The 144,179-nt window shown below is 42.3% G+C and overlaps 3 protein-coding genes across 3 annotated transcripts in view; 2 read left to right on the forward strand and 1 right to left on the reverse strand.

Annotated features, from left to right (window-relative positions):
- Nucleotides 1-5,862: 5,862 nt before the first annotated feature.
- LOC144301481 (thymosin beta-4-like) lies at nt 5,863-11,375 on the reverse strand. The gene is made up of 2 exons (XM_077878601.1): nt 11,231-11,375; nt 5,863-6,453 (listed from the first exon to the last, which is right to left on the reverse strand). The coding sequence occupies exon 2, from the start codon at nt 6,415-6,417 to the stop codon at nt 6,283-6,285; it is 135 nt and encodes a 44-aa protein (XP_077734727.1). The 5' UTR covers nt 6,418-6,453; nt 11,231-11,375; the 3' UTR covers nt 5,863-6,282.
- Nucleotides 11,376-11,383: 8 nt separating this feature from the next.
- ERCC6 (ERCC excision repair 6, chromatin remodeling factor) lies at nt 11,384-85,243 on the forward strand. The gene is made up of 21 exons (XM_077878600.1): nt 11,384-11,517; nt 16,494-16,944; nt 18,760-18,880; nt 21,201-21,312; nt 25,061-25,778; nt 40,975-41,100; nt 46,035-46,193; nt 53,475-53,610; nt 63,522-63,692; nt 64,140-64,316; nt 68,465-68,581; nt 72,326-72,421; nt 74,237-74,449; nt 74,888-74,998; nt 75,408-75,527; nt 76,036-76,130; nt 77,664-77,809; nt 77,895-78,596; nt 80,106-80,310; nt 80,893-80,971; nt 82,100-85,243. The coding sequence occupies exons 2-21, from the start codon at nt 16,508-16,510 to the stop codon at nt 82,517-82,519; spliced, it is 4,461 nt and encodes a 1,486-aa protein (XP_077734726.1). The 5' UTR covers nt 11,384-11,517; nt 16,494-16,507; the 3' UTR covers nt 82,520-85,243.
- Nucleotides 85,244-129,305: 44,062 nt separating this feature from the next.
- Nucleotides 129,306-144,179, forward strand: part of DRGX (dorsal root ganglia homeobox) — a 32,326-nt gene continuing 17,452 nt past the window's right edge. The window contains exons 1-5 of the mRNA XM_077877053.1: nt 129,306-129,339; nt 133,659-133,756; nt 134,634-134,735; nt 137,630-137,808; nt 137,891-138,003. Coding sequence (XP_077733179.1) covers nt 129,306-129,339; nt 133,659-133,756; nt 134,634-134,735; nt 137,630-137,808; nt 137,891-138,003 — 526 coding nt within the window. The remainder of the gene's footprint in view (nt 129,340-133,658; nt 133,757-134,633; nt 134,736-137,629; nt 137,809-137,890; nt 138,004-144,179) is intronic.

A 144,179-nucleotide genomic window follows, 5' to 3' on the forward strand; every position in this document is an offset into this window, starting at 1 on the left:
CACAAACTGATTAACAATTTGCTAGCAAAAAGCAGGAAGTCTTAAAAAGCATCTTGAGGAATCTGTGGGTCTCTAAACACAGACCTCACAGAAATGAGGTGGGTGGTGGGTAGGGGCGCTGTCAGACTGGAGGAGGCACGTTTTTGAAGCTTCCCCACTTGGTTTGACCTGAGAACAGCTACGGGCTCTGAGATCTGAGGTCCCTAAGGGGCTGATGCTTTGTGAGGGAGTGGTGGTCATGTCTCTTTATCTGTAGCACCTGACGGTTCTTGTGGCTCTGGGACAGAGGACAAGCCTGGGAGTGGCATCCCGTGTCCCTGGAAGGAAAAGTTCAAGGTTGTAGGAGCAGCTGAGATCTGGGGAAATGGACATTGACCCAGCCAATTACAAAGCTGTCTGGGGAGTTCTGTGCTGGAATTGAGGACAAAGAACAAGAATTTCCTGCAGCCTGAAGTCAGGTTTCAGGAAAGCTTTATGAAAGGGCTGAATTGAGCTAAATCATGGAGGATTGTAGAATATCCATCACCACAAAGGAGAAGGACATGAGCAAACACTCAGATGTTTATTCCTCTGCTTTCTGAGAGCTAGGCACATGGCTAGCACCAAATATTAGGGAGAGAAAAAGGAAAGACGGTAACAGTCTGAATTGTGCAGTTTTAACCTAGCAATGTACAAATGTGATTTTTCCCCCCTCTGGTAACCATTACTATCGAGTTTGCTTTTTTGGGTTCTTTTTCCCATTCCTGAAAGTGGGGAGAAAGAAAAGTTGGTCTCTTGCCAGACAATATTACCTAGGTCACATCTGCCAGTATTCTAATGTGGGGTTAAAACCTTTGCATCCTTTCAGGTAAATATTCATGTTATTTGAGTGTTATGATTCTCTTCCCAGGTCTTTAGAAGCAGTGGGCTACTAGCAGAGGAAAGCATGTGACCTCCCTCTCTCCCAACCTCCCCTCTGTGCCCCAGGTGTCTGTGCTCATAGGGTAGTACACAGAAGGGTCTCACTTAAGGACCACCTGCTCTCTTTTTGCTTGCTCATTCCTGCATCTCCTTTGAATGTCAGCCATCTGGGCAGTCTTTGGAGTCCTTATGGATGTGTTTGCTCTCTAGGAGACAATGCAATGACCTGTGAGCTGCCTGTGCCTTTGTGTAAATGGCACGTCCCCTCTGGTGTGATGGCTCCTAAGAAAGGAAGAGCATTTGTCTCATTGTCTTCCACATTTCTGGCACTGAGCATTTTGACAGTCTTCTGGGTCACCTTCCGTCTCAGTTAACTTTTGCTACATAACAAACTATTTCCAAACACAGAGCTTAACATAGTCAATATATATTTTTAAAGATTTTATTTATTTATTTATTCATGAGAGACACAGAGAGAGTCAGAGACACAGGCAGAGGGAGAAGCAGGCTCCTTGCCTGATATGGGACTTGATCCCAGGACCCCAGGATCATGACCTGAGACAAAAGCAGACACTCAACCTCTGATCCACCGAGGCGCCCCAACACAGTCAATATTTATTGGTTCTCAAATTCTATGGATCAGTGAGGAATTTCTCTAGTCAGGGTCAGCTCTGCTGATCCCGGAGGTCAGTTAAAAGTCAAGGTCTCACTTGGGACTGAATGGCCTAGGATGACCTCACTCACGTGTCTTGAGTTAATCTAATGTTCGTTTGACTTTTTTTAATGGCAGCTGTTACAAGATTTCCAAAACAAGAATTCAAGCCCTAATGTACTAGAGCTTATTTAAAAAAATTTTTTTTAAGATTTTATTTATTCATAAGAGACACAGAGAGAGGCAGAGACACAGGCAGAGGGAGAAGCTGGATTCCTGTAAGGAATCTAATGCAGGACTCGATCCCAGGACCCCAGGATCACGCCCTGAGTTGAAGGCAGACACTCAACGGCTGAGCAACCCAGGTGCCCCTAAAAATTGTTTTATTATCATTCACATACCATAAAAATCACTTTTGAAGTGTAAAAGTCAGTGTTTTTTAGGCCATTCACAAAATTGTGCAACCATTACCACTAATTCCAGAACACTGTCATCACTCCAAAAAGAAAAAGAAAATCTGTACTCTAGCAATTACTGTCCAACTCTCCATTCCCACAGGCCTTGGCAACTACTAATTAATATGATTATTTGCATTTCTGAAAGGACTAATGATGTTGAACATCTTTTCATGTGCTTGTTGGCCATTTATATATAAATTTTTGAGAAATGTTTATTCAGATGGCTTTCCCATTTTTAATTGATTGTTCTTCATGTTGTTGAGTTGGAAGAGTTGTTTGTATACTCTGGATTCTAGTCCTTCATCAGAAATGATTTGCAGGGATCCCTGGGTGGCGCAGCAGTTTGGCGCCTGCCTTTGGCCCAGGGCGCGATCCTGGAGACCCGGGATCGAATCCCACATCAGGCTCCCGGTGCATGGAGCCTGCTTCTCCCTCTGCCTATGTCTCTGCCTCTCTCTCTCTCTCTCTCTCTCTCTGTGACTATCATAAAAAAAAAAAGAAATGATTTGCAGGGATCCCTGGGTGGCGCAGCAGTTTAGCGCCTGCCTTTGGCCCAGGGTGCGATCCTGGAGACCAGGGATCGAATCCCACGTCGGGCCCCGGTGCATGGAGCCTGCTTCTCCCTCTGCCTGTGTCTCTGCCCCCCCCCCCCCATCATAAATAAATAAAAAGAAATGATTTGCAAATACTTTCTCCCATTCTGTGGGTTGCCTTTTCACTTTCTAGATGGTGTCCTTTGATGCACAAAAGTTTTAAATTTTGATGAAGAGCAATTGATCTATTTTTTCCATTGTTGCCATGTTTTGGCTGTCATATGTAAGAATCCATTGCCAAATCCAAGGTCATGAAGATTTACTCCTTAGTTTTCTTCTGAGAGTTTTATAGTTTTAGCTCTTTAGGTCTTTGCTCCACTTAAGTCAATTTTTGCATATGGTGTGAGGTTGATTCCAATGTCATTCTTTTGCTTGTGAATATCTAGTTTCCCATCACCATTGGTTGAAGAGTCTATTCTTTCCCTATTAAATGGTCTTGGCACATGTGTTGAAAATCAACTGGGGGGTCCCTGGGTGGCTCAGTGGTTGACCGTCTGCCTTCGGTCCAGGGTGTGATTCTGGAGACCCGTGATCGAGTCCCACGTCGGGCTCCCTGCATGGGGCCTGCTTCTCCCTCTGCCTGTGTCTCTGCCTCTCTCTCTCTGTCTCTCATGAATAAATAAATAAATAAAATAAAATAAAAAAAAGAAAATCAATTGACTATAGATATATGAGTTTATTTTTGGACTCTCGATTCTGTTCCATCGATCTAAATGATGGTCATTAGGCCAACAAATATTTTTAAATGCAAATTTACAATGTCACTTTCCTACTTAAAATCCTACAACAGATTTGATTTGCACTTGGAATAAAATCTAAATTGAATGCCTAGCTTACAGAACTCTAGATATCTAGCCCCTAACTGCCTTGGCTTCAGTCACAGTGGCCAAATTTCTAGTCTTTAATTTGCCAAGTTTGTGCCTACATTACCCTCTTTGCACTACTGCTTTCTGCCAAGAATCCTCTTCTACTTGATACTCAGATAGTAACCTTTTGTCATTCAGATTGCAGTCAAAATGTCCCCTATTCAGACGCTACTTTTTTAATTACTTCATCTTTTTTTTTTTGCTTAATAAATTTATTTATTTTTCCTCTGCAAGAATGTAAGTCTTATGAGTGCATGGACCTTGTCTGCCTTGTTTACCTCTGTGTCCTCCATATCCAACAGAACACCTGGCTCATAGTAGCCACTGGACAAAATGCATCTGCTAAAATGAAATTACCCAAACCGATTTGTGGGTGCTCTGCTTTCTCTAGTGGCCATTTGTTGAATAGCCTTCTCCGTGAGGTGACTGCTCAAAGGGAGCTGCACGGATAATGAATGAAGAGGTGGAACTGTCACATAGTGTACAGGATACTAAGATCACATAATTCCACTTTCTTTGTACAAATTTTATTTGGAAGTAGATATCCTGTAAACATGTCCACATCCTCAGGTTATTCTTACTATTGCTAAATTCTTCTTTATGTTCATACTCTCAGTACGTTTCCACTCATGAAGACTAGGTCTGCAATAATTTTCCTTCTCATGTGTTCAGAATCATCATAGTTCCCTTCAAAATCTCCTTAAGGTACAACTGCAAATGTCAGTTACCATGCTGGTTACTACTAATAAAATTAGATTGAAATAGTGGAGCCTTACTAAGATTCACCTGTACCTTTTTCTGAAGTTTGAGCAGACCTTTGCTCGTACATATCTATTTTTAATTCTTTCCTATTTATTTTGTTTTAAATTTTTAATTGAAGTATTGTTGACATATAATATTAGTTTCAGCTGTGCCGCATAGTGATTCGACAATTCTGTACCTTATGAAATGCTCTCCACTTTAAGTGAAGTTCCTGATGTGGGAACCAAAGGCAGAAGAGAAATTAAATTTCCTTGCTACCCACAGCCCATTCACAAATCCTTGAAACAGGCAGAGTGACATTCCTTTAGGGACTGTCTCCATCTTAATACTTTGCTCTGAGCAAAAGCCAATCTTAGCCTGACCCCCAGGATGTTGCACATCTACTTTAACATATAAAAATTCCTGTAGAAATCTTTATTTTTAAACCCTCCAAGATATGTGTTGGCAATCATCCCCCAAGCATATGGCCCACCAATATAAATGGGAGGGTCTCATGACTAACGTTTTATTAGACGGTAATAAATGACCTTTTCCCAACAATAGCTAGTCCCTTGAAGGTCCTGGAGACATTGCTTCCAAAATTCCTTAGAGACTTACACTACCCCTCCCAACTTGGGAGTATATAATGGGCCACTCCTCATGACCCCAGGGCAGCTCTTTCTGCTCACAAGTCCTGTCCCTGTGCTTTAATAAAATCACCTTTTTGCAGCAAAGACATCTCAAGAATTCTTTCTTGGCCATGGCTTCAAACCCCAATGTTCTTTCTTACATCATTTACCATCTGTCTGTCACTATACAAAGTTATTACAATATTGTTGACTGTATTCTGTGTTGTACTTTGTATCCTCATGACTTCTTTTATTACTGGAAGTTACTGGAAGTAGTACTTCTTAATTCCTTCACGTATTTGATCCACCCCTTTCTTCTAGCAATCACTAGTTTGTTCTCTGTCTTTATCAATCTGTTTTTGTTTTGCTTTCTCATTGTTTTTTAAGTGTTCACATATAAGTGAAATCATATGGTATCTATCTTTTTTTGTCTGATTTATTTCACTTAGCAAAATACCCTCTAGGTCCACCCATGTTGTTGCAAATGACAGGATTTCTTGTTCTTTACTTTTATATATCAGCTTTGGAGAGTAAGGTGTTTGTTGATTCTGTAATCACCCATGTAATGACCCTAAAATTAATGTAATGATTACCCATGTAATGATTCTGTAATGACCCTAAAAGATTATAGAAAAAAGCAGTGCCCAAAATTAATCTGGGAGGGATTTGAGAAAAAGTCAGGGTAAAGAGAAAGTTGGACAGAATATATGAAACAGTGAGACTAAGAGAGGCAAAGGCACAGAATGTCATGGTGTCCAAAGTAGGGACACTATTCCTCATCTCCACACCACACTTCCCCCTGTATACACACATGCACACAAACACACACATATACATATATATTTCAATGGAATCATATAACCATTGTTATATATTCATTGCTTTAAAAATTATTTGTTCACTTATTCAACCTATATTTAACATTACTTTTTGTAGTGGTGGCTAACATAATTCTAAATAATATGCTTTTACCTCTATTTTTAGATTTATCAGTTTCTCACAGTGTTCAATGCACTTCAAAAATATTTTTTTCACGTTTTAAAACTTTATTTGCATATTAAAAATTGCATTCCAATAATTAAAATCATTTGAACAAAAAAATGGCACTCTGATTAAACTGCATTTTGACAGCCTGCAAGATACCTTGGGCCAGCTTGGTTTTTTACTCTAGATCTCACTGTCCTCCCACCCAGCTTCTTCCTTCACCAACATGCAAGTTCTTTTCCTTCCCTGCCAGCCAGCCAGCCAGCCAGCCAGGCAGATGGGAAAGGCAGGTGCCTTCGTTGTCAGTAGTTCTCCATTCTTTGATGTGGAAAGGGGCAGCGCAGTCATTTAAACTTGATCCAACCGCTTTGCATCTTACAAAGTTAAACAGCTAAAAGAAGTAAAATAAGAAGGCAATGCTTGTGGAATGTACAGTGCATATTAGTGGCGCATGCCTCATTACGATTCGCCTGCTTGCTTCTCCTGTTCAATCGTTTCTTTCGAAGGCAGTGGATTTTTCTCTTGCGTTTCTGTCTTCTTCAATTTCGACTTCTTGAATTTCTCAATCTCAGCCATATCGGGTTTGTCAGACATGGTTACAGAGGAAGCGGAGCGAGGCGAACGAGTGAGCTGGAGAGAGGAGAGGGATCCGGTCTGTGCTGTGGTCGCTGCCGAATCCCAACATATTTTTTTTTAAAAGATTTTATTTATTTATTCACGAGAGATACAGAGAGAGGCAGAGACAAAGGCAGAGGGAGAAGCAGGCTCCCTGCGGGGAACCTGATGTGGGACTCGATCCCAGGACCCTGGGATCATGACCTGAGCTGAAGGCAGATGCTCAACCATTGAGCAACCCAGACGCCCCTATTTCTGTTTTTTTTTTTTTTTAGTTTTTCCATGTTTCTGAGGAAGGGGAATCAAATTGGGGCATTGCCACTACCCTGAAGTTTTGAAAAATGAGAGTCAACTTAGTCCTTCTGTTTTGTAGAGGTAGGGAGAGAGTTTCTTACACTGAACACTAAATAGAAAGGAAAAGCACAGTGATAATTATGGTCATATTTAAGAGAGTTAATATTTTTAAAGCTCTCAGGACAAAACCTGGTCCACAGTTAGGACTTTAAAAGTCCTTGTTATGTAAAATGTATTAAAATCCAAAGTAATAAGTACCATAGTAGAGATGCGGTTTGGGGTGCAGAAGGAGCTGAGAAGGCCTAATTCTATTTAGAGGATCAGAGAAAGCTTCAGAAAATAGAAACTTTGGAATGGGTGAGAGAAATCCAAGCAGAGAGACCCATATACAAAGTCATATAGGCCTGAGAAGAACAAGTAGCAATATGCTGGGAAAAAATAAACTGTCCCCCTCCTATCAAAAACTCTGGTTCATAGAATTTGTCTGTTTCTGTAGTATATACTCCCACGTGGTCAATTTCAAGTTACCAATGTGAGGCCACTGATTCTATGTTGGAGACCTAATGTGACTGTACTTAGAGATAGAGCCTTTAGGAAGTACCTAAGGTAAATAAGATCTTAAGGGTGGCATGGGTCCTAATCTGTTAGAGTTGGTGCCCTTATGTGATTAGGAAGAGACAGGAGCACCTGTGTGGCTCAATGATTAATCATCTGCCTCTGGCTAAGGTCATGATCTTGGGGGTCCTAAGATAGAGCCCCGAGTCAGGATCTCTGCTCAGTGGGGAGTCTGCTTTCTCCTCTTCCTCTGCCCCACCCTCACTCTTTTTCTCTCTCAAGTCAATCAAGCTTTTAAAAAAGGAAACACCAGAACTCTCTCTACCATATGAGGACAGTGAGAAGATAACTATCTGTGAACCCAGAAAAGAATCCTCACCAGGATTAATTAGACTTTTCAGCCTCTAGAACAGTGAGAAAATAAATGTCTGTTGTTTAAGCCACCCAGTGCATGGTATTCTGTTATGGCAGCCTGAGCAAACTAAGGCAGTTGGAAAGAGGTGCACACAATGGTGCTAGCCAGTTCAAGATGACTGCAGCACATTACAAATAGAATAGTAAATAGTTCCTTAAATCTTGAGAGGACAAAAAATGATATAGAAAAAATCAGACTGGGCAGGATAATAAAATGGCTTGGATAATATGTTAAATAGTTTGGATTTTTTCCTGCATTGGTCGGTCTGAGGCAGAGGAGAGACATGATCCAAAGGGTCTGAAATCCTCACCCAAGTGCATGGGTAGGGAAAAAGACTGGGCTAGGAGACTGATTGCAACAGTCAAGAAAACTGAACATAGGGAATGGAGAAGATGGGATAGATGTGTAATCTATGGGGGAGGTGGAACTGATGGAACTTGGGGACTGAAAGGATGTCGGGGGGAAAGGAGAGGTTTTGGTTGACATTCAGACACTGAAGTTCATAAATGAATATTATAAGTAATTGCTTATAATTTATCTTAACCCATTCAGGCTGCTGACAAACTACTACAGACCTGGTAGCTTAGAAACAACAGAAATTTATTTCTCCTAATTCTGGAGGCTGGGAAATCTGAGATCAAGATGTTGATGGATTTGGTGTCTGGTGAGAGCTGACTTCCTGGTTCACGGACAGTCATCTTTTTGCTGTGTCTTCACATGGCAGAAGGGGTGAAGGATCTCTCCAGGACCTCTTTTTGTAAGGGCACTATATTCCATTCATAAGGGCATGAGTGAAAAGAGGGATTTTGGGGTATTCAGGTAGGCACAGAAATCATCAAAATCTAAGTTGTTGCTGCTAATGTGACATTACTACTTTCAGGCCACAGAGGTCAGAGGAAACTTGGCTTAGAGAAAGTACATAGATACTTCAATTAACTAAATACAAATTCATCTAAAAAGCTTTACTGAATTAATGGTGACTGTTTCATTACGCATTTTCTACACTAAAGGGATACTAAAAGGATGAATACAATTGTGTAGGGTATAATGCATCTTTTCAGTTTGATGCTCCAAACCTACTCTCCATCTCTCTCAAACCTAACCTAGGCCTGAAGAGGCTGATCTATACAGAATGGCATCAACAGGCTTCATTGCCCTCTGGCTGTCAGTAAGTTTGGCTGGTGGGAGGCAACAACAGATGAAATAATAGAAGGGTAGTGAGTTCGGGGTGTTTATTTCCCCAGTTCCCTCTCACTGAGTGATCATGGGTTGATACATTTCAATTGGTCTTTTCCATTCAACTATTCTCTTCTGAACCAATGTCTTACCATTACCCTTTCATGCCCAGGGATGGTGTATTCATGTTAGTGCTGCCATAATATAGTACTACAAATTGGGTGGCTTAAAAAAGAGAAATTTATTTTCTCACAGTCTGGAGGCTATAAGTCTGAGATCAAGGGTTGGCAGGGCTGGTCTTTTCTGAGGCCTTTCTTCTTGAATTGTAGATCGTTGCTGTTTCCCAGGGTCTTCACATGGTCTTTCCTCTGTGCATGTCCAATGCCCCAATCTCCTCTTTTCATAAGGACACCAATTATATTGGATTGGAGTCTACCCTAATTACCTCATTTTAACTTAATAAAAAGGTTTTTGGGGTCTTTAGAGATCCTATCTCAAAATATAGTCACTTTTGAGGTATTGGGGGTTAGGATTTCAGTTGAATTTGGAGGGATGCAATCTAGCCCATAATGTAAGGGAAAAGGTCCTGAAGTCTTGCTAGCCTCAGGGGTACTGTGCCATCCTGAGTTGTTTTCTTAATCCTGTCCACATCTTTGTAGAAGTTATTGATTCTCCTCTAGTTTGAGTGTAGCATCTACTTCTTGTCCAAATTCTGATTGATACATGGGGGCTCAGCAAGATAGTGCATATTTAAAAGGGAACCTCATTCTCAAAACGGTTGGGAGCCACTGTATATCTGGGAGAAACAGCTTTCAAATTCAAGCATTAAAAGTAGTATCTTACCAATGCCTTTCTATTCTCAATAATTGTATCCAGGAGATCACTAGAATTCTTTATTCCTTTTTAAAAAACAAAGTTAGGAGGCGGGGCAAGATGGCAGAAGAGTAGGGTCCCCAAGTCACCTGTCCCCACCAACTTATCTAGATAACTTTCAAATCATCCTGAAAACCTACGAATTCAGTCTGAGATTTAAAGAGAGAACAGCTGTAGTGCTACAGTGAGAAGAGTTTGCGCTTCTATCAAGTACAACTTGTTTTTGGCCACTCTGCACTGAGCAAAATGACTAGAAGGAAAAACTCACCAGCCTCGGTGTCCATCGAAAGATGAATGGATAAAGAAGATGTGGTCTATGTATACAATGGGATATTACTCAGCCATTAGAAACGACAAATACCCACCATTTGCTTCGACGTGGAGGGACTTGGAGGGTATTATGCTGAGTGAAGTAAGTCAATCGGAGAAGGACAAACATTATATGGTCTCATTCATTTGGGGAATATAAAATTTAGTGAAAGGGGATAAAGGGAAAGGAGAGAAAATGAGTGAAAATATCAGTGAGGGTGACAGAACATGGGAGACTCCTAACCCTGGGAAATGAACAAGGGGTGGTGGAAGGGGAGGTGGGTGGGGGGTCGGGGTGACTGGGTGACGGGCACTGAGGGGGCACTTGGCGGGATGAGCACTGGGTGTTATGCTAGATGTTGGCAAATTGAAGTCCAATAAAAAATAATTAAAAAAAAAAGACAAAGTTACATTTTTTTGTGTGTGTAGGATGACTTTGTGTGTGTGTGTGTGTGTGTAGGATGACTTGAGGCAAATGTAGACTGTGCTGCTAACAGGAGAGATATTGTGGTATTACTATTACCCAGTAGTTTCCTAGCCCCCTTTTCCTGTTATCCCACTTCAGGCTTTAAGATGAGGAAGGCACTTCCCTACCCAGGCCCAAAGATGTTTTCCTAAAAAACCAAACCAGACCAAGCCACCCCCCAGAACACAGAGACCTTGTCTGAGTTCCTACGACTCCCAGAGGACTTTCCGGCGCTGGCGCTGGCCAATCCGCCGTGTTGCAGCGCCGGAATCCCCGGGTTGAGAAGCTGCCTCTTTTGGTAAGCCTGGCACCCATCACAGGCTACTCCTTCCTCACGTAAGGCTTGGTTTCCTCCCTCTGTGGTCAACATAGGTGTGGGTATTTTGTTTCTTCAAAAGCTCCAAGCAAACATTCTCATTTGGCTCAAAATCTCTGTTACCTCTTTGGTAGGAGGCCAGATGGGAGGGATTGCTTCAGTCACGCAATCCAGACCGTCGCGTAGGCCCGCTGCGCACCCGCACCCGCACCCGCACCCGCACCCGCACCCAGACCTGCGCGGGGGCGGGGGGGCATCAGCCCCGCCTCCGCTCGTCGCGCGCCAACAGCCGCGCCAGGTGACCGCATCCACCGTGCGTGCGTCCTCAGGTGTGCCGTTCGGGCCCCTCCCTTCTGCAGCCTTACTTTCTCGGGGGTTCACAGCGTACCTCTCCCTCTCTCTTCCTGGAGACACAGCTTCTACTCTACACCAGGCGACACACAGAGCGCGCAGGCGGAAAGGCGGGGCCACGCGCCTCCTTAAAAGTCACGTGCTCGGCCACGCTCGTCCTCGTCGGCCTGGCGCATGCGCCTTGGGGCCTACCGCGCAAGCCCGTCGGGTCACGCTGGGGGCGGGGCTGACGGGGGGCCGAGGACGCATGCGCCGGGCCGCCCGGGCTGGCTTCTCGGCTGCTGGCGGCCGCGGTGTCTGCGTTTCCGCTCGGGTGGCCGCGGGGTGAGTGAGCGTCGGTGAGGGTCGGGGCGGCCTGGTGGAAGGTCGGGCGGGGGATGTCTGGGCCCCGCTGGGGCTTTCAGGCGCCGGTGGCTTTGCCTCGGGTGTCCGGCCGCCTGGAGGGAGCCCCTCCGCGGCCGCCCGGGAGCTGGCCCTCGCGCTGGGCGCGCGCCCGCAGACCTGGCGCACCTGCGGCCGGAAGTGACGAGCCAGCGCTCACCTGGGACTGCGGCGCCCCAGCTTCAGGCCGGCAGCAGGCTGGCGCGCGGGCCCGCCGCGAAACCTCAACTTTGGGCCCGTGTCGGCGCCGGCGCGCGGGGCCAGGACCCGGATCGGCGCGGCCCTGTTTGGTTTAGGCTAGAATAGTGGAGTTACTTGAAAGAGAGGATCGGGGCAAATACAAGTCGGGCACTTCGGGCGTTGATATTGTCGGATGGGAGCGTGTGAAGGAAGGTCGAGCAGCCTGTATACGAACGCTGTGACATTGGTTTCCCACGAGCATCCGTCTTCACTGCTGTCACCCTGTTCCAAGTGGCCATCACTCCTCACCCATAGGTCTCCCATCATCTCCTTGTGCTGCTTCCTCGGATCTGTTATCCATACAGAGGCCAGGTGGTCTCTTCTGAACATGAGATGGGTCATGCCATCATCACCCCGCTTAAAACTCTTAAAAATAAAAAAAATTAAAAAAAAAAAACTCTTAAAAATCATTCCATTGCAATTGGAATGAAATCCAAGTTCCCGTTCTCCCAGGTCCTTTGTGATCTTACCTACCCCTCCATCCTCACTTATGCCCCACTCCCTCCTCAGCTAGGCATGTGTACAACCAAATCTGCAAACTAGAATCCAGCTCGTCTAGGAGAAGCCCCAGTGCTCAAAGGAGAGGACAGTGAAGATACTGTTTTCCCAGAGGACTGCACCTTACAGAGTGTTAGAAGATATTCTGCAATATTTACACGATGAAAGGAGTCCTTATCAGCAGCTTTAACTCAGTTATTCATGGAGGATAAAGTAAAAAATTCCCAGTGTTCCACCCTTTCATTTTTCCAAGTGTACCATCTTTTACTAGCCTTAGACATTACACGTTTCTTTCCAGAATATTCATTCCACTTTTGACCTTATTCATCCTTCAGATACTGGCTCAGGTATTACTTTATCATAGAAACCTCCTTTCTCATACCTACTTCTGCACTGTCAATTAGGTTCCTCTGTTATTTTGGCCTTAAGAATCCTGTATTTTTATAGCAGTTACCATACCTACATTTCTGTGTATAATTTATATATGAATATACATATTTAAAATTGTAAATACGTATAAATGTATATAGTTCTTAAAGTGTGTGTCTCCCCAGGGGACTCTAAGCTCTATGGCGACAAAAACTAGTTAACCTAGTACACTGCTTAGTATAATCAACTCTCAAATATTTGTTGAATGGATGATTTATTTCACTTCTGAAACTGTTTATCTTCTGATAAGAACCTCCTGGTTTTCAGCTCTCATTCCCAGGAGACTTGCCTTTTGGTCCATAGTCACACCAGGTGGCTTCTTGGTCTTCCTCTCTCCTTCCCTCCCTTCCTATCCCAGTCTGTTCTGGATTGTTTTTTTTTTTTTTTTTTTTAAATCTGTCCAGCTTGGACCCAGAGTTCAGTTACTTAAACTACTCTCTTCCTCAGCATGGCATCCATGTATCCATGCCCTTTTGTCCTGCTACTTCTGCTCCAAAAAACCGCAACAATGACATTTCCCCTGGGACTGGTAATTACGGAAGGAGGAAATTGTATAGCCTTGGGGATTGTTGGCAGTTTGTGGTTTTGGGGGGCTCCACACTTATGTCACCAGTGTTTGTTCCCCATTGGCTTTTCCCTTCTATAGGACATTTATTCCAGATTCTTACTCTTCTCCAGCCTCCATCCCAACTTCATCCCTTGACTCAGGAGATGCCAAAGATCCCAGACTTGGGATATTTTCTCTTTGGTCCACTTTAGCTTCTCTCCTCCTTAAAGATTTAGATTCATGAAGATCATCCTTCTGCCAGGGTCAGAGAAAGATGTGTCTTCTGTTTCCATCTGCATTTGGTCCCTGCTGTCTTGTACAACCTATTTTCCTCCTCAGCATCTGTATCCTTGTCTCTGTAGGTTACCTCCATATACATCTTCTTGCCCCTGTTGCTTCCGTAGTTTTTCTTGACCTAATTTTCCAACCCCAACCCCGTTCATTGTTACATTGATCATTCCACATGTCTCCCTTCCAGCCAGGATCCTTAGAGGGTAGGCTACCCACCTGTGGCCTCCATTTCCTGATCAAATCACTTAACTCCTCACTGTCTGATTTTGGCCCCCATGGCTCCACTGAAACCTCTTTTACTAAGGTAATTAGTGACCTGCTAATTTCCAAATTCACTGCTCTCCTTCTGGTTTCCTTACATGAATTTGCCGTATCATTTCCCATTTTTAACCATTCCTTCTTCCTTCTTTTGTATTAGAAGTTTTCACCAAACATTATTTTAGTCTTGTCTTTGTACTGCAATATTAAGATTTTTGATTGAATTGATGTTTTTTTTTTTTTTTTTAACTAAGAGAGGAATCTTTGTATACATACAAATAAGAACAATGAAATCAGAGTTGTTAAATTCCAGCTATCATGAAGGCTCTGAGCCAGAATCCTGCCCACTGTGTTGAAAATGCCAGCTAGCTAGGGATGCCTGGGTGGCTCAGCGGTTGAGTGTCTGCCTTTGGCTCAGGGCGTGATCCCAGGGTCCTGGGATCAAGTCCCACATAGGGGCTCCCTGCGTGGAGCCTGCTTCTCCCTCTGCCTATGTCTCTGCCTCTCTCTCTCTGTGTCTCTCATGAATAAATAAAATCTTAAAAAAAGAAAGAAAGAAAATGCCGACTACCTAATGATAGAGCACCAAGCTGATCCTTTCTTCTGAAAATGATCAGAAGGCCCATAGAAAGGAGGAACTTTTTACTCTGCGGTTAACTTTTAACCTTTGCAGTGTTAGCCTCTTCTTACCCTCTGAAAGGATCTCTGGTACTTGTTATAGCCTTGGGATTCCTTGGGCTGCATCCACATCTCATCCAGACTTTTTTCTTGAGCCCAGATTTGCATTTCTGACTGCATGCTGGACAGGTTACCTGTGGCTAATAAGCTCTCTACCAGCCCCTCCTTCTGCTTCCCATCTGCTTCCTTTCTGAGATTTTCATTTTTTATCACTGAATTCACGAGTGACTCAGTTGTCCACATCAGACTTGTTATTTTAAACTCTTTTCTAAACTTACTTCTGTTCAACATATGTGAAGCATCTTTTGTATATCAGACTCTGGGCCGGGGATTCAGATCTTAGCTTGTATATGTTTCTTTAGCACCAGACTCAATGCATTGTTCCTTCCTCTGTTTCCAGGTGGCTTCTTGTGCGTGCCTCTTCTACAGACCTGCCCTGCTCTTGTTATTGACATGTTTCTCCTCTAGAGAGTCAGCTTCTCTGGAAGGGATGGTGCTAAGTTCTTGGCATCTTTGTATCCTAGTGCTTGGCTGCCAAGATGGTTTTATTTAATGAGAAATCAGTGGGGCTGGTATTTTTATATAAATAAAGTTTTGGTGGTGAAAGAAATCTTAGTTTATTGACTTAAAAAGCAAGGCTGTCTCTTGGTTATTGCATTGCTTTTTGATGTATTTATTAGATAGAGTTATACAGGCAACACAGCGAGTACATTTTCATTCAAGGAGCTTCTAAGGGTATGTGGAGTGAAATGTGAAAGCTTCCTTTATTCGTCCCTGTTTCTTCTTGTTCCTCCTCCCCACGGGTTGCAGATTTAGTGTATATCTCCAGATCACTTTGAATGCATTCCATACATACAGATGCAGAATACATTTTTAAATCCAACATAAATGTGTTCATATTATGTGATTTTTTTTTCAGTTTACAAGATTTTCATATCACTGTTACTAGAAATACTTAGTGCCTTAATTAAACTGTTGACTTGCTACAGTGAACATGCTTATATATATATGTGAATATTTGGTATAGATACCTGGTCATGTGCATTTAAAGTCTTGGTAGATACTGTTAAATTGCCTTCCAAAGAGTTTTAGTAGTTTATATTGCCACTGGTGTTGTGTGAGGGGGGATCTTCCATGTCTTTAGTGGATATTATCAGGCCCAGCCTGTTTTCGCCAACCTGATTGGCAGGAAATTGTACTGTACGTTGAAATGTTTTTTTTTTTTTTTTTAAGATTTTATTTATTTATTCATGAGAGATAGAGAGGCAGAGACATAGGCAAAGGGAGAAGCAGGGTCCCTGCAGGGAGCCTTATGTGGGACTTGATCCTGGACCCTGGGATCACATCCTGAGCCAAAGGCAGAAGCTCAACCACTGAGCCACCCATGGGTCCTGAAATGGGGTTATTTTTGAGAGTGTTTAATCTTTCTCAGATTCAGATTTTAGTGGTGATACTATGTCTCATTCAGAGTTTTTGTAAATGTTCAACCTAAAAGTTTCTAGGGTCAGATTCATAGAGAAATTTGTTCCTTACTTCACTAAATTCACATATCACAGTTGATCATGCTGCTGTATTGTGAATCGTTGGTGCCATAGTGCAGTGAAGATGTTAACTTGGAAAGTAGAGCAAATGACTTCAGTTGATTTGGAGGAGACTCTTAGGGTGTCAGTCAAGATTTTGGTTGCCACTTTTCTTAGCTGACTCTCCAAATGTCCTTTGTTGTTGATATGTGTTTTTTCTTCTTGTTTGTCTTCTTTTTCCTTTGGTTCATTTTTCTTATTTACTATCAGAACTCAGGAAGATGTGTAGTTTATGCCATTTTAAGAAAAGTAATACTTGGAGACTTGAATTTCTCATTGGAGGATTATTACTTGATCTTTTAAAAAATCATTCTTTAATTATAAAAGTTTTAAGAAACTATATAAATATCAATTCTTTATAACCAAAATTTGACTTCTTACTTTTTTTTTCTTTTTAGATCATCTGTAGAGGATGCAAAATGCGAGAATCTCCCACTCAAGTCAAACTCAGGAGCAAGACTGTTTGCTCAGCAAGACTGAGCAAAGTCAGTGTGTCAGTGATAAACAAGAAATGACAATCAAGCAAGAAGATGATGGCAATATGGAGGTGGAGGAGAGCCTCCCCTCTTGTTCTTCTGCTAATGGACCATCCGCTTCTGCCGAGGGGCGTTCATCGGAAGTTCCGAAGAGAGGGCCAGCCCTGCTGCATATCGACAGACATCAGATACAGACGGTGGAGCCAAGTGCACAGGCCCTTGAACTGCAGGGGTTAGGTGTGGATGTGTATGACCAGGACGTGCTGGAACAGGGTGTGCTTCGGCAGGTGGACAGCGCCATTCATGAGGCCAGCCGTGCAGCCCAACTTGCTGATGTGGAGAAGGAGTATCGATCAGTCCTGGATGATCTCACGTGAGTGTGGACCATATTCTCTGGTTGCAGAATTTTTGTCTACATGTGATGGAGAAATTCAGATGGTAGTTGTAGTATTCCAGAAATTTAGGAGATTTATAGAACCTCTTATTTGGAAGATGGAGGCAATTAGGGTAGTTCTCACCCTTGTGTGTGAACCCTAGCCCTTTCCTTCAGGAGCAAAATTGAACATTGTAGTCAGGCTTTCATGCCAGCTCATAGCAACCTGTTTATGCATAATGTCCTAGAGAGAAGTACTGTTGTGAGTACCCTGGAATTCATAAGCATGTGCACAAAATGGTTTTCAGAGTGTACCCAAAGGTGTGATGTGTCCTACTTGAGATACCAGGAACACATTGCCATATCGCCCCTCCTCCCATTTTTCTCTTGTTCTGTAGTTTCTTTCCAGTTTCCTGTGTCTAAACCAAGTCTCAGTCTTTTGGTAATTTTTCAGATTTGCATTTCTAGAAATAATGAGAAACAACTCATTGCTTTTCCTTTCTTCTGTCCTACTTGTGACTATAGAAAGATGAAGTCCCATGGAAATGTCATTTGTGTGTTAGAGAAGTAGGCTCTGGACGTGGGCTAGAAGGGCAGGACAGGTGAAGATTCAGCTCATTCCCTATTGCCGGTCTGCCCTGTCTTAGCCATTGTTCTAGGCTGTGTCAGGACAAGCAGGAAAGAGGAAAGGGATGGATGGAAGGATGGTGCAGTCTCAGATGGGAATGGCTGGAGGAGGGGAAAGGAAGGAAGAATGAGCTGTTGGCTACCCTTGGCTGGGGAGACTGTGGTACAAATGGCTGTTGGACCTTAAAGGACATGTTTTCTGCCAGCAGCTTCCTGGTGTGTCCTCTTGGCCTCTTAAGTAGCAGGTATTCTGGAATACTTATAGTCTGATCTTCAGGTGTGAGGAACTTGACCCTTCATAAGGAACACACCTTTACATTTGACTGTGGAAATGTGCCTACTGCTTACATAGGTGACACCAGAGTGCTGCAGAATTACCACACAGATTAACACTAGCTCCATGGTGACACGTGGTTAGAATGCATTGATAACATCTTTTATCCTGAAGTCCACAAAGGGTACAAACAGCAAATTATACAAGTGTCAAGACTGAATTTGTGTTTTGAAAATTGAGAGTTATGGTATCTGTTTTAGGAGCATTGTATTAGAGTTTTTTTTTTCTTTTACAGTATAAAATATTATGCTACAGCAAACCTTCCAGTTGTCACAGATACTTGACATATAAAAAAAAAGTCAGCATTTTTAGTACTTTTCCAAACTTCAGATAACTTCCAGAATGGGCTTTAAAAAACCATCTGTGGGTTGTTGATAATGGGGGATGGTGTTTGTGTTTGGGGAAGCAATATATGGGTGTCTCTGTACCTTCCTCTCAATTTTGCTGTGAACCTAAAACTGCTCTAAAAAATAAAATCTTAAAAAATAAAGCTCAAACCACCTATGTACATTGTTTTTCATCTAAGAGGACAACTTATTGCACATTATTTTAGTACAATCTCTTGAATCAGGCAGACACTTAAAATGCTTGTAGAATGAATGAAACAGCTTACAAATGAGATTGTGCTGATTTCAATCAGCCAGATCAAAGAAAACACTAGCAGTTATCTTAAACTTCTAATAACCCTTCCAGTTGTATATGTGGCCAACAAGGATTTGCATTCTGGTTTAGTTTCTTTTATCTTTTAGTTAATAATAAGTAAAAGGACATCTTTGTAGCATTTCTGTCTTCATGTTACACTATAACAAAATGTTACCAGAGTAGAAAATAGACATTTTATTTTTATTTTTCAGGTCATGTACGACATCCCTAAGGCAAATCAATAAAATTATTGAACAACTTAGTCCTCAAGCTGCCACCAACAGAAATGTCAACAGGAAACTAGATTCTGTAAAACGACAGAAGTATAATAAGGTGATTCCAAATATATTAAGTATTGCATTTTTGAAAAAAGTCATTATTTCTGTACATGTAATATTGGGGAAATATTCTGAAGAACAGTTAAGACAGGAAGGAAAAATCTATAATAGAAAACTTTGAGTTCCTTTTTTATGTTTAATATTTCAGTTGCTTCCCTTTAATATCTTCTGTTAAAGAATATCTTTTAAAATACACATATGCATACACACACATTTGAGATAAGGTTCCCTTTTTGGCTTTGCTTGCCACCTTTTTGATGTTTATAATTACAGTCTTCCTTGTTGTGCTTTTTTTTTTTTTTTTTCTCAGCTTAGTTTCCTGTTTGGCATACTAGCCTTTCATCAGTCTCTTGTGTTGTGTGAACTTTCTTTTTTTTGCTTAGCTCCTGCTTGTCCTGATTATGTACACAATGTTTCCTGTTGCTACAGCCATCACACACTCACGCTCACTCTTCTTAGGTATGGTTATCACCTGGCCACATTGATGGGTCTGCACTTAGGGTTGTGCAATTTCAGGGTAGGGAATATCTGTTACTTATGACACTGTTTTTATGAGGTTTGAAACATTTTTTAGAATTTATGTATGCTTTATTGAAAACATAGCAAAGTAGGTAGGAATGACTAGTTTTGATCATTTGATTTCTGCTATCTGAAATTACTAGCAAATATCCTTGTGCTGACAGTTGACGCACTACAGTGAGTAGAGTCCTTGCATCTCTTATTTAACTTCCACTACTGATGTCTATAGACTCAATGCCTCCTTTTGCTTTCCACTCACCAGTCCATTATCTTTGCCATCCCATCTTCTATCACCCACCTCCAGAATAACAGCCCAAAGGTCAGAGCTTGCAGTGGTTTCAGGCCACTGGGGTTTCCCCAGAGCAAAGAGAGGACATCTGGCCTCTTGTGGGAGCGTGTGAATGAACATGCAGAGACCTCTGACCTCGGGCTTCTGGTGGGCTGAGAGGTTTCAAGGAGCAGCAAGGACCAGACTTTGGGCCATTTTAGGTACTAGTCTAAGTCAATTCTATATTCCTGTCTTTCTAAAATAGCCCTTTGATGGTTAGAGATAGACTATTCAGAGAGAAAGGCTGTTTTTTGTTGTTTGTTTTTTAGAAAGGCTGTTTAAATGAGATTATGAGGGAAAGACTGAAAGAAAAGGAATTGCAGTTTAGTATAACATGGCATTTATATTTAGCATTTCTCCTTATCTCACTCTCATATTTGGTGTTTAAACATTCTTGACCTTGGGAAGAAGAACCAGGTACCATAAGCCTAGTTAATTGGAGAGGCCCTAGGAATGTTGTTTTTTTTTTTTTTTACCTTTTTTTTTTTTTAAAGATTTTATTTATTTATTCATGATAGTCAGAGAGAGACAGAGAGGCAGAGACACAGGCAGAGGGAGAAGCAGGCTCCACGCAGGGAGCTCGACGTGGGATTCGATCCCGGGTCTCCAGGATCGTGCCCTGGGCCAAAGGCAGGCGCCAAACCGCTGCGCCACCCAGGGATCCCGGCCCTAGGAATGTTTGCATAGCTGAACTCTGGTGATGTGGAGGGAGACGAGTTAAAGAGGGGTCTGAGCTGGGTAGTATATCCATGTGTATATTCCTTTTAAAGCCTAGCGATTGGGGATACTACTATAAAGGACTATAAAGGATAATCATAAATATGGTAGATTATCAAAGGAGGATGACGTTTTCAAGTTTTTAACATTTGTGTTTGTTTGTTATCCCCATAGCCTGTTGACCTCATAGCCCATCAGTTGATAAGGTCAGAAACAAAAGTTTAATATTTGACCCAATGCGTAATGGAGAAAAGCAAGGAGAACAGTTCCACCTCCGTTAGTGGAGAGTCCGTACATGAGAACTTAAGTGCTCAGGCACATAGAAGACAATGCCTCTAGCCAGGAGAGTGGTTGGGGACAGGGATTCCTGCCTGATGAAAATGCTTTTGGGCCTACATCCTGTTAGAAAAGTGGCAGTTGCTCAAATAAGTTTCTCTATAGTAATAGTAACGTAGAATTTGTTTTATTTTGCTCTTTTTTTTTTTTAAAGATTTTATTTATTCATGAGAAACACCGAGAGAGAGAGAGAGAGAGAGAGGCAGAGGGAGAAGCAGGCTCCATGCAGGGAGCCCGATGTGGGACTCCATCCTGGGACCCAAGGATTACGCCCTGAGCTGAAGGCAGGCGCTCAACCGCTGAGCCACCCAGGCGTCCCTATTTTGCTCTTGATTAAAGTTTTTAAATTTATCTTTTGTATTTAAAAAGAAATCACTTCATTGCTGTTTTCTGTGTTCAATATTTATCATTCAAGGAACAACAGCTAAAGAAGATCACAGCAAAACAAAAACGTCTCCAGGCCATCCTCGGAGGAGTGGAGGTACAAGTTGAGCTAGATCATGCCAGTCTGGAGGAGGAGGATATAGGTGAGGATACTTGGGAATAGTGTCTCTTTGTTCTTGAACTGGTGCCTGATGCCTTTAGCTCCTTAGTTCTGGCCTGGGTTTTAAGAAAAATCTGTTTCTTTGCCTTAGTTTTAAAACAGACTTAGGAAAATTTTATTCTCTACACCTGCAGAACCAAATATCTTTTAAGTTATAAGGGGGTTTTGGAGAATGAAAGTAAATGTTTAACTCCATCTACTAGAGGCTACTGGTGCACATTTGGTATTATACTCAATAAATTAGGGAGCTTAGCATTCTTGCATAGTTAATTCTGCAGAGACAACATCTTAATCAAATTACATTTTTATGCCCAGCATCATCAGTCACCATTCATAGAATTGCTTTTACATACATTTTTTGGATGTATTTGGCAGGCTTTCCAAGCATCACTTCTGTTATTTAAGAAAAGGTATCTTCATTCAGGTTATAGTATGACTCTGATTTTGTTTTTATTACTGCTTAGGATGGATGTCTTTTGGAAAACCTTTTGAGAAAATGCATAAGTTCTGAAATGAAATATCTTTGTAGTCTTTGTGTATGTGCGGATGTGTATTTGGAAATTGTTGGTAGCTGCTCATCATTTAATACTTGAAATGTAGATTAAGGCTTCTTAGCATTTAAGCTTTCCAAGCAGATATTTTCTGCTAGCTCCAGAAGTTTATTTAGTAACATAGGAGAATTATTATGAAGAATTGAGGTAACAGAAAAAAATACTAGAGAGAAGGATTTATAAAGTTCAGTCTCAAAATTTGTTGGGCCTGTGAGTGAGGCTTTCTGCTGGTGAAGTGCCATGTTTCTCATTCCTGTCTGGCTGCCTAAAACCTGCTGCTGCATTTTACCTTCTCTTGCTTCCTTAGTAAAACTTTGCCCAGGATTAATAGTTACTTCCCCAGTTCCAAAAGCCCCTTTTCATTTTTGTTCCACTTGGCCTGTCTGAAGCAGCAGATACTTCTGTGCCTTCCAGGATTCCAGTTGCTCCTGGTTTTCCTTTTGGCCCTCTGACCACTTCAGTGGGTTTTTGTTTTTTTCTTTTTTGAAGGAGAAATTTTGGGGTGGGAAGGATAGGGTGAGGGTAGGGGCATTAACAAGCTGATTCTAAAATTGATGTAGAAATGTATTGGGCCAAGAAAAGTTACTTTTGAAGAATAAAATATCAAGACCTGTTATCAAGCTATAGTAATTAAGACAGTGAGGTATTGGCATAAGGAAAGACAAATAGACCAATGGGACAGAATATAGGATCCAGCAAACAGATCCACCCAGTATGTGGTCATTTGGCTTATGACAGGTATAGCAATACAGTGCTGTGAAGAAGTATCTTTTCAGTAAGTGGTGCTGGGCTAACTCACTTGAAGGTAAAATGAATCTCAGCCTATTATACCATGTACAAAAATACATTCCAAATAGATTTGAAATATGAATGTGAGTGATAAAACAAAGCTTTTAGAATATAGCTTAGGAAAGTATTTTCATGATCTTGGGACAAAGACTTAATGAGGCACAAAAGATGCTCATTGTAAAGGAAAAGATTTGGTAAGTGAGCTATATCACAACTAAACTTCTGTTCAAAAGATAGCATTAAGAGAGTGAAAAAGCAGGCTGCAGGGTGGGAGAAGATACTTGCAATACATACATTAATTGAAGGACATGAATCCAGAGTGTATTAAAGAACTCTTGGGAAAGGGCTAAAGACTTGAACATTTTCTTCAAAAGAGACAATTCAGAAAGTCAATAAATCAATGAAGAGTTGCCCTAGTACATTAGTTAGTAAGGAAATGCAAATTACAACCACAAAGTGGTACCATTACACATGTACCAGAATAGCTAGAATGGCAAGAATGTAGACCAGTTGAAACTCTCAAACATATAAACTTAAAATTAATAGGACCATTTTGAAAAACTGTTTGGCAGTGCCTGCTAAAGCTTAACATACCCAAAGAATTATGTATAAATGTAATACTGAAGAATATGTACTGGGATATTCATAGCAATGTAATTCATAGTAGCTAAAACCTGGAAACTACCCTAATGTCCATTAATAGTGGGATGGAAAAATTATAGTGTAGTTAGATGATAGAATACTAACAGCAATGAAGATTCACAAACTGCCACTATCTTCAACAATAAGGATTGATCTCAAGCATGATGTTGAGCAAAATAAACTGACACAAGTATACAAACATTTCCATGTTACTTAAGGTTCAAGGCCAGGTACAGCTTGTTTGTAGTGTTAATAGTCAGCCATTCTTTTGGATGGGGTGTGAGACTGGAGAGTACCATGAAGGATGCATCTGGTGGTGCTAGCAATTTCTGATTCTCGATCTGGATCATGGTGTATGAGTATGTTTTTTCCTGAAAATTCACTGTGCTGTACACTTAATATTTGTGTAATTTCTGATGTGTATTTTTCTTCACTGCAAATTTAGTGAAAAACTGACTGTGATATTACTGTACTAAAAGAAATGTAGATTTTAGAATATGGATTCCTCCTCTTTGGCCTTACTTACATTGGTATTTTGGCTGTGGGTAAAGTAATGTTGCTGAAGGTTAAGTTCACCTAATGAAAGAGGGATGACTTCTGGGTGACTTTATATTATCATGACCTAACTTCCAGTTTATGTCCCCTGTTCTGTCAGTTTGCACATCTAACACAGTGCTGTCCAGAAGACTTGATTGCAGTGATGAAAATGCTGTCTGTGTTGTCCGTTGTGGTAGCCGTTAGTCACATACAGCTCACTGAGCACTTGAAATATGGCAAGTGCATCTGAGGAATTGAATTTTCAACTTAAATAGCCACAAGGTGACTATTATATTGGGCAGGCAGAGCAAACATTTATGTTTTACCTATTTAGGAATGTGTTGACTCTATGTTTGCAGTTTTACTGTTCTCTTGAATTTAAGTTCCGTGTGGATGCTGGTATTTGAAGTGATATGGAAACTTGGGAGATTGTTTCTTCTGGGGCTAAGCTTTGATAAGGAAACAGACACATTTATCTGTCTTTGGATGCAGAGAGTATATTTATAATGTATTATTTTAGGAAAAGTTATTGAGAATTTACCTTTTTGAATAGGAGTATATTGAATTTGGCACAATGAATGCTATAATAAATTTTATTCTGTTCTTTATATATGGTATACTTTAGTACATCCATGGTATGTTTTTATTTTTTTGATTTTATAAAATGTTTATTATTTATTTTTTAGAGAGCACGTGTGAGCAGGAGGAGGAGTAGAGGGGGAAGGAGAGGGGAGGGGAGGGGAGGGGAAAGAATCTCAGGCAGGCTCTGCACTGATTGTGGAGCCCACTGCGGGGCTTGATCTCATAACCCTGAGATCATGACATGAGCCAAAACCAACAGCTTGAGCCACCCAGGCACCCCCATCCATGGTATATTTTTAAAATGTGAGTTAGGGATGCCTTGATGGCTCAGCAGTTAAGCTCTGCTTTCAGCTCAGGGCCTGATCCTGGAGTTCAGGGATTGAGTCCTACATTGGGCTCCCTGAGGGGAGCCCGCTTCTCCCTCTACCCTGTGTCTCTGTGCGCGTTCTCTCTCTCTCTCTCTCTCTCCCCCCCCCTTTCCCTCTCCCCCCACCTCGTGTGTCTCATGAATAAAATCTTAAAAAAAAAATGTGAGAATTGTAGGTGCTGTTTATTGAAGAAGTGACTATTTCTGTCGTACTCTCTGAAAGGTTTATTCTTGTGCCCAATGCATTGTCATCTCTCTTTCAGAACCGGGGCCATCCTGTCTTGGCAGCATGCTCATGCCTATTCAGGAGACTGCGTGGGAAGAGCTCATCCGCACTGGCCAGATGACACCTTTTGGAACCCAGATTCCTCAGAAATCGGAGAAAAAGCCTAGAAAACTAATGCTCAATGAAGCATCAGGCTTTGAAAAGTATTTGGCAGATCAAGCAAAATTGTCTTTTGAGAGGAAGAAGCAAGCTTGTAATAAAAGAGCAGCTAGAAAAGCCATAGCCTCGGTCGCTTCTGAGCTGAGTTCAACAGTCGATGAAAACAAAACAAATGAGCGAAGCAAAGTTCTCTCAAAAACAGATAAGCGCTTGAAAAAGCACATCAAGAAGCTCCAGAAAAGAGCTCTTCATTTCCAGGGGAGAGTGGGGTTGCCCAAAGGAAAGAAAACTTTGGAGTCTGACATGAGACTGAAGGTGGAGGGCAATTCTGAGGGTGAAGAGTCTGAGTACTTACCCACAGAGGAGGAGCTGGAGGAGGCAGAGGGGGTCAAGCTGACTGGGGAGGACAAAGACTATGAACTGAATCCCATGCTCAAGCGCTGGAAACGGCAGAAAAAAGTAATGGTGCAGGAGAACGAGGATGACTTTTCCCCAAGTTCTGGGGAAGAAGCAGAAGCTGCCTGTGGAGGAAGAGGTCGGAAGGTAGTGAGATGCCGAGATGATGGAGACGAAGATTATTATAAGCAGCGGTTAAGGTCAGTCTGCAGAGTTTGTAAACAGATTGTGCTACTTGCTTGATCTCAGGCAGCAGGTTTATTACATGAGAACTCTAGATTCAGCTTAATGTGTTAGACCCGTTTATCCAAAGGTTGGACTTCCTGCAGCCTTAGCCTCCTAGAACCAGCAGAGTGCCTGAGTCTTTAGGGGAACTAATTCCAAATGCTTCTAACTTTTCTTTATCTCATTCAGATTTTGGGCAAGTCTCATTAGAAACGTTTAGGGGAAGGGCCAGGGCAAGAGGCATGCAGAAGACCGAGGTGTGAACCCCTATGCCTTTACACTCAGAGGTCAGCTATAGCCAGGGTCAGGAAAACGAAAAGGCTGGCCTGTGTGATATATGCTGGATGGTTGTTGTTTTTCTTTTGAAGCAGGAAAGTAATTATACAAGACTTTCCTCCATAAAGTAGTAAGATTAAAGCTTTAGTGTATGAAAGAATAAGCTTGTTTTCTTAAATCCCTCCTTCCTTGTCTTGAGAAAATAGTCACCTGCAGAATTACAAACTCCTGTCATGCTGCCAGAGAGGCTTTTCATGTGCATAGTGTACCCCTCCTTTTCATTCTCATTTTTGTTGCTGGACACTGACTTTGGGTTTTCTTTCCATGACTCTCTCAGTGGATGATGCAAATAAAATGAAAGGGGAAGTGATTGTGTCTCTTCAGGAAGTCCATTGCCACCTATTTTTGTGAGCCCTGAAAAACGGTCTATACACTGAAGCTACCTGGTGTGCCCACTGAGCAAGACCCTGCTGCATCTCTGATCTCTCACATGAGCTTACCAAGCACTAAGAATGTCCAAGGGAAAGGGAATCTGTTTATCAGATTACTTTTTAAGTATTTGCTCCTAGGATGGCTTTTTCCCAATCCTCAATAGTTTTTTGTTTTCATTGTAGGGAGACCTCATTTATTGTTTGTTGTAGCTTTCCACTGACCTTCGTGAATACACACTGTCCTAATATCTTTTCCTTCTGTTATTTACTCATTCATTCATTCATTCTAGACGGGGAAGAGGGGGCAGAGACACAGGCAGAGGGAGAAGCAGGCTCTATGCAGGGAGCCCGACATGGGACTCGATTCCGGGTCTCCAGCATCAGGCCCTGGGCTAAAGGCGGCACTAAACCGCTGAGCCACCGGGGCTGCCCTTCCTTCTGTTATTTAGAACTGATGACCCACTTCCAGCTGTCGCATACATTCCCTAACCTTTAAAAGCAGATGTGGCATAATTCTTTTCACACAGAGCTTGAGGACCTGTGACCTAAATCAGTTCTTAAAAGCTGTTACACTCACACAGTGGTAGTCATGTAGCATAGTTAAGGAGTGGCTTAACATTTGTTACTTCTCATTGCAACTTTAAGTTTATTTGGCACATCTAATATGTGCAGAGCCATTTGAGGAATATTCCTGGATGCTCTTGAACCCTGAGCAGTGTAAGTCTCCTGTTTTTTTTTTTTTTTTTCTTTCTTAAAGATTTTATTTATTTATTTATGAGAGAGAGAGGCAGAGACGTAGGCAGAGGGAGAAGCAGGCACCTTTCAGGGAGCCCAATCAGGACTCGGGATCATGCCCTGAGCCGAAGGCAGACGCTCCTCCACTGAGCCACCCAGGTGTCCATCCTTAACTAACTGTAGAGAATTAATAAATTGTTAATCTCAACATACTGATTGTAAATGGAAAAATATTTTCTTCCCATTCAATATTACATTTATTTTAAGTATATTAGTGTGTTGATCAGAAGCAGTTTATTTTGATTGTATTTTAAATATCAGTTTAAATTCATGGGAACACATTTTTCTTAATAATGTCAAGATTGTAGACCAGTTATCTCCAAAGCCATATCAAAGCCAGTTTTTTGCTGAAGTTACAGTAAAATCTCAAATGAATTTCAGAAATATCAATAACTCTAATTGCCACCAAAATACTGTAGCTCTTAAAATTTTATAGCCATAGTTATTAAGGCTGTTAAACTGCAGATAGCACATTGAAATGTTTGTATTACATCTCCTTTGGTACTCTTTGGATTGAGGGATGGTAAAAGAAAATGCTTGAGATTGAGAAGCATTATTACCAACAACTGGCAGTTACTTTTTTTATTTTGTTACTTCTTGTTGCTGATCTTTGTATACAGATTGAAATTGTAATGGTATTCCCTTGAGTGAGGAAAAAGAAGACTTCAGGCTTCCTTATCTTAACAGTGATTTGATGACAGATGATCAGAATAAAACCCCATAGAGTTTGCAACATAGAAAAGGAGTTTTTCTTTATGGTTAGAGCTTAGGAATATTTACTGAGGCCAGGCACCTTTTACTGAACTTGTATTGGTTATAGCCCTATTAACTATAATGCTCATTTAAACTCAGAGGTGAAAGTGGGTCATTCCTAGATGTCTCATCCCCTTTATTCTCTTAGCTGGAGCGTCACAGATCTTTCTTTAGTTCTCTAGGTATCTTTCTTTTTAACTGTTTTCAAGTTGGAATTTCCTCACAAGCCTTTTCTACAGCTTAACCTTTTCTGGAACAGAATAATGGCACTTAGGATCCTACTTTCTCTGACTTCGCCCAAGACCTCAGATCAGTCTTGGAAGTGTTACCCATTTTTTAAACTGCCCCGGTATTTTCTGCCTTTCCCACATTTGTATCTTGCTTCTGTCTCTGTACTAAGTTGCATTTGGAGGCTGTCTCCTTAGTGGTGTACCCTGATTTTTATACCTCTGATAATGTACCAGGGTGGATGAACCAGTTCTTAGAAGTACATATTCTGTCCGTTCTTACTCATTCCTTGGTATGCAGATCCTAGAAAGCAACCATTATTTTTTAGTTTTCATTTTATAGCAGCAGAGTTTCTATCAGTGTATTGCTCTTAGTGGTGAGATTTAGGTTTTCTTAAAATACATTGTTGCTCTAGAAAGCTAAGGCCTAGAAGCTCCAGGAGCCAAAGAAAGACTTAATAGGAGTGACACTTGTTCAGCGTTTGAGTGGTAGGCGTCCCTGGTGAACGCTTATGTGTCACTTATCCAGTCTGTACAGCCGGAACAGATCAGGGTGGCCTAGAAGACCAGACATCTCATATGTGCACCTTTCCCCTCCAGGTAACCAAAGATCAGCAGTCCTCAGTGTTTCGGATTCATTTCCAGATGAGATATGAGGCACCTCCCATTGCTTTGTCTTTGTTCTCACTGCTTGAATACATTTGTGTACTCTAGGACTGATACTAGGGTTTTTGGCAAGGAATTTGCAGTCTTCCAGGAGATGTGGGCACAAATAGGCCCTAAGCAGAGTGAGGGAATAATGAATTCTGACAGATATTTGGGGAAGACTTCATGGAGGAGATTCATCTCAGCACAGGGCCTTGTCTGTTGGGTAGTTTAGATATGTTGAAATAGACCTTAGGGTGCAGGCTATTGAAAAGGAAAATACTTGCTTTGCTTTGGAGGCACCTCATTTCTCATTTAGATTTCCTTGTATAGTGGTGTGTGGTGTGGTAGCTGTGGTCTGCAGAGATGCCTGGTTTCTAGGTCGTCCATTATAGGACAGGCAGGTTGCAAGCCCTTGTATTGCCAGACAGCTCCCATCTTGGGCAGTGGTAGTCTGTTCTGGGGGAGACTGAGGCCCTGTTTGGACTCTCCGGGAAAGGGTGCTGCAGTCTGTTAGCGATGTCTACCATGAGCACAGGGGCCTCAGGGGATAGCAGCAGCATTCATGACAGCTGTTTGACAACCTTCAGATAGAGCAGAAACAAACTGTCGCCAACTCTGGCCTCCTTCTTCAGCAGCAGTCAGACTGCTTGGGTCAGACTTGGGCTGTAGAGGTCAGATTGCACCCTGAGTGAGAGGATACACTTCGAAACAAGTGTTGTCTCCTGCTGGCACAGCTAGGGTTGATGTTTATCATTTGACTTAAACCCATGTCCTAAATCTTTTCGGTTTCTATTTGCCAGGCATTATTGTTTAAGTTGCTACACAATGGGCTGTATTTCCATGGCAGTGAGCAGAGACTAAAGCAGAGGTTCCCAGCCTATAGGAGAACCACTTGGGAGCCCTGCCATTGGAAGTCCTGATTTGGGAGGTCTAGCATGAGGTTACCAGGCAGTAGTTTTTAAAAAGCTTTTCTAGGTATTCTGATGCACTGTCAAGTTTGGGAACTATTTGATGTGTATAAATAGATTTTATATATTCTTTTCCTTTTTGAGGTTGTGGCTTTTGGCAGACTCAGTTTGTGTATGTTTCTCTAAAATCCTCTGTACATTCCCTGCACAGGTGTGTTTATGTAGGGGAGGGCTTGAAGAGGAACTTTGAGGTTAGTTCATTCAGCTATATGCTGTACATAATAGACCATTTGCTTCTCATCAGAGCAGCATATGCTTCAGAAGTACCTGGAAAGCATCTTTAGGACTCAGCCTAGAGTGTCTGAGGCAGCAAGTCAGGAGTGGGAGGAGCTGGTTACTGCCTGTGTGCTGTGACTGAGCTCCCGCTGATTCTGAGGCAAGTTTGGTGGCATTTTTCATTGTTATAGGCCCTTACTGTGTTTCCGTTTAGGAAGCCCTTGAGGTGGTTGGAAAAAACTGTGGGTAAGGATGCTGGGATTTGAAAATGTAATGCTTTTTCCCTCTGCTCTAGTCCAGAGTCGGCTTGGCATTGCTACTGCAATAAATCTACCCACCCCCTCCAAATCCACTCCCACAGCAGTGAGTGAAACACAGTAGAGTTCAGAAACAGACTCTTGAGTAGGTGGTACTGAGTTTTCTCAGATTATCAGGTACTCGGGGCCAGGTTGCTGAGATCACAGCCTGAAACCGACTTGAGTTGCTGCCTGGGAATGGTTTGAAGGCTTTCCACACTCCCCACTTTGCACTTTTGGTGATTCTTTGTGGTTTCTTTTAGTGAAATTAGAATAACATTAAGATAAAAAAAAAACTACCTACACCTTTATTTTTCATATTATTTGTTATTCCAGGTTTTGATCCTTACATATCTTTCATTTATTACAACTATAATAAGCTGTTGAGACACTTAATCATATCTTGTTCAAGTTGATCAACTTGCCTATGATTTCACTGTTAAGAGGTAGAGCTGGGATTTGAAGCCGGGACAGGGTTGTTGTGTAAATGTCATTTTCCTTCCGTTTGTGGAATGTGCAATATCTAGATGTGACCACAAGGTGGTGCCAAGAATCAGCACATAAGCTGCTTCCACCTCACTGTGATGGGAACCAAACCCTAAACCTAAGCCAACTGAATGGGGACTTGGAGAGATTGTAGGGAGTCTAGAAGACTTGACAGGTATGGTATGGATGGGGATAGAATTTGCCTCATGTCTTGTATAACCTGCATCTATAGTCATGATGTCTGTTGCTGTAATTGGTTTCTAATCCATTTAATAAAATACCTTTAAACCTTAAACATTTTTCATCTCTGTCCTTTTTTTTCTTTATTTTATATGACTAATTTTGAGTTTAAAAAGGCTCTCATGACTCCACTCATTATGTAAATCTTACACAGTGTCTTCACACTGCAAGGCTTAATCATTTGGTAAATGGTATCTCTCTTGTCCTTCCCCTTGAGCACTGGGGCTGCTGTGGCTAGGGGTGAGTTGGATCCTGGTTTGGAGGATTTGGCTGTATACATGAAGAGAAAAAAAGAAAGAGACTGAAAAGAGAAAGGCTGTCAGCATTTTCAGATGCTTAGAGGGGTCAAGCCAAGTAGGATAAATGATGAAAAAAGTCTCTTGGACTTGGAAATTTGGAGGCTTTAATGGCCTGAGCGAGATTGGCATGTGGGGGGTGGAGGGAGGTGCTATGAGAACAGCTGTAACTGGTGTCACTGAATGCATACTACTTGGCAGTGCTTCATGTAAGATGGGCTCGTTGGTTTAATCTTCACAACCCCTGAGGAGACAGGAACCTGAGCCTAGAAAGCTGACATAATGTGCCCAAGATAGCATAAATGGAAGAGGCTGGAAGGGGAAGGGGTCTGAAGGTGGATTGGGCTCGCAGAAGTGATCTGTCAGCTTGGTCAGTGGGATAGACTAAGAAGGCTGTTGCCTCAGCAGCACATTTCTGCCACCACTTGATAGGGACCACCTCCACACTTTTTGTGGGTCTCATTCCTTGCCTGAAATGCTGCTGAAGGCGTTGCCTCCTAGAATTACTCCTCGTTTTTCTACCTCCCTTTTATTGTGCTCACAGAGCCTCTTTCTCTTGCCGAGAGCCGGCTCCCTTTGTATTGGGGTTGTCTCATTTATTCTGCATTTGGATTTTGTTTGCACTGGATGACGATTTAGCACATCTGGGAAGGTTGCACATAGGAAAGGCCAAGTTACGTTGTAGAGCTTGTCACTTTATTTTTTTTTTAAAGATTTTATTTATTTATTAATGAGAGACACAGAGAGAGAGAGAGAGGCAGAGACACATGCAGAGGAAGAAGCAGGCTCCATGCATGGAACCTGATGTGGGACTCAATCCTGGGACTCCAGGATCACTCCCTGAGCCGAAGGCAGATGCTTAACTGCTGAGCCACCCAGGCGTCCCAAGCTTGTCACTTAAAAAAAAATAATTTGCTCCCCCAAATCTGATTTATTAGAAATTTAATCTAGATTTGATCAAGAAACCTAATGATTTGAAGATTGTTCTTACCATCAGTTTCTGGGAGTTAATTTCTCAGGAAATAAACATATATTCTTATCTGCCCCCCCTCCCTGCCCCCCGCCGCCCTAGGAGTCTATATTTTTAAGAGAGAAGAAAAAGTTGCTCCCTTAAAGAGTTTTCTTAGAATCTTGGCTTCTTTTAAATGACGAAGCTAAGACACAAATGAAGACTAATTCTGCTTCGTGCTCTGCACGCACCTCTTATTCCAGCTCCAGTGCATAATTGTCTGCATCAGTCTTCATTTACTCTGTGAGATCTGGACTGCTAACTGAGGGTATTTCATCTGCTAAGATGTGCCAATTAAGTCCACCCAGATAGACCATAAAAAGGCAGATAAGAAAAGTAAAACACTGAGTATCTCAATTTAGCAAATTAGACTAATCTGTAAGGGATTCTTAGCTGTCTGAAATAGAAAACCTATCACACTACAGAAATGCAAACTATATTAAATACCCAGCTTGGTGCCTTGAATATATTTTTAAAAATCAAATTGTACTCATTGTGCTTCTGTTGTAGAATTTCTTTCATGGATATTGCAATAAATGGAGAATGATCCTGAGATTGAATTTTCACACCGTATGAGAATGATTTAACTGTATGGTGTGTGACTTTTTCCTCACAGTGCAGATCTGAACTCCGGACTTGGTGGCCCTTGCAGTGTAAAAATGAAAGCAGGGCAGTTTGGTCACTTTTGAATTCCAGGCAGTTTTAGAGTGTATGTGTTCATTTTATTACTATATGATCTGAAGCTACTCGTATTTGACAATTCCTATTGATTAGGTAGATTTTGCCATATTTGTGGGTTGGTATAGGCAGTTGAGTACATTGGTTTGTCTGTTTATAAAATGTATCTAATGTGTTAGTTCAGCCCTATTTGTAGTAAAAAGAATTGCTTAGCTGATTTTACTGTTACTTGAAAAAGTTTGCAGGTGTACAGTGAAGAAGTAGTTTTGACTCTGCAGAGTTGAGATAGGGACATTTTTTGAGACAAATTTAGAATTTGGTTTGCTCTTGTACAATTGTTTTCATTGTACAGTGATTAAAGAGGTGATTACTTACTCTTTGGCTTGCACTATAAGAAAAGGGGTGGCTTTAGGGAGTTTTAAAAATATTTTTGAGAGGCAAGATTATGTAACAGGAATACAGATTCTGGGGGCTGATTATCTGGGTTTGAATTTTCATGTTGGTGATCTTGGCCAGGCTACTTCACCTCTCCCTGCCTACTTCTAACTGAAAAATAGATTAAAAATAGTATATGCCTCATAGGGTCTGTAAGGATTGAATTAATGAATTAATGAATGAATCAATACAGGTAAATTGCTTAAAACAGTGTCCAGCACACAGTGAACATCAGTACCTATTCTTATTGTTATTATTTGTTTTCTGACTCTAAATCTAAAAAAACATATACATGGTATGGATGTTTGTATGTTCAATTTCAAAACACAGCTAGTCCAGAGCTAGCAAATGTTACTCAGGAGGTGATATGTGACATATGGGTTAGAAATCACAGCCATGGAATTGAACGTCAAAGTCTCATCTAGTAGCTATGAGATTTTTCTACATTTCTTCATCTGTAAAATAGGGATTATAGCAGTACTTTTTTCAGGGGTGGCATGAAGATTACAAAAGATAATATCCCTAAGCTATTAGGCATATGTCAGGCAGTCAATAAATATTACTTATTCTTATTTGCATGCCCACTACCTAGTGGCATTACTGAAAACATTTACTGAAAGATTTCATTGAGCTGGTAGGAGGGTCTGTGAGAATCATGAATAAGAGCCTATGAATATTGATATATATGAAAAGATGTCCTCTTTCCAAAGTAAAAGGCAGTTTAACAATTGTTATGATAGCCAAATAAATATTAGCTATTATATACTTAGTTTTGTTGGTGTCAGGTTTTCTTACCTATTATACTTTTTTTTTTCATACGATAAGATCCACTTAGTGATAAAATATCCTTACAAATATGAGCACATTATCAGTAGTTGTTTGGGGAGAAATAAAAATTTCTCCTTTACACTAGGGGGCACTAGACTTCTACCCAGGGGGCAGTCTTCAAACTTCACAGCATGGTCATCAGTTCTAAGTGTGGGTAGGTCAGGATTACACTTTGGTTCCTCATGGTTTTCTCTGTTCTAAGGTCAGTGTTCAGATCATTCTGTTGTGTCTTGTAAGGCTTGATTTCCACACACCTTGCTGACCTAGATGTGTAGAACGTTATCCCCAAGTGGACTGTGATAATCTTGGCTGATGGCATGGGTAGACTAGCACAATGGCCTTCTAGACTTGGGGGGTATGTCTAACTCCTACCTGCCCAAGATTGCAGTAGATGTTTTCACGGTTGTTATTTTTTTATTTGTATTTAACCTACAATTAACTAAAATGTCCAATTTTACTTTTTTATATAATCTCCAGCCAATAATTAATTGTGAGATAGTGTCTGACATGTATGCAGTGTAAACAAAAAATAGTTTCCAAAGAGTGTAGTACCTATATTGTCATGTAGTGCTGTGAGAACCTCTTACTTGGTTCCTTTTGTGGCCGGGGAGACAAATACAGTGATGTTGAATGATGTTTCTAAAGTTCAGATCTCCCCTTGCTAGTTATAGACCTGAAATGTAGCTCTCTGCCCACATCTGGTTTTCACTTCTCAGTGTTATCTGAAATCAGTGTCTTTTACCGGGTTCTCCTCTAGTGGCTGCCACCAAAGTCTGAGGAACTGTAGGAGTTAGAAACTCTTTCCAGTGAATAATGTGCTTCATTTTATTTGGTTGCAGCTGTGACTATTGCATGTGTGGATTAAAGAAAAAGATGAAGGTGGGACCATCAAAAGCTTTATTTCCTTTCTAGTAATGTGAGTGTTGTTTAGGGCTAGTTTAAGCTTTTTACCCCCCTCCCCTGTCAGAAGATGAATTCTTTCATTAAAAAAAGTTGAATTTTTTGCCCACCCTTTCCACGTGGATCCAAACTCAGGGCTCCCGATTCTTCCCAAAGGCTGGTGGGCAGAAACCCAGTTTTGTTGCAAAGTGAATCCACTGGAAAACCCGAAAAACAGAACTCAAGACTTGAAAATAACTTATAAAATTTTTACTGGTCGATTTAAAGAATTTCTCTGATTCCGTCCTTGCCATGCCTCATTTCTTTGTGGATCTTAACTATGTTTATCCAGTGGATGCATCTGGGGGTAGTACCTTAACATCATACATTAGAGAGAGGAGGAATGCAGCAGGAGGTAGGCTGTAAATGAGATAAACGGGACAATTCTTGAACCCATTTTTGAATGACCCACTTTGACCATTCCCATGCCACGCATCTGTCCCTGATGTCTTCCTTATCCCTAGCCTGATTCTGAACCGCATTCATTGATTCATTCACTCATGCAGCATGTACTGAGTATCTATATTAAGGTAGGCCATTGTACTGGTCTCTAGGGATGTGAAAATGACTATAAAAACAGTCTCTTGCCTCAGGTGGCTCCCAGTCTAATGGGGGAGATAGTGTTTTCAAATGGTACTGACACTTGGTGAGCGCTCTAGTAGAAACACCAGCCGTGGATTGGGAAGGTACCAGGGGGGTAGGACACCTAACTCTGGCTGATCAGAGGAGGCTTCCTCCTTTGGAGGCACTGCTTGAGCAGAGCTCTGAAGGGTCCATGGGGGATGTAGATGTTTGTGTTTGTGGGAGGGAAGTTGGGGACAGTATAAGAATGCAGATGGCACAGGAAGGATGGCACCACAAGGTAGTGGCATAATGACAGCTAGCTATGTTTTCCCACTTACATATTTTGAACATCTTTGGCGTTCTGGAAATTCTTCTTTGAAAATAAGTTAACTTTAAATTGGCTGCAGCTAGCTCTCAGGTGTATTCTTAGGGTTCGATTGATGAGGTGCCCTGGCAACTGGAGGAAGTGTTGTTCCTGGTATAGTTGAACTGATTATGCTGTGCATTGTTGCCAGCAGCCTGGCCCTGGGTCCCCGTTGCTTCTGACAGATCGTTGCTGTGGTCTCAGCCCCAGGCCAGGTTCTTGTTCTTGCATGAATGTAGCAAAGCCAGGGAGCATTTTCTCTGCCTGCATCTGATTGGAATTTAACTTTATGTTTATTGCTGGGTTTTTCTCTTAAGTGGCTGCCAGTGAAGCTGCTAGCAGGCTGACGATGGCAGTCTTGTGAAGAGTTAGAAAAACTGCCAGGGAACACCAGGCCCACTTACTTTTATGTGGCTGCAGCTGTGACTATGATATGTGCAGAGGTTTTTAAATGAGAGTGTAGAAAACATGAAAAAGTTATTTCTTTTCCAAAAATGGACTGTTTCCTGCCCCCTTCCACTTTTAAAATCCATTCTCTATGTTATTTATTGAAATAACAGATTTGAGATACTTTGGGTCCATATCTGATTTTTAAGATTTTAAATCATTGGGGCCAAGATCTTAATCTTGACCCACCCCCAACCAATTTTAAGTCATTCTGTATCTATTTTCTTGTTATTCTTATACAGAAAGCGGCCATATTTTATGACAGCTCCCTGCATACACATCTATCACAGAATTTTAAAATCGAGGTATTCCAGTAAATACCTTCTGATGGGTAGTTGTGTTTACTCATGGTGATCATGTTAGTCATCATAATTTTCTGAGCATCTGTTTGATTCACAAACATGGTTTTTGTTCAAATGTACATATTCAGGTAGTTCTGTTAAACCCTTGCAAGCGTGTTGCATTATCACAAGCGGATTGTATTGTACTATATATTGCCTCCACCACTTCTCTGTACACGAATGTAGTAATATACTGGTCTCTGGGGATTGCATGCAAGTTTGTGTGAGGATTTCAGTAAGCAGACATGATTACGTATAACAGTGTATTTATTTGTTAAGTACTTATATTCTAGGCTTATGCTAAGTGCTTTACATGTGGCACCTTATTTAATCTTCCCTAAATCTAGGGAAGTGGGTAGACACCATTGTTCTCCTCACCTCACACTTGAGGAAAGGTAGGTGCTGCAGAGGTTAAGTGACTTGCTGAGGGTTAAAGAACTGATAACTTGCAGTCAGGATTTGATTCTAGACCATCTGGGTGCACTTTTGTATTTTGGTTTGTGCTTATTCTATGCGTCAAACCCAGTTTATTCATAGCACGGAGATCCCTTTACACCTGCTGGCCAGACAGATTGCTCAGCCTGCCAGGCTGCAGGACAAGCAGGTTAAGCACACAAAAGAGAGCAACTTTAAGACCCTTGATGGCATCTAGGATGGGAAAGGCATCTGTTTCTCTCAATTCAGGTGAATCTGGCACTCCTCTGCCTCCCTAGTCTGCTTCTTGTCCATTGGCACTTGGTCCTGCACTGCTTCATTGGGCATTGGTTAGATGGTCCGAGGTCTATTTTGGCTACAGGCCACATGAGGAATTACTGCTTTATATAACAGAAGGATCTTTTAGCCTGAGCCACATACGCATGTGGTTTTATAACCTTGGTATTTACTGTCTTTAATATGTGTATATGATTCTACTGGGGCAATTTGTCTTAACAATGGTACAAATGTTTGTAGGCAATAATGATTTTTCCCTACCACCTTTAGTCATCCTTTAGCCAAACTGAATAAATATTCAGCTCTGTTCATCTTTATGAAGCGGAAGTCCCTGGAATGCAATCATTTCTGTAGTGGCTTTTGTGGTTTCCTAGGTGCTGTGTTCTGTGGTGACATAACGCCTATACATTTTAGGAGGGAGGAGAAAGAGGAGGATGAAACCCTGTTGACGCAGAGTGATGCAGTGGGAAATTGAAGAGCCACAAAGACTTACTGGCTGAGTCTGAGGAAATAGCTATCATCTGTCAATGGAGTTTAATATGTGATACTCTTTATGTAAAATATTTAGTGACCTTATGCCAAACTTTTAAAACCAGTATCTTGTGGTGTTTTCCTTTTTCTTCCTGTAAAATTATCTTTGTATAATTGCAGAATGGAGTATTTTTAAGGGGATATGGTAGTTTTTGTGATTCTTCTGAGTTTTGTATTATTCATAAATTTACTAAATACAGGTATGTTTTGTAGCTCTGGTTTTGGTTTTGAGTTCTGATTGTAAGGAATTTGGATACTGAGGAATATCTCATTATGTGAAATTGCTTGCTTACTAAATTTCAGATAGTAGGTAACAAGAATCCAGATATATACACCAGGAAAATATATGTTCATCATTTTGGTTTCTAAGTTCTAGTAGTGGATATACTTATATACCATGGTTTTTTTTCAGCCTTGGCACTATTGACATTTGAGACTGGGTAACGTTTTGTTGTGGAGGACTGGCTTGTACGTTGTCAGATGTTTAGTAGCATACCTGGTCTCCACCTGCTAGATACTAGTAGTAGTATATCTCCCTCCCCACAGCAGTTGTAATGACCAAATATGTCTCTAGACATTGTCAAATTACTCTGGAGGGGCAGGGAGGATGGCCAGATTGCTCTTGGTTGAGAACCACTGCTGTATACCATTGCACTTAACTAAATTTGTAGATAATATGAAACTCAAAAGAATAGCAGACGGAGCCACTGAGAGGTACTTCATTTCATCAATTGCATGAAGATAATTTTTAAGAAAGAAAAATAAGAGAGGAAGAGATGCCTTTAGAAGTTAAGCACAAAAATGTCATCAAATATTTTATATAAAAAGACTATCTCATGGTTATATGACAGCTATTTTCTTAGGCTTGGCTATATACTGCCTCTTATATTTGCTATTTGGAAATTACCAATAGGGCTTATTTATAGGCATTCTTAGTACCCTAAGAAGCCGCTTCAGATCACCAGCTACTGCTTCCTTACTGATCACAGTTAAATTTCAGATAGCCCTTCCTTTTGTTTCTTGAAGAGTTGACATATTCAACAAAGGCAAGACTTTATCAGAGAATGTGCTTTAAGGGCCTCCAGCAGATACCTGGTCCCTTTTGGTCTTAATATTTGGCGGTGGTTGATACTGGAAAATACCATTGGTCTAACTGGGCAGTGTGTGATATTATCCTTCCATGTGCTCATTCACCTTCCCCCATACATTCTCTTTGTATTCTTACATAATCGATGATTGATAAATGTCTTCTTATACAAGCTGCTGTTCTCATTCCCTTCCTGGGAGCTTTTTACTTTGAAGGTGTTTATCTGTATTGCTTTATTCCATTCCCAGCATTTTGTGAAATTCCCATTGTGAGCTGTGTGCATACTGAGAAAGATCATCCTTTTATTTTGGAACTGAATAGAATGTGAGACTGTTGAGTTTTGTGTGTGTGTGTGTGTGTGTGTGTATACATACACACAAACTCATGACACCAGTGTCCATTATAGTTATTTAAATACAGAATTAGTCTGGTTAAATGACTGCACCTTCCCAACAACCTTAGTTTGTTGTTAAAACTTTCAGATCTTCAGACATTTCTTGTGGTATACATACATGGCATCATCCCTCTGAGATATAAACACTGATTTTATACTTGAAAAGCATCATATTACTAAGTTTATAGTTTAGGTTTTATTTAGTGAACACAGTTTTTCCTAAGTTGTTTACTTTAGCAGTCTTTTGGTATTATTGATGCCCCCCGCTTAAGTAAACAATATGTTAATCTGATACATAGGAATTTTGACCCCAAATTGGCTTTGTGTTCAGGATACTATGCTCACTTATGCTATGACCATCATATCTTTTGCATAGAAATAATAATTATAAATCTGTTTTTGTTATACTACCATTTTGGAGATACTTATATTGAAGTTTTCACTGAGTCTTTTCTAGAATTAAGTTCATATATCTTAGGAAGTAGCAGAGAAATTTCCCCACAGGATATGCCAGAAGAGGCACAAGTAGTTTTGGTAATGAAATGAGACCTTACAGAAATATTTCTAAAGCAGCTGTAATAATTCAAATAAGAATTGAATTGAGAGAAACGACAAATACCCACCATTTGCTTCGACGTGGATGGAACTGGAGGGTATTATGCTGAGTGAAGTAAGTCGATCGGAGAAGGACAAACATTATATGGTCTCATTCATTTGGGGAATATAAAAAATAGTGAAAGGGAATAAAGGGGAAAGGAGAAAAAATGAGTGGAAAATATCAGAAAGGGAGACAGAAAATGAGAGATTCCTAACTCTGGGAAACGAACTAGGGGTAGTAGAAAGGGAGGTGGGTGGGGGGTGGGGGTGACTGGGTGACGGGCACTGAGGGGGACACTTGATGGGATGAGCACTGGGTGTTATTCTATATGTTGGCAAATTGAACACCAATAAAAAGTAAATTTATAAATAAATAAATAAATAAATAAATAAATAAATAAATAAATAAATAAATAAATAAATAAAAAAAATTGAATTGAGAAGGAAGGAAAAGAGAATTATTTTTCTTTGAATATCAATGTTTTGGGTAATGATGGTAGCAGAAAGCTAAAAGACCATTCTGATTTCCCTCTTTTTCGTACATTATTTAGAAATATATTTTAACCTGTCTTTTAACCAAAATAATGGAAACATGATTTTTGTTTTCGTGGTAGGAAATGGAATAAGCTGAGGCTGCAGGACAAAGAGAAGTGTCTGAAGCTCGAAGATGATTCTGAGGAGAGCGATGCTGAGTTTGACGATTTTAAAATGCCGGGTTTTCTGTTCAGAAAGCTTTTTAAGTATGTGCCATGTGTTCTTTCCTTTATATCTATCATCAAGCCATTGTGTACAAATTAATATTTTAGATATGACACAGTAGTAACCTGCGGTCCCTTAAGGTACTTGCAGCAATTTATTTCAAATACAGATACCATCAAATATAATTTTAGCCACGTGCTGCTCATTAGAAGTAGATGATAATAAATTGACTGAAGTGCGCATGGGGCATGTTTGTAAGCTGGTGGATCTGTGTGGACCTGTCTCAGCAGGCAAAAAGCAACACATTTAAAAGCCATCTACACTGAATTAATTTTTTTGTTCTTAGTAATTTTAAGGGACCAAACCTCTAATTTCTTAAGTCAGATGAAGTAAGAAGAGTTGTATATTAAAATCAATATTGGGGTTTTTTTGTTTGTTTGTTTTTGTTTTTTTACTTCTGTGTAGAAATAAAAACTATTGAGAACAGTTTGAGTTTTTTATATTGTACCTAAGGGTATAATACTTTTGAGCTGACTAAATGTGCATCTAAATATTTTATGTAGATGTTGTTCTAATGTCAAAAGAGAAGATCTAGGCAAACACCTTCAGCATTAAGTTGCTACTTGGAACTGTGTTTCTTATATGGAGTAGCCTAGTGTTCCAGATAACCAGAAGCTGTGTATTAGATGCCTGTAGGCTCCATGGCCCAGGCCAGTCTCCCATGGTGAACATACATGCTGAGCCACATTTGGGATTTACTTAACAAGATACTTTAGGAAGGCTTCTTGATATGTATAGGAAGTTAAACCATTCAGTAGCTATTTTCTGTTTAGTAGCATCACTTGGTAGTTGGTGCAGGATGTGAACTTTCTTTGAGACAGTTATGTTTAATCTCCTTCATAGAGTTGGGTGTCTGCCATGCCTTAAACTCGTGCAAGATGTCTATTTTAAAATAACATGCTTTGGGCAGCCCTGGTGGCGCAGCGGTTTAGCGCTGCCTGCAGCCTGGGGTGTGATTCTGGAGACCCAGGATCAAGTCCCACGTCGGGCTCCCTGCATGGAGCCTGCTTCTCCCTCTGCCTGTGTCTCTGCCCCTTCCCACCTCTCTGAATAAAAACAAAACAAACAAACAAAAAAACCATGCTTTTTGTATTTCCTTTCAAAGGGCATATATTCTAGTTCTAATTTTTATCTCAGTGAGGGGAGGGTGAGCAAAAGGAGTTGGGAGTAGTTATTTTATCCCACTGAATATATAGGAAAGCTGAAATCCTAAAGATGTGAAGTGTCTTGGTTGGATTGCCATAACTGGACAGAGCAGACCTATGTAGAAATTCAAATCTGAGTCACTAGTAATTTTTGCAGACAAATCATTTTGTAGTCCAGAGGGGTGGCTACTTTGTTTATTGCCTCTCCCAGATGAGAATTAACTATGGAAGGGTATGCAAACAACATTTATTGACAACTCTTTTTATCTTCTTTAAAGTGATTTCTTATTAAGGAGCAGGCCAAATGGTATCAGTGTTGTACTAGCAAAAGAAATACCCAAATTATAAATTAAATCGACTTAACAAAGAAGAATACTTCTGCATATATAATGAGTTGGCAATTATCCTCAAGAGTTAAGTTGAATGTGCATTGTTGTGTGTGAGATTTTTGCTTAAAAAATTTCACGGTCACTAGAACCAAACTTTGCTTACTAGGAGTATATAGTATTCGGTGTATTGACTATTAACCTTATAGTAGTTAATGTAAATACATGTTTATTTATTTTAATGAGTCTTAATTGCACATTTTTGGAAAGTATTTTGTTTTCATTTCTCAAAACCAGGTTTTTTAATATTTCCTAAGTGTTACTAACTTCTGTTCCTTTTCTGTATGAAAAAATTAATAGGGTGATAAGTCTCCATTTTTCTTTTATGATTAAGTTTTAGCCAGGCCAGTTTAATTTTAAGCCATAGATATATTTTTGCTCTATTTACTGCACTCTGTGGAATTAAATTAACAGGGTTGTACACAAGGGACTCAGAAGGTACAATTATCCATTTAAGTGCTATTTTCTGCAAGATGATGTTTAACTTTAAAAATTCTATTTTGAAAGTTTGCCCAGCAAATGCATTTGTCTGGATCATTTAGCAATCAAATGACAAACTTCAATCTTTTGACCTTACTTTTAGCCACACTAACAAGTGTAATTTCTTGGGTTAGTGTGACAATGCCAAGATACACCAATTATTTGTGGTTACTTTGTGATACTTCAGTCTCATGGGGGAAGCAGTGTATAATCAGTTTTTACTATTGTACAATAGTTTGTAAAAAAAAAAAAAGTTCTGGAAACAATTCTGTAACCTTTAAAGTATGTAATTATTTACAGCATTTATTAGGAAATTAAAGCAACAAAACCTAAGTCAGTTAGTGGTACTGCTGAAACCAGAACCCAGACCCCCTAACTCCTCCTCATCCAGTGATACATGCCTACCAGCCAGTATGCTAGTGCAGTCTGAGGGCCTTTGTAGAAAGAGCCACTCTTTGCCATCTTTGCACAGTGTCCCAGTTGTTGGGGATTTCCATGTAGTAATGTGACTTACAGGGCCACCTAGTAGATATTTTTCTCTTAAAACATTTCTTTAGTGTTAATCATTTTATAAACATGTTATGTTTATGCCCTTGGAGATTACATCTGTAGATGAGAAAACACCCATCATGCTATTACTGCCTCTTCTGGATGACATAGGATGCAGCTGTCTTAATGCTCTCCTAAACTCCCTTTGGGATACTGTGCAGGTTGCCACTTTTTATTCCTTTGATGACTTCTCAAGTGCTGCTCTAGATTTTCCCCACCTTGAGTTGATTAGCTCCAGACAGAGAGCTGTTGGACCCATGTTGGGAGGAGGTGTTGTGGTATAGTGGGTGAAACACTGGAATGGTCACTGGGAAATTTTGGTCCCTACTCTGCCTGGAGGAGCTGGTCCTGTAGTTGTTCTCCACCTTGGTAAAAGGAGGTTGATTAAGTAGTATCTAAGTGCTTCTGATCATTTAACAGTTTTTTGAACTACATTTTTATTCACAGCTGAGCTTGGTCCAGTGTAGTGGTTCACAACCAGCTTTTATTCTACATCAAGGCTTCTCCTGCTCAGCACAACTGACAATTTGGACAGAATGGTTCTTTTGTTGTAAGGATTATTCATTCTGTGCATTGTAGGATGTTGAACAGCAGCTCTGGACTCTGCCTACTAGATTATAATTGTACTTTGCCAGTTGTAACAACCGAAAATGACTCTAGGGATTGCCAACGGTCCCCTGGGGAGCAAAATAACTCCCCATGGAGAACTGCTGGTCAAGATTATCTCCAAAGTGGAGTCATTTTAGAAGAAGAGGTTCTGGATTTCAGTTCTGGCTTGCTCATTTTTTTCCTAGCAGTGTGACCTTTGGCAAGTTACTTAACCTCTTTGTGCTTTCATATCCTTACTATATAATGGGTTGATTATGCAGGGTGGTTGTGAGGCTATGTCCAAACCACCTGGCCAGCTGTCTCCACAGTAGTTGGCTTCTTAAGGAGTTGGTAGCCATTATTCTTTGATTACATACCATGTTAATAGAGCTTGTCCTTCCTAAATTTAATGATCTTTTATCGATACTAGACTTTACTGTGTTTTGATTTTTAATCCTCTTCTTCAGGGTGCATATTCAGTGTGTATATTAGCAATCTTAATAAGCAGCAACATTCTCAAAGTTTCCCTTATATGATAGTAACAGCAACATCTAGAGGTAAGCTTTTGGAATCGATTTGCAAACTACTGGGGGAAAAGTTAATTATAATACATAATTAAGTTATTAAATAAAACTAGCTCAACAAAGACTAGAATCCACAATGAGACTTTAGGTATATACACCACACATACTGAAGTAAATATTGGGCTAGTAAACCAACAACAAAACTACCTGTTGTAAGGTGGGAAGCTCATCAGCCTTGGTATTTTCTTTGGAAAAAACAAAACAAAACTTTAGACTTCATTGTCTTTTAAATAGTTTTTGCCTTGGATTTGTTTTTAAACTTGGCATATAATTTTCATACCATTCTATCATGTTGCCCTTCCTTTACTCTCAGAAATGTTTCTTGCATTGTTCCTTTTTTTAAGCTTCATTTTTAGATTATAGATTAAATATACCATTGATGGAGAAAGGAAAATACCGTTTTTTGAGAACATATTTTTTTTCTTTGTCTTGTACTCCTTATTTAAAATTGTAATAGCTCTGATTTTTTCATATTTATGGTAATGATAATTTGTATTTATGAGTCAAATTCTGCTTTAAAATGTTAAGACTTTTTGTATTGTTGATTCTTTAAACTATTCTTTTTTGCATCTGCTAATAATATGAGAGAATCATCCATCATGTACTAATTTTGTGAGCAGTCCTTTTATTCAGACTTATTTATGGCCTTAAAATTCAATTAAATATTTCCTATGAAAAGATAATGTAATTATCAAGTGACTTTTCAACAGTATATGCTATGAATTGTGCTGTTCTCGGTCTTGCTTTTTGATGCTGTTCAGATAGAAAAAGTAAATGTTAATGCCTCTTTTTTATAGAAAAATTATTGGAACTTTATGTAACTAAAAATATTTGAGATTTTTTTCTGGAAAGATACTGAATAAAAGATAATTAATTTATGCTTGTTTACTAAGCTATTTCTAATGTTGAAAAAGAAATGAAATAGTCCCTAATTACTTCATCTATCAGTTTAATTAGAAATGTGTTAACGTGTTCTATAAAGAAAAATTTGTGATTTTATGCCTAGATAATAAAAAATGTATGACCTTATAAATATAATACTCATGTAAAACACACATCCGGCGTGTTTCTCTGACTGGTACTAGAACCTAGCCAAATGATTAATTCATGAGTACTTTCTGTTATGGTCTGTATTATCCACCATTTGCCATTTTCTCTTTCTTGTTGGTGTTTGTTGTTGTAGGTACCAGCAGACAGGTGTTAGGTGGCTGTGGGAATTGCACTGCCAGCAGGCAGGAGGAATTCTGGGAGACGAAATGGGATTGGGCAAGACCATCCAGATAATTGCCTTCTTGGCAGGTCTGAGCTACAGCAAGATCAGGACTCGTGGTTCAAATTACAGGCAAGTGCTCCTCTGCAGACTGTCAGTCTGTGGAGCTCAATTAATATTTCATCAGATGTATTGCTGTGGAGGAGGGTCTTGTGAATTATTGATGACATTTCAATTACAATATTCCTTTAATTCTTTTAGTGGGGGACATCAAAGGAAAATTTTTACGAGACAATGGAGCTGTAGGGCAGGAGAAATTAAACATGTAACACTTTTAATGAATTCCAGGCATTGATGCTTCATTTTGCAGATGAGCCCCACTAGATATTTTGGGTCAATACAGTGTCTAAGGTTAGCTTCTACAAATGGATTGTTTACAAACTCAATTATGTTAATATCAATAGTTTACACAATATGGAATTTTAAATTGGGCATAATACCTTTAGTTCCATTTATTAAATTTTACATTAAAATATTTGTTCTGGCAGGAGACCAGGTGAGCATTACAGTAAGTACATCTATTCATGGGGAAAGTTGGAGCTTTGGAAAAGCCATTCTCCCGAATTTCTTTTATAATCAGTACGTGCTATTGCATTTATAGATAGTGGTAGTGGTTTGTTTGTTGGTTTTTTTTTTACATGAAATTGTCTGTTCACTATGCTTTCTTCTCCCTCTCCCAATCTTCAAGAATTTTATATCAACTCTAAAGCCAAAGCATAAATGACTGCCTAAAATGACAGAAAATTATGCTTAGATTGTGATCTTTATTCTCCTTAGGAATGTAAATGAACTATTAAAGCTGTGGTATTCAGAAAGAATCAACATTTAAACTGTGTTAATGCAGTATGTTGGGATTGAAATAATTTTATCTTGAAATACAGTGAGCATTTATTTCAATACTGAAGCTGTAAATTGGCTTTATGTAAATCAGTATTGGTAAAAATAATACCAGGCAAATTATGTAGCGTATTTAATCTTGAGCCCAGATAATCTGAGAGCTCTTTGGATTCCAGTAGGTTTATCTAATGAATAACAGCAGGAAATTTTCCAGATGGTTTTGTTGTAGCAACCTCAGATACTCACTAAATAGGGTTTCGAGACACCTTAACATGGTGTCAATGTGCCTTATGTCAGCAACTGTAGAAAGTGACTGTCCTGCACTCTGGTTTATCCCCAGAGAAACGTTTAGTATGGAGCCAAATGCAGACCATAAACTATTGAGTAAAGAACTTTATTTTTTGATCTTCCAATAGTGCTTTGTTTTTATCCTTCCATTAATTTAACAGATCACACTTCTCATGAGGAGCATATGAAGTTTTAAAATATTGTAGGAATATTTTATATGATGTAGGAAAGGGAAAAAACATATGGAGATTTTAAAATACTAAATATTTTTTTATTACACAGATGTTTTTGAAGCTGAAGTTTTCCTTCATATATTAGAATTCTATTACATGTTTTGCTTGGGAACATGAAAACATCCCAGCCCAAGGGAAAAGTCAGAGCTGAAAATGAGCATTTAGTGTTTTCATATCTACTAGTGTCATTAGTTTAATATTTTGAAAAGTGCTCTCTCTGTTCTAAATAAGCTCTTTGATTGGCTTGGCTTTGTATCTCTATATGGCTGTTTTTTGTTTGTTTCTTTTTGGTTAACTGGAATGCCCCTGGCTGCTCCAGATGGTTTCTAGGACTGTCCTTCTTTTCTTAAATGATTTCTCAGATTTTCTTATTTCCTGTCTCTTATCTTTCCTTCCCTACCTATTATCATGAGACTTGTATGGAGTCTTAATACTCTGGGTCTACGAAACTCAAGTCATCCCTGCAGTGTAGTTTTGATCTAAAAATTAAAACATGCTCTCCAGAGTGGTAGCAATCCTACTAGGAGTGAAGGCAGGGCTAATAATGAGCAGCAGCTGTAATCAATTAACTATCAAAGCTCATATCCTCTTTTCCATAATGAAATAGTGTGGCATGTTGGACTATAGCCCAGATTGTTTTTATTAAAATAGTATTGGTAGAAATATGGCATCCCAGAATGCATTTCTGTGTCAGCCAAACAGCCGGGCTCTTTATGAACAAAGGTGTGCTGGGGAGCTTGGTCCCCTCCACTTCCACGTGCCAGAGCAAATTGTGTCATGTTTTTCTCACATTTTTATAACATGTCCACCTCTGCAACTAGATGAGCTTGGAGTTCTTCTCTGTGTTTATATTCTAAAGAAAAATAGATGGTCAAATGAAGTTCTCTAGGAGTCGCTCATTTTGGCTATTTACATTTTCTCTGAACCTCTTCAAGCTGTAGATTGGGGGGCCCTAACTTGAGATGGTCTTTGGGATGCAATTTTATGGTCCATGATGACTGAAACAGTGTAAGTCTCTGGGATACCAAGAAGAAATTTCATGGTACAGAGGTTTTTTCAGTTTTGCTTTTTCATGTTTTCACATGTGTGTTTGTTTTTAAAAGAGGGAGAAGCTTATTACATGCAACTGTAAAAATTTACACTGGTCGTTGTGCTCCTAGTTCATTCTGTGTGTACTATCCTCCCTTCCCCTGGCCATTCATATTATATTGATAGGTCCTCTGAATTTAATGACGACGAAATAAATTATTGACCTTTCAGACTGCAGTTAATACTTTAAAGTCTTGGATATCATTTGGTAAATTCCTGGTTACAAATAAATGGCTTGCAAAAGTTAATGAACTTTTAAAGGTAAATATTTTCCTTTTAAATCCTGCTAACTTCTAGCCTGTGGATAGCAGATTTCCATCCTGTAAATTGAAGTATTTGACCATTAGAACTATGGGCTTGTCCTGAACTTGTTAGATAATCAATGATAATCAAAGATGAAAGGAATTTTAGCCAGTTTGGTAATTGATGCTAATCACTCTAGTACATTTAGCCATTTCTTATGCTCATCTCACTGGTTTTGAGGGTTAGAAAAGGGTGGTTCAGTTGATGTGACTGTTAATGGATTTGATTGCCCTTCCTGTGGTTCAGGAGCAATCTAGGTCTGCTCCTGGATTTCTATTCAGTGTGAAAACCTCCATAGTCTTCTAATAGAGGGAGAATGGCAGAAACGAAAGGCCATCATAATGCCAGATAGATGTTCAGTTAGAATAAAATATTGGCCCTAAATGACAAAACGTGAGTCATCCGTATAGCCGTTTGCAGAAAGCATGTGATAAAAAGGAAAAAAAATGCTATATAACTGAGTAAAGCGTGTGTATATATTTATGCTTACTTGAAAGTGACTTTGTAAATATTTTAAACAGGTTTTGATTGGTTGTTTCCTAATCCCTGCTAAGTGCATATTGATAGTAACTCTTGGGGACGTGGAGGATATAAAGAAGCTGGTACATTTAATCCTTTTAGAAATGAATATTGTTATGGAAGGGGCCAGAACAGAGTCATGCTCTCCCCAGGGAGCTTGAGGGGATGCCTGCATGGGACCTGCCCTTAGTGAGGAACAGAGCCTGGCTTGGGAATTCTTTGGGAAGTGTCAAAGTCTGTTGCAGCCTCTACTTCTTGAACCCTTAGTGTGGACGCAAAGGGGCAGGGGCAGTAGCTGTAGCTGAAGAGTAAGAGGATTTAGAAGTGGGTGGAGGCATTTTCTCACTTTGGAATATAAGGGTGAGCCTTTCAGTTATGGCTTGTTTCTATATTAGAACTACAGATAGTTTTGAGTTGTGCAGCAGATTATTTTTAATATTTCAAGCACTGTGATTTACTCTAACTTACAAAATTTTTTTTTCAAGCTCAGAAATTATTTACTGAGCTATATCAAGAAGAGAAATTTACCCATATTCCCTAACTTGGAAATAATCTCTTTTAACATTTCAGTATATTTTCTAACCTTTAAGAAAATGTTTTCATTTAATGAAGCCAATATTCATTAATTACATCCTGTGCTAGGCGTTTGAAGAAGAGGCCTATCTTCAAGGAGCTTAGGAGGGATCTATTACAATATAAATAATAACATGTTATGGTAGGGTTAGTATGGGGTCCTAACTAGGATTGCTATACCAAGGAAGGATCATTACCCATCTGGGGAGATAAAGGAAGACTGTAAAAGAAGTCCAGAGCTAAAGCACAGGTAGATGGCAGCTAGGATAAGAGGGTAAGAAGGGGAATGCCTGGGTGGTTCGGCAGTGTAGTGCCTGCCTTTGGCCCAAGGCGTGATCCTGGAGTCCCAGGATCGAGTCCCACATCAGGCTCCCTGCATGGAGCCTGCTTCTCCCTCTGCCTGTGTCTCTGCCTCTCTCTCTTTCTGTGTCTCTCATGAATAAATAAATAAAATCTTAAAAAAAAAAAAAAGAGGGTAAGAAGGGACAAGGGGGATATGGAGAGATCAGAGGAACGTGCACTTTGTAGGAACTGAAGATAGTGCTGGCAGGTGGAGTGCCGAACCACAAAGGCTGATGCTGGAGTGGGGGCAGTGAAAGAGATGAGGCTGAGGAGGTGAGCAGAGGGCAGTCCTTATGGTCTTCTAGGCCAGCTTAAGGTGTGTAGATTATTCAAGAGCAGTGGGCAAATGTTAAAGTCTTTCAAGCAAAGGGATGAGATATTCAGATTTTGCTTTTTTGAAATGTCTCTGCTAAAAAGTGCAGCAACTTTGGTGAGGTGATAGTGGCCAAAACTGGAGTATCAACAGTGTAGATGGAGAGCCAGGGTGCCTTTCAGAGGAGGTAGACATGACATGAACTCACTGTAGGTTGGGTATGGTAGAGAACAAGAGGGACAGATCAGTGATGAAGCATGGATTTCTAATTTGGGCACCTGGATAGTGGGTGACAGTTCTTTCCATTGGATTTGTAAACATGGGAGGAGGACAAGGTGGGGGAGGATGATGTGTGGTGCTGTGGGAGCATTTAAGTGGAGAGACCAGCCAGCAATTAGATATCCATGCATGTGATACTTTGGAGTTCAGGAAAGAAATATGGACTGAAGACCTAGATTTGGTGTCATCAGTGTAGAGGGAGTAATTACAACTATGGGAATTAATGAGATAGCATAAGGGAAGTATGTGCAGTGTACATCTAGCTTCAGATATTCAGCATTGTTGTTGGGCAGAAAAACGTGAGGGAGGGAGGAAGAGTGGCTGTGATTCTGCCTCAGAATGAGTGACAGGTAAGCTATGTGGCCTCAACATCCTTAGTCAGCCTTGGCTCCAAGCTGCCTCCTGGAGCGCGAGCTGAGTGTGAGTCTAGTGCTGAAGAGATTCCCATAGTTTGACTTTGGCTTGATTTTCATTTTGTGCACCAACTGGCACCCGATTCCCAGCAGGACGGAGGAGGAAGTAGACACGGTAGTGAGAGCCTTGATGTCGTAGGGTGTGGACTCCTAGGCATAGGCAAAAGTTAGACGAGAAAAGGGATACTTGTTCCACTGTAATGGGGGGAAGGAGGGCAGGGTGGTACACATTCAGTCAGTACCCTGGTGTGCAATGTATCAAGATATTTGGGCTGCAAGTAGGCAAAACTTACTTTGAGTCATGTTCACAATATACGTGATACACCTAGGAATACAGAGGAGGTGGGCAGTAGACACAGTGTGATCCGCAGCTCAGTGATGTCGTCAGGGACCCAGCGACTTCAGTTTTCTCCTAAGGTCAGTGTTCCTTGTAGTCATAAGATCTCCTTGCCCTGTAGCCCATCTGCCCAGCAGGTGCTGGGCTATATTTCCTTGTTCATATGTGGTAGGAGAGACTGAAAGAGAAAACCCGCCCCCAGCCTAGAATGGAAATCCTTCCTTACACTGAGCATACCAGTCTTACCAGGCCCTGAGTGGAAGTGTAAGCAACGCTGAGCGGTACTGTGTGCTGACAGCTGTGCATGAACCTGGGTTCCTGCTTCTCCTGTCTTGCCACAGCCACACAATGGTCAGAGTCCCATCAAGTATATGTATGGGAAGCAAGAGGGGACACCCGCACAAAATCATGGTTCTGTTAGGAAGGAGAGAGGGAGAGATGAATGTTGATGAAGTGGCCACCACAACCAATCTACTGGCTCTCTATGTGAAAGTGAGTTGGAGTGAATGCATAAGTCATTTTGTTTTTTAAAAGACTTCTTATGAGCATTTTTCAAGGTTTTTAAATATTCTTCATGTGACTTTAATGGTTCTGTGTTATTCTATCTTACTTAACAAGCCCTTGTAATATTTGTTGGTATGGCACTCTTCTGAGCACTTTACAGGTATTAACTGAATAAATCTTCATTTAACCCTATGTGATCAGTACTATTATTACTCCTCTTTCAAAATTAAGAAACTGAGGTTCAGAAAGGTTTTACTTAACCTGTGCCCAAGATCATGCAGTTAATGTGTGCAGAGCTGGAGTTCAGACCCAGGCAGTGCTCCTAATGACTAGCTTGTGCCGAATTAAAGAAATGGAATGGTTTGTTCATCCCTTGTCTTGATGGATGTTTAGGTAGCGCCCATGTTTTCCACAGTGCAGATGATGCTCCAGTGGGTATCCCGGTATATAAATGTGTCTTTGGGAGTGCTGTTAAGGTTCTCGCTGGGTAGTGCTTTGTGCTCCTGTCGTGCTCTGCTGCTTTCCCCAAGAACAGTGCAGCTGCACTCTTGGCATGGGCTTTCTAGGGGAAGTGGTCCCTGTCATGGCCCTCCATTTGAGTGTTTATCACATGGAGAAGTGAGCAGCACAGTATTATGAAAGCAGACCGCAATGGTCAGGAGACGGATTGTAGGTGTTGTTGGCATCTACTGGTATCCATGTTGCCATGGGCATGCCAACCCTTCAACCCCTGACCACTGCAGCATTTCTTCCCAGGGCTGGGAGTTTGACTGAAATCTTGTGGGCAAAAACTTGTAAGATTCTCTTGTGTTTGAAGAGATACATAACATCTCCTCTCACCTGAAATAGAAGAGGAAAGGAAAGTATTTTTGTTACGTAATTTTTGTTTTACTTATTTATTTTTTTACTTAATTCTAGATTTCACTTACTAGGTGTTAATCTCACTAGCTTTTTCTTTATTTTTTTTTATTTTTTTTTTATTTTTAAATTTTTTTTTTAATTTATTTATGATAGTCACACAGAGAGAGCGAGAGAGGCAGAGACACAGGCAGAGGGAGAAACAGGCTCCATGCACCGGGAGCCCGATGTGGGATTCGATCCCGGGTCTCCAGGATCGCGCCCTGGGCCAAAGGCAGGCGCTAAACCGCTGCGCCACCCAGGGATCCCTAGCTTTTTCTTTAAAGAAAATATCAATGAATTTCTATAGCTCAGCTCTTCTTTTTAAAACTGTTACCTATTTGTTTCCTTTTTTGTCTTTGGTGGTTAATCATCCATACGCTGTCATTCATGGTTGTGTTTTCTTCTTGGATGTTTTGGGTGCAGGTTCAAGGGATTGGGTCCGACTATAATTGTCTGTCCAACGACAGTGATGCATCAGTGGGTGAAGGAATTTCACACCTGGTGGCCTCCGTTCAGAGTGGCAATTCTACATGAAACTGGCTCCTATACACAGAAAAAGGTGACACTACAATACTTCAGTACCAGTTAGTTTGCTTGGTTTTAAACTTCTTTTACATATTTGTTTTTCCTTTGATCCATATATTTCTCAAATGTATGTTCCTGTATTTCTTTTGTGCATTTACTTACTGTTACTGGTTTAATTTAGAGCTCTGTATTTTCAAAACAATTATGAATATAGGCTTTATCATTCTAATTGTTCATAGTGTTGTTAAGACATGTTTGTTGTCCAGCAAAACACAACTGGGCACTGACAGGTCACCACAAGCCTGATAGCATGATTGGGACCATACACGGGAGGCTTATTTAACAGTTAGCTAGTGGGATTCGGGCTTTTAGTGGCTTTCCAGTTTTAAGAAAGTGTAATGTAATAACTCCTCATTGGCAAATGCATTTGTTAACATGCTTTTCAGCATATTTTTAATGAACAAAGAATAACCGGCCCTTTTGAGAATTTCCTAATTTGTGTTGTTGCTTTTTAGTTAAATTGTTTTGTGTTCTCTGAATCCTTAGCTAACATGTAAGCATAATCACTGTATTTTGAGAGTTGAGTTTCTTCACTCATTTGTAGTTTTAGTCCCATTATTAAAGTTTATTTGTGCTCAAATGGGTAGCATAGAGAGCTTGTATTATGCTTTTTTAGTTCTCAGCTCTGACCATCTAGACTGTAAGTAGTGTAAAGTGCTCCATAAGCATTTGCTGAGTAGCAACTAATTACACATCTTCACCTTGGGTTTGCAGGTTACTTTATTGACACGAAGTGGCAGTTTGTTATGAGTTCTTTCTTTCTCAAGTCTTTGTAGCTTTTGAGTGAACTCTTCTGTACCCCCAGGAGAGCAGTGCACCCAAAAGAGCAGCTGAGTATTTGCCTCACAGAGTTAGACACATGTGAGCCCCTAAAATCCATTGTCTCTTCAGTTTTGCCCAGTACCCCTTTCCTCCAAACTCCTATTTTGTTCAGGATCATGAGTAAGTGGAGCTTTTGACAGAAGTGAATCAGGAGTATATACAATTTGGTAGCTCAGTTTTGGTGAGATGGAATCTTGCTATACTAGCTGCTGTTAAAACCAACTGACTTTGCCCTAATTTTAAATGATAAATGGAAAACTGAGTTAAAATAATTAATGAAGGAGGGTTAATGCCATGATCAAAACAAAACAGTGATCTTTAACAGCATGAAGATAACCATTTAGATTGTTATTCTAGTCAAACTAAGTTGTCATAACTATCTTTTTGTCACCCGTATAAAACGTAGTTGTTGCCTTCATTCACTTCCATCTCTCTTGACATTTCTTGGTGTTTTGTATTACAAAATCCTGCAGGATTCATTAGTGGATGTTTCTCTTTAAAAGGCATATTTTCAAAAAATAAAAAAGAAAAAAGAAAAAAGAAAAGGCATATTTTCCGTATGTTCCTCTTTATCCTTTTATTTTCTTTGGGGTTACTGAAGGGTGTATACTCACTTGCACCTTTATCATAGCTTATCTGCATTTCCTCTTTCATTATAACCTGAGAACTATCTTCATGTAAATGAAATATCTCTGTTGGTGAGACTTGCTTCCTTGTTTGGAGGGCAGAACTTTAGAGAATAGATACTTTACTTTTGTTTGCAGTGATTCCATCTTCTGAGGTGGTTTTGCACATGCAAACACATGCATACATGTGATTGTTCATAATTTTTCTGGTGCTTTACCATTTACCAAGGGCCTTAACTTGTTTCTTATTTAACTTTTGAGGAAAAAGCAGTAGACTTGTGTTCTTCCTTTGACCCTTAACTCTACCATTTCTTTTCCATTATAAAGTATCCCAGATCTCTAAAGTTGTAAGTTGTTATGCAAACAACCAAAAAGATATTTGTTTGCATCTTACAAACCATACTCTTGACTTAGAAACATAGTTTATTATTTATTATTGTTAGTATCTGTTTATTATTTGTATTGAGGACACATTGAAAATACATTAAACCCTTTGCACAGACCTTGTTAGTAACACTTCCAAGATCAGAACTCTAGCTGCTGGATTCAAATACCTTTGCTCCTTTCTTTTAATATTTATTCGTGAAGATCTTCTTCACCACCCCATGCGTACCTGTTGATTTGCAGATAATGTGTTAGATTGCAGTAGAGTTTGTTTTTTAATCGTAGTTCAAACATTCTGTCAGTGCTGGTCCCTAAGCCAGCATCTAATTTCTGACTTCCTTTTTTTTCTTATCAGCTAAGATTCTTTTTCTTCATGGGGGAGCTTTCTGTGTCCACTAGCCTGTCCAGATAATGGTGCTCTGGCATAGGGGACATTCAGTGCTAGGGCAAATATGGAAGCGAATTTCTCTTTAGAAAACTGAAAAGTACAGTGCTTGGCTGGCTTAGTTGATTGAGCATTTGCCTTCAGCTTGGTCACAATCTCGGGGTCCTGGGATCAAGCCCCATCCCATGTCTGGCTTCCAGCTCATTGGGGAGGAGTCTACGTCTCCCTCTGCCCCTCCTTCCTGCTTGTGCGTGCATGCTCTCTCTCTCTCTCAATAAATAAATAAACAAACAAAATCTTAAAGAAAACTTGAAAGTAATTCAAGAGTTGTTCTGCTTATTCAAATAGATTGTCTTTGTCATAGCTGATATGACATATAATTTTGAAAATTAAAAAAATCTTCACTTAGAGCACAGACATCAGATGATCAATTTCTTAATGGAACACATCTGTCATTCTTCTTCCTTGTGTTGCCTTTTAGCTTCCCACCTCTCTCGCATGTGACCCTGTATTATCTTTGTTAATACTCTTTGATTGACAGCATAATTTAGAATTACCAAATGCAAACCCAGTGACCATGCAGAAATATATGTGGCTAGTTTTTTCAACCCAAACAATCAAGTCAGATAAAGACATTTTCAGTCTTCTGGATCTCCTCTTAATGGTCAATTGAAATCTCATTTCATGGGAATCTAAGATTTTCCTTTTCTCATTATGTTTTGTGATCCCTTTTTTATAACATAGAGAAATTTGCTACATGAATTGATTAACACACATTTGTTGAGTAACCATAAACATGACATTGCATTTGAGGCTGTTAAGTCTCCGAAAAAATGGATGTGATGTTTTTAACTGACCTTGAAAAGCTAACCATTTTCTTGGGGAGAGAAAATATTTGTAAAGATAATAAAAGGCAGTTTTGTGATACTTATCCCATAACTCACAGTGGATGGTGGCATCTTTAGCACTGTTACGAAGTTTATTTAATTATTAAGGACACTTTGTTAGAAGTTTTAATGAGAAATTTCTTGCTTATATTCTGAAACAGTTTTCACTTTGTCTCTCCCACCTTTTCTTGCTGTATCGTACAGATACAGTAATTCTGTGGAATATTTTTGGTAATTCAAAGAGTTTTATCTCATTTTGACAAACTTGGGGCATTTAGAGGCATGAGTGGAAATACAACAATAGCTTAAAGGTTCCAAAGCATAGGTTTTGTCATTACCAGACCAGGGTTTGAATCTTGGATTTGCCATTTTACAGCTTTGTGACCTTGGGCAAGTCACTTAGCTTCTGTGAATCTAGTTTGATCTCCTAAAAAATGAGTATTTTTTGGTAGTTTTGTTAATTGTTGGGGTAATAGGTATACATGAGAAGTGTATTGTCGTCCTTGGCATGTAACATTTACTCAGGTAGTTCCTACTGTTAGCAACAAAGAATGCTGTAGACCTATTCTCAGTAGGCAAAAGAAAGGATGCTCTGGTATTTCTGACTCATTCAATATAAATACTTTCTAGGTCAAAGGTTCACACTTGCTTTATCAAATATGTTCGTTGGCATTTACGTCTAGACCTTTTTTCTCACAGTCAGATGCATTTGGCCCCAGGTGGAAACAATGAAATAGCGTGTTAAAATTCTTTTTGTGAAACACAAGGTGTGATTAAAGAAAAAAAACACAGGAAAACATGGCTGCTTGATGAAACTGCCATTATGAGTTCTTTAAAAAGACCTGTTTTCTAGAACACTAGAGTCAAAGGACTTGGCTTTTTAAAGAGCTGGAAGGGAGTCAGGTAAAAACATAACAAATAAAAGTAGAAAAGGGCCACATGGTCCCTCAAGCATCCTAAATATTTCAGACCCGTTCCAAGTACACAAATTATAACACAAAGTGATATAATTCCTATTAACTTCAGAGACGGTGTATACACCTGATACAAGAAATGATAGATGTTATGTTTGTTCTGTGAGGTATATTGTAAAATTATGTTGCTGGAGCCCTTTTTTTCTTCATTGTCAGCACAAATCCTTGTTTATTAAAGATTTAGCTTGAAGGAAATTTTAATTAATTACAGGTGCAGTAAATCCTGCCTGGGAAGCTGCCGTGCTGTGTTTACCGTGAATGGCCTTCATGTGCCTGTGCTCCTCTCCACTCTCCCTGCTGCCTGACAGTGTGATTTATGGCTGTTGTTTTCTACCAGTCCACTGTTTGCCCTCTAGGAGGGATTGGTCTCCTGAGCCCCCATAATAACAGCAGCACTTTCACAGACATCTTTTAATGACAACAGCACTGCATTCAGTAAGTCAGGCTAATTGCAGATGTACCCTATTAATTGCAAAAACTAGGAGAGGTTACATATTTTACAAGCTTTTAATTTGAAACCGCCCGAGATGATTTGTCTTAAGTATTTGGATAGAGATGTCCATAATCAACAATTCACCATTATTGAAACTAGTCTAGGCAGTTACAGAATTCTGAGATTGAATCAGGTGAAAACAAAGTCTTAGACGGTGTTTTTGCCCAGTGGCTGTTAAGTGGAAGTTAATTTTCAATAGAGATGCTTGAAAAAAAATTCTTAGTCTTATAAAAGTATCTTTTTGATTCTTATTCATCATCTTCCATCTGTCTGAATATGGTAGAAATGGTTCAACATTACAGAATTTTCCAAGTAAACTTCAGTCCTTAAACATGGAAAAGAAGTTGAATTTGGCGCCAGTGGTGTGTATTTGTGAGGTTTGGCATCTCGTTTGTTCAGCTGTGGTGAAGTGACATCCAGAATCCAGGTCAGGATGGCATTCTTTGGGGGGTTTCAGGGAATGGCCAATGGCGAGTCTGTACATCCAGCAGTTACAGGAGTTCCAGGGTCCTGAGCAGGTGGACCTACATTTGCAGGGCTTGGCTATCACCCCGTAGACATTTTATACATGTGGATGGTAATTTGACCTCTGCTGGTTTTGAAGCCCCAAGCATTTGTAGTTGTTTTCATCCCCCTCTTCTCTCTGTGCATGCATAGAGCTCCAGGCCTAGAGGACAGTTCGGCTCGGACATTCTTGGTTTTGGTCTGCTGCCCTCTCGGGTCTTCTAATAACCACTGTGTTCCTGGAGGAGAAAATAAGGTAGAGTTGTGGTGGCTGCCTGTCCACGGGCTCCATGGAAAACTTAGATGCAGAGGAGCTATTAGCATCAGCTCTGGCTTCTGAAAGTCACGGGACCTGCAGGATGAGGCGTTCAAGGTGGAGCAGTGCATCTTGAGACAACTTGCTTTTCTTCTTGGGCACTAGTAGCTGTGGCAGGGCTGGTGGTGGTAGAGTAACAGTGTAGTCAGGGTGAAGCAGAGGGAAGGGAGTCCCAGGAGAAACCTACATATGTTTGTAAAGCTGGGAGCCCTGAGGTTTTTACTCTGCATTCACCATAAAGTACAGAGTTGGGAAATGGTTAATCAGGTATGCTCCTCAGTGTAGTACAGTGCAGATATTAAAAACTGACTAGGAGGATGGCGAAGTAGTAGTCATAATAATAATAATACAGCTCTTCCATTGAACCTTTAATACCTGCCAGGTACTATAGTTGTTCTCTAAAGCAGTTTTATGAACTTGGAAGTTTTGAGTGTAGTATGACATGAGAAAGTCTTTTTTCTCTCTTCGTTCTTCTCTTTCAAAATTTTTTTGGCTCTTGTCATACCCTTTTATACTCTGTTGAATTAAATATTCCAATCCTAGTTTATTAACATATTAAAATCACTTTTGAAGATGTTGAATTTTATAAAATTTGTATAATTATGATTATATGAATTATTGCATTAGGTTTCCTGATATTTTGCTATTCTTATATTCCTGTGATGAGCCTTATTAGGTTGATATAATATATGGCTAGGTTTTATTAGTAATGGGTCTCTAGTAGGGAGTACATGTGTAAGTGTGTTGCGTCTGTTACTTTGGAAAACAGGGTTTTGCTAGCCTTATAGTCATGAAGTGAAATACATCCTGTCTTTTCCTGCATTTTCGAATAGTTTAAACAATAGAATGGATTCCTATATTGCTCAGGAAACCCTTTGGGTCTGGTTGGCTTTTGGTGAGAAGAGCATACCATCTTCTTTAGTAATTGGTCTGATTCTTTAGTAATTGGTCTGATAAGTTTGTCTCATTTTTCTTGGGTTCATTTTGGTGCTTTATTTTTTTAACAGTTGTCCTCTGTCCAAATGTTCAGGCTTTTGGCTCACTGGTGGTAGTTGTGAGAATATACATTTGTGTATTGTCTACATCTGGGTTGTGCTCTTTTTGACATTCTCATGCTGTATGTCTGATTCTGTGCTTACAGAGGTTTGTGTGTTTGGTTTGGTTTTTGCAGTGAGGTGGTTTGTTTTTTGCTTTTTCAGTTCTACCAGCTTTGTGGTTTTTTTTTTTTTTATGGTCCACTAAATTTTGTTTTTATCTTATTCTCTCATTTTCCTTTTTTAGCAGTTTGCATTTACTGATCACTCAGTTTGATTTTAGCCTCAGTGGTGTGTAAAGAATGAGTATTCTCTGTGAAACTTTGCTGATAGCTATTAAAAAAGGAGCTCATGGATGGTGGTGCTCACATCCATTTGTATCTTAATTTTTGACCTTTTGTTTTCCTTAATCTTATTTTCTCTGTACTGGTTTGTCACACTCTGGCAGGCGGTAGATGTCTTGCTTCTTAGCACAGCTCTGAGGGCTCTGCGCCCCTGGTTTGTTGCAGGGCTTGTTGGTAGGTAAAGGTGCATGGCTTCTCCTCCTGTGTCTGTTATCTCATTTAATATATAAAATATTCCTCTTTTCTTCTCTTCAGTTCCTCTTGTCTGATATTTGTATTTCTAGTCCTGCCCTGTTTCTGTTCGCATTTCTTGGGTTAATTCCCATATTTACACCTTTCAGTGCCAGTCTTGTTTGGATCCAAGAGTCTGGCCATGTGTACCCACTGGAAAGTTACGCTGCTAATAACCCACTATCATTGTGGAGACTCTTGGTACATTTAGTCTGAAACCAGCTCTCATATTTTCTGTTTATTGTATTTTCTCTTTTCTTGATTTTTTTTGTATTTTTCTATTACTTTTTTCCCCTAGAGTGGTTTTGATAATACTACAGTCTCTCTTTTTTTTTTTTTTTTTTTTTTTTTACAGTCTATTTCTTGTCTCGTATTTACGTTGAAGTAGCAGCTATGGATCAGTAGACAGGCTTGTCTTTCACAAATGTCATCCATCCTGTTTCTCTTTCACAGGGTTGTTCACATTTTCTTTTTCTGGTTTTTAAAAAAGCGAACATGGACAGCCTCAGTGGCTCAGCAGTTTAGCGCCGCCTTTGGCCCAGGGTGTGATCCGGAGACCCAGGATCAAGTCCCACATCAGGCTCTCTGCATGGAACCTGCTTGTCCCTCTGCCTGTGTCTCTGCCTCTCTTTCTCTGTGACTCTCGTGAATGAATGAATGAATGAATGAATGAATGAATGAATAAATAAATAAATAAATAAATAAAGCAAGTGGACAGTATCTGTCACCTGTGCTCTTTTCTACCCTTGGACAGGGCGGGATTTAATAAAAGTACACTTTTATTTTCTCCTGTTCTTGCTCTAGGTTTTGTTAAACTAAACAGGAATTATAGTGACACTTAAAAAGTATATCTGTTTTTATATTTTAGATTTATTCTTAATGGTTTAATTAATATTTAAAACAATGTTTTAATATTTGCTTGCTGTTTTAATACAGGTTTCCCTGCTATCCAAAAGTAGAGCATTCCTATAAAACCTTTCATACACTGAAATGGCTTCAAGTAAAGAAGTACTTACTGTTAATTTATATGGAAAAGTTTTTTAGCATTCCTAGACCCAAATAATAATCTCTCTTAGGCTTTTCTGATACCTTAGGGCACATCTTGTTAACATGCACAAAATAAATCAGGATAATGCGCAGATGCTTCACAGACCCAGTTCAAAGCTGCAGTGCTTGCTGCCCAGATGCCAAGTGTAGTTCCTGGGGAAGAAGCTTGGTGGCACCACTCTCATGCTGGGGGGGTGCTGCCTCTGTAATGGCTCTCTTCGAAACAAAGACTGAACGCTATTTTTGCTTTTACCTTCATAAAAAAGTAAATCTTCTTTGGCTTTCTTTTGATTGGCAAAAAAAAATACTAATGTGGGTCTTCCCGTAAAAGTGAAGTGGCCTAACTGAACTTTGGAAAAGCAGAGGATACCTATAATTTATTTTAAGAACTTATGTACATATTACATGTAATTTTCCCTTAATTTCTTTTTTCTTTCACTGTTAAGTATGAGGCAGTGATGCCTAATATTTAGTTAAGACTAGCTTTGGAGTTGGCTACCTGTCTACATTCAGATCATGACTCCATCCCTTACCAGCTCTGTGACCTGGTATATTATTACAGTTTCCTCCTCAGTGAGAAGGACCTCTGTCCTTTTTCAGGGAGCTACTGGGAGTGCTCTGTGATGAGCATTCTGAGTCAGGGAGCTCTGCTGTCTACTGTTCTGCAGCATGCTTTGTGTTCCAGACACACTTTCTTCTGCCCTTGGAAAAGGATGGTGTTCTTTAAGTGACCACACCCCTGTACTGTACCTAGCCTATCTCTTGCTGGTTTATTTTCTGTTTTTTGCCTGTCTGGAGGTGGAATTTATTTTTTCTCTCAAGCATGATTGCTGGTTTGGATCAGTGTAGAACTCCAGGGTCAAAGCTTTTTCCCTAGAATTATGGAAAGATTCTCTCTTTGCTTTCTGACAATTTTAGTGTAATAGAAGAGATGTCCAACTCGTCTAGAGTCTTTTTCCTCGGAAGGGAATCTTTTCTTCTTCTGTTTTGTTCTGACTAGAAGCTGCAGCATTTTCTTTACTTTGGGAATTCTAGTAGGTATATGCCTAGGGCTTGGTGTCTTTTCAGTGTTTCTGCCTGACACTCCATTACATTTTGCTCTATACACTCTTGTTTCTCCTCAGAACTTTTTTCTGTCTTTAAAAAAAAAAAATTGCTTTTATATCTTTTTCTATTCTCTCCTCTTGGAATTAGGAGAGTGCCTAATAGATAGAGTGCCACATCGATAGAGTGCCCAGATTTGTCTTTCTTGTCTCCCTGGCTTTTCTCTCATTTCTTTTCTGGTTTAAAAATAATCACTTCCCAGGCAGCCCCCGTGGCTCAGTGGTTTAGTGCCGCCTTCAGCCCAGGGCGTGGTCCTGGAGACCCAGGCTCGAGTTCCAAACAGGGAGCCTGCTTCTCCCTCTATGTCTCTGACTCTGTGTGTGATTCATGAATAAATAAATAAAAATCTAAAAAAAAAAAAAAAAAAAAATCACTTCCCATATATCTTGTTATTTTAAGTTTAACAAGAATTGACACAGAGGTTATTTTAGAAAGATAAATATTGGATAAGTGTTTACATATTATAACTTTTTCTGGTTTTCTTTTGAGGTTCCCCCTGCCTTTAATAGTAGATACTGTAGTCCGTGTTTACCAGTTACAGATTAATGAAACATAAAGTGAGCTTCCAGTGCTGATAGTGTAGAATTGTAATTTTATGTATTATGTTTGTATACGTATCTTAAAAATGCATTAGATTACATCATTGAAAGATTGCCGTTTAAAGAATTCTGCTCATTTAGTTCATTTAAATGAACTTCTTTAAAACTGGCTTTACTATTTTATCATGATTTTAGGAGAAACTAATTCGAGATATTGCTCATTGTCATGGCATTTTGATCACTTCTTACTCTTACATTCGGCTGATGCAAGATGACATTAGCAGGCATGACTGGCACTATGTGATCTTGGACGAGGGACACAAAATTCGAAATCCAAATGCTGCTGTCACCCTTGCTTGCAAACAGGTATGGCCTTTTATAACAAGGGAGATTTCCACGTGGAAAATGATACTTGAGAATAAACTCTGCTTTTAGTAACACATTTACTGATTCTTGTGCCTTTGCATAAGGAATTTGAAATGCAGGTTTTGCCTTAATGCAGAAAGTTCTTTACTCTTGTACATAATCATGGTTTTACAAATTCTGATTGTTCACATTACTGACTGTCTCTCTAGAGATCAATTGTTAGAATGTAACCAAATCCAACTCTGAATCCTAGTATTCAGTTTGAACAAGAAAAATCCTTCCCTATTTGTCTTTTCTATGTAAAATGTCTACATTTTGGAGATGACTAAAACAACATGTAAAAGTGTTAAATAACAAGATTGCATGGGAATATTTTGGGTTAAGGATGGCGATCATCTCTTGAAAAGTGAATTTAATAAAAAAAAGTGTTTTCTTTCCTCCAAATAGTTCCGTACCCCTCATCGCATCATCTTGTCTGGCTCACCAATGCAAAATAACCTCCGGGAGCTGTGGTCGCTCTTTGACTTCATCTTCCCAGGAAAATTAGGCACATTGCCCGTGTTCATGGAGCAGTTCTCGGTCCCCATCACCATGGGGGGATATTCAAATGCCTCCCCAGTACAGGTAACGTATTAGGCAGGTAACACTTTTAGGCATTTTAATATTTAAAGTGTTCCTACTAAATACTATACTTTGTAGCCAGGTCATTTATAATATAAAGGAAATTGCCAAACTTGTAAACTGGTATTTGCCCAATGTCACAAAATTATTTTTGCTGGACAGCTCATATTTTTCCAGATGAGTTTTAAAAAAATCATGTGTAGCATTCAAAAGCAGTCAGAAATTATGAAACAAGAATAAATCAGTTCTGGACACTATATAATTTAGTGAATCTTAAAAGATTGTATAAAAACTTAGAAAAGGAGAAGCTAGGGAAGATGGAGTTGTTCAGAGAGGACTTAATGCAACACTTGTGTCCCTTCACCTGATTCTGGGAAAACAGGTCAAGAAGAGCGGGGCATTCTAGATTAGGGCAGCAGTGTGAACATAGCCATGTTGTGTGGCCACGGGCAGTGAAGAAACATGCCTGATTACACTAGAGATGCTTGTAGGGTAGCAGGGAAGGTACAGATGCCAGAAACAGGGGCCTTGAAAGGGAGGCAGAGGCTCTAAGGCAGCTGAGCAGGAGGCTGGAAGAGGGTTACTCTCGGAGGGTCACTCAGGCTGCAGGTGGTGATGGGATAGAGGCTGGCTTTGAGACACCTGCAGGAATTGTTAGGGGTGAGGGTGATGAAGACCTGGACCCAGACTTGGGTAGTGGCTCTGAGAAAGAGGATAGAGAGAAAAAGTTCCAAGTGGGGTCTTTTTTGGCAGAACAAACAAGATGTGGGGGCTGATAAGATAAAGGAAGTGGGGTGGAAGTGGTGAGCTTGTTAGAGCTGAGTCCTGAGGTTTTAGACCTGGGTGACTGGCAGAAAGCAGTTGTGTCACAGACAGGAACATCAGGAGGCTGACCTGAGGGCAGTTTGTGGCATTTGGAAGCAGGCCTCAGCCTTGGTGAGGGGCATAGCCCCCAGGCAGGGCCTGTGCCTGCCAGGTCATGACCAAGTCAGAAATAAAGCCATCCACCAAGAGAAACATTTCCATGTTTACAAATATTTAATGAAAGAATTTTAAAATTAGGGGATTATCAAAAAGCATTTTAAAAGCTTTTACATTTTGAGGTAGAATGATTTGTAACTAACTTTTATATAAGCCTCTTCCTCCACTGAATTCCCACTGTCCTTCATTTATACCAGTCTTGGAGAAATTTTTATTTTGAACTAGTTTTACCTTAACAGAAAGTTGTACGAATTAGAAAAAGAACTCCCATACTCTTCCCTAGATTCACCAGGTGTTAGCCTTTGCTGACATTTGCTGCATTGGCTTTATCTTCCCTTCCCTCCCTCTTCTTTCCTCATTCTTTGCATGTGCACACAGATTTAGACTGTTTTTCGGGCATCATTGGAGAGCAGGTTATAGACATTCTGTCCCTTTCCTCCCAGCCCTTCGGTGTGTATCCTTGTTCTTTCCTAAGAACAAGGATATTACCCTACCTGACCACATAGAAACATCCAAATCAGGAAGAAGTTGAGCACCAAGGTCTAGTCTCTAGGCATTCATGTTTGCCAGGAGTTCTGGTAGTTGCCCTGTCTCTTTAGTCCTCCTTTAATCTGCAGCAGTTCCTATATTCTTGCTTTGCCTTTCACGACTTTCAGATCTTCCCAAACTACAGGCCTCTTACTTTGTAGGATGTGCCTCGCTTTGGATTTGTCTTCCATGCTCTGTGACTTGTCTTTCTCAGTGCTTCACATCTGGAGGCATAAGCTGTCGGCCTCTCCTTCCTTGGTGGTAATAGTTAGTGGTGTCTGGTTATTTGGGTAAGGTGGTATTTACCAAATTTCTAAATGGTGGTATTTACCAGATTTCAAAGTTGACCCCTTCCTTTGGAATTAAAATCATTTTTAGTGAGAGACTTGGAGACCTTACAAACATGTTATCTTTCTTCACTGACATCCTTGTTTCAGAAGTCTGTGTACTTACCCATTTTCCCTTTGTAGGTTATAACAGAGCTCTTGTTTTTATATTTGTTTTTTTGTTTAAGTCCATGGTTGCCATAAGTTACTGAATCCCAAGAAGATAGTCAGTCAGCAGATATTTATTATGTCAGGCTGGGGCTAAAATGATGAGAGGTGGCTGGCAATCAGAACCTTCCCTTGAATAGCATTCCTCCCCTAGTGGGATGATCATAGTACAGGGAAATGAGGACTATGATCAGGGGAGATATCCAATATCAGAGCTTGTGGGAGTCAGGAAAGACTTCCTAGGGAAGAGATGACTACATGAGGCTGAGGGAGGGTAAGGGAGAAGAACTGTAACTGCCAAGAATGTGGCCTGCTTCTTGGCTTTGCGTGTTAAGCTTAAGGTTTAGAAGTGAAGAGAACCTCCCCATTTCTTGCTCAAGGTTATTGAGACTCAGTGGTTTGGTGACTGGCCTAAGGTCACTCGGCTCTGGAACAGGGACAACTGGGGAGTGGTTATCACTCTGCCTTGTCAGGAATAGGAAGGAAGGACAGGCATGCTCAGCTAGGTTTCCATGGCCCTGGGGAGCTGGGAGTGATAGTTAAGAGGAATACAGTTGGGTCCCCACCTTTTGTGTACTCACAGAGAGATAACGAGGCAGATGGGAAGTAAATAGAGGGTCAGCTTTATTGCCCGAAGCACAGGATTGCCTAGGAAAGGGACTGAGAATGTGGCTGGACATCAAGGCTGAAGGTGGTGTTTAGTCTTCCTTACTGTCCCAACCCCAGCTCTTTTCAGAGTTTTAGTTCTTCCTCTGAAGGAGCATTGGGTGTCACATCCCTAGCCACTATGAGCTCTGACCTCTGTGAGTTCACCACAGTGGGCCAGGAAGGAGTGGCAGAAGGATCCAGAGAGGTACAGACAGGAGAGAGTGTCAGAAGGGGCAGCCAGGCCACTCATCACCCCAGCCCTGGTTTTCCAGCATTATTGTCCAGCTCACTCGTGCTTCTGGGGGAGAGAAATGTGGGTAGAGGTGGAGATGTAGAGACTTCCCTTAACATACTGTATATATTTTTAGGAAGAATTTAAACAGTGTACTTGCTTCTTTGGTAGGACTGTAAGGTCTTGTTAAATTTTGAAATTTTTCATCTCTATATTACAACCATAATATGATCATCATCTTAAGGGTAGTTTTGTCTGAATGATACATTTATTAGGTTACCTGTAACTAAAAGTTGTTGATTAATTGAACTTGTTACTCTTTGCTATTCCAAGTAAATCCTGTTTTTTATTTTAAAATGTTTTTTACTATGTTAATTTCTTAACATAGAGTTTTCTCTGTTTGTTATGGTCAAGCTCTTTTTATTGTCATTCATTTTGCAGCTAACTTTGTTAAATTTAGATTTTGGTTGGAATTTTTCTTGTTCCATTAAATACTAATTTACTAGGTTGTTAAGCCTATTTAGATTTTTTTAAGTATCAATAATTTATTGAATTCTTTGTTTGCCTTTAAGTGAATTGCATAGGGAGTGTTTCCTGAGCTATGGGTCTTTGTTTTTCTGCGTACAGTTAATACCCATCTCATGTGGCTATGCTCCATTACAGAACCATATGCTCCATCTCAGGGTAGAGTGACCTTTCATTTCTGGGATCATAGGGCTTTTCTTGAACTTACTCTCCCAAGTCCCCAGTGGGCAGTAATCCCTGCTTATTATCTGGTTGCTCCCATGGCTGCAGCTTTCCCCTAGAGTTAGCTTTTGATCTGCAGTCTTGCAGTGCAGCAGTTCCTTTGTAGCTTTTGGAGAATGCAAGATTATAAACAGATTTATTTGAAAGCCGTTTTTTCCCTAGAGGGTAGTCGAGAACCAAAGAAATCTCTACTTTAGGGTCTAACAGTATAATCATAATCATAATTGTTATTAAAGCAAAGTATGGAGGAGGAATAGGGCACAAAATTACCAGTTCTTTTGTTATACATTTTGGTTAATAAGTTTTTTTTTCTACTGATGATATCTTATGAAAGATACCACCATCTGGAGTATATGGAACCTATTCTTATTTTTCCAAACCATTTTCTAACTATTCCCAGCCAATTTTGTATAACCATAGGTCATTAGAAAAATTGTCTTAAACCTTGGAATCAATTGAGAGGTAAGAACAAATGCATCTATCAAACATAAGTAATTGTTTGCCCTTTTCTCTTATTAAAGGTTAAAACTGCTTATAAATGTGCATGTGTCTTACGAGATACCATAAATCCATACCTGCTTCGGAGAATGAAGTCAGATGTCAAAATGAGCCTTTCTTTGCCAGATAAAAATGAACAGGTCTGTAATCCAGGAATTATCAAACCAATCCTAATGCATGGGTGCACCTGTCTGTTTACACGTGCTTTTCACATGCAGAATTGGTGAGGCTAACAGGTGTGGTTGCTGGTGCTATAGGGCAGCTGGTTTATATCTATATATACCTGTCTGTGGCAGGTGAGCCTGCTGTCGCATCTGCCCTCAGCAAGACTCTTCCTTGGTCTATAGGCTTTGATCTTTCTCTTATTAACACAGAGATCCCTGCAGCTGCACTTTTGAACTTCTCCATTTTCCTCAAACCCTCCAACTCATTCATGTTATGAATTGGGTACCAGTCATGTTCATGGGAGATAGTAGTGAACAGTGCAACTGCTTACTCTCATGGATCTCACATTCATTCTTGAGGAGAGACAGTCATAGACACATATGAGGAGGAATCAGTGAGCAGGGTAAGAGGATATATCAGTTGATAAAGAGATGACTGTGGGCATGTAGGGCCATGGTTTGGGGAAGTGGGCTTCTTATAAGGAATGATGAGAAGTCTCTCTGATAAACAGACATTTGAGCAAAGGCCTAAAGAAGGTAAAGGAAGTGAATCATGGTTGGTTTCAGAAGAAGAGTATTCCAGGTCTATGGAAATGGAAGGTTGTTGGTACCTCTAAGGACCAGCAGAGAAGGCAGTGTGGCCTGAGGGCAGGAAGAAGGATGAGAGCCCATGGAGGGAGAAGTCAGTAAGGCGGCTAGATCACCAAGGCCTACTGGTCATGGTGAAGACTTCAGATTTTACCGGGAGTGAGGAGGCATTTCATGGAGATACTGAGCCAAGGAGTGATGTCATCTAACCTAAGCTGTAAAAGGGACACCCTTTTAAAGCTTATCCTAGTGTTCTATTATCTCAACTGATGACTGCACCCTCTTTGCAACATTCAAAAGTAAATACATTGTAGATTCTCAATGGTGAGACTAGAAAGGATCTTGGAGGTGTGTCACCAAGGCTGCTTGTATCCCTGTCCCCAACCTCCCTACCCCCAAACCCTTGATCTTAACATTCCCCTTACCAGTCTTCTTTTCCCATCAGTGTCTTGGGCTGCAGTGCTCTTGCTATGTCTGATTCCAGATTCATCTTTTATTGTGCTGTTTTATTTGTCCTTACTCCTGCTCTCATTTCTTTGCTCCACATCCTCATAAATTAGCGCAGCCAGTGTCTGACTGGTTTCCCAGCCGTTCGCACTCTCCACTCCATTCAGTATTGCACAGTGTTACTGGATTAGTTTTCCAAGGCTCATCTTTCTACTGGCCTGCCTGCATATCCCTCTGCCCATCAAGAATCCTGATTTAGCTCATTTGCACCAATTTATTTTCACTATGGAGTCCCAGAATGACTCTTCTTTGTAATCCATGTAGCAGCCAAGGTAAATGGCTTGGAAATAGTTCCTGTTTTCCAAACATGTGCCGCTTGTTTTTCCATTAGCATGTCATGTTCCCTCTACCTTGGTCTCCACCCTGCTGCACCCACCCACCCCATCCCCCAGCAAACCCACACACAAAAGTTGTAAGATCCCACTAGGCTCTTGACTAGATAGAACTGCTTGGGAGTGGGACTTTGTCCTACTCACCTTAAAGTGCTATGTAAGAACTGAAACAGTGATTTGCAGACACTAAGCATGTGGTGAATAATTAGTTCAGTTAACCTTGTGGTTAACAGAGGAAAGGCTTTTCTCTTTTGCCATTGTATTTAAAAGACTAAAACAAATTTAAGAAATCAAGAGATAGAAATACTCAGGTTCATATTTTCAAAAGATTACTCCAGCAGCATATGAAAGCATTGGGGGAGGAAGGATAACAGAGACAAAGGGATGAGTTAGCTGGTCCTTCCAGAGTCCATGGAGGGGAGGGTAAGCCTGAATTGCAGAGGGCAGTGGGGCTGGCAGGTGCTTCCCAGGTTTCCTGTTTAGATGCTGGGTTGGATCTGCTGCCAGATGCTTTAAAAGGACAGAGCATGGAAGAGATAGTTGTGTTTTATTCGGTTCATTTGAAGTGCCCATGGCACATCTGTTTGCCCAAAAGGCAGTTATAAATGGGTCTTGGGTTCTTAGGAGAGTTGTAGGGGGGATGTAGTTGTGACCTCTGAGCAGGGAAGGTGTGAAACTTATGAGCAGGGATGAGGTTGCCCAAGGTGCATACATAGAACATGCAGAGAAAAGCTGCAGTGTTGTGGATATGGTTTCAGGAGGGGCTAGCTGGGAGGACAGGAGGCCTAGGCAGAAAGGCAGGTGGTAGGGTAGAGGAAGTGGAATCATGAGGCCTAGGGGCTCAGTGTGGCTGGCTGCTAGGAAGTCATTATTGAGCTTGTCCATAGCACTTTCTCAGCAGACATGCCCTCCAGGCTTGTGCTGGGACCAGGAGAGGCTGAAAGCCAAGGATGTGGGATGATAATTATATGTAATCCTTTTAGGGAGTTCCGCCATCAGTTTTTGAAGAGTCTAAGGTGGTGGAGCACTGTTGAGGGGAAGAAGTGAGGGTTTTCAGATCTGGTATGAAAGTCAAGGGTTGTCCTAGATCCAGAACAGGGAGTCAGATGTTCCCTTGAAAATAAAGGGAAACAAAGTGAGGTGGATAAAGTGGATAAATTTTACGGAGTGAAAATTAGAGGATCATGACTGATAGCTTCAGTTTCTGTTTTTATTTTTGTCTCTTTGTTTTTAAAGATTTTTATTTGTTTGAGACAGTATGAGAGAGAGTGCATGAGCGGGGGGGTCAGGGGAGAGGGAAAAAAAAAACGCAGACTCCTCACTGAGCAGGGAGCTGTACCTGCGGCCTGATCCCAGGACCCCAGGATCATGACCTGAGCCAAAGGCAGGTATCTAACCCACTGAGACACCCAGCTGTCCCCGTTTGATTGTTTTTAAGTAGAGGTAGAGACGAAGGTGAGTAGGTGCGTGGGTGGCTTGGGAAGAATGAGGAGTGTTGTCACAGCCATTCTGGGTTTATAGCATGCACTGAGCAAGGAGGACATAGAAAATTCCCCTGGAGACCAGGAGCAGGCCACTGCCCAGAGGAGTGATATTCTCCAGCAGCACTTAGCATAAAGGAACAGAGATGACAGGTGTTTGAGTCATTCTTCATTTGGAAGTCCTCAAGGCAGATGTAGTGAGTGGCAAAAGGATAGCTAAAGGATAAGATCTTGGGTTTATGACTAGCCAAGGAATAGGGTCAAGCCATGAGGTGATGGCAGTGGACATGAAAGAGAGGAGGATTGAGAGGCAGAAGGTCAAGGAACATTCTGGCATGGAGTAACAGACACAGTTGGGCACAGATAGGTCAGGTAAACTTGGGAACCTGTGCTTCAACCTCCAGGAAAGGGGGCAAGTCAGGAGAGGGCAGGGTCCCTGTCAGATGTGCTGAAGTGAAGTGTGGGTGAGTGGCATGGGTGGTGAGTGCTAAGAGGCTACGATGGAGGAGGGCTTGTGCACCTGGTCCTGAACTTTGTTGTGAAAAGGAAACCAGTCTTCAGGGACTATTGGGATAGTGGGTGGGGACCAGAAGGTGGATGGACAGGAAAAATGGAGGGGCTGTTGAGAAGGGGTGACTATGTCCTTGTTTAGCTCTGAGATGTGGCACTGTTTGGGCTTTTTAAAATAAGTGGTACGTTGTTAAAATTGTATACATTGTGCTTTTTTTTGGTTAGAAAGTTTTGTTGATATTTTAATTATTTTATTATTATTTTTTAATTCTATGGAGTTTTTTTTCTCCCCTCCTCCATAGGTCTTATTTTGCCGTCTTACAGAGGAACAACATAAAGTCTACCAAAATTTTATCGATTCTAAAGAAGTTTACAGAATTCTCAATGGAGACATGCAGGTCAGCTAAATAACAGAAACTGGAGAAATGAACTGTGGAGTCAGGAAGCAGGGGAGGAAAGGAAACTAGTACAGTCATATTTCACTGGTAACTCTTGGAAACATTTGGGTGTGAACAATCACTTAATTCAAAGCCCTTCCAGAAGTAAGAGAATGCAATTATATTTGAGCACATGTCTTTTTGCCTGTATTGCAGCACAGTTACACTTGAACCCCACATCACATGGTTTAGCAGGTCTGTAGCGGTGAGTCCTGCAGGGATGCATGGTCCTATGCAGAACACAGGGAAGTGGCTCTGGACTGCTGGGGTTAGCAGGTGCATGAAGGAAGAATTATTATTATAGATATTTGTGTAAGTAAAAAGTATTTTAGTTGTTGGCAATACTCAGCAATAGATGTTGGTATGTTCAATAAGCATATGTAGTAGGTTTATAATCAGCATATACTTTGAAGTTCCATATGAACTATTCAGTTTCTTTGTGCTTCAGGATCCTAAAGTATGAATTGTGATTTATTAGACACATGAAACTTCCTTAGTCTTGGGTCTCTTCTCACAGGAGGTACAGCTGAGTATCAAGCACTATACTCTGAAACACACTCTCCTACTTATACACAGAGGTTGATAAAGAGATGACTGTGGGTAGCATGGCTGCTTGGGCCCCATCGCATCTTTTTCTTCCAATTGAAGTCATTTCAGTTCTAGCCGTGGCTTACCATTTCTCTTCATTCTATCTTTGACCTCTATGGGAGGTTCTTAAATCATTCATATTTACTCAGCTCTCCTAAGTCTGCCCTTAACTTATTATCTTCATGCACCTCCAAGTTGTGAAGCCTTAATTGGTCTAGATTAGCACTGACTTGTGGATACAGAATGTAAGCTGCATGTATGATTTTTAAATTGTCTTAATAGTCACATTAAAAAAGGTAAAGAGAAAAACAGGTGAAGTCAATTTTGGTAATGAATTTTATTTAGCCTGATGTATCTAAAAATGTTATTTTAATACATAATCAAAAATTTCTAATTATGAATGCGATATTATTACCTCTTAAAAAAAACGGTATCTCCAAAATATTTTACATTTGTAGCACATCTCAACTTAGATTAGCTCTCTGTGGCTTGGGGCCACTGTACTGGAAGCACAGATCTAGAGGTTGACAGAGGAGTTACAGATGATTCTTGGGGGAGTTCTGAAATATTCTTGATTTGTTTAGATTCTTAATTATTTATGTGTTGTTTGTGAGTTAGAACAACCATACTCTTTGATTATTGGCTTAACTTAACGTTTATTCTTTTTCTCCTTGAGCTTTTGTACACATGAACTTGATTTGAGTCACACTTGGAAAGCTGTGAAGGATGCCCTCATGCTGGGGTCTGGAGGGCAGGCCCTTCTGGTCTCCTATGCCCTTCTGCTGTATGAACCATCCTCATATCTTTCCCATTTGTGTATTTCCCATGCAGATGTTTTCTGATATTCTAAATTATAGGTAGATGAAACTTCCACCACTGACTTATGTTAAACTACAGAACTTTTAGTGAGGAGTACTTAGTGTAGTATTTGAATGCATTTGCTAAGTCATCTGCCTGATTTCTCCAAATTTAGATGGGCATTACACTTTTTTTAAGATAGAAGATGAGTCATTTTTTTATATGCTGTGAATTGCATATCTTTCTTTCTAGTGAGAGAAAAGAAATCATCAGCAATTGAATATGAACAGTAGATGTTTGGTCCCATAGAATGTTTTTGTTTCAGAGAACTTCCCTTATCAAGAATTTACATGGTATAATCCAAATGCACATAATTCTTTTATACCATAGATTTTCTCTGGACTTGTAGCCCTAAGAAAAATCTGCAACCATCCTGATCTTTTTTCTGGAGGCCCGAAGAATCTCAAAACTATTCCAGATGACGATGAAGAAGATCAATTTGGGTACTGGAAACGTTCTGGGAAAATGATAGTAGTTGAGTCCTTGTTGAAAATATGGCACAAGCAGGGTCAACGAGTATTGCTATTTTCTCAGTCAAGACAAGTGAGTATACAGACTTTGTAAAGAAACAATTTGATTTTTTAAGACTTACAACCAGTTATTAAGAAAATGGGATATAATCTAAAATAATCATTCTAAAAGCAAATTCACCTGCTGATACTGAAGTGGCAGCCTACAAATCTCTTTGGGAGCTTGAAGAGTTGGTGTCCAGAAGTTGACTCTTTTGAAAGGTGTACCATGTGGTTCTAGGGTGTGGGCAAGTTTGGATTTGATCTCAGATAGATACCCTGTAAGAATTAATAGTAAGGAAGTACCAAAAATACTCTTGTACTAGTAATATTTATCTGCCTCAAAGCAAGAAGCTCCTTTTAATTTAAACCTATCGGGGAAGGCATGACTGTTGAGACAAATGTGGACATACTCACTGGAGGTGTATATTTGATTTTTAAACTGTTATCCCCTATCCCCTCTCCCAAAAAGATGTTGGACATACTTGAAGTATTCCTTAGAGCCCAGAAGTATTCTTACCTCAAAATGGATGGTACCACTGCAATAGCTTCAAGACAACCACTGATTACAAGATATAATGAGGTAACAAGTGAATTTAACAGTAAAGTCAAATAGTGCTACTCCATGCAGGGGAAGGAAGAATAGCCTCACCCACCTGCGCCCTGCTTATACTGGGACGGGCAGCAGGTAAAGAGAGACATTCTGCTTTTAACTCTGGGTATTCTTAGATATGTGTGTATGTGTGTGTGTATGTGTGTGTGTGTAAAGAAAGAATGTGTATTCCTTCTTGAAAAGCCAATTCTGAGATATTGCCAATATAATTGGTATTAAAAACAGGAGCTGTGAGATGGGATCTTGACTGACCAGCAGTCTCTAGGACCCATCCTTTGTATTGGGAAGAGGTTTCCATGTGCAGAATATGTAAAGATAGAGGTGAAGAGCTGTAACTAGTCTTAAATGTGCATACCAGATGTTGTGCATCTTACTCTAGGACACATCCATATTTGTGTTTCTTCTGACCACCCGGGTGGGTGGCATCGGAGTCAACCTGACAGGGGCTAATAGAGTCATTATCTACGATCCCGACTGGAACCCAAGCACAGATACACAGGTAAAGGAGTGTGTGAGTGACATACAATTGAGTGGCCAGCACTTGGGAGGGGCCTTTGGTGCCCCTGTCCGTTTCTGCATAGGGTTCCCATTTTGGTTGTTGCCTAGGCCTTGGCATGGAGGAAGACCCTGTCTAGCCTCATAGTTGGGAAGAGTCTTTAGCAGTTTATCTGTAGCATTCATCACTACATCTGGGGTACAAAGAAAGTGCATAAAGTACAAATAAACACATTGTTTTTTAGGTAGAGGTGGCTAAATATGTCTTTGTCACCTGCCTGTTTATCTTCCTTAGTACACCTTAGCTATATTTAGTGTCATTAGCTAGAATTTTAGCTTTGGCAAGGAAAGGAAGCAGCCAGCTGTCTCTGTTTCTTTTAGTTGCAGCCCTTGTCATTGGGAAGGGCGCTTGTCCTTGGAAAGAGCACTTGTCCTTGGTAAGGGCACTTGTCATTGGGAAGGGTGCTTGTCATTGGGAAGGGCACTTGTTGAGATGTATCTCTCTGCCATAGGCCCGGGAGCGAGCATGGAGGATAGGCCAGAAGAAGCAGGTGACGGTGTACAGGCTTCTGACTGCGGGTACCATTGAAGAAAAGATTTACCACCGGTCAGTACAGATGCCTGCCCGCTCTGTGACTGGAGACTGCTGTCCTGGCTGTAGCGTGTGCAGGATGTAGATATAGAAGTATGCTACCAGGATTTTGAGCTGGGAATTTTTAAAATGTATAGCTCTAAAAAAGTATTTTCAGGAATCCCTGGGTGGCACAGTGGTTTGGCGCCTGCCTTTGGCCCGGGGCGTGATCCTGGAGACCCAGGATCGAATCCCACGTCGGGCTCCCTGTATGGAGCCTGCTTCTCCCTCTGCCTGTGTCTCTGCCTCTCTCTCTCTCTGTGTGTGACTATCATGAATAAATAAATAAAATCTTAAAAAAAAAAAAGATAAAAAAAAAAAGTATTTTCATCTTAGAGCAATAGTTACTATAACTTAAAGGATATATGAGGGTTTTGTTGTTTTGTTTTTGTATTTTTTTCTTTCTCATTAAAGTAAATTTATTATTATTGTTTTTTAAAAATATCTTTGAACCCAATCATTTTTCTACCTTATTAAACATCAAGGACTACTTATGTGTAACCTTCATCTTAATTGTTATTTAAGAGAAATGTATCGTTCACTATAGTGAACCATCTTTTTTTCAGAAAAATTTTAAGAAGTGACAAAGTTGAAATACCTGATGGAATTTTCACATACCATTGCAGCTGTGATCAGCATGGGTAGCCTGGTGATCTTTGGCTCAAATACCCCTGAGCGAGAGGTTGACCAGGATACCTGTTTCTTTCTCCATCCCTCTGTACAATGTGTAGGTGTTTAGGTGAGGGCCCCTTTAACAGTGGGGTGGAGAAACTGCCACCTTCTCCTCATCCTCTGCCGAAGACTTTATTCTTGAGCTGCACCCCAGCTTTTCAGTAGAGGCTCCCTGCTTTCCACCATGCACTGGTCCATTCCCAGATAGGGTGTGTGTTCTTCAGGCTCTTATTCTGAGAGGACAAAAGACTAGCTATATCCTGTGAGGGAGAGCTTCCCCTTAGATGTGCCTTGGGGGGAATAGTGGGGGAGACTGCTTTGTAGGGATGTCTGGGCAGGAGTGACAGTGGTGTAGAGGTTCAGTATAGAGTATGAAACAGCAGGCAGAAGGTGGGTAAAATGACTTCAAGTGAAAGCTTTGTAAAGCCCAGGTAAGAAGTTTCCTGAATCCCATCACAGAAGGGTCCTCAGAAAGGTAGGGCAGGGGACTTTTGGTCCAGCAGTCCAGGAAGCCAACTCCTTCCACCTCAGAGGCGCTGTGAGTCACATGATTGTATGTAGAGAGGTGTTTCCTGACATGTGATGAATATTGGAGATTGAAAAAGCTCACTGGGTATAAATAATAAGATACTCTGTAATTTAAATTCTGTAAAGCTTGGGGGACCACCTGATATTTTATGTACTTTCTGAATTGTAATTTTTCAAGGTGAAAAGTTTGGGGATGATTTAGATATTTGTTCAGCTACAGTTATCATACCTTTCATGTTGTTTTATAACTAGGATTTTGAGGTACAGCTAAACATTGTTTTCTATCAGTTTAATTTTTTATCTTTTTAGACAAATTTTCAAGCAGTTTCTGACAAACAGAGTGCTGAAAGATCCTAAGCAAAGGCGATTTTTCAAGTCCAACGATCTTTATGAGCTGTTCACTCTGACGAGTCCTGGTGCATCCCAGAGCACTGAAACAAGTGCTATTTTTGCAGGTATTACATAAAATAATTTAACTTAAAGTAATAAATTACAGAAGAATTATGTAATGTAACTTGAGTGTGTTTTACCCCTTTACAGGAACTGGTTCAGAAGTTCAGACTCCGAAACTCCATTTAAAAAGAAAACTTCCACCGGCCTTTGGAGCAGACCATAATATTCCAATATGCAGAAAGTTCCCTGATTCTAATGCATCCACAAATGATACCACATCATCTGAAGAGAAATTTACAGCTAAAGGAGCTGGAGTAAATACAATAACTTCTGATCAAGGCGATCCTTTGAAAGATGCCCCCCAAACTCCTAGGAATCTCACTGGCAGTGGTGGACCTGAAGAAAAGACAAAGGCGGTACCTATACTAGAGGAGTTGTCTGTGACTAGTGGACGTGTGGATTGTTCCAGTTCTCCAAGAACTAGCAAAATGGATGGGCTATCTAGTGAGGAAAGCATCCATGAAAAGCAAGGTCTTTCTGACAGAAGAGAAAGCTGCCAGGCTCAAACAGAACCTCTTCAGGAGAATAAAGAGTCGGAAAATAATTTTTCAAAGCACAAGTCAAAAACAAAACATAGTGTGCTGGAAGAAGAGACCCTGGAGCAACTTCAGAGGCCGAAGTCGAAGCCTAAGAACACTAAGCATTGTAGAGATGCCAGGTTTGAAGGAACCCGAATTCCACACCTGGTGAAGAAAAGACGGTACCAGAAGCAGGACAGCGAAATTGAGAGTGAGACCAGTGAACAGAGCAATGATGATTACGTCTTGGAAAAGCTTTTCAAAAAGTCAGGTAATGTTTTTGCTGAATTTGCCACAAGTGTGCTGGAAACAGGTGGGGAGTAGGCCATTTCTAGCAGTGGCAGACTTTACTCACAGGGCACAGTGGGCTCTCAGCTGGAGGTATTTTATTCTTCTAAAATTCAGATTTTGTATTGACATTTTGACAATAGTATTCACCTATCTTTTCTGAAGACCTAGAGGAATTTGAAACTTTGACTTATAGCCACATACAGAAGGGTGCAGTGCTTTAAGTAGGTTTGTACTACCTGAACAGTAGTGAGTAATAGGAAGGTTCTGTACATGCTGTATTTATCTGATTTTTCAACCGCAGAGATTAACAGTCATGGGGGAGAGGCAGAGGCATGACCAGAGGTAGGCACTCTGGAAATAGAAAAGCTGATAACTAATAGATTGCTAATGTCAAGGGAGAGAAAACTCAGGAAAGCAGATTCAACAGTTGCTCAGGACTGGGGAGGAGCAGCCCAGCACAGCTTAGTTTTTCCTGGGGGTGTCGGCCTATTGTTCAGGCCAGTGTGATGGCCCTGAGTTACCAGAGATCAGTTTGTGGTTCTTGGTTTGGGAAGGCCAGGTTTCTCTACGGCATTTCAGAGAGAAACCATCTGAGCCTGATACTTTACCATAAGAAAGTTTATTGGTAACTTTCTACTCTTCCTGCTGTTACTAGCCTGTTTCCCTAGGAAATGATCTGTTTTGTCTAGTTTTCAAGTTTATTTGCACAGAGGCATTAAAAATATTCTTATAATAATTTTTTAAAATTTGCTTCTGTTTCAAGATAATTTCTCCCTTGTCATTTCTGACTTTTAGTATTTCCACCAACCCTTTTTTGGTCAAGTTAAGCTAGTGGTTTGTCTATTTTGTGATTTTTTTAAAAATAAACTATTTTAATTTATTAATTAGATCTTGGGCTGTTCTCTATCTTATTAGTTTTTGTTTTTATCTTTAATCCTTGTGCTTTTGTTTTTGTTGTGTTTTGTTGAGTTTTTTGGCTCAATTTTTATAAGAATCTTTGACTTGGAAATTTAATTCATTTGTTTTTATTCTTTCATTTTATTGATACACAAATATTTAAGGCAATGAATTTTCCAGTGATAAACTGCATTAAATTCTGCTGATAAGTAGCATTTTCATGATCATTACTTTTTAGAAATTTTATAATTCTGGTTTCTATTTTTATATTTATTCCTTCAATAGAGAATTGATTAATAGAAGGCTTTAAATTTTTCCAGATAGCAAGGATGTGGAAGTTGTGTTGACAAGGGCTTATGCTTCAATTATTATAAAACAGGGATAGTCAATAGTTCGTGCTTTGTCGGGTAGTGATGAGGGCTAAGTGGTGATCACATTTATAACGTTCCTGGGTCATAATAGTCAACTTGGCAAATAGCTACAAGTGTTCAATATTTTTTCTCTACCCACAATATATTAGATTATACAGAAGAAAAAATATGATTGTATACAAACTAAAATAATATGTCACTGTTTCCTTTGTTCTTGCTAGTTGGTGTGCACAGTGTCATGAGACATGATGCTATCATGGATGGAGCGGATCCGGATTATGTGCTGGTGGAGGCAGAGGCCAACCGAGTGGCCCAGGATGCTCTGAAAGCGCTGAGGCTCTCTCGTCAGCAATGTCTGGGGGCATCGTCTGGTGTTCCCACCTGGACGGGCCACAGGGGCATTTCTGGTGCGCCAGCAGGCATAAAGTAAGACATTACTGCTCTGCCATGCATGTGAGGAGGTCAGACCATGTAGGCTAGCAGTAAAGTCAGGGCAGGCGTGCTAGAAAATCTCTCAGGGAGGGGTCAGGTCAGCCAGATTTGCGTGACTTGGCAAAAAACATTTATAATCTTACGTTCTTCTTTACATTGTCCCCTGCTCTCCAAAGCTGAGTTTTCAGAGAGAAAACTGATTTGTTTTGTTTAAGAGATGATGTTAACAATAAGAGATACAGAGTAGTGATTACACTTTAATGAGATGATCAGCCGTTGTTCAGCAGTCAGTAACTACTGTGCTATTTGATATGCTCGTTTAGAATAATTCCCTATCTTGAATTTGACAGTACTTTCCATCATATGTTGAACAAGTTATTGAGAGGTTCTGACTTGAGACTCTTCCTAGGAGAGTAAAGGAGAAAAATTGAAGGGAATGAGCGGCATGGCTGTGGAAGAATAATCATGCAGAAGAAAATTTTTCCAGGAGAAGATTAAGTTGTTGAAAGGGAAATTTTGTCTCTCAATCACAAAAGCAAACATTTTATCTACTGTGTGATTCTTTTCCTTATTTAGGAGTAGATTTGGTCAGAAAAGGAATTCCAAATTCTCTGTGCAGCATCCTTCTTCAGCATCGTCAAAGGAGAAATGCCAGGTAATGTGAAAGCCTTGATAATTTTTGGGTGTGAGACTTATTTGACTGAATTGCCATGAAAATTTAACCTGATGGGGATATGAGGAAAACCGCTGGCATAATGACACCTGGTATTTGTGTTGTATGCTCTAATTAATGAAGCACTTTCATCTGAAGCTGAAAGGGCCAGACAGCTTTGTAAAAGACAAAGTCTTGAACCCAACTCCATAGCAGAATCTCTGCTTTGCTCCCTGAAAGTCAGGGAATAAGTGATGTGTGAGTTGCTGCCCAGGCAGCCTCCTCCATCCAGAGGTGAATACCAACTCCACAGAGCACTGCCCTCTAGAATGAAGGTCATGAAAACCACCTGGAATGTTGTTTGTATTAACTGGCTGCTGGAGCCTTGTGCCCGTCTCTCCCTGTCCTGTAACCCCCCCGGATGCCTTGAGTGCTTCACTGAGTAAAGACTAGAGCAAACTCTATCATTCACTGCTCTCTCTTCGGTCTTTTCTGCTCAATGGTTATGTTACTGATAAAAGTTGAAGACTCCCAAGTTGAAGACTCCCAAGTTCAGACTCCTATTTTAGATTAATATGAATACATTTAGGGATAGAGAACCTTTTTCAAATTCCCGTGTTGTGTTCTTTTAACATTAGAGATAGTGAAGAAAAATCAGATTTGTGGTGGTGTTTTAGGGCAAAAGATGAGAAAGTCAAAAGATGTAAAAGTAAAGAGAAGGAAGTACAGCTCTGCTATTGTTCCTTATCCCACAGTGCCTGGAGTAGGGTGTCCTGGGGTGGGGGGAAGGACAGGAAAAGCCTGCAGAACCCGTGCCTCCTGGAACTGGCTTTCCCACCAAAGGGAGGCTCAGTGCCCTACCCTGCCCCCCACCTCTCACCACACAGAATGATGATGCAGGGAAGAGTGTAGTTTGGGGGATTTGGGTTTTTAAAGAAATGTTCTTTAATGGTGGGTAGATTTCAGTGCTTGACTTGCTCCCTGTCTCTTTCTGTTCCACGGCATCTCCTTCCTTCCTGGCAGCCTCATTGCCATGGGCTCGAGTGTTTATGGCTCCTCAGGGCCTTTGGGAAAATAGTGAGAGCATGAACTAGAAGCTGGTGTGTCACTGCAGTGGTTTTCTTTCTCCAGGATGGTGTCCCAAGAAAAGATGGAAAGGATAATGCTTCTGAGCACTTCAGTGGAAAAGTGGAAGATGCAGAGTCTTCACCTGGGGCTCTCCCTTCATCTTCACTGTTGGCTAAAATGAGAGCTAGGAACCACCTGATTCTGCCACAGCGGCTGGAAAGTGAAAATGCACACCAAGAGGCTCCTGCTCCACCACCCCCCACCACGGAACACGATGACCTGCTGGTGGAAATGAGAAACTTCATTGCTTTTCAGGCCCGTGTGGATGGCCAGGCAAGCACTCAGGAGATACTACAGGAGTTTGAATCGAAGCTGTCAGCCTCACAGTCTTGTGTCTTTCGACAACTGTTGAGAAATCTATGTACTTTTCATAGAACTTCTAGTGGCGAAGGAATTTGGAAACTTAAGCCAGAATACTGCTGACCAACATTATTTTTTAAATTCTCAGTTTCCTAATGGAAATTTCTGATTATTAATCCTATGATTAATTATCATGTTCGTCAACAAGTTGGCGTCATTTGATGTTTACTTTGAATGATATCTACCTCATAATTTAAAACTTTAAGGAAGAAGAAATTCATCTCCAAAACTTAAAAGTTTTAAAAATACTTGGGTTGATATTTTTATTTTGACACCATGAATTAAATGCATTATAAATCAGGGACCTAACAGTTAATCCTTGGATTGCATTTGTTCCTTTATCCAAAAGATGCCATCAGGGAGCACATTGCTGTTCATTTAGATGTTTGTAGGCCAGACATCTCAAGAATTCTTTTTATTGGTGCTAAAAACATGTCTTATGTTAAGTCAGACCTATTCAATAAATTAGTTCACCAGTATCTGATAACAGATACTTATTTTTGGTGCATAGCTTTTAAACGTTTAAATTTATCATTTGCTACCCATAAAAAATCAGACTTGTCTTTTAAATATATTAATTGCCTTTAAACGGTCTTCCTTTTAAGGTACTGATAAATCGGCACATATTTTCATTAGTAAAGCATGAAATAGCGTGGTAATAAGTGAGGAGACCTATACTTGGAGAAGGTTTAGTGTACTCAGCTTATAATGGCTTTCCTTTAAGCAAAGGGCATCTTTTCCCCTGCTACAGGGACTGTTGGTTTTAGGAAAATAAAATTTATTATCTTGAAAAAACTACACAAAAACTTAAGCAGAACCAAAAGCAAGTACAAATAAAACAGCGAAAAAAACCCTCAAAACAAAAAAGCAAATAAAACAGCCAACATACATATGCACACAGTGTTACTCTAGACCACAGCCAACATGCCATGGTTGCCTTGTAGTGACCGCTGTTGGGGCCCGTGCTCTCTGCTTACCCGCAGGGAGATGACTTGAAGTGTTTTAAATTTTATTTATTGTTTGCTTTTCTACGGATGCTGATTACTTTGTATTGGGCACTGTTGTTCTCCTTATGTATTATCTTCTTTCCAGTTGTCCTTTGCATTCACTGTGGCTCTCCTGTTCTAGAGGTTTGGTTTTCAGCTGTTTTCTGGCTATTGCTTATGTATTTATAGTTTTGTGATGGTATTGTTTTGATCCTTACTTTGTTCCCTTAGCCTTGATTTTCTTGTTTCCTTCTCATTGTTTTATCAGCTCTGAAGTCTTGTTTTCTTAAATTCATTACATTGTTTAAATTTTTTCTAGAGATGTTACAGTGCAGTTTGTTCCTTGGGTTCTCTTTGGCATGCTGTTTTTCCACTCTGCTTTTTCTGTATCATGCTTACCTTCCTCCCAAGCCGTTTACTTATGTTGCAGATGAGCAGCTCTGTCCATATTTGTATACTCTTCCCTGTGACCCAGAGAGAAGGGATTTGGGTTTGGGGATTGGGAAAAGCCTCTGCTGGGGACCATGCCGCTCTGGTTGGAGGATTTATGTTTTATCTCTCCATTTTGAGATTTTGTTAAATAGCTTGGGCCAAAGAGCCCTCCCTGTAGGCAGGATGTGTCATAGAGTCATGATTCTCACCAGGATTTTCTGCTGCTTTTTTTTGAATTCTGGCTTACTCATTTTATTCTGTATTTAGAGTGATATATTAGAGGAAGAAGATTCTATTATTGTTTGCTGTCATTATCTAGAAGTCATAGAAGGGATTTTTAAACAGCTCAATAAATCCTAAACTTGAGAATTTGGCTCAGAAGGGAGTCAAAACTCATGACTGTTTTGTTTCTGGGAAATTCTTTTTTTATTTTTATTTTTGTGATCATTAGCCTGTAAGAAAATTGCTTTCCCCCTATTCTCAGATTGAATGCAGTTCATTATCTTTCTTTCTGAAATCTGAACTGTACTGAGTGAGAGAAGTTGTAGCCTTCTCATCCAATAGAAAATACCATCAAAAGCTATGATGCAGTAAAAGCAGGGTGGTCCTCACCTTAGTTTGTGTCTCTGCTCTGCCACCAACGTGCTGAGACCTTGGGCAGGTTGCTGCCCTGCCTGTGTCTCAGTGTGGACACGTATCAAGATTGTCATCATGCCTCCAAGGTAGATAGGCTTAGAGGAATATGGTTTTAACAATAGAGAGTAACTTATTCATTAGATAGAATCCACTTTCTGGAACTTTAAATGCTTTGTACAATGTAGATAGATTTAATGTAGTTAGCGTGTTATATTGGTACCAAGCTACAGTAAAGGATTTTAAATTTTGTGAAATTTTAAGACTTCCTTAGTTCATACATGAATATACTACCACTGTTTTAAAAATTTCAGGCAGTACTTTGTCTCCTCACTGTTCCTGCTCCCATTCCAGAGATAAGGATTTTATTCAGTGTGTGTTCTTTCAGGCTGTTTGCCATGTATTTGCAAATACACCTCCTTCCTTCACTAACAAGGTTCTGGAGTTTTACCTGGATGCATGGCTGCTCAGCTGAAGACTCCGCTTCCCTGCCTCCCTTAGAGTTAATTGTGGCCCCGTGACTAGGCAGTGGGATGTACGTGGAACTTCCAGAATGGGCCCTTAAATAAGGGAGTGGGGTATGCTCCTTTTTGGGTGAGATTCCAGGGGGAGCTTAAGCTACATATGGAAGCTACAGAGGTGGTGTGTTGAGCCTGGAGAAGCTGGCCTGCCAGCCTTGAACTGCTTTCCTTCTACCTGTTATTTAAGACCAAAATAAATTCCTGACTTGCTTAAACCACTGTCTTTTTGAGTCTCTTTTATTACTGAACTAGCTTTGCTTTATGTATGTGATTTAATGTAGATGGGATTTGTATCATCCTTACTGTTTTGCAGCTAGCTTTTCAATTAATGTTCTATGCAAGACATCTTTTCATCCCTGCAATTATATCTTTACCTTCATGGAGCTGCTGGATTAAAAATGATACAGATATTTTAAATTTTTTTAAAAAGGTTTTATAATTTTAATTTAATTAACATATACTGTATTAGTGGTTTCAGAGGTAGAATTCAGTGATTCATCAGTTGTATACAACACCCAGCGCATGTTACTTTAAGTGCCCTCCTTAATGCCCACCACCCAGTTACCCCATCCCCCCACCCACCTCCTCAGTTTGTTTCCTATAGTTGAGTCTCTTATGGTTTGCCTCCCTCTCTGTTTTCATCTTATTTTACCTTCCCTTCTTCTATGTTCATCTGTTTTGTTTCTTAAATTCCACATAGTGAAAAAGTGACAGATTTTTAATTTTAATGGATGTAATGAAACTGCTTCCTTCCACTTACATTCCATAAGAAGACCCATTCTCCACAGTCTTGCCAACCATCAATCTCGAGAGATCTTTGTTTTTGTTTTGTTTTTAACCAATCTTGTAATTGAAAAATACCTTGTTTGAACTTCAGTTTCCCTGATTACTTATAAAACCAAACATTTGCATGTTTTGGGGCCATTTGTAGATCTTTTTGAGTGTTGCCTGTGCACATCACATTTGTCTAGTTTTATAATTGCTTATAAATATTTGAGGGTCCCTCCCCCCAAACAAAATGAAAAGGCAATCACCCCAATTATTATTGAAGCTTTTCATTCTTTGTTCTTTTCTCTGTTCATTCTTCTCTCCGTCTGAAATGTCAAGTCTATCGTATGCTAAGTTGTCTCTTCCTGGACAATGGATCCAGATGTCTATTCTCCCAACCATACTCTTCACTGACATTTGACTTTGTACTGTTTTGCTATCTACAGTCAGATTCCTAGTCCTTCCTGCCTCTGCCCCCATTGTCTTGTGTATTTCTTGTTCCAGGTGAATCTTAGAATCAGTTTGTTATGTTACTAAGATTGTGTTGCTCTTTTGATTAGGATTGCATCAGTTTATTCATTGATTTGAGGATAATATACTTATTCAAATTAATACAATTTTTCCCATTAGGATCATGATAGGTCTCATTTTACTAAAGAATTTTATATTCTTTGATAAAATTTTAATGACTCTTCATAAAGGTCTTGCCACATTTCATATTAAGCTTATTCCCAGGTATTTTATAGATTTTTAGTTTTGGTTGGGGGAATCTTTCTTACATAAGAATGTGGGGAAATAGAACATTCATGTATCTACTTTGCATATGATGTCATTTATCATATAGAAGTTTTAAATCAAGTATAGTTGAACTCTGTCTTTTCCATGTTTTGTTTCCCTATTTAAAAGTCCCTTTCCTAACCCAAGGTCATGATTACATTCTCATAAATTCACTTGTAAATTCCATATGGAAAGTTATTTTTCCTAACACCTTTTTAAAAAAATATATCCCATTTTTCCCTCCTGATTTGTGAAGGTATTTCTATGATTATATCCAACTTTCACGTAATTATGGGAGTATTTCTGGGCTCTATATTCTGTTAAATTGATTCTGTTATCTAACTTTGCCAATGACCCAGTTTTAATCATTGTAGCTTTATAATTGGCTATCACATATGGTGGAATGATTCCCCTCATCTTCCAAAAATGCCTTAGTTCCTGGTTCCATGTAAATTTTTGGGATCACGTCACATTTAGATTCTTGTTTTCACAATTGTAATTATACAGATTATTTGGGGAGGATTGTTTATGATCTTGAGTTTCTCATCTATGGGTAGGGCATTTTTAATACATATCTATTATGAAGACATAATTCCACTATATCTTCCCCTTATAATAAGGTCATGCACATCTTACATTTATGTCTAATTATCCTACAGTTTTGATTGCTATACTAAATGACATTTAAAAGACATTTTCTAGTTCATAAGAATACTGTTGATTTTACATATTGGTGTGTATCTAGCAATCTTGCTAAATTATTTTGCTAATCCTAATAGTCTATAAAATTGTCCTGCATGTAACATTCATGTCAGCTGCAAATAATGACAATTGCGTTTCTTCTATTCCAATACTTACATACTTTATATACCTCCAATATGGTAATGAATGTAAATAGCAACAGTTGGCCTCTTTGTCTTATTTCTTATGTGAAAGATAAACTTATAAAGTTTTACCATTAACTATGCAGTTGCTGTTATTTTGTAGCAGATGGTCTTTATCAGGTTAAGGAAATGCCCTTTCCAGTCCTAAATCCAGTGTTGAATTTTATTAAATGCTTTTTCCTCACCACTGATTTAATTGTGTAGTTTTCTCCTTTAGATATCTTAGTGTCATAAAGTACACAATCAAATGTCTTTTAGACTTCCACTTCCATAATGGCGGTGTGAGGAACTACATAGACTTGCCATTCAGAAAGCAGAATGGCAAATAACTGGGCAAAATATTAAAAGACACCCGCCTCCCCCCAAATCCTTTAGTGTTTCTGGAAATAATCCTAAGGACATACTGCAAATGAAGAGACAGTCAAGAAAAGCTACTAAACTGTGTTAGGAACAGCAAGAATCTGATTCTTTAGCCATAATCCATTCTTTCCCTGCCTTCTCCCACTTCAGTTGTGATGACAGATACTGTATTCCAGGTGGGTTTAGCCTGAAGGGTTAGGTTCCCTCCAGCAGTCCCCAAGGGATACAATATCTCACTGAGAGGGGCATGCTGCTAGCCTTTTTCATTCCCTCCAGCTCCAAGTTGCAGAAACTAAGTTCATGGAATTAAAAAGTACAACAAATTAAAAATTCACTAGATGGGCTCAGGAGGAAATTCGAACTGTGAGGAGAAAGATTCAGCCAACTTGCTGATAGATTGGTAGAGATCATGATGCTATCCAAAGAACAGGGAAGAAAATGAAAAATGTACAAAGCCTCAGAAGAACAATACCCCATTAGGTGCACCAATGTATGCATGAGAGTGCCAGAAGGAGAGGGGAAAGAAAGAAGAAAAATAAACAAATAATGGCTGAAAACTTCCCAAGTTTTTTGAGAAATCTCCATGAAGCTCAAGGAACTCCAAGCAGGATAAGCACAAAGGGACTCACAGACACATCATAGTAAACATTCTGAAATCAAAGACAAAGGGAACACCTTGAAAATAGCAAGTGAAAGATGATGCATTATTTACAAGGGAACTTCAGTAAGATTAACAACTTCTCAGAAGAAACAATAGAGGTTAGAATGCAGGGACAACTCTCAAGGTGCTCAAAGAGAAAAAACCTATCAATCAAGAATCCTATATCCAATAAAAATATTCAAAAATGAAATACAGGCCTTTCCAGATAAAAATGGAGAATGGTTTTTCCTAGCAGCCCTAACAAAAAATACTAATGGAAGTTCTTCAGGCTGAAAGCAAGGGATTCAGATAGTAACGCATATCTACATAAACAGTTTCAGTAAAAGTAATCATGTTATTATAAAATACATTGTAAATGCATATTTTTCCTCTAAACTGATTAAAAAAGCAACTGTAAAAAATAATATGTGTATAGTGTATTGTTGAGCATATAACATACAGAAATGTAGTATATCTGTAACTACAGTTGCCAATAACTGCAAAGGAGGTGAGGGGAGCAAAGCTGTAACAGGCTAATGAAATGATGACAGGTGACAAAATAATAGTTACAACATTGTAATGTTGGGTTTGCAACAGTAATAGATGTGTATAACCATAATGCTGCAAAAAAAGGAGAAGGCAATATAGGAGTAATGTTTCTATATATTATTGGAATTAAGCTAGAAAAAAACTATAACAGATCCTGATAAGAGGTATATGCTAAATCTGAAAGCAACCTCGAAAAAAATAACTAAAAAGATAGTGAAAAAATCATGAATTAACTTAAAATACTACTTCACAAAATATTCATTCAATGCAAAAGAAAACAGTAAAGAAGAATGGATGAATAGATAAATAAAATGTAGTATACCCATACCATGGAACATTGTTCAGCCATGAAAAAGGATAAAGGCATGATACACATTACAACATGGCTGAAACCTCAAAAATATCATAGTAAGTGACAGAAGCAGACACAAAAGACTAAATATAATTGTATGATCCTATGTATATAAAATGTCCAGAATAGACCAGAAGTCGATAGAGAAAGATGTAGATTGGAAGTTACCAGAGGCTGGGAGTAAGGGAGTGATGTGGAGTGACCACTTAATATGTACACAGATCTCTTTTTGGGTGATTAAAATGTTTTGGAACTAAATAGAGTTGGTGGTTGCACAACATTGTGAATGTACTAAAGGCCACTGAATTGTGTACTTAAAATGTTTCCAGGTGTTCAATAAGTTGCATTTTTCTGAAAAATTGTGCATTTTGTTTAAGTTTTCCAAATTGTTCCTTTGTGGATATCACCTCTTTGTCATTGATATTCTGCATTTCGCTTTGATGTGTGTGGATTTATTTTGATCATACATGAATCTCATGCTTCCTGAATTTGAGGATTTGTATCTTTCAGTAATTCTGGAAAACTGTAGGATTATTTCCTTACATGTGCATCTCCCCAGTTTTCTCTATTCCCATCCTTCTGGGACTCTTTCTTTCTAATTTTCTATTTAATTCATCCATTGCATTTTTAGTTTTTTAATTTTGTAACTGTATTTTTAGTTTTTTTTTTTAATTTTTATTTATTTTTGATAGTCACACACGGGGGGAGAGAGAGAGAGAGAGAGAGAGAGGCAGAGACACAGGCAGAGGGAGAAGCAGGCTCCATGCAGGGAGCCTGACGTGGGATTCGATCCCGGGTCTCCAGGATCGCGCCCTGGGCCAAAGGCAAGCGCTAAACCGCTGCGCCACCCAGGGATCCCCTATTTTTAGTTTTAAAACTATAATTTTGATTTCTAAAGTTGCTCCCCACCCCCAAAACTTCCTGATTTTGTTCCACAATACTTTTCTCTTTGAATTTTTCTCTTCCAGCTAGTAATTTTAAACCATTGTTTTAGAATCTCCATCTCATTACTGTGATGGCTGGGGTTCTTGGTGTTCATCCTGTTCCGTGTTATGTCTGTTAGCTCTCCCCCATAGTGGGTTGTTTTGTGTGTGCTTGCAGTGTTGGATGTGAGTCATCCTCAGAGGGACTGACTTATCTGTGGGTGTAAGCCATGCCTCACCAGTGTGGCTTCGCATTTGCTGATGTCCTCTGATACTACCAGCCTGGGACCAATTTTTGTGTTATTTTCTTGGTTTGCAGTTTCCTGGATCACATGGTAGTGTAAATTTGAACCCCATATGAGCATATAGTTATAAATTCTCAGTGGGCAGGTGTAGGGGTGAGGTATGAAGGAAAAAAATTCCCCACTAAGAATCTGGACTCAGGGATCCCTGGGTGGCGCAGTGGTTTAGTGCCTGTCTTTGGCCCAGGGCACGATCCTGGGGACCCGGGATCAAATCCCATGTCGGGCTCCCTGCATGGAGCCTGCTTCTCCCTCTGCCTGTGTCTCTGCCTCTCTCTCTCTCTCTCTCTCTCTCTCTCTCTGTGTGTGTGTGTGACTATCATGAATAAATAAATAAAATCTTAAAAAAAAAAGAATCTGGATTCAAACAGAAAAGCTTCTCTATCCCAGGAGAAGCCTTTGTTTCTCTGAGAATCGGAGCTATATATAGGGGTCCTGTTCTGCCTCCTGGTCTCTCATCCATGCTTTGGTGTTAAATCCAAACTTCTAGATTTCAGAAGCAGCACTTTATGGTAAACATGTACTACTCTATGTTTTTCAGTTTCTTTTTTTCAAGATTTTATTTATGTATTCATGAGAGAGACACAGTGAGAGAGGCAGAGACACAGGCAGAGGGAGAAGCAGGCTCCCCATTGGAAACCTGATACCAGACTCGGTCTGGATCATGCCCTGAGACTCAATCACTGAGCCACCTAGGTGCCCTGTTTTTCAGTTTCTTTTTCAGTTGTGGGCTCTGGCAGTTCACTTTGCAAAGAGCTCTGGTTTTACATCATAGAACATTTCTTATTTCCAAAGACCTTTAGGTGATCCTATCTGTTACATTGCTGAAACTATGACATTTTCTGATTAGTCATGTTAGTATAAAGGATTTACAATAGTGCCTGGCACAAAAATAAGGGCTGTGTGTGTTAGCTGTTATTATTGTGTTGTTGTTACTATTATCTTTATAGTTCTAGGATTTTGACAGCTGATTCTCACATATTCTAGGTATTCCAAATATCATCTACACATAATGTCAGGATTGTCTCTTGCCTTTCAATACTATTATCTCTTATTATTTTCTTACTTACGTGGTTCTTCTAGCCCAGTGTTAATCAGGAATGGTGATTAGTGTGTCTTGTTCCTACTTGAATGAGGAACACTTTCCATATGTTAACCATATTTGCGCTGTTTCTGGTTGACACTTTTTAATGAGTTAAGAACTTTTATTCCTATTCCTAGCTTTCAAATTGTTTTTATTAAGAACAAATGTTTAATTTTTCAGTTGCATTTTCTGCATTTACTGAGATGATACTTTCTTTAATCTGCTAACATTCTGAAGTGGATTGATATGGTAGATCTAGTTTTTGTTGAATCAACTCATTCAGTCATTCTGGGGATGTTCTCAATATTGGGTTGGAGGTGGGAGATCCCAATTGGGTCATGATATATTTTGCTTTTAATATATTGATGGTTTCTGCTGGCTAATACTTTGGGGTTTTATTGTTTTGGTTTTGTTTTTGCAATTTTTAAAAGATATTTATTTTTTTGAGAGAGAGAGAGAGAGAGAATGAGTGGTGAGGAGAGGCAGAGGGAGAGAGAGAGAAAGCAGACTCCCTGCTGAGTGGGAAGCTTGATGCAGGGCTCAATCCCAGGACCCAGAGATCATGACTTGAGCCAAAGACAGATGCTTAATTGACTGAGCCACCCAAGCACTGCTCATTTTTTTTTTTTTTAATTTAAATTCAATTAACAGGGATGCCTGGGTGGCTCAGCAGCTAAGCATCTGCCTTCGGCTCAGGTCATGATCCCAGGGTCCTGGGATTGAGTCCCACGTTGGGCTCCCTGCATGGAGCCTGCTTCTTCTTCTGTCTATGTCTCTGTCTCTAATGAATAAATAAATAAAATCTTAAAAAAATGAATTCAATTAACATATAGCATATTATTATTTTCTGAGGTAGAATTCAGTGATTCATCAGTCTTATATAATACCCAGTGCTCATTACATCACATGCCCTCCTTAATGTTCAGCTGGCTAATACTTTGCTTTTAACCCTTTGGTTTATAAGAGATTTGCTCTATAGTTTTTTCTCTCACTTTTTGATGTGCTCTCTATGCGTGTACACTTGTGTGTGTGTAAAGGTTATTCTGCTCTTGGAAAATGAATTGACACACTTCTCACCTTGTTCTAAGAAGAGTTTATACCACCTGGGAATTATATGAACATTTGATGGAATGGTTGTAAAACTTTGGGTTTGAAACCTTTGGGTGTGTTAGGCTTTTTCCAAATGAATGGCGGAGAAATAAAAAAAGAAAGCAACAGAACAAAACAAAGCAAAAATAAAAACAAAAACAAAAACAAAAACGGCAGAGCCAGGCAGTAGGTTCGAGAGTGCTTTTAATGGGGAGCGCTCCCTGCGAGGTTCCGAGACTCGGAGAGGCGGCCCGAGTCGGGGAAGTCGCGCCGGGGTTGGGGAGTGTGGGGTTCTTAAGCCTTATTGGTTCCGGTCCGGATCCGGGTGGGTCCCTTGCCAAACTGGCAAGGGAACACCGTGTCCCTAGGTGACTGGCTGGGGGTGGGGATAGCACAGACGATGGGGGGTGGTCCCTGGCTGGAAAGTCCTGGATGGAAAGTTTGGGTTTCCTGTCTAGGCTTCCATTTACTGGAGATGACGCGGTGCTCATGGCTGCCTTGGCGGGAAGATCAGCCATTTGACCCAATTTGAGATGTCCGCCGTGGTGGGTGCCCCTGTCTCAGCCCGCCCAACGGGGTGAATGTTTCACTTTGGTCCTTAGGCTCATTAAATTGATTGTTGATGTTTCTTTAATTTCACAATATATTGTTCATCTCTAAAATTGGTCATTGGTCCTTCTTTCCTAATAGTCTACTCCTTGGTCATGAATGCATTAGGCTCTCTATCCCTCAAGTATGTTAATTATCTTTAATCCTCTTTCATTTCTTCTAGTCAACTCATTTTCTTGAACTCCAGCGCTGCAGTCTGCTGTTTTGGTACTCCAATGGCCTCGGCTGCCTGTGGGCTCAACACCCAGCCACTCCCACCTTGGCAGCCACCACCTGTTCCATCCGAGTTTGCCTTCTCATTCCATTGTGTCTGCCCTTCAGAGATGCTTCATAATTTCTGATTCATAGTGGCCTTCCTTTACTCATTTTCCAATGTTTATCGATATATATATATCTCATACAACTATTTATGACTGTTTTTATATGTGTATATATATTTTGTTGGGAAAGAGTGTCAAGCATTTATGCTCAGTCTACCATTTGATTCAGTCTTCATGTAATGACTCTGCTTTAACTTCTTTAACCTAAGTGTATTAACACTTAATTCATGAGAGTCATTTTAGAACATATTTTTTATCTGAATCTTAATTTACTGCCCAAGTGGGAAAGATTCTTTCAGAAGTTGAATTTCACTTTCCCATTCAGTGTCCTCTGCTGTTAAATCTCTGGGAACTTCATTTATGCGGAGAGGGAAGGGAAGGTGATGAGCCAGGCACACCAAGGGGATATTTTATACCTCCACTGGCACAAGTGTCTGAAGTGAATGCAAACTAAGTAATTATCTACAGGCGAAGAATATCACTAACATTTTTAGTCTATTGGATATGTTTCAATACTCAAATTATTGGTTGGAGTATAATATTTTTCACTAAACATAGAAATGAAATTTTGGAGGTGAAGAATCTAACAAGACAGGTAATCTCAGTCCCTCTTAACAGAAGAAGCTCTTCATAGTTCTATGACCACCTGTCCCCTAGTAAGACCAACTCAACAAGAATGCTGGAAACCCCTGCCCCAAACCTTATATTTTACACATTTCCTCTTTTGTGTGTTGTAGATTTCAGATTTGAAAAGCTTTGTTCTGCATATTTCTTTTACCTATATTGTGAATATCAGATTTGAAAAAAAAGGCTGGAACCCAGCTTCAATTTAGATTTTTGCTTTGGATCGCCCTGAGTTTATTTTTTTAATATTTTTTTTATTTATGACAGTCACACAGAGAGAGAGAGAGGCAGAGACACAGGCAGAGGGAGAAGCAGGCTCCATGCACCGGGAGCCCAACGTGGGATTCGATCCCAGGTCTCCAGGATCGCGCCCTGGGCCAAAGGCAGGCGCCAAACCGCTGCGCCACCCAGGGATCCCTGGATCGCCCTGAGTTTAAAACAAATTCATCTTTGCAACTAATGCATCTCATTAGTATTGTCACTGTCAAGAATTTCAAGTTGCTTGTTAGAACCCTCTGCTTCTAGTGGGAGAAAAGGCAGCACCTTAGTTTGTACTTTGGTTTGAGAAACTCTGTTTCTGAATATTGGCCACCACCATTTATCGTTTTCTTTTTCACAAAGAATGTGGCGCCCTCAACCTTGTAAGCATTACAGAAGGACCTCTACAAACATGCTTCCTTTTTGTTTTTCATGGCAATCGGGGAGGACCAGGTCACTCCTGCTTAGTTTGGCCCACTAGGGGCAAGAAGAGGTAGGAGGCTGGAGCGGTGTGTGGTCCACTGGCTCTGGTAAACTTGACCTTAGGCTCTAACTGTAATTTGGTAAATATCCATGCAAATTAGGAAAACTAGGGGTTGGGACTCCTGGGTGGCTCAGCAATTGAGCATCTATCTGTCTTTGGCTCAGGGAATGATCCTGAAGGCGAGGGATCGGGTCCCACATCGGGTTCCTTGCATGGAGCCTGCCTCTCCCTCTGCCTATGTCTCTGCCTCCCTCTTTCTGTGTCTCATGAATAAATAAATAAAATCTTAAAAAAAAAAAAAAAAGGAAAAATAGGGGTTTTACTCTTCTGCCTTGGGCAGAAATGGGGTGGGGGAGTTAGACATTTGCAACTGTGGCTATTCATTTTAGTTCCCTCCCCCTTTGCCCCTAGAGGCAGATACCTCCAGGGCAATCTTGTTGGAACCGAACACCCTAGGGTGGGAGAAGATGGTCCTGAAAGGGACCGCGGTACCTCGGGCCTTCCTTACTTCTGGACACTTTCCTGACTTATCTCATAAAATGAGGTTTTATTTCAAACTTAGAGCACCAGCTCTCACTCTTACACTTCTTCCTTTCTCTTTTGCATTGCCGGCTCATCTCCTTTTGGTTTTTTCTTTTTTTTCTTTTTTTTTTTTTTTTAATTTATTTATGATAGTCAGAGAGAGAGAGAGAGAGAGAGAGGCAGAGACACAGGCAGAGGGAGAAGCAGGCTCCATGCACCGGGAGCCCGACGTGGGATTCGATCCCGGGTCTCCAGGATCGCGCCCTGGGCCAAAGGCAGGCGCCAAACCGCTGCGCCACCCAGGGATCCCTCCTTTTGGTTTTTTCATGGGTCCAAACTAGTCATCAAAACCACCAAACCTCCATTTTTAAACCCACAAAATCAGGAAAACAGCTTCATACAGCTGCACTCGAGTTGGTGAGACTGCTGGTGCTGTGGACGGAGCTAAGCCGGGGGCACCCAAGAATGGAAAACCCATGCCCTGGGTGACACTGGGAGTGCACGGAATATCCCCCTGGGAGAATGGCTGCAGAGACCCTGGCAACTGCGGGACAACACATTTTACTGTTAAGAAATCACGAGACACAATTGTACACCCTGTAAAATGGGTCTGTATCATGGAAAAGAGGCAGAGGAATGATGTAAATAACTGTTCTGCCTTTAAGAGGACAAAGTGGGTTTAAAATCCTTCTTCATTAGTCGTGTTTTTATAATAGTCACATTTTAGAATAATTTTAATTTGCATTAAAAAGGAGGTTTCCTCCTCCATTTAAGAACCACAATCTGGACCCTCAAACACACTAAGATGTCAAGGTGGGAAAGTAATATTTTAATAGGGCTTCGAACTGCATCCCCTCACTCCAGCCTGATAACTCCCTGCCTTAGAGCTCACCTGTTTCTTCAGATATGTTGGCTCCCAGCCTTGTCAAGCTTCTCATTCCTGAGGATAAATATTCATTTGTATGGTGATTTTCTCCTCTGGATTTCCCTTATTTCTAAGTTACTAGTTTTCAGTGAAGTACCTTTTACTTACACTTTTTAACATACCTTTTAAGTTATGCTCTTTCATGAAGGCAGAATTAAATGATATTTTGCCCAGCTTTTGACAATATGAAGATTATACAAAACCTGTTTTAGATCTTTTTTTCTTAAAGAAATAAATGTGACAAAAGGAACCTACCATCTCAATTCCTTTTCACTTCCTCTCCCTGAAGTAACTAGATACCTAATGTTGATGTATTAATCTTCTAAAGTTGGCATATGTTATTCCAAACATATTTTTATTCTTTGATTATATATCTAGCCATACACTAATAGAGTATTTTTTAGAAAAAATATTAAACAGAATAGTGTCATTCTGTGCATATTTTGTGCAACTTACTTTTTCACACACTATGCTCTTGAGATTAGGTCCATGTTGGTCATGCATTGCTCGTTCATCTTAACTGTTGCATAATATTCCATTGTGATCTAATTCCTTACCATAGGCATTTTTTGGTATAATCAGGAATAATACTGTGAACAGCATAGTCCCTGATTCCTTGTGCGCAAATGCAAGGACTTTTCCAAGACAGATGTCTAGTTGTGGGGTTGTATTTTCAGCTTGTCTTAGGAACTAACAAAGTGCTCCCTGTAGTCATACTGATTTACTCTTCCACCAGCACTTTATGAGAGCTACACCCTTGCCAATACTTGTTAGGTTTAGAAGACATTTATACATCCAAAAAGGGTATCTATTTTATTTGTTTTTACTTTGATGTTAAAACAGCATTAAAAGATGTCTTAGTTTTTTCTAGTAGAACTTTAATATGACAAAGCCATATTGCCAAAATGTGATTCTTAAGCAAATACTGAGTAATGTTTTAAATTCAGAAATAGAGCTTCTATGATGAGCACATAGAAATGATTAATATTCTTTTTAAAGACTTTGTTCTTTTAATCATAGAAAATTTCTTCATTTCATGGTTACAGAATGGTGCTAAGTAATCTCTTTTCTTGTAACTCAAAGGAGGTACATATTTTATTTGTTGTAGCAAATTCCTAAATGAAAATTAGGCAAATAATGTCATATCTAACCAGCTGCAACCTCCTCCCTTGACCTGCATACTCAGGAATTCTGAGCTGAGACTCTTCATTATGTGGCCTTGGGATCATTTTTACTAGTCGTCAACAAATTCACTTATCAAATGCAAAGGCAGTTGAATTACTGTGAGTGGTTTTGTTGTAGGATTGTGCCATGGTGAAAAACTTACATTTTTGGACACTTACCTATGTTCATAGAATTAATCTAGTTAAGTGGCAACACGTATTTAAAATGTATTTTAAATGGACAGATATTGAAATTGTATCTCATTGTTTTATTTTCATTTCTCCCTTTACTAGAAAGATTGAACAACTTTTTGTTTGCTCAAGATACTGTTCATCATGTTCCTTTTCTGTGAATTGCCTATTTATATCATTTGCTTATTTCTATTACCCTTTTCTTACTGATTTTAGGACTTACATAGTCTAGATATCTTTTATTGGTATGTTACAAAAGTTACCTCTGAATGGCTTGTGTTTTTACTTTGTATGATGTATCTCTTATCAGAGAAGTTTTCAGCTATCAGTCTCTTTATTTATAGTTTGAGTATATTATGCTATGTTTATAAAATCATTCCCTCTCCCCAAAGTTATAAAAATTTAAAGTTTTATTTTTCATGTTCATGTCTTCAATCAAAAATCACTTGTTTTGTGGAGGATGTGAGCTAGGAATCTAATTCTATCTTTTTCCATATGGATCCTAATCACAGATGGATGTTGAGTGTTATCACAATCAATGATTGTTATTTTATTTCTTCCCTCGATCTTTTCATATGATAAAGCAAACTGCTGTGTTGTCATTGTGTTCCTGTGATAAATCCTACTTTGCTACTATTTTTTAATATACTGTTAGATTCTGTTTGCCGCTATTTTATGTAGGGTATTGCATCTGTGTTCATAAACGAATCTGGCGTAAGACTTTCCATTTATGTACTATTCTCATTTAGAACATACATTGAGTTAGGAGAGGTTTCCTGCTCTTTCAGTTCTTTGGAGAAATTTGCATAAGGTTATCTATTCCTAGAAATTTTGGAAGAACCCACCTGTTTTACTGTGTATGTCTGTGTTTGTGGAATAGTTTCAACTTTTGATTCTACTTAAAGAAATAGATACAAATCTATTCTGCATTTTCATTCCTTTTGCGTTACTTTTATTGTTATATTTCTATAGAAAATGTTTCATTTTATCCAGATTTTCAAGTTTATTGGCAAAAACTTACTCATCTTATTTTCACATGATTATTTCAATTTTGACTGATTGTGTTCCTTTATATTTCTAAGATTGTTTTTTTGTTTTTCCTCCTTTTATCTCACTACCATTCTGGAGGTTTGTCTGTTTTATTAGACTCTTCGAAGAACCAGCTTTTAGGTTTTGTCATTCTCTCTATTATTTCTTTGATTACTATGTTATTAGCTTTCTAATGGACCTCAGGTGCTCAGAATTGGATAAGTGAGAATTCTTGGCTCAGGATGCTCATCATTATCCTGTCATGGCCTGTTTTATTGTGTTTATGTATGTCATAATAACCATGTGGGAGCCCACTGCTTGACATGAGGGAAAGGACAACTCCAATAGTTCACATCTACCCATTTATTCCTCCGCTTCCCTCAGCTGTCTCCTCCAACTGACTACCATTCTTCTGGATCTTGTACTTTTCATTCTTTTCCTTCTGTATTTGTGTGTATTTTAAAAAGTACATTGTTTATTTATAGGTGCTCTTACTGTAAAAAAAAAAAAAGGGGGGGGGCATCTTGCAGTACATAATATTCCAGGACTTGTTTTTTTGTTTGTTTGCTTTTTTAGAGAGAGCAGCATATGGTAAGTGTCAGGAGTCAGGGGAGGGGGCAGAGGGAGAGGGAGAGACAATCTTAAGTAGGTTCCATGCTCAGTGCAGAGCCCAACATGGGGCTTGATCTCATGACCCTGAGTTCACGACCTGAGCCAAAATCAAGAGTTGGATGTTTAATGACTGAACCACATAGGTGCCCCTGGGACTTGTTTTTTTATTTTTATTTTTTTTATTTTATTTTTATTTTTTGGGGACTTGTTTTTTTAAAGTCAGGATTATGCTGCTGTGTCTCATCCATGTTGCTGCATATAGCTGTACTTCTTCAATTTCACCACTGTATGATACGCCATTTGATGAATATTCCATAATTTATTCATTTATTAAAAGGCATTCAGTTATTTCCAGGTCTTTTTATTATAAACACAATGGCTATCAACATTCTGATATATGCTCTCTGGTATTACATGAGTAAGACCATCTCTTGGACATATTTTAGTGGACATAACCAGGAATGCAATTACATCAATTGTTCCAAAAATCACCCTTTCAAGCAAAGTATAAGAAATCCTGTTGATTCATACCCTTTTCAACAGCCAATGCTATTGACTTCTTAGTCTTTGTGGATCAAATGAGTATAAAATCTCCCCTTAATCTTTTTCTTTTTAAGATTTATTTGTTTTAGTAATCTCTATACCCCAGACTCACAACCCTGAGATTGAAAGTCACATGCTGGGACGCCTGGGTGGGTCAGCAGTTGAGTATCTATCTGCCTTTCACTCAGGGCATGATCCCAGAGTGCCGGGATCAAGTCCTGCATCAGGCTTCCTGCATGGAACCTGCTTCTCCCTCTGCCTATGTCTCTGCTTCTCTCTGTGTGTCTCTCTCATAAATAAGTAAAATTCTAAAAAAAAAAAAAAAAAAAAAGTCACATGCTCTTTGGACTGAGCCATCCAGGCACTGTTTTCCTCCTAATCTTAATTTGATTTTCCCTTGATCATTGATTCACAAATGATATTGAACATTTCTCAGTATGTTTTCTTTCTTCTTCTTTTTTTTCTCCTGCTCATTTTTATTGGATTGTTTGATCTCATTAATTCGTAGGGGTTCTTCATATTCTTGATGCTAATCTGGTGTAGGTTATACATGTTGCAAATATGCTCTCCTAGTCTGTAATTTGTCTTTCTCTTTAAGGTGTTTGATGATGAGCATAAATTCTTAGTTTGATACAAATTTATAAAAATTTTAATGCCAGTGCTTGCTGTCTCCTGTTTTAAAAAAATCTTTAATTACTGTAAATTCAGAAAGATGTTTATTTATAATTTCTGCTAAAAATTTCACTTTGCCATTTGAGTACTTAATCCATCTGGAATTCATTTTTATGCATGGACTGAGATAGAGATTTGATTTCATTTATTTCCTCAAATGAACATGGTTTTAAAATCATTTTCTTCCCTCTTTGGTTTTGGAGTTTTACCCTGTTATTCTTTTAAATAATGTCTTGAGTTGGGCTCTTGTTTCATGATTCTTTCATCTTCCTTGTATTTTAATACTGCATCTCTTATAAAATAGCGTATAGCTGTATTAAAAAATCCATCTGAAATTGTTGTATTTCAGTGGGAAAATATAGTCAGTTTATAACTGAGATTGCTAATAAATCTATATTTACTTCTATCTTTTTTTGGGATTTATTATTATTATGCTTAGTTTCAGTCCTCAACTTCATTTTTGTCCTCTATCTTCTGTGAATTGTTTTTTTTCTCTTTAACTTTTTATTATTCCCTATAACTTTTATTTACTTGGAGGTTATACAGTTTAATGCTATTCTTTAAAAGTTAAATATGCATTCTAAAAAAATCAGCATTTTTATCCTTTTTCTGAAAAATAAAAGCACCCCAGAACCCTTGAACTGTTATTGTATCTCTTCCCTGACTTGCACGCACCTTGTCTCGCTTTCAGGTCTGCCTTCTTTCCAGTGATGCCCACTGAGCATAGTGTTGCTTTGTATAGTTTATGCTCCTTTACATGTACATAGAGTTCACTCATTTCTTTCTTTATTATTGCTGGAAACATCTCTCTCCTTACTTCTAGATCCAGTTTTTTGCTTTGGAAGCATGTCCCTAAATAGTCCTCTCTGAGGGAGCAAGTGAATGAGTGTAAATGGCATACTCTGCTTGAATGAAAATTACCCTGTTTCACCTCACTCTGGGATGGTTCTTCAGCTGAGCATGGGATGCTCGGTTAACAGGTATGTGTTTGCAATGTATTGAAGATATCCTTTTCTTGTCTTCTGGCTTCTTCTCATGCTCTTTAGATCCCTGCCATTAGATAATCATTGCCTTGCAAGGTCATTGGTCTTTTCTCTCTGGTTGCTCTCTAGGTTTTCTTTTGTCTTTTTTTTCTTCTCAAATGTTTTTTAGTGAGATATAGCCATGAGTTCTTTTTAAATTTTTGTTTCTCAGGACTACTGCTGCTTCCTCAATTTGAGGAGTGATCATTTTTTATAATTTCTTAAAAATGATGAACTTCTCAAAAATTGCCTTTCCTCCCTCCTCCGCATGCTTTCCTTCCTGAATGCTTATCTATGTGTGTCGGCTTCTCCCATCCTAGTCTCTAAATCTTGAACTCCTCAGAGGGTTTCATCTGTTTCTCTTGCTGTGATGCATGCCTGGTGATTTCCTCAGATTGGCCACCACCCCCTCATTCATTCTCCCCTCAGAAGGATTTAACTTGCTCTTTAATCTACTGAGTTTTTAATTTCAGTGACTTACATCTATAAATCTTTTATTTTGTTTTCTTTTCCTTAGCTGATCTTTTCAAAGTTCCTTGTTCTCACAGGGTTCTAATCTCTTTAATCATTTAAAATAGTCTGACATATAAACTTTTTAATGGTTTACTCATTCAAGTTTGGTGGGGGTGGGGAGGCTAATCCTCTTGTTTGACATTCCTACTAATTTTTACTCATCATGTCTTATTCCCTGTATATTTTGGAATTCTTAAATTGGGACTAACTACATAGCCGGAGTTTCATTTGTTTTTATTGACTGTGGGAATCTTCAGGCTGGGAAATTACTCCTTTTTTTAAATAAATTTATTTTTTATTGGTGTTCAATTTGCCAACATATAGAATAACACCCAGTGCTCATCCCTGTTGGTTTTGCTTTTGTTTTCCTCTAGAATGCCTAGGGTTTCACCCAATCATAACCAATTCTCATGTTAATTTTTCAGTTTAGGGATTTCCACATTTCCCTGATTGTGTACCTGGGGACTACAAACCTATGTGTGATGTAAGCTTAGGTTTTTACTTTCCCTGGGGAGAATCTTCCCTCTGCCCCAGCCTGCCCCCCAACTTTAGACCCCTGTGCACATCCCAGCTACCCTGGTCTCATTTATGCTGCTGGGCAGACTTTTCCTTGTTCCCCTTTCACCATAGGCCCCACATTGCTGCAAATCCTAGCTTTGTGCAGTGGTCTCAGTTCCAGCTCTCTGGCTTGAGCGGGCACCATGAGTTTTCTCCTGTCTCTCTGCGGGATGTTAATGCATAGGAATAATTATCTCTGATGAGCAATAGAAATGTTCCAAATACAAGTATGAATCTTTTTAAAATATTAAATCAATAGTGAAGTGAAATGCACACTCGCTCTAATGAGGGACAGTCCCACAGGGAAGTCACCAATAAAGTGACTTGTGGACACACGTCTTCATCCCAGGGTGGATCCTTAGAGGAGGAAGTGTGGGTGGGATTCTGGGAAAAGCATCTATAGCTACACTTTATAAGATATAATCACCAGGCAAATGTGGCTATGGAACACTTGAGATGTGGCCAGTCCAGTGTCCACTGAGATGTGCTTCAAGCTAAAAAGACTTCAAAAACAATATGAAAAAGAATGTAAATATGGAAATAATGTAAAAATAATATAAAATATTTCAGAGCATTTTTATATAGATTACATGTTGAAATAATAATGCTTTAAAGTATTTTTTAAAAAGAAAACATCATTTATCTAAATTAATTTATGTCCTTTTATTTTAAAAATATGTGGCTACTAGAAAATTTATGATTCAATCTGTGGCTCAGATTATATTTTTGAGAGCCATCCTAGTCAAAGTGAAGTTTTGGGCCAGCAGCATTGGCATCACCCAGGAACTTGATAGAATTCTGCACAGGACCTCAGGCCTCAGAACCTGCATTTTAATAAGATCTCTATGATTTGTGTGCATGTTAGAGATCAGTGGTTCTGAAACATGGGTGGGTATCACTATGTCCTGGAAGGCTCCTTAAATCAGAGTGCTGGGCCCCACCCCTAGAGTTCCTGATTCAGTAGACTTAGGGTGGGGCCTAGAATCTGCTTTTCTAACAAGGTCCTCAGTGTTGCTGAGGCTTCTGACTGAGGACCTCACTTTGAGAGCCACCTACTCTCTTTATATTTTGGAAGATAACAACCAGATATATCCCTAGGACCTAAATTAGGAGTTAGAGCAAAGTTTTGGGGATTAGTTATTTTGGAACTTATCTTCTAGGATAGCTAGGGTATAGTTATCCTAGTTATAGGATACATATCCTAGGATATAGAATATAGAATATAATCTTCTTTCTGTTCCTTCATACCAGGCTCTCTGAGAGTTATCCCCAAATCCCTACTCTTTTAAATGGATTGGAGCAAAAAATTCTTAGAATGTGGATATGAAAATTATAGGAATGTGAAAAAGTCTTTCCTTTGCTCAGAGATACGAAAGAGCTTCCCAGCCTCCATTCACCATCTCCCATTCACCTCCATTCACTATCTACTATCCACTTCCACTCCACCTTAATTCACTTCCATTCACCATCCACCACACACCTTCACTCACCATCCACCACCATCCACCTCCACTTCCCTTTATTTATCTCCATTCGCCATTCACCGCCATTTACCATATTCACCTCCATTCACCGTCCACCACCATTACCTCCATTTACCTCCACTTCCATTTGCCACCTTTCATCCACCTCCACTCACCATTCTTCATTCATCATTGATGTCCCTTCACTCTCTTGGTCCTCACAGCCTGCATGTAGGTTTTCTTAACAGAAGGATGAAGAAGTTGAGGATACAGGAAGTGAGTGACTTTCCCTCTTTTTAGAGCCTCCTTTCAGCAGCACCATTGAACATCAGTGCAGCAACTTTGCCCCATGCTGCCATTTCCTCTGCCTGTTCTATGATGAGTAAGAGTTGCCATTCCAAAGACAGAGCTGAATCCTGGCTATCCCACACACCCAGGCACTTGGGTCATCAAGCACTTTGAGACATATTTTCAAAAGACAATGTAGATGAGGGAGGGTAAGTGATTTAGCAGAATAAAGTTGAAGGGGGAGGAAGACAATATGCTGAGGATGGCCAGAGAGCCTCAGAGTTAGAAGCACAAGGGCTGGTTGGAAGCTAAATGCAGCAGAATCTCTTCCAAGTCTGGAAATGCCAGATCCCTTCTGCTACCCAGGCAGTATAGGAATGTTGACCATCTGCAGAAATGAACTGGAGGAGTTGTGGGCTTTGGGCACCAGGCACAGCAGAGAGTGGGAGTACAGAGGCATCAGCAAGATAGAAATCAAGTTGATGTCTGTAGAGATGGTGAGAGCCAAGCCACCTTCTCCATCCTGGGCCCAGAATCCCAGTGGCCAGATTTCATCCCCTAGTCAGGAAATTGGCAGATTCTTCTGGAAAAACTGAGTGGCCAAGAGAAAAGACCCCACTTTTTAGATCCTTCAGGATGAAGGGGACTCCAAATAGTGGGAGTTCCCCAGGAAGGTCATCAACCAGCCAGCTCTGTCCTTGCACATGGAGCTTCCATTTTTGATGCCTCTTTATGCAATAAGAACAGGCAAGTAAGGATTAATCATTTAAGAACCATATGTATACCTATGTATTCCCACCCCAGTTAAGGCATAGCATACATTTGGTTAATGACCAGCTTTAGAAAAGTATTTGACTTTTAAAACTTATACATATATTTCTTTGTTAAAAAATAAAAGAAAGACAGAAGAGTCCCATTGCTCTGAGACACTTTCATCTCCTCCAACCACACATGATGTACTCCTTCAAGTGAGTGGCCCCAACACAGTTTCAGCATCCATTTCATATACCCATGGGGCTTCGCCAATGTGAGCTGAGTGTGCTTGGAGGACGGAGAAAGGACGTGGTGTCTGCAGTCCCACTTCCTCTGGCACCCGGGCTGGATCTCATGACCTTGGCTGGGCTAGTGGTGAGGGTTGTAAGGGAAACCCAGGGCCCAGAAACTTGGTTTGGTTTGATTATATTGGTTTGATTATATCCCCAAATGAGGGCTGACTGTGCATGGAGAAGCCAAGGGAACCTCCAGAAGACTGAACTAAAGGTATCCCTATGGTAGTTTGTTTTGCTCAACAGTGCAGTGTGTAGCGCTTGTGCTGAGCTCTTGGGAAGAGCTGAGAGGCTGAGTGTGTTTCCCTTTCTCTGGAGCTTGAGGTGAGGTAGTTGGGTGAGGGGTAGGATGGAGAAGAGGGCGCCCAGGCTGACTTCCAGGATCCCCCTTACGTAGCACTCTAGGGCTGGGTGAGGGGTTCTGTGAGGGTTTCCTTATAAAAGTGTGTGGCCTGGATGTAGTCATGAGAGGAGCAAGTGTAGTAGAGCAATTATCACAGGGCGAGTGGGGCTTTTGGGGAAGCCACCCACCAGTGATAGGTTGGGAGACTGTAAGCTTCTCTGCACTCATCCCAGTTGAGTTGGAGAGAGCATGTCTGTAAAGGGACAACCAGCCTTGGCCTATCCAAATAAATTTCCCCAAGCTCTCAGGTTGCCCACAGCCCATGGGCCCAGAGTCAGGTTGGGACGGAAGTTCCTGGTCTGAAGCCTACCTGAGGGAATGGCCTGCTCTCTGATTGACTGGGGAGGCCTGTGGGGAGCCTGTAGGGGGAAAGAAGCCATGGAGGGTCTCTTGAAAGACAGGGTGGGCATCTTCAGGAGCAGGAATCAAGGTGGCACAGGGTGGGCACTCTGTTTCTGAGGTGAATTTGGCAAATTCCCAAGTGCACCTTTCTTTTCCATCCTTATTCCTCCCTCTCTCCTTCTTCCTCTCTCATTTGGTCATGCTTATTGGGTGCCAACCGTGTGTACCATTAATCCATTCTCTAAGGGTAAAGACTCTGTTCTCAGAGACCCTAATCCTAGGGGAGATGGGCTCTCAATGATCAAGACACAGGACAAACCAATGTCCTGGTAAAAGTCTCAAGAGACAGGTGGATGGATTGCCACAGGAATCCAAGGGAGCTGTTGTCAAGGCTGGCATACTGTACTCATTCATTCCATGGCTTTCTATCAGGCAGTGTTCCTGTAGCAGTCCCTGCCATCTGCACTGGCCCTGAGATGTGCATAGGTGCTGCTAGGCAGGAAAGGAAAGGTATTCTAGGAGGATAGGGAGGGCTGCATGGGGACGTGAGTGGTGGTGGTGGGTTAGAAGTAATCGTAGAAGGCCTGGAATGAGGAGAATGGACTAAACTTTATTTCATAGGTAACAAGGAGACATATGCTCACTGGAGGAACTTTGGAAGATATGAAAAATGTGAAGAACTAGTAACAATATCCATAATCATACTTCTATGGGCAACTATTAACTAGGTGTAGTCACATCCAGTCTTTTTCTCTCATGACTTTTACAGCAGATTATATTTTATAACTATATTTTCATTTGATGTCTTCACTAAATTATTTTCTCATGTTAAGAATTCTCTTGGTCACATAATATTGTATCAGGTAGATGGGTCATCATTAGCATCTTGTGTTACAAGTAATACTGATGGGCATTTCCAGGCACAAAGGTTTTTTTCTCCCCTCTCATTCTGGATTAGTTTCTTGGAAGGATTTCCAGGTCAGTGGCCCTTAACTTTCCCAGAAATGAGGAGGCCAGCTCCCTGGTGGTCAGTGCTGTGGCATTTCCTGGCATCTGGGTCTTATCTCTTAATAGCTCCAAGGGCAGCTTTTCTCCTCTTTCAGGAATTGAGCACCGTTCACTATGGGGTTGCCATGTTTGCACGTGTTAGATTGTGAAGTGCTGAGATTGACCCCAGGGTTGGAGCAAGGGAGCCTCCTTTCAGCCTGGGACCTGCCTCTGACCCTGGCTGGTGCTGGATGTCCCCTGGACAATAAAGGGGCAGAGCCTCAACTCTCTTGGAAGGAGGGGCTTGGGGGGGCACAGGATGCAGCATCGTTGAGTGCCTATGATGTGCCGGCACTACTCACACTCCTCTGGATGCCTTGTCTCAGATGCTTCTCCTCCAGCTCTCTCCAAGCCAAAGCCCGGGCTCCTCTGGCTTCAGTCCCCAGGTGGGGTGCTCAAGCTCCCTGGAGGTTGAGCACGGCTGCTCGACCTCCTGTTGGCTGTGCCCTCTTTTCACTCTTTCAGGGGAGCCCGAAGCAGAGGATCCGAGTCATCACACAATAACCTTTAATTTAAAAATATTTTTATTTTGAAATAATTTCCAACTAACTGAAAAGTTATGAGAGTGGCAGAAAACACCCATGTGCCTTTGACCCAGATTCACCAAGTGTTTACATTTTTGCCCTGTTTGCTTATGTGCACTACACACACACACACACACACACACACACACACACACACACTTTTGCTCCTGAACATGTGAGAGTAAGTTGCAGACTCATGACCCTTTACCCCTAAATATTTCAGTGTGGTTTTCCCAAGGAAAGAAAAATCTCTCAGTTATTTGCAGGATATGCATCAAGGTTGAGAAATTTCCTATTGATATGTTACCGTCACCTGATACAAAGTCCATCTTCAAATTTTGTCAGTTGTCCCACACTGTTCCCTGCAGCTCCTCCTGCCCGCCTGTCCAGGACCACACACTGCCTGGGGTTCTCCAGCCTTTTAATTTCCTTCAACTGGGAAGTCCCATTTTTCCTCTGCCTTCATATCCTCCCCAGCCTGAACTCTGCAGAACCTCTCTATTGGGGCCTGTGGCGTGCTTCCTCACAGTTAGGGTTAGATGAAGCAGAGGTGGTGTGGTGTCCCCTCAGTGCATGGCACAGGCAGGCACAAGGAGCCTCTGGCCCTTGTGTGAGTCATGCTGACCTCGACCACCTTGGGACAGTGGGCTCCTCCACTCTGCATTACTCTTTCTTTCCTCTCTTTGAGCTTAGTTAGTAATTTGTATGTGAAGAAATTCTTTGAGATTATGCAGCTGTTTTTCATCAAACTTTTGCCCAATATTTTTAACTTTCATTGATGTGTTTGCCTGAGTCCATGATTACTCTGATGGTTGCCAGAAGAAGTCTAACTCTGCCATTCCCTCTACATTTATTATTGGCATTACTGGAAGGAAGAGCTATCACTCCTTATGTATTTATTTACAGCAGAATGGACTCATAGAATTTTATTTTGTTCAGTAGATTATAATCCATTAGTATCCTCGTTTATTTTGATGCTCAGATATTCCCAGTCTTGGCCAGAAGCTGCTTTAAGTGAGCTCTTGTGGCCTTTTGATATATTCCCATCATTTTTGGCTAATTCCTTACCTCCTGACATGGCAAGATGGTTCAGGCTTATAGTATACTTTCCCTGCCTGAGCTGGAATCAGCCACTTCTCTGAGGAGTTCTGCTTCTCTCTTGTTTCTCTCTCTTTCTGTCTCATGCACACACATGAACATGAGCAGGGCTGATGTGGGGCTCGATCTCACAACTCTGAGATCATGACATGAGCTAAAATCAAGGGTCAGGCACACTCAAGTGACTGAACCATTCAGGCATCCCTCTCTTTCTCTCTTTTATTTTTTACTTTTTATTCTGAAATAACTTCAAACTTACATAGCATTTGCAATCTGGCTTCTGTTTTAGTGGGGGAATACTATTTAGAAACCAAGTACTTACTATATGTGCTCATTGCTATTGGAGTATTGCTTTTCTTCTGTATTAAGTCTGTCCTCATGAACAGAAAGATAATGAGTTTATGGTAATGCTTTATTTACTTTATTTTTTAAAGATTTTATTTATTTTTATTTATTTATTCATGAGAGAGAGAAACAGAGACATAGGCAGAAGGAAAAGCAGGCTCCCTGCAGGGAGCCTGATGCAGGACTTGATCCCAGGACTGAAGGCAAACGCTGAACCATTGAACCACCCAGATGCACCTGTGATAGTGCTTTAAAGTGCTCAGTTAAAATAAATTTTGGGGGGTGCCTGGGTGGCTCAGTTCATTAAGCATCTGCCTTCAGCTTAGGCCATGATTCCAGAGTCCTGGGGATTGAGTCCCACATTGGACTCCCTGCTCAGTGGGGGGTCCACTTCTCCTGCTCCCCCTGCCTGTGCTCTCTTTCTCTCTCTGTCAAACAAATAAATAAAATCTTAAAAAAATAAATTTTGGGTTACCAATATGAGACAGTTTATAGAAAGAGTCAATAGTAAACCCAGGATTTGTTGTATCATATTTTATTTTATTTTTTAAAAAAGATTTTATTTATTTATTTTTTATTTATTTATTTATTTATTTATTTATTTATTTATTTATTCATGACAAACAGAGTGAGAGAGAGGCAGAGAGGTGGAGGGAGAAGCAGGCACCATGCGGGGAGCCCGATGTGGACTCAATCCCGGGACCCCGGGATCACAACCTGAGCCAAAGGGAGGCACTCAACTGCTGAGCCACCCAGGGTCCCTGTATCACATGGGGATATGAATCAGTGAAGCCAGAAAAGCCCCAGATTATTTTTTCATGGACTTATTTTTAAACACCAAAGGGCACTTTGGAGTACACCCCCCAAAACACTAATACTGAGAATGCCCAGCTCATGGGAAAGTTGGCTTAGGCTAAGAAAAATAGCTCATTTATACCAAGTCATGTGAGTTAATGCTCTCAGTAGACCTTTAAGGTTTTTACCATTTTTGTTGCTATTGCACAGATGGAGAAACTGAGGCACAAAATACTATTCAGTGAGGCAAAGCTGCTTGGTGCTACAGTAATTCAAGCCTGTAATGGTGACCATGGATGCTGAGCTCTGCTTTCCTAATTTTGGGTGTTGGATGTGGGATTGCATGAATTTAAGGTATCTTCCATTGTTCATCTTCAAAGATACATGGTTTATTGGGGTTGTCTTTCCATTAAAATCATACACATCTGGCTTAGGTCTGTTTAAGCAGAAAACCATGACTTGCTCTCTTGGTTGGTCTTAGGGAAATTGGTACCCATTAAGGACTTTTTACTTGTCTCTACATACCTTGTAAATTTCAGTTCCTTATATACAAAATGGTGATAAATATAGTTCCTACTTCTGAGGCTATTGGGAAGATTGGTTTCAGATAATGCTAATAACATATCAAGTGTCTGGCACATAGTAAGTTCCCAGTAAATGTTAACCATTAAAAAAAAAAAAAAATCACTCTGCTAATGAGAGCCAGAGTCAGAATTTGTACCCAGGCAGTGTGGCTGAAGGACCATCTTGTTTAACCCCTACCTGTTTGGTCCCTGGCGCTTGGATGGTGTCGCCTGGTGACTGCCTGGATTCAAAGGAAAAGCCTTAGCCAGGAGCTTTCTGGTCCTGACCACAAAGAATATGGGCAAGCTGAAGTGTAGGTAAGGCAAGATTGACCAGGAGTGGGACAGGAAAGGGAATGGGTTTTCTACATCAACAATAGGGGTAAGAAGCTTCTGAGGGAGACTGCCTGGCCCTGCTGGCTGGTGAGGACGAACCACACTCAGCCTGAGTAAGCAAGAGGCTCTGTTGACAGTGCATTGGGTGTCTCAGGGCCCCTGTGACAGGCAGGGGAGACATCAGACAGGAAGGTGCCTTGGTGAGCTAGGAAGGAGGCCCAGCTCAAGGGCAACACAGAGCCCCGGCATCAAGCAGGCAGCACTGTTATGCTGCCTGGCCACAGTGCGTGGGCAGCACTGTGCATTTACAAGGCCCTTCAATATCCCCTCTTTGATCATACCAGCATGAAAACTCTGCCAAGAGGTGGTGCTGTCTGCATTTTACGTGTCTGAAAGTGAGGCACCAGGAGGCCGCTGTATGATGTAGTAGTTAAGAACATGGGTACAAATTCTAGCTCTGCCATTTACCTTCTGATGACTTGGTTAATCTACTCATCCACTCTAACCTTCATTTCCTTTTACAGAAACTGAGGTCAGTTTGGGGTCTTATAAGGCTGAATGAATTATTTAATTAAGCTCATCCATACCAAGTCAAATGACTTTAATGTTCTCAGCAGGCCTATGAGGTGTATGCTATTATGATTGCTATTATACAGTGGGGGAAACTGAGACACAAAACACTGTTCAGCTAGTAAGAACTGGAGCCAGAATTTGAACCCAGGTGGTATGGCTGTGGGAAAATCCTATTTAACTTCTATCCATTTGGACTCCAGCATGTGGATACATGGATCATGTATGACTCTTGACTGTTGCTTATAGCTGCCCAGCAGGCAAGAGGTGGGCCAGCACTAGACAGGCAATGAGAGTCTTGGTTACAGGTAAAGCCCTACCTGTACTTACTGCCCCTGGGGAACAGAGAGAGGCTGAGGGGCAGGTGCAGGGAGGTGAGGCTCAGGCCAGGGCTAGGTGAACATGCCTCCGCAGCTCTGGGGGTTGCCCAGCAGAAGCCACCTTTTCTCATCACCATTGGCCACCTCGGTGGCTACAGAGTGTAAGAGACAGCTTGAGGGGGCCAGTGGCCTGCCAGAAGCATGTCCCCTAAGGGGACTCCAGGATATCAGCTAGTAGGGCCTGGGTCATCCTGCCCTCCAGCTATCAGGTCAACTACTGCAAGAGACAGTGTGTCGATCCACTGGGACACAGGATCAATTCTTCTAATCACACCTCCTTCATGTTCTTCCTCTCCCACTATAAGATGAGCCCCAACATCTCCAGCCCCTCCTGTCTCCAACAAGCTCAATGCTGTCAGCTTCCTCTACTTCAATGAGCAGAAGACACAGTGTGCTGTGGCAGTATTGAGACATGTTGGTGGAGAATTGTGGTTGCTGGGAAGGCAGGGGTGGGTGGCAGTTCCTCCTGGGGCTTCACCCTGGCACAAACTTGGCTCTATTGAGTAGTAGGAGCAGGAAGCAGGTATGGGAAGAAAAAAATCCTCTTGGAAGCCTAGAGCACCAGATCTTGTCTAAGAATGCATTGAATTCCCTTTGTGACAGATGAGGCATAGATTCTCCTTAAGCCTTGGTTTATCCACTTGCAAGGTGAAGTTAAATCTTGACTGACCTCGCTAGGATTAGCCAAGGACTTGGGAATGGTACTGCCTGGGGAGGAAAGGGTGGCTGGTTTCATTCTGGTAGTGGCTGTTATTGCTTGTGTCATCCTCTCCTGTAGGGTCATTCACTGCTGGGTCCCTGTGGACCACACAGGCTGGGCACAGAGTCAGCCCTTGATAGTACTGAATCAATAATTAATGAACTGGAAGCTTCTGTAGTCATTCTTGCAAGGCCATGTCTGGAGGAAACAGGAGGAAGAGTTTCATGTCTTCCCTGCCTTCCTTCATCTCCCCCACTGCTTGCGTCTTGAGTCTTAGTTTGGGGCCTTCCCCTCCCCCACCTGACTGGACAGTGGATGGGAGGGGCAGTAAGCCTTAGAGGGTGGGTCAGCAAAGTGTTTGTGAAGCTTAGGGAAGTAGGTCATGGAACAGCTGAGACCTTGCACAGCCAACACACCAAGGGCACCTGCATCCCTGTGCAGCTGAGACAGAGTGGGGGTAAAGCAGGTGTCTCTGATCCTCTCTCTTCTTGACACACTCACCTGGATCTCAGATGAGATCACCAGAGGTCTAATGAAATCAGAGCAAGAACCTTGCCTCCTGGCAAGCTACCACTGTCAATCAGGTTGTGAAAAGAGAGAAGTAAGTCTTCTCTGTGGTCCATTGTAAATGTATGTTGAAGCTTAGATAAAGGGAAAGTAAAGAAGAAAGAAGAAACTCCTGCCAGAAAATTCTTTAGTATGTTATCCAGGAGAAACCATTTATCTGAAAATTTAAGAATAGGTATGAACTAAATGTCCATCTATGAGGAACTAACTGGTGAATGGAAGAATTTCCTTCCTCCCTCCCGCCTTCTCTCCTCTCCATCCCTTCTACCTTCCTCCCTTCCTCCCTCCTTTCCTTCCTTCCTTCCTTCCTTCCTGCCTTCCTGCCTTCCTGCCTTCCTGCCTTCTTTCCTTCCTTCCTCCATCCATTTACCCACCTATCCACCATCCATCCATCCATCCATCCATTTTTCTGTCTAAATTGTGGAGAAGATATTGAAAATGATGTTCATAGCGAGATGTTCACAGCATCACTGGATAAAAAAATTGGTTACAAAATTGGGTAGTGAGATCTTGTGCAATTTTTGTTTTCTTCTCACTTATGTTTTCTACCTTTTCTACAGTGAAAAGAAGTGAGAAGAAACAACTATTTTTAAAACAAAGCTGATGTGCTCTCTGATTTGGGCAGCATGAACACTGACCAGGGGAGATACGTATCTTGGCAGGGGAAGCAGGGTTACAGGGACATCTCTAGGCCTTGTTTACAACCTGTTGTGGGCTCCTTTCTGGTACAGATGAGGTTCTAGTGACCTCTGGGGTTCCCACATCAACTTAACATCCCATTCAAGGATTATTTCTGTGTCCTGCGGACCTAAAGATGAAGGCGGTTGGCTTCTGGTCCTTTGCACACCGAGAATGTGGTTAAAGTCCTATGTTTGGACCCGGCTCTGCCCCTGGCCAGCTGGCTGTGTGACTTTAAGAGTCCTCCAAGTTTTCTGAATAGCAGCATCCTTATCCAGAAAGAGTGGGGGAATGCCTCATCTCTCAAAGAGTAAACGCACAGTAAGAAAATAAAAAGTAAAGAGACTGTAGTGAAGGAGATGAAATAAACACTATTCACATAAAAGGTGGCAGAGGAGATGGTGCTTAGCCAGGCTGGGAGCATCTAGGAACAGGTTTCACTGAACCCTCTTCGGCAGGACCAAGCCTGGCACAGAGTTGGCTTTCGGGACATGTCTGTTACTTAATGAAGGTGTAGGGGACATAATGGGGTGGAGAGGAGAAAGAGACAGGGCCTATGTGTTTCTGGGGTAAGGGAGGCATGTCAGCAGAGTGGCCATTAAGGCTGTACACAGTTGGCACTCGATCAAAGGATATGTGCTGGCTGAATGGATGGATGGATGAGCAAGCTGGGTCTAGAGCAGGGTTTCTCACTTTCAGTACTGTTGACATTTGGGGCCAGATGGGTGATTCTTGGTTGTGTGTGTGGGAGTCCTCTGCATTGCAGGAAGTTTAACAGTATCTTTGGTCTCCCACTAGATGCCAGTGGCAACTCCTCACCCCATCAGATTGTGACAACCAGAAACATCTCCAGACGTTTCTAAATGTCTCCTGGGAGTAAAGTCATCCCAGTTGAAAACTATGGGTCTAGAGGAATGAATAGGAGCTCTCAAAGGTGAGAGGGGAGTGGGTGCTGTGGAAGGAGTACTCAGACCCCCTGGGCTTGGTCCCTCCCCACTTCCCAATCACCCTCACACCCCCCAAGCAGTCCTGCCTGCTGGGCCTGCTGGAGACAGGGTGTAGCTCCTGAGCTGCAGAGCCAGGTGTCCAGCCCTGGCTACTTTCCTACCAGTCCATCACGATGGGGTTGGGGGCTACTGGCAGTGCCTCACCCTGCCCCAGCTCAGTCTCTACACAGTTCTGTGGTTTTAGCTTCCTTTTTTTTTTTTTTGAGATTTCACTTATGTATTCATGAAAGACACAGGGAGAAAGAGAGGCAGAGACACGGGCAGAGGGAGAAACAGTTTCCATGCAGGGAGCCCGACCTGGGACCTGATCCTGGGTCTCCAGGATCACACCCTGGGCCGAAGGCAGTGCTAAACCGCTGAGCCACCCAGGCTGCCCTGGTTTTAGCCTCCTATCCCACCTTCTGTGAGTCTGTCAGCCACCAGTGTCCTTGAGCCCCACCTCAGACAGAAGCCTCATGATCCTGCAGCGAAAACACAGCTGCTCAGGAAGGAGTCTTTGGGAGCACTGGCCATCTGCAGGACACAAAGGCATGGACTCCTTAGCAGACCTCCTGAGCCTGGTGCTACTGCATCACACTGGTGCCCAGACAGCAGGACACCTGGGGGCATGTCTCGGCCCCTCTAGCCTGGTCCAGATTATTGATTGGTTAGATGGCAGCACACACAACACCCACTGTTTTCAAATAATCCCCTATTTATAGTTAGGAGCCAAACAAGTCCTCAACTTGCCTCTGTGCCCCCCAAGTGTTTGTGTGCTCAGGACCAGCGTCAGGCTGCCCCCTGGAAATCTTGTGTGAGGGGGCCTTGCCCTTCTTCCCAGGATTCCAGCTTGAGGGCTAGTGTGGCTCTGTAGAGCCCAGGGTCACATAAGGCCTCGTTGCCCCACAATATCACCCTCAAACACTTTCCTGTGAGATAGCAAGAGCTGAAAGGGGGCTCCACTCTTCCATTTGCTGACTGGCTGCACAGTGTTGGGAGTCTTTCCATGAGTATGCACAGTGAGGACAAGCCATCATGCAAGGTGCATTGAGGGCTCCTCGGTGTCTTTTGTCTGGATATTTCCCTTCCCCTTCATTCTCTCACTGTTTCCCATGATTCCCCCTGCCCCCCATCTCCTCCTAAGCAGAAACGAAGATTCAATGGAATCAGGAGCCTGAATGTGGGACTAGAATAGACTGTTTCCACTTCCTAAGGCTGGAAAAGCCAGATGGGGGAGTGTAGGATGGAGGAGGGGTGATGGGAGCTAGACTGGGGTCCTCCTGGGGGCTGGAGAGGAGGGAAGTCTCCCTTCTTGGGCCTCTGAGAAGTGAGGGTGCTGCCTGCCCATGACTTGATGCATTGTGTGTGGTGGTGTGGGCTGTTGAGAGACAACCTCTGCCCTCACCAAGGCCAAAATGCAGAGAGATCGGTGGAGATTGTTGGGGGAGTAAACACAACACCACTTTCTCATGTTAAACCAAGAAAAACATTTGCAAAGTGGATGCCAAACAGAAGAGTAAAATCTTAATTGCATTAAGCTCTTACAAATCATTAATCCTCCAGTAGAAATTATGAAACTTCCAACAGAAAAACAAGCACAGAGTGAGAAGACCCCCTTCTAAAAAAAGAACCCCAAAGAAATAAAATACAATATAAGCAATATAGGTATGGCAAACTGTTTAACCCCATAAAATCATTGAAAAAGAGGGAGAAAGAGAGAAGATAGAAAAAAACATCTTTTGTGTGTGGCTTGTTAGCCTGTCAGAAATTATTTTGAAAGTTGCCCACTGCCTCTGTGAATATGGGGGGACACATCCAGGCACCTGGGCCATGGGGAACTTCCACTATCCCTGTGGTCCCTGGGTTTCTGATTGCTCTCCATGAGGGCGGACATCCTGCTGGAGTGGTGGGCTCAGAGCCAGAAGCAAAGAGGGATGAATAAGTGATGGGTTTCTGGGCACCAGGAGGCAGCCGGGATTACAGTAAATGAAATCTGAACAGCAAGGACCTCACTCACCAGCAGCTCTGCACCGGCGCCTTCTCTAAATGATCTCTTTTTGTGCACCCTCACCATAGTTTGATTATGGCCCATTAAACAGCAATAATTAAAACAAAATATATTGGATTTGTTTATCCTGGATTTCATAAGGATATGAGTTTTGCAGTGGTGGCGGTGCAGAGCTGGGACTACAGGGCTTATAATTAGCAGGATAATTAAGGAGAAGTTGTCTTTGTAGCAAGAAGGTGCGTTTCTCAGGGGCAACAAACTCTTCTGGTGGTGGAGTGTCCTGCCTGGGGGTACTCCAGGGGACGAGGAACTGTTGGAAGCTGGTCCAGGCTGGGAATGAGCTGGGGCTCCTCAGTCAGCAAAATGCTGTGTGACAGGTACCGTTCTAGACACCGGACGCGTATTAGGTTTGCATGCTAGCAGGGAGACGCTAAGCACATACCATTAAAATTTGTGAGAAGGTATTGATGGCTAAAAAAGGAAGTTAAAACAGGGGATGGGCAGAGAGTTGGGGAGAATAAGGTTGTGGTGGCCCTGGAAATCTGCTCTTGAAGAGATGACTTTGAGCTGAGGGTGGATGAAGTGCGGGTCAGGGCCTGAAGCCTTCTCAGACAGAGAGAAGGGCAAAGACAAGAGCAGGAAGACCGCCGGTCAGGCTGGGGCTGAGAGGCTTCGGGAGGGGCTCATCGCCAATGGGCCAGGAAGCTGATTCAGTGGTATTTCCTGCTGAAGAGGAAGGAGCTACGCCCTGTACAGTTTGCCTGCACAGTATTCTAGCCCACATCCCACTGTCCTTTTGCCTAGGGTTTCCTGATTGGCACCTCTGTCCCCAACCACGCTCTTCACCTAACAGCCTGTCCAGGGGATCAGGGGCTCCACCCAAATTTCCATCCCCTGGGCCGGGACTTCTCACCAGGAGTATCTGACATTCCAGACTGTCCCTGAGACCTGGCCTGGCTCCAACTTTGCTACCTCTGATTAAAGGGAGTGAATGGATGTAGTTTTCAGTTGGGGGCTGTGCTCACTGATGTTTACCACCCATGCAGGCTGGTCCCCTTTTAAACAATGGAGACCTGAAGGGTGCTCAAGGCAAAAGGGAAGCCACAAAGAAAAATATTTAAGTAATTTTGACCTTTCGCAGAAATGGGAAGAAGTTTGAATGATGCTTATGAAACATAAATATCCCTATTCTTTGATCAAAACAGTTTGTCTCCTGAAAATTTATCTTGAGAAAATGACAATAGGTGTGGATATCCCACAATAGTCCCCCAAATAAGATAGTGGCAATACGTTGACAGTTGTTCCCCAATATCTATTCCCCATAATGATAGAGCCTACAGTATTTATCTGGCACATGGATGTCAAAATAAAAACTGTTTCTAAGTCTCCAATCAGCCAGGTGTGGCCATAGTTCTGGCTCATGGGGTGAGAGCAGAGGTAACAGGCACAGCCTGCAGTCCCTGGCCCTCCCACGAAGGATGTGTTACTTATTCTCCCTGGTGGCTGCACTGCAGATATGGGGAGGGGTCCTCCTGGGCCATCCAGACAAGAGCTGCACTCAAGGTATGGTGGAAAAGGCACATTAAGGGAAACCTTACCACCTCCTGGAGCCCAGCCACCATACCAGACTGGATGTCCACATAAAAGGGAAATAAACTGTCTTGTTTCAGCCACTATTTGAGGTCTCCAGTATAGTACCTGGACATATGTCCCAACTATGTTTAGAACCTCTAAGAATATTGTGAAACATTCAATGACGTGCTAAGATATTCACAATCTCTTGCTAAGTGAATAAGAAACTAAAAAACCGGTAATGGTATGATCCCATTTTTTCCCTTAAAAAGTATGCATGCAAGAAATTCATGTAAAATATCGTAAACCATATAACATGTTAATAATGGTTATCTTTAGGTTGTGAGATTATTGATGGTTTTAGTTTATTGTCTTATGTGCTATTTAAAAAAACATTTTAACATTTAATTTATTGATCGATTGATTTTTCCTTTAGACAACTTTTTCTGAAGAGCACAATAAAAGGCAAGTCAGCCATAAGCCCGCTATTTTTAAAAATCTATCCAGGGGCTGTAGAATCAGATGCCTTCCGAAGTCAGACAGAAATCACCATTGTGTGAAGGGGCGAGATGCTACAAAGGGGCAGGGGCTGGACCTTGGCCAGTTGGGTTCTGTAGAGTTGTTTTCATATTTTAAATAATGTAAAATAAAGCCAATATCAATTCTGGTCAAACAGAAAAACTCTTATAGTGATAGCCTGGTGAACAAACTGCATCAAGTAAGAAATGAGGGTTCCCCTCTCCTAAACCCATCCTCCCACCCTCATCTCCCCTACCTAACGACTCCGCAGCAGAGAGGGAAGGAGGTAGGCCACCCTTGGACAGGGCGGAGTTTAGCATAGGCTTAGCCAGGTGGAGGCAGGATTTGTGGGGATGGGGAGGGGAGGAAAGGGAGTGGGAGGGGGGAAGGGAGGCGATGGAGGGAATGGGCATACCAGAAAATGGCAAAAACATGCTGGGATTTTGACAGAGGAGCAGGAGGGCAAGGCTGTGACTCATTCTCCTGCCCTCCCCCCGCCCCCCCCCCCCCCCCGCTTTAGCTTTATTATGTAAAGGAGACCACCTGTGCTGCTACCACCATATCCACAGAGCATTTTACTGCTTCATAAAAGACTTCTTTTTAAGATTTTATTTATTTATTCATGAGAGACACAGAGACACACACACACACACACAGAGAGGCAGAGACATAGGCAGAGGGAGAAGCAGGCTCCATGTGGTAGCCTGATGTGGGTGGGACTCAATCCCAGGATCATGCCCTGGGCTGAAGGGAGGGGCTCAATCACTGAGCCACCCAGGCGTCCCCATAAACGACTTCTGAGATGGGAATCATTTCTCTTCTCTTATCAATGGAGAGATTGATGTTCAAAAAGATCAGATGACTCAAGATCTGGAAAGCAGCAACAGGGATTTTGTATCTGGAATGCCATATCTCTTATACTACTTCAGAATGTACAGTGGGGAGACAGAAGGCTCTGGAATGGTGTGAGTGAAGCTTGGCAAAGCAGCCTCAGACAGTGCTCTCATAGAGCTGTAGCTTTTCTTGCAAGACTGGACTGTGTGTCCATCCTGCTCTGCAAACTATTAGTCACCTATGACCATCTTGGAGGTGACCGCTGTGACTGCTGAGAGGTTTGCAGCATCATTTGGTAAGAGATACAAGAGAGATGAGATGATTGATTGGCTCTTGATTCATGTACTTATTTATGTCCCAACTTGTCCCAGAGAGCATCGAAGGACATAAGACTGCACTGCAGGGAGAGGCATTGATTGCCAAATGACTGTTCATGTCTATGCCCTCTAGACTTGAGCCCACAGATCTTGCCTTATTCACTTATGCACCCAACAGATCTCTACAGCATGTCTACTAGGTACGAGGCATTGGGCTAAGTGCTGAGCATATCATGATGAGCCCAGGCTGACCTCTTCTCTACCTTCATGGAATCACCTTGGAGAGACAATATTAGCAAATACAAAACAAAACAACAAAACACACACACAATAAAGGTTTTAAGAACAGTGAAAGAGGGCAGCCCTGGTGGCCCAGCGGTTTAGCGCCGCCTTCAGCCTGGGGTGTGATCCTGGAGACCCGGGATTGAGTCCCATGTCGGGCTCCCTGCATGGAGCCTGCTTCTCCCTCTGCCTGTGTCTCTGCCTCTCTCTCTCTCTCTCTGTGTGTGTGTGTGTCTGTCGTGAATAAATAAAATCTTAAAAAAAAAAGAACAGTGAAAGAAAAGACATCTCTTTTCTTTTGCCTCTAGCATAAGGCTGGCAGAAACATGATTTTCAGCGAGCATCTGTTGAAGGAATGTGAAGGAGAACAGAATGTTTGGGCTATAGGATGGACATCTGGGGGGCTGTGCTGGGGACTTCTACCTTCCCAGCAAAGGTGAGGTCTTGTCCATCCCTTGCTTCAGCTGCCCTCCTGCAGCTCCCCAAGCTCATTCCTTCTGGCCAGGACTTCCTGGGCCAAGCTGCTGGGGGGCTGTGAGGGTAGTCCTCTCCAGGGGTGCAAAGCCTGGAGACCTGGCTTTGGCAAACTCTGCTACAATGGTTAGGAGAGGCTTTCCTGACACACTAATCTCCTGAGTCTCTGAAATTTTGTTTACAGGTACATTCCCTGAAGGTTACTTGGCCCAAAACTGGTACTCCATAGTTATCTGTGGGATGAACAAAGAAATGAATGAAGGTGGGTGGGGGATGGGACAACTAGGTGAGGGGCATTAAGGAGGGCACATGATGTGATGAGCACCGGGTATTATGTGCAACTGATGAATTATTGAACTCTACATCTGAAACTAATGATGTACTATATGTTGGCTAATTGAATTTAAATTTTTAAAAAAGTAATGAATAGACAGGTGAACAGTGAAGGCTTCTAGTGTGGCTCAGTATGTGGTGCTGAGCTTAGCCCCTGACCTGGCTGGCCTGTGGGGTGCTGTAGGCTACAGGGCACCGAAGCTGAGAGGGCACTGCCAGTACTGGCCTTGCTCAGACATCAGTCAATTTCGCTCAATAAATATTTATGTTGGGATTTAAATATACTCTGAGAGTCTGCTGCTGGATGAAGCTGAGGCCAGCAAGAGAAAGAGGAGGCAGTGAGTGCCCTACTGGCGTGTGCAGAGAAATGTACATGTGTGTACATAGGTGGCCTGGTCATGCTAGGCAAGGTGATGGCAAACCAACTCACAAAGAGAGAACCAGACAGTTCACGTAGAACAATGGGGCGGGCATGTTGGGGACAGCGCCCAGGACGGGTGGGTTCTAATCGTGGACGGGAGTGGGCTGGTCGAAGGGAAGAGGGTGGGTCTGACAACAAATCCAGGTTTGCAAAGCTATCACAGAGAAGTCACACTTGTCAAATGCGGACTTTGTGTGGGGGGGGGAGGGGAGGGGGAACAGGGGGTGGAGCTACTGATGGCTGGGACAGATGACCACAGGGCAGGCATTGTCAATCCCACTTTGTAGACAAGGAAAGGAGGGGTTTAGGGAGAAGCCAAATTTGACTACCAGTCCACCTGATCGAAAAGTCACTCCCCTCCCACTGGAGGTGTTTACATAATTCAAGTCTATTAGAAATTGGAAGGCATTCATTATGTTTACTAATCATTCATGTAGCAAACTTATTTCATTTCTTCAACAGTCATTTCAATTAAATTCTGCACATTTATTGAGCACTTAGCATGGGCAATTGACTGTATTTTTTGTTTCAAGAGAAGCATGTCTTATTAAAAAGAGTGTAGCAAACAACGTTGGGCTTGGGCTGGGAGGTTTGGACTCCAGTCATGCTTCTCCTGGTTGCTAACTGCTAACTGCACGTTGTTCTCTCTCTGCTCCCAGTCTCCACATTCTACAGCTCTGTTATTTCATTCTTCTGGAGAATTGTTTTGCACCAAAGAGCTGACCTTGATGGTTATTTTTCCTAGGTTTATTGGTGAGATAATGCAGGCTTGGAGACTACAATCTTTCTTCTATTTTTGGCTGTATCTTATTCGAGATTTTCTTGGATTGGTTTCATTTTCTTATTCACAATTCATTATTCCATTTTTAATAATAGTCAGCTAAGCTTACAACTAAATGTTTATTAAATGATTTTGCTCCAAGCCGGTGACTCCAGTGGATCCATCAGAGTAGTCATGCATGTTGGGATCTTAGAAATTGAAACTGTTGGTGCACCTATAGGACGTATCCCAGACTGATGTGTGAGCTACTCCTCCAATGTTCTACTGTAGCTGGAACTAGGAAGAAGGGGGCTGAAGGCTGATGCTGAGCCCTGTCAAGACCCCTAGAACCCTGCGGACAGACGGGGAGACTGTGGGCTCTGGGGAAGGATAATTCTCCATCTAAAGCTTCATGAGGATACACGAATGTGGGGATCCCTCCCCCAGTTGAAGATAGGCTGTATTCTGAGAGCTGCCCCTCCAGAGTGCTCTCTAGGACAGTGGAGAGAAGGCCCAGTGAATCCAGTGGATTTTTGTATGGTACCAGGTAGTGCCAGTTTCCTTTCTCCCTGCCATCTCATCTCCTTTCCTAGCCAGAAACTCTAGGGGTTGCCCTCAAGGCCAAAAGCTTAGGTCTGTGTCCTCTGTACCTAGCACAGAGTAAATACTAGATATATGTTTATTGAATTGGACTGAATTAAATCCAGGAACTCCAGAGGTTATGCACTTTGTCTCCCCTCTCATCCTAACACTTGACAAGAAGTCGTTATTAATCTGAAAATTATGATAGAATCTATGTCAGGAAGGAAAGTCAGATGCCTGCAGGAACCAGGCTGGTCACACAAATGCAAAAAGTGACATGGAGGAAAGTAATGTGGAATAGTGGTGCTTGTGGCTAAGCAGGATTGACATGCTCAGTCTAAGGGGAATCCATTTGAATTTCCAAAAAAAATTTGTTAGCCAAATAAAATACCTTTGATCCAGTTTAAAGGTTTTCTAGTCACATAGCTGTGTACTGAGTGCAGCTCAACAAACCTGACAATGAAGCATGAAGGAGGAAAAAATATAAGGAAGCAAGTATGGCAGACTGGCAGATAGGTAGGATGAGGAGCCACAGAGATGCTTTCCCCAGGGTGGTGCTGCTTTGGTCCAAGGTGGGCTCGTCTTGGAGACAAGAAAAGGCTTGTGCCATCTATGAGTACTCAAAGCTGCACCAGGTAAGATCTCCCCAGGCATGTGTCCCCTAGTGGGCTGTTGGTGGCAGGCCAGTAATAGTAATGAGGGTAGAACCATCATAGCTGGTATTTACCGAGTGATCGCTATGTGCTGGGCATGGCTTTCAGCATTTTCCCCCTTTGGTTTAAAAAATAGACTTTATTTTTTTGAGCAGTTTTCAATATGCAGCAAAATTGAGCAGAAAGTACAGAGAATTCCCATCTACTCCTTGCCTCACCGTTATCAACACTCCTAGCCAGAGTTGCACGTTGACACAACATAATTGCCCAGAGCGCACAGTTTGTATTAGGTTGCACTGTTGGTGTTGTCCATTCTATGGGTTTTGACAAAAGTATAATGGCACATACCCACCGCTGTAGTATCATTCAGGAGAGTTTTACTGTCCTGAACATCTTCTAGCAGTGTTTTTAATCTCCTCAGCAGCACTTGTTATAGGCACTTTCATCCTCCTTCTCAGAGGAAGTCACAGAGTTCCGGAGAGAACCGGTGGCTTTCTCAGGTGCGCCCTATTTTATGAAGCTAGTATACATAGACTCTGCAGGCGGCCAGATGCAATGCTTTGTTACTCTGGGAGGATTAGGCAGCTTTGAACTGAGCTGCAAGACTCCCTGGGTGCCACATGGGAATACACTTGGTCCTACGGCCATCTCAGATGAAGTTATTGGAAGTTGGCTTGCATTTTAGTGGCTGCTATTACTTTTACATGATAGTAAAACTAATGAATGATAGGAAATTTCCAAGATAATAAAATGCGTATCTATCCCTCGTTGTATCTATATATTTTTCTGTTTGTAGCTCTCTGTTCATCTGGAGTTTCAATTAGCTGCTGGGTTTTATTTTTCCCCCACACATCATATCATGTTTAGAGAACTCAAGTTTTCTTGGCAATTTCCAAAACTACAAAATGGCAATAGATTAGCTCACAAGTAGAGAGTATGTGGTGTCCATACTGAGCAAGTGGATGCTTCACCTTCCGCTTTGGGAGCGCTGTGTGCCCGCTGGGGGTTACATCAGGGAGGCTTTAAAAAATGTGATGACAGAACAACAGTACAAATCACCCAGCTCCTTCCAAAAACACATAATTGGGAATTCAGTGTAGTTTTTTTCTTCCCTGAAAATGGAGATATTGTTATGGTTTTAAACCATGCTTACCGAAATTGTTTCTGCTAAACAAAGTTTTAAAAGGAAGGTTGGGGAAAATCTGAGCGTAACTGAGTTGTCAAATCCAACAATATATGTTCGTGTATCTGGGCTCAAAACATGTTGACAGTGGTATTTTGAAATGTTTCTCTAGTTTCCCCAAAACAGAGCAGACAGTAAGAAATGAATACCATGTGTGATGGTTGACACATCAGCCTGGAGTCTCAAATCTCTGCATTTGCTAGGGATTTGGGATTCTTTTCAGGAGTCAATTTAAAAAACTCATAATTCAACTGAAAGACAATTTAGGGCTTTCAGGTAGAGAAGCTCTAATTTACAGCATTTTATTGCTGCTCTCAGTGTTTTTGAAAAGACAATTTTTCCCTTCGCAGAACAAGCTTAAAATTAGAAAAATCAAACACCCATTAGAGAAAGCAGATTTACTTTGCTATTAATTGATGTAGAGATGTGAAGCTTCCATCACCCAGGCGGGAGCCTAGCACATCCCCTGCAGACATTTTCAGGGGCCAGTGGGTCAGTGGCAGCCCACTCGGCCTAAACAGGAGCTGTCTGCCTTCAGGAGTGGAGGCTTGAATTTTCAGTGGTAGAAATGCGCTGGGAAGAGAAGCCACATCTGCACACATATCTTAGGGGGTGTGTGACTCTCTCTTCCCACTTTGTTCTATTTTTTAAAAAGTGAACAACCTTGAAAGTTGACAAATCCACCCTATTCTGGCTTCTCTGTGTGCTGCTGGACAGAAGGTAAAGTAGCATGCCTGTTCAGTAACCAGCAAATGACTCAGAGCGGGAAGGGAGACTCTGCGGCTGCTGTGAATTAAATACGGAGAAGAAGGAGCGTGGAGGACCAACCACAGACTCGTCTTCTTCCAGAGGCTGGAAAGCAACCCAGACGGGGGTGGGGAGGGCCAGCGGTGTAAGAATCTGTTGAAATATGACGGGTGGTTTTAACTTTAAATAAGCTTTTCTGGCCTAATAGAAGCCCCCTCTAATGTCTCCTGCAGCTTTGATTTTGGAACACGTCACATTCCTCATTAAAGCAATCACTGTTAAAACATAAAGCAACACAGGATTTATTTCTTCATTAAACTGATGATCCGTATATGAAGCCAATTAACATTATGAGTCTGGTGAACATCAAGTGTAAAGAGGTTAGAGAAAATTAAAAGCAGTCACCTTGGTCTTTAGATAAAGAAAGTACACTTTCAGACTGTAAATTATCAGAGTGTCCAAGCGGGACAGATCGGTGAATTTGGTTAATTGAAAAATACATTTCACCCCACAAGAATCCAGGAAAAATAGCCTTTTCGTTTCGAACGTCCTTTTTGGTGGGGGAGGGGGAGCCGTAGCGGGTACACGGTGGCCCCCTTCGGAGCCGAGAGTCAGAGACAGGCCGGAGAAAAGAGGGGGCTCGCGTCCTCAAAGTTTGCGGGAGGCTTTCGTTTCTACTCGCTTGGCCGCTTGTTTAGTCGCTGTTTTGCCCGCAGAGGGGAAGCGGCCGCGGGGCTTCGGGAGAAGGGCGTCGGGCGAGGCGGGGCCGAGGGTCCCGGAGCTGCGAGCCCCGCGCGAGGTTGGTGTCCCCGGGCCCGGGCGCCCGGTCCCTTCGGGAGACCCTGGGGCGCGGCGGGGCGTGGGAAGGCCTGGGGCGGGCGGCGGGGCGGGAGCGGCGAGCGGGGCCGTGGAGCGCTGAGCGCGCGGCCCGAGTTGACTTGAGCGGGTTTGCCGGAGTCGGGAGCGAACTGGGGCCAGCGCCCCACAGCCCGGGATCCGACAGGGCGGGCCCCGCAGCCGCGCAGCGCAGAGCCCCCGAGGGGCCCCGGGACCGGCCTCCTGTCGCTCGGCAGCCCCGGGGGCGGGGGGCGGCGCTGTCCAGGGTTCTGACCGGCCGGCGGCTCGGGCTGCTCTCCCGCCGCGGACCCAGGAGCAGCCTGGCCAGGTCCCGGGGCATCTCCCGGCCCGGCGGGAATCCGCTTGGGCGGCTGCGAGGGATGGAGAGCGGAGACGGGCGCTTGGACTTCGCTGGCCTTGGGGAGGTCCCAACGCCGCGGGTTCCCGCACGAGGCCCAGGTGCGGCTGGAGCCCCTCGGCCCGGCCCCCCCGGACACCTACCGTCCTCAGTTCGCTCGACAGGCGCCCGGCTCTGGGGGCGCACCGGGGGCGCAGACGGGGAGCTGCCGCCCAGGGCAGATGGGAACCCGAGCGGGTTTCTGACAGACCCGGGCAGGGCATGCAAGCGTAGCCTCGGGCCCTCGGAGACGGCTCCGGAGCGCAGGGGTCCTCCGAGCGACACACGGAGGGACACAGCGCGCCGAGCCTCACGGCCCGCATTGACACAGGGCCCGCGTTCGGTGCCAGCCCTCTCTGGAGACGGGGAAGTGGCGCTCTCTGCCGCGGGGCGGTTACCAGCCCTGCAGGTGTGGTGCCCGCGGCCCGGTGGGCCACCCCGGCGCTCTCCGCTCTGAACCGAGCCAGTCCCCTGCGCCTTCTTCCGTGTGGCGTGGCCTCGTCGCGCCGGGGCGGGCTGAACCCAGAAGGGGCCGCTGAAGTGCGCTGGGCGCTAACTTGCCTCCGCGGAGCGGCGCTGAGTTTTCCTCCCAGCAGTTTTCGGAGGGGTCTAAGAGGGGCCCAGGTCCCCGCCACTCTCCCTTCCGGTCCACGAGCCTCCCCCGCGGCGGGGATCCACGCGTGGGCCTGCCAGGCCTTTTGTTCCCAACACGCTGTGTCTTTAAGATCAAGGCTGGATCCTAGGCCGTGCAGGGACCCGACCGACCCACCGCCTCGCCAGGGCTCCCGAAAGCAGCATTAGAATGTTTATAAAATATTCAATTTGTGCAGTCTGTCCAAGAAGCCATCGTCCCAAAATAAAATCAGCAGTCTAGACGGAACACAGACACCAGAACTTATCAACAGTTGTCTGACTTGCATCTTCTGATGCATCTTGAGTGGGTCATAATACCAACTTTATTTTCAGTGGTGCATAAATTAATTACATGCATTTAATAACCAAAATATCATTATATTCCCCCTTTAATATCATAAAGGCTTTCCGCCAGGGAAGCACTTAATAGTGCAGGGGGCCGTAACGGGCTATTATCCTGGTGTAATGCTATTACAGAACCAATTATGCACCATTAGACTTGCTTTTTTTGCAGTTTATGTGATTTGATCCAATCCCGCGCCCCTGACTTGAAAATTTCAGCCCGGTACTTTAGAGTTTAATTTTCACCCAGGCAGAGGGAAGGGCGGTCTCTCTCCGCTGAGTGTCTGCCTCGGATGCATTTTAAAAGTAATTGCGAAGGGTCCCACCGCATATCATTTGCATCAAGAAGCGAACATAAATTCAGGGACCCCTTGCTGAGAACAAAATCAAACTTTCCTTTTTGTACAGTCGCTTGGAAAGGAAAGCCGTGTGCAAAGAGTCCCCCCAAAAACCCATCCCGCAGCTACAATTAGCAGCGCTTTGTCAATTCGCAGCCCGGGAGTCGCCAGGCCTCTGACAAGGGCGAGCCCAAATCCAAGCTTTCACGGAGAAAGGTTTGAGTCAGAGGAGACTGGGGGTGGGTGTGGGTGGAGTGTTCAGAAAATGCCTTTTGGGGGTGGTGGTGGTAGTGGTGATTGTTTCTATCCTCTTTTAAAAGAAGAAAAACATTTCCGATGTTTGCTGAGAAATGATGGATTTTTTTTTTTTTTTAACACCACGTGGGCCATTTGTAAGGCCCAATAGACCTATCCAAGTTACTCGCTGTAGACAGCGCTGGAAATAATCAGATTAAGGCCAATTATGCGTGAGATTATAAAGGCGAGTGCTGAGCGGCGGCGCGCGCTGTAGACAGACAGCAAGACATCTGGCCACTTCCCGAGTCACTTTCTGGGCCTGCGGGCGCCAGCCGCGCAGAGCCCCGCCCGCCTCCCGCCGAGCCTGGCGTGCGGACCAGGGGCGGTCACGCTGCAGCCCTACCTCGTCCGCCGCCGCCGAGGTACGCGCGCCTCCCGACCCACTCACCCGGCCCCGCGCGGCCGGCCGCGGGGCTCCGCTGCTTGCCCGGCCCGGGCTGCCGCTGGCGCAGATGGCCTGGAGCGCTCGCTGGTCCTGGCTGCGGTGGCCGGGGCGCAGGGCTTGCGGCGGGGACCCCGGAGAGCCGGTGGCCGGATTGCCTGGGTTTGGCGTTGGGGCCCGCGCGGTGGACCCGACCCGAAGGGCTGTCCCACAGGGGACCGGGCTTGCGATGGCGCTGCCATGTCCCCGCCAGTCCCCACAGTGGGCTGAGGGAGGGGGTGGCTTCCAGGAGGAGGGCCCAGTGCGCCCCAGGACCGGTCCCGCGCGTGCAGAGGGAGACTTAGCCTTATCGTTGTTTGCTTTGCAGCCAGGCCGGAGCTTCGCGCGCCGTGTTTGTCCAGCGGTCACCCTCCCGGTCACCCTTCCCAGGCCCCGCCGCCCAGCGGATCCGGCCGTCGGCGATGTTTTACTTCCACTGTCCGCCACAGCTAGACGGTGAGTAAGCGCGGTGCCTGGGGCCGCTCGGAACGCACTCGCTGGCCAGGAAGCTCCCGAGCGGCAGCGTGGCCGGTGCGTGGTTGGGTTCCCGCTCCGCGTGGGTTGCAACGGCCGGGCGGTGGGTACGGGAGCCCCCGGCCTCCCCCCTACACCCCGCTCCAGCCGTCCGCCTTCTCCCCACCTGCCTCCCACCTCCCTCGCGGCCTGGGCGGGTTGGCCCCGGGGCTATTCGCTCAGCAGGGACCTGCCGGTCCTCCCAGCACAGATGCTGGTGTCACGCCTCTAATGGGGTCTCCTCCGCCCTGGGGGCCGCATCAATCTTTCACGGTGTTTTGCAAACATCCCGAAAAGCCAAGGTGGACTGGGGAGTTGGCCCTCATCACCCTGATCCCAACCGTGACCATGAAGGACCCTTGGCTAGGCTGCTCTCATTTGGAGCACAGGGCAGTACTGCTCAGGGAAGCTTTAAGGTCTGTTGCCGGCCACGATGGCTGTCTGGAACTAGGTGACCCTACCTACCACCACCCCATGTGCCCTGGCATGGTTTCTTCCCTGTGTCTCACTGGGTTTCTTGACCCCAGATGCCAACCACTCCCTACTCCCCGGGGCAGCCATGGCCAAGAGTTTGAGACTTTGAGGGCCTTAGAAGAAATTTTGCCTCAGGATCCCTTATGTGGTTTGGATTGTGCACTAGATTGTTAGGTGGGAGTAAGTTTGTTTGAAGGGGACAGCTTGGCTTTCTGGTGCCCACACACAGGGCCTGGGGGACCCCCTGGGTGGACATCAAACAAATGCAAAGCCACACATTCTGAACTTTTAACAGCATCTTCCTCAGAGCAGGAGTCTTAATCTTGCGATACGAGAACTTTAATAACTGGGAGCAATACCAGGACTTGGCTTTGACAACCTACCTACTCCTTTAATTTATTTGTGGGATGGGAGAGTTTTGGAGGCCAGGAAATGGAGGGAGGAATGGGGGAGAGGCATAGGGGGAGGGCAAAGGTGGTGAGGCACCTGGGGATCGGACACATCAGAACAAGCTCGTCCGCCTTGTCTCCAGTTACCTGGAGCAGTAGCTAAGCCTTAGCTGGCTGGCAAGCACAGGGATTTCAGGCAGTTTGTTTTTGGCTTAACCATGGAAGCTTTTAAGAATTCAGTAGAATTTTCTAAAGGAGCTAAGGATCAGTGCCTAAACCCTGTTAGCTCCATCAACATTCCTAAAAAGGGAAGACCAGACACTTGCCTGCATTTCACCTCCTTTAATCTCCAAGGATTTGTGCTGCCCTGTTTTATGAGGAAGTTGAAAGGCACAGCCCCTGACACTGTACACCAGGCCTGGAGGGAGATCTTTTGCATGTGTGGAGGACATGCCTTCTCTGCCTTCTGAACCTGGGGTTTGGACTGATTGGTATGACATGGCCCACTCTTGAGATTAAAGAGTGGAAGGTCAAGATTTGGGTATTTAACAGGAGGTGGGCTGCTTGGGTAACTTAGAGGAAAGCTCTGTCTGCAGAATGGGTTGCAGAAGTCACTTAGGGGGAGTCCTGGCCTGGCCTATCATGGTCCTGGGGCACTAAGCTGTTGGCCACTCATCTTTCCTTCCCACACCCTAGGCACATCCCACATTCATGCTGATTTTGAGTGCTATGACTAGAAGAAAAGGAGATGTGTCTTATGCACCTTTTTATTCCTTTGCAGATGTGTTTCTGAGCCAGTTTTGCAGAAAGGGTGTTTTATGTTAGTGTAGTATTGCGGGGGAATAGGTGATCTGCTGCATATGGGAAGGCTGAAAACAGACTTTTGGAATATGACATCTCTTTCAGCCTATGAGTTTTTTAATTTTTCATTTTTATTAATCTAGAGAGGCATAAAGAAGAAAGCAAAGCATGGCTCATCATCTCATTTCTCAGATAATTTTACTAATATTGAACTAAAAAGTACTGCGTATACCTGCTTAGGAGATTCAAATAGAAACCTACACATTGAAAAGTGAAATCCTCCTTCTTCACCACCTCTTTTGTTGGTGTCTTGTGATTCCCTCAAGAAAAACACTTTTTTTTTTCCTATATGTTATGCCTCATTTACATTGAGATCATACTGCCACATCCCTTGGGATTTTTTTTTTTAACTTTGCAACATATATTTTGAGGATTATTCCATGTCAATATATACAGATCTATGGATTTCTTTTAAACAGCTGTGTAATATTCCATTATACGTTGTACTGATGGGGACTTTGGCTATTTCCAGTTGTTTGTTGTTGTTGTTTTTTTTTTTCCTATGGTCATGTTGCCAGGAATGTTATTCTTTTTCTCATTTGGCACACTTTAATGTATTCCTGGATTAAATATGTGTATCTGTACTGAAATTTTTTATGAATATTGTCAAATTACCCCCTAACCCCTAATAAGGCTACACCAATTAATGCTCCTACAAATGGTTAATGAACATGCACATTTTATTACACTCTTAACTGTACTGGTATCATTATACACTTTTTTTTTTTTTTGGTCAAAATGGTGAAAATAGCAGTTTATGGTTCTGTTTTGTTTAATTACTGGCAGGGTGTAACATTTTCATATTATCAACATTTCTACTTCCTTTTAAGTAAAAAGCCTCCTCATGTTTTCCTCTTTTCTTATTAATTTGATGGTCCACTCAGTCTTTTTTAGGGTTCAATTTGACACACAATGTTTCACTTGCAGAAATTACATGCATACGTTGTGGAGCAATTGCAAGCCAGCAAGTATAAGTTAGAAGGCTGAGGCAGATCATGTTTGGAGCATCTCAGAGTCTGCATTCCATCCTCACCAATCAAAGGGAGATGATTTGATTTCCTGCAAAATAATGTAAATAAGACTGCTTTGAGGCTGTCCCTTTGAAGTTTCCAATGAGCTGGAGAGAAATCTTTGTAACTAGGGCTTTGAGGAAGAGTGCAATTTGGACAAGATGACGGAAGGGAAGGCTTCAGGAGAGACTGGTATCGTGGCAAAGGATGTAGCACTGGAGAGCAGAATAATAAGTAGGAGGGACCCCCGTTAGTAGACTGAATTTTAAAAAGTCCAGAGGATCTTGCTTCTTTGGGACTGAGGTCTTTCTGAGGGAGATTGCCTGTGTGGCTTACTGGCTTCTAATGCCAAACATGCAGTGCTTCTGAGACCAGAGCCCACAGCAGGTACAGCATTCACTGGCAATTGGGCACTCACTCGTTTGTTTTTCTAAGAAGCCATTGTAGACTGTTGAGTAAATGGTGCATATTTGGAAAAAAAAATCTGGATGCACATTTGGGGCAAAACTCTGCTCTGGCTTTTATATGAGTTTTGGGGACTGCTGAGGAGGACAGTGGAAAGAACACCTTTCTTTTTAGGGAAGGGAGAGCAATGGGCCCTTTATGAGCCTGGCCAGAGGGTGGGGTGCTCTTTGAGAGTGGCTCTGCTTAAGTCTGCTTGGAATTCAGGACGCTAGCTATTAGTGCAGACCTCTTATTAATGGACATCTATATAACAGATCCACTATGGTGCTGATGAGCTGTGACCAACAGTAATTAATATTCATTTATAAACTTCTTACCTCGTTGTGTCCTAAAGTTCTGGGAGAAATGTGCAGTGAAAGCTCTTAATGTTTTTTCTCCTCTCCCACCCCCAGCAGCCTTGTTGTTTATAAGAAACAAGGGAAAGTAAACTAGCAGGTGAGCACATGGGAAGTGTGGAGGCTTCCATGAAAGAATCTGAGGTAGGGGATGAGATCAAAGCACATTGGATGCACGTACAGCTGGAAACCAAAGGGCAGGTGAAGGCTCTGCCTCAAGCCAGTGATGCTTCCCAGAGTAGAGTCCAAAATTTCACAAGAAGCCGATTTGACCTTTTTGGGGGAGGAAGGTCTTCACCTGCCCTATGAAATAAACAGAGTTGATGGGGCAGCCTGGGTGGCTCAGCGGTTTAGTGCCACCTTCGGCCCAGGTCGTGGTCCTGGAGACCCGGGATAGAGTCCCACGTTGGGCTCCCTGCATGGAGCCTGCTTCTCCCTCTGCCTGTGTCTCTAGCTCTCTCTCTCTCTCTCTCTGTGTGTCCCTCATGAATAAATAAATGAAATTAAAAAAAAAATAAACAAGAGTTGGGCCTAAAATCAAAGGTTATTGGGTGAGAGAGAGCATGAGAAAGTGGAAAAGAAGGGACCCCCACGAGATCAGCAGAGAAAGATGCCATTGGAGAGACAGGACTCTACCTGGAGTTATCTCCAAACAAGCACGTTTATCTGGGGTCGCTGTGAAGACAGGGAGGCCCTCTGCTCAGGCTGACTCAGTTTGCTCCCAGTAGGTACTGCACCCTTTGGCAATCACTCTCCAGGAGACTTCGACGATGGCTTTCTGCGCAGGAAGCAGCGCCGGAACCGGACCACATTTACTCTACAGCAGGTAAGGATGGCCCTCCCTTTCTGAGAGTTAGCTACTTCCTGCCTCCCAAAATATCAGAGTTGGAGCAGCTCTTGTTTGTCTTTTAAAATAAAGCCAACTATGGAAACTGGATCTTTCTGTTTTCTTGAACACTTTATGTGTCAAGAAATCCATTTGAGGAGAGGGCAGATGGACCTTATGATCCCAGCTAGGAAGTGAAACGGCGATAGTGATCACTTGCATTTGCCTTAGGTTGGTAGTTGGGGAAACACTTCCACATCAGAAATGTCATTTGAACCTTGAGAAATGCGGGTAGATAGATAGATGGGAAGACTGGGGCCCAAAAAACTGACTGATTTTTGGAAGGTATCGCCGTCCATAAATGGAAGGGCTACAAGTGAGACTCTCATTCTCTGTTTTCTGGACCTGGGCTCTCTCCCTTAGATCTGTGCAAACTGGAGCTGTCAGGAAGGTGGCCTGAACACCTCTAGGTAGTTTCTGTGGGACTGACATAGTGAGGGCGTCTGCAAGTTGTTTCTGTTCCCCCTCTGTTCTATGGGGAAAGCTGTGTGGATTGCTCTGATTCCTCAGGCCACCCTCAGAATCTTTGATACCTAAGAATATATTTACATGTAAAAGCATCTACGTATCTGTGCTTCTCATTTTATTTCTTGGATGAGCATGATACCTCGTTATTAAGTCTTAGCCTCTAAGATATCCATGGTTAAAATCTGAATTCTGTGGCATCTTTTTGAAGAGCTCTCTTCTCCCTCTTCCTCCTCTATTTGATCTGTGAAACTACTTCCTCACCCACTCCTAGCAAATGTGAAATATGCATATGCTTCCTCTCACCTTGCCACAGCCTCTCACCAGTAAATATTTTTCTTCCTTTCACTAGCTGGAAGCTCTTGAGGCAGTTTTTGCTCAAACACACTACCCCGATGTCTTCACCAGAGAAGAGCTAGCCATGAAAATAAACCTCACAGAAGCCAGAGTGCAGGTAAACCTTCTTTTTAATTATTTAACTCTCTCATATTAAAACTGGCAAACTTTTTTTTTGACATCATGACGGCAGAGTGCACATTTGGCCAAAGAAAGCAAATGAAGACTATCTGTCATTTTCATGGTGCACTTTAATAACATCAACATAATGTGGAATATTAGATTAGGTTGATTAATCGGTCATTCATAATTAACTAGTGATAATGTTCTACACTAATTTGTCCGCGTCTCTAAGGTACTAAATTACATCAATGCACATCCATTTCCTTGCTTTGGAAAAAAAAAAAAAAAAGCTGAGATGCTATTCTCAAAGCAGCTCTGACTGCTCTGGGGTAAGGCTGGTCAATTGCAGAGAACTGTGTTTTCAGATGGGAACAGGGTAGGATCTGCTTTCCAGAAATTGCATCATGTCCAACTTTTCCCCTGTCCGCGGACCCTTTCAGTGAAGTGGATCCAAAGAACATGTGCAATTTAAAAATCTTTAAAGGGCAGCAGCGAGGGGGCTGCCTCCAAGCTGGCCCTCGGTGACTGTCTCTAAGCAGGATTTCTTTTTAGAAGCCACACAGTGATTACGTTTAAGTACACAAACCCGTGGAGCCCAGCAGATGTGCCCGAGCGCGGGAGGAACAGATTCGCAGAGCCGCCTCTCCGGGAGAGCTATTCTTTGAGCACAATTATATATTCATTTTATTTATGGGGTTTCCTCCATGCTGTTTCTGTTCTTTTTTATGTAGGGGCTTGGGGTTAAGACTATGCAAAGATCTAATTGTAGGAAATATAATAGTTTGCTTTTGGTTCCCCTGGGTCATGTTAGTATCTCTTAAAAACCAATGGCTGAAGAGAGATAATGGAATTCTGGGCAGTAAATTGGGGGTTGTAAACAAATTATTTCCCCTATAATCAGATTATGTGATCCTGATTATTAAATCTGAACATGAATCATTGGTCATATGCAGGCAAATTAAACTGATTATTATTTGGAAATGAAAATCTCCTTTGGCCAGGATGCTGTCTATCCCTTCTTTTTTTAATGCCAGCTTGCCAATAGCTGCCTAAAGACTGAACTGCAAATTGAGATAAATGACACAATTATTGAGCATTCAGAAGTGGAAGATCATAACTTCTCCCTGAAAGGTGCAAGGGTGAGATAGGGGTGGTAACAATTAAGGCTGAGAACTGTTGTTCGGGCTGTTGTCAGCTATTATGCAAACAGACAATGGCTGTGAAGCATTTGTTTAGTGAGCTTCCATGTGGGGACTTGGGCTTCGGTGGTGGCGGGAAGGGAGCTGTGTTTACATTTATATCTCTTGCTCATTCAAATATGATTAATGTTCTATAAAGCAGGGTCTTAATCGAAGCTGATGTTGTCAAACAATAACTAAATAGGGAAATAAACGACTCCATCATGCTCTTTCTTCAGAAGCAGGCGAACTGTCAGTGCAAAGTCATTAAAATATGATAATGAAAAATAGCTCAATTAAATGTTGTTATAGCTGTGACCTTCATTCAATTAAGACACAAGAAAGTGTCTGCATTTTGCTTTGCATTTAACTGCCCTAAATTTAGAATATAGATAAAATCATTATTCAATGGTTGCTGATATGTGCAATTAAAAGCCAACTGGATTAAAAAAAGAAAGAAACTGAGTTAAAGGAGAATGAAAATTCAGAAGTGGCGGGGGGGTGGGGGAGGGGCTGACGGAGGGCTCAGCCCTGGGACCCGGGCTCTCTCCTGGGCCGGCGTGAGATGGGAGGAGGAAAGGATGCCCGGGGGAGTGGGAGGGAGGTCTAGCCAAGCCTTTTTTGAAAGCCAGGAATTATCTCCCAGGAGATGAGGGAAGAGGTTCTGCTGGATAAAGAGCTGCAGGATTGCACTGACCTCTGGGAACATCTTGGGCCCCGCCTGCTCGGCTGCCGTGAGGCGGTCCTTCTGCATGCAGATATTGTTGGGATTGCCAAGGCTTGGAGAATTCCACACCAGCCTCTAAGAAGGCACTTAGAGCAGGTGAATCACAAGTGTCTTCCTAACCTGATGATGGCAGAGATAAGGGTACTTAATGTTTCCCGGGTGACTGCTGTGTGTTGGGCACAGTGCTCAGCATTTTCCGTGCATCTCTGTGCTAACAATGTTCAGGGGTGGCCACCGTTATTACTTCCATGGAGTTCGGATCTGGTCCTTAGCCCAACCACTGGTCTTCAAATGTGGGTCTGTCACTTACCTACCACCTGCCTGACCTTGGGCCGGTTAATTAGCTTGTCTGCTTAGTTTTCTCATCTGTAAAATGGGGCTAGGTCTACCTGCCTTAGAGGGTTGGGGTGGATTCTAAACCAGATTCACACTAAACCAGGGCTGATTCCAGAGTCATTATTTCTCATGGGTGCACTGGGCTGCCGGTCACAAGCTTCATGATGTGTCAGAAATGATTTTGGGGTTAAATCGCAGGTCTTAGGCCAGACACGTTTGAGTGCTCAGGAGGACCTGCTGGAAGAGTGAATGAATATTTTTGGTGAGGAAACCCCAGGGCAGTGTTTTGCAGACTGCTTTCATGATGATTCCTCCTCCTGCCTCCCCCCAACCATAGAAGATACATTTCACATTAAATAAGGGCACTTGAATACATGGAGCATTTCCACATGATAACACTTGTGCCCTTACTGTGGGCAGAGCATTTGGATACTTTCTATGATTTCACCTTCATTAAAAATTCCTGTCATGCCTTCTACCCATCTTTGGGTCTGAAGCTGCAGTTCAGAGGGCACTGCTTTGGGAGCTCTTTCAGAGAGAGGAGCAACTGCTGCAATGTACGGAACCCAGGCATTTGGGTTTGGGTACTGATTCCCTCCTGTCTGATTTTCTGCCTTCATTGGATGTGCTTCTCCCCTGGGGACTCAGGTTTGGTTCCAGAACCGACGGGCCAAATGGAGGAAAACAGAGAGAGGGGCTTCTGACCAAGAGCCAGGAGCCAAGGAGCCCATGGCAGAGGTGACGCCACCACCTGTGAGAAACATCAATTCCCCACCCCCGGGGGACCAGGCCCGGAGCAAGAAGGAGGCCCTGGAAGCCCAGCAGAGGTGAGGTGGTGGGATCCTGGGGTCTGGAGGCATGGTGGGCACACAGGGCTGGGACTCAATGTGATTTTCTTTTCTCTAGCAGCCTGGGGAGAACTGTGGGTCCGACGGGACCTTTCTTTCCTTCTTGCTTGCCGGGGACCCTCCTGAATACAGCCACATATGCCCAGGCCCTGTCACATGTTGCTTCCCTGAAAGGTAAGATTTGTATCCTTTGGCTGGCAGGGTGGGGCTGGGGTTATGCTGGCTTGGCATTGTTTCCACGGGGTCGTGGAGGTTGGCTGGCCACTCTGTTTTCCCAGTCCCACCCATCAGCCTTACACCTTGGGCTGGTGCAGCACCGTCTCTCCTGTCCATCACAGCCAGGGTCATGAACAGCATCTGTTCCCCCACATGCTATCTTGTTTGATTTCTACATGGCCTGAGATGATAGGCGTTACTGCATCAGATGGGGGATTGTCTGAGAGGCAGTTGTTTCACAGGGGACCATTCTGGGTTCACAGGTTGCTTTTTCTCATTGGTGACAGTCTTGGGTGTTAACCTGAAGCTCCTGGCTGAGCCTTGATGGCGATTGTCCCAGGTCCCTCTCTGTGTGTGCAGCGTGCCCACCCGCCTCCCTGGGGACTGCTGATGTCAGAGGTCTGAACCATTAGGACTGGTGATTTTCCAGGATTGGCTCTCTTCTTAATAACAGCTCTTGTTGTCTGATGTTTTGTCAGGCCCAGAGAGAGGAACTCCCTGGGGACTTCTGGGGCATCCCCACTGGATGAACATGCCCATCCACTGTCTCTCAATTCCTCCTCCTCCTGTGATGAGGCCAGGCAGCTGTGCCGGCCCAGAGTGGGGCTGGGTGTCACGGTGGGTCTGGGGCAGTGACGGTTAGTGCTATTCTTGGGGCTTCTCTGTCACAAGAGGTCAGGGAGGGGGACGTACGGGTGTAGGCTGTAGACTTTCTCCTGATGATAGACAATGGGAGAGTCCCCTCCTAGAGACTGCCCTGTTTGTTCTGCATTAGGATCTGGGGTCTCCTGCCCTTGAGGGGACCCTCTCCAGCTGGTAAGTCAGACACACACGCACACAAACACGCACACAGAGTGGCAATCTGCAATGCAAATGTGGTTTCTGGAGGCTGAATGAGGACATGAAAGAACTTCCCTGGGTAGTCTCCAGAAGGGAGAGAAAGGCATTTTAGGCATAGGAAACAGCATGTGCAGAGTGCCAGGAGAGGGGAGGAGAACCAGATGTGTTTTGAGAATGGTTGGTATGGTGGGTGCCCATGGGAGAGTGCGCAGAGATAATGTGGAGGTGCCTGGCAGAGCCAAAGCTTGAAGGCCCTGAAAGCCATGCTCCTGGGTTTGGATTTTCTATTGTAGGGGGTGGGGCTGGAGGCCCAGAGCCACTTCTGAGTAGTCCAGGTTATTGGGCAAATCCCCTCACTTAGATAGCTGGCATGCGTGGATGAGGCTCACCTCTGTCCAGCTCTAGGCCCCGTGCCCTTCCTAATGCCTCCTTCCACTCCAGGGCCCCGGGGGCTCCAGAGGCCATGGAGAGCCCCCACAGAGGGGCCTTGGAACAGGATACAGTAGGCTGATAGGGCACTACAGAGGTGCAGTCCCAATTGGAAGGGGCTTCTGGAAGGAGATTACCAGTGGAACTTGGGTATCATTTAAGGAGCTGGTCTGGCAGAGGAGCAGTCCCATGTCTGTCTGCCAAATCCTCTCTGCTTTGGTGGGGGCCGGCTCAGCTCTCGAGAGTAACCATCTCTTTTATAAATATTCTTTGCTCGCCTCACTCCAGCCTCATGTGTTATAGGTGATTGCTGTGTCTCAACTATGGCAACCATGGCTGGGCTCCCTGGCCAGCCAAGGTGGGGCCCTGGCAGAGGCCTGTGGTGGCTCAGGGAAGGGAGAGAAGGCCAGGCTGCTGAGCAGGGAGAGCAGGACAGTGTCTGCCACTGGGAGGTCCAGGGCAGTGGTGAGAGGGAGATGGAGCTAAGGCTTCTGTCATCTGAGTTAGGACCCAAGGCAGAGGCAGGGGCTAGTGGGAGGGACTGGTAAAGGTAAATCTCTCACCTCCTTCTTCCTTTACTGGTATGTACCCCTCTCCAGCCCTTCCCTAAACTTTTCAGGCTGGGCTCTGACCTTGGGGCCCTTTTTGTGTCTGCCTCATTAGAAACAGACTTTCCAGGGCTCCTGGGTGGCTCAGCAGTTGAGTGTCTGCCTTCAGCTCAGGGTGTGATCCTGGGGTCCTGGGATCACATTGGGCTCCATGCATGGAGCCTGCTTCTCCCTCTGCCTACGTCTCTGCCTCTCTCTCTGTGACTGTCATGAATAAATAAATAAAATCTTAAAAAAAAAAAAAAAGAAACAGAACTTTCCTTTGATGCTGCCCTTGTTAAGGGGGTTACTGGGGGTGGAGCTTGGGATGTGCAAGTGCTGGCACAGGTGACAGAAGTCACAGTGTGTTCACCACACCAAGGAACATCTTTGTGTGTCATGGTGGCATGTGTTTGGGCAGCCTGTGCATCCCCATGGGAAGTCCCTCCTGACTGCGGCCGTGTGCTGGGGCAGGTGACATGCTCTGGTGACAAGCAGTCAGTGAGCGAGGTATGTGTAGGCATTGTCTTCACCAGACACCAATGAACTCTTGCCCACTTTCCTTGAGGTATATAGCCCTTGTGTCTTTATGTCATTTTCATAGTTTTTTTTTTTTAAGATTTTATTTTATTCATGAGAGACAGAGAGAGAGGCAGAGACACAGGCAGAGGGAGAAGCAGGCTTCCCGCAGGGAGCCTGATGCAGGACTTGATCCCAGGACCCCAGGATCATGACCTGAGCCAAAGGTAGATGCTCAACCCCTGAGCCACCCAGGTGTACCAACATTTTCATAGTTTTGAGAAAGGCATGGGGAGAAGAGACATTTCTCCACTGCCAGAGACAGGTATTTGAGGAGCATGTTAAGGGGCATTTTCAAATTTAGGCTGGGCATAGGTGGGACTGGGGGTGGGATTGGGGAGTGTTTGCCCACTCAGGGGTCAGTGGCTGCTCAGGCCAGCTCATTGTGGCCAAGTGGATATGTGGACATGACATTGCCAGAACTATTGAAATTCCTGGAGAAGTTGGAAATCTTTCAAATTTTTATTTGAGCTATTCCAATCTTTTACATGTGATCTCCAAGGCACATCATTGGTCAGAGCCATCCATGGCCTGCCATTTTGCTCCGAGATAACAGCTAGTATTGGATTGGGGATCTTTGCTCTCTAAATGTGCCCATCCCCATGTGGTGGCATGTCTGAGAGTGAGGTGTTCTGAGCTAGAAGTCTCTGAATCAGCTGGTCAGAGCTTCTTGGCTCTAGTCTAGGTGGCCTCAGCCTTCCCTGGAGGTGTGCTTGGGGCACCCGGCCTTGGCCTCAGGACCTGGGTAACAAGTATGTACCCACAAGTCGGCTTCTAGATACTGTGGGGTTCGACCTCTGCTTGCTTTGTGGAACACTTGTTAAGTGGTTTGGAGAGAGGACAGCTTTTGACTTCTTGCCCGACTTCCAATGGCCTGACTCAGGGCTAGGACTTCTGGGCTTTGACCAAGACTCTTTTACCTTAGTGCACCCCCACAGGGGACTGGGCAAGCAATGTTGGCAGAGCTAGTGGCCTGAGCTACGCTTCCCAGAGGGTACTGGCCAACCTGGGGACTGCCTCACCTAAGTGGGAGGAGCTTCTTGCCTGTTGGTGCTAGAAGGCACCTGTCTGGACTTCTCAGCCCATGCCTCTTGTCACAAGTGAGAAATTGAGGCTCAGAGAGGGGAAGTCACTGGCTCACACATGGCTTCTTCAGCTACATCTCCCATTTGGGGTCTGGGCTGCCCTCCACAGGATCCTGATGTGCCCTTTCCTCTAGACACCACATATTCATTCATTCCTCTAGATGGTCACGTGTTGGTAGGACCTTAGACCCCTACTCTCCTTTTCCCTAGCAAGTGAATCCACTGGGTGTGAGCCCTGGGGAGGGGTCTAGACAAACCCAAGACTGTCTGAGACCAGGACCATTGTGAGCTGAGCACCACAGCCCCTTCCAGCCCAGAGATCCCAACCCACTTCTCCAGGCCTGTGGCAACTTGCAAATAATCCAGAAGAAAGAAATCAAATTCAGTGTCGGCTCCCAGACTCGAGCAGTGCTCGTGTCTCCTTCTCCAGGCCCTGGGGTCCTAGTGGGAACATATGGCCCTGGGCTGAAGACAGTAAGTATCTCTGGTAGGCCACCGAGGTTCTGGCCCAACCCTAGACAGCACCAGGGTGCCCTTCCCCTGAGACTCCAGCCATGCAGCTCCTGACCAGGGCCTGAGGATCTAAGCCAATGCTGCCCTGTGCTGCAGCCAACAGCTGGCCAGCATGAGAAGGAAGGGCAGGATCAGTTCCCCCAGGGGGCACACAGAGCACCTCCCCTACTAGTCCCAGAGCTGACTGCCCGGAGAGCATTATATATAGTTGCAAGGTGAAGGACTCTGAGTTGGGGGTCCTGATCTTTTGGTTTCAGGCACTGTTATGACAGATGTGAAGTCCTTGCCTGGGAAATGTTAAGAGAGCCTCCAGGGGTGTTTGTGGGAGAGCTTGGGGGATGTGGAGGTACAGTTTGCTTAGTTCCTTGAGGGCTGTATGTCCTTGAATGTAGTGTTATGGCTATTCACTTGCCTGGAAATTTTTTGACTTTGAATGTGTTCTGAAACCAGGAGCGCTGTTGGAATACTGGCTGTCAGCTCCTTGAGCAGGCTACACAGGGGGAAGGGACAGGGCAAGCAGGGACATGAGATGTAGAGGACATGGGCTCTGGGAGCCCCCACAACACTGGGCTCCCACAATATAGAGCTGTGAGTGAGGTGGATGGGTGGAGCCCTAGAAGCTCTGTGGCTGTGGCCCAGAGCATGCCAGCAGATGTAGACTCCACTTCTTTTGTCTTAGGATTATGGTGGGGAAGCGGCCCAGGAAATATGAAGGAGAGCAGGTTTGCTGAGCTCTGGCACAGACTGAGAAGTCAGTAGCAAACTCTAGAACGTGGTTTTCTTAGGAAATTAGAGGGAATAATTTTCATTCCTTGGGGAAATGTGGAAAGCTGGGGTCTGGGGTTTGGAAGCAGCTAGAGAGTTGGGGAAAACAAGACCAGACAATATTTGTCCAGTATTTGGACAATCTACACAGCTCGGAACTGCCTGGGCCGTGAAGCTCGGCTCGATGGTTCTGCTTCAGACCAGGGAGCGAGTGCAGAGACTCTCTAGCGCTTGGCCCTCTGCCGCAGCACCATCATCCCGGCCCCAGGGTTTGGTCAGGGAAGCTAAGACACAGCTCCAGGGCTGGAGTACTGAGGATGCCCATCCAGCAGGCTCCTTGTTGAGAGTGGCTGAGGTAGTGTGTGCACGTGTGTGTGTGTGTGTGTGTGTGTGTGTGTGTGTGGCTGTGTCTGGATAGATCAGCAGGGCTACTCAGGCAGTAGGGAGCCAGGGAAGAGTGGGGGTTAGGCTGGCACCCTTGAAGGGCAGGAGGTCATGACCCCTCTGGGGTGGTGGGTCAAGCAGAGTGCCCATATGTGGGAGTGGGAGTGTGGCCCACTAGCCTCCAGGCTGTGCCCATCAGGGAGTGGGGCAGCTGGCTGCCTCAGGCCGGGGAAACTGCCCCCTGGGGATAGAGCTATGTAATTGAAAATCAGGCACTTGTGGGGGTTTCCTCCTTTAATTATCCTTTAATTATCAAGCAGCCGACCAGGACAATGGCCTCAAGCAAGTGGCCTGCCTGGTGTGAGTCCTCATCCTTCTGTTTGTTCTCTAGCTATGTAAACCTGGAGAACGGTACTGGCAGTCTCTACTTCTGCTCCTCATCGGTAGGATGGGGATCTAGATCCTAGGACTGAAGTCATAGAACTGAATGGGGAGCACATGAGCTAGAACATCGGAGGCTCTTGGAACAGTGTGTGGTCCATGAGAGGTGCTCTGTAAATACCGTCGTTATTCACCAGATCCCTCGGTTCTCTTCTCCAAGTCCCTGGGTCCCGCTCACCTTCAAAGGAGCCAGTGAAATGTCTGTGTCTCCAGATGTCTCCCATTTTTCTCAACTTTATTGCAGCTGTGACTTATCTTTTCCTTGTACCCTTTATTGTTCCAAATTCGGCAGTGGGTTCCTTTGCCCCTGGTAGGGTTTCCTGGGCAGGGCCCCTCTTCCTTCCCTGGGACTTCATGGGCAGTGATGTTTTGTACTTTGGGATGGTTGGAGAGGACCCATCTTGGCTGGGCATGCAGTTATAGTGTGTTTCCTTATTGAGTATTCTCAAATAAAAAGGCAGCAGAATCCTATCCCATGCAGGGAGGGTGTGCATCACAGTAATGGGTGTCC

The sequence above is a fragment of the Canis aureus genome, chromosome 29 (genome assembly GCF_053574225.1).
Source record: "Canis aureus isolate CA01 chromosome 29, VMU_Caureus_v.1.0, whole genome shotgun sequence".
NCBI classification, from domain to species: domain Eukaryota; kingdom Metazoa; phylum Chordata; class Mammalia; order Carnivora; family Canidae; genus Canis; species Canis aureus.

Excerpts from the sequence above, each read along its gene's own strand:
- ERCC6 (XM_077878600.1), top strand. The coding sequence starts at position 16,508 with ATGCAAAATGCGAGAATCTCCCACTCAAGTCAAACTCAGGAGCAAGAC. Across the intron at positions 46,194-53,474 it reads ACTCGTGGTTCAAATTACAG|GTTCAAGGGATTGGGTCCGA; the intron begins GCAAGTGCTCCT and ends TTTTGGGTGCAG. Across the intron at positions 77,810-77,894 it reads AACAAGTGCTATTTTTGCAG|GAACTGGTTCAGAAGTTCAG; the intron begins GTATTACATAAA and ends ACCCCTTTACAG.
- LOC144301481 (XM_077878601.1), bottom strand. The coding sequence starts at position 6,417 with ATGTCTGACAAACCCGATATGGCTGAGATTGAGAAATTCAAGAAGTCG.